Source organism: Meleagris gallopavo, chromosome 1 (assembly GCF_905368555.1).
Source record: "Meleagris gallopavo chromosome 1, MGAL_WU_HG_1.1, whole genome shotgun sequence".
Classification (NCBI taxonomy): Eukaryota; Metazoa; Chordata; class Aves; order Galliformes; family Phasianidae; genus Meleagris; species Meleagris gallopavo.
The window spans coordinates 107,065,420-107,209,598 of record NC_139404.1 but is presented as its reverse complement, the minus strand read 5'-3'; the positions used below and the strand labels follow the sequence as shown (position 1 = coordinate 107,209,598).

Here is a 144,179-nt window from a genome sequence, read left to right as displayed (position 1 = left end):
CATACCTTCCGGCTTCTGTGCACCTGTGGCTTTTACATTCCACATCAACTTCATCAGCTTTAGGCTAAACAATGCTAAACTGTGTGCTATTTACCTAAAAGTCGTAGGAGGGAGGTTACACTGGTGATTCTTCTCACTGGCCTTTCTTTAAATGAGCCAGATCAGTTCCCGATGCGCTGAGGATACTCCAGCTTTCACAGAATCACAAAATCACACAAAAGGGACTTCAAGGATCATGAATCTCCAACCCCTCTGCCACATACAGGGCCACCAACCTCCCCATTTCATACTAGACCAGGCTGCCCAGGGCCCCATCCAACCTGGCCCTGAACACCTCCAGGGACGGGGCATCCAGGGCATCCACAACCTCTCTGGGCAGCCTGATCCAGTACCTCACCACTCTCTCTGTAAAGAATTTCCCCCTGACATCCAACCTAAATCTCCCCTCCCTCAACCTAAAACCATTTCCCCTTGTCCTGCTGTTATCAACCCTTTCAAAGAGTTGATTCCCCTCATGTTTGTAGGCTCCCTTTAGGTAGTGAAAGGCTGCAGTGAGGTCACCCCGCAGCCCTCATTTCTCCAGGCTAAACAAGCCCAGCTCCCTCAGCCTGTCTTCATAGGGGAGGTGCTCCAGTCCCCTGATCATCTTCGTGGCCCTTCTCTGCATCCTCTCCAACAGTTCCCTGTCTTTATTGTACTAGGGGCTTTGCCAATACAAGAGCAGGGAGGAGGGATTCCTTCCCCTACTTGAAGATAATCTTCTCCTTTATACTTCTAGACTGTGTTTATCTTTTTCATGAAGTTATGTCATGGATGTCTGCTGCTCAGCTTTTGGCCTCCTGTAGCTCAAGAAGTCTTTTGTACCATTTTGACAGTGAATCACTAAAAAAATGAAATTAGATTGTCACAAATAACAGTGGTCTGTCTCTGTAACCCTAAATCAAGATATTACCCTTAAAAAAAAATAAAAGGAAAATTAAAAAAACAATAGCATTTAATACTGATTTCAAAACCCTTACTTAATATAAAACAAGCAGTGGCTAGAAGGCAGTTGACCTCATGCTAACATAGAAACTTAGCTCACGTGAAGTCATCTCCACTACAAGAACCTAAATTTAGGCATCTGTCTCTGGAACCACGTCCTACCCCTGTCTGCCTGTCTGTCTCTCTCTGTCTACCTGCTTTCCAAAAAGCCTATTCCCCAATCAAGGAAGGAAATCAGACTGATTTGCTGTGTAGAAGGCTCTCTGAGATTTGCTGATTTCAAAGGTGGGATTCTCTTTCCTTAAACCCAATCCTACTCATTCAGTGTGCCAACAGACTAAGCCGGACAGCTAGGAAAAGCACAAAACCCGTAACAGAAACATCACAAGGCTAACTGCTGTTATTTATACACACAGCAGTCCCATTGTTCTCACTGAAGACCCTGCCTTTTGTTCGAATCTGTTGAAATCTCAAATGCAGGTGCAAGGCAGTGTGTGTGAAGGGCGGGGAAGTGGAGAAATGTAAATCCCCTATTAACCCTCTCCTCTGATTGTCGCTACCTGGAATGGTAAGAAGGTTGAGGAATGAGGCTGCATGTGTTGAAAGAGGAAGCAGAATTTATCACCTCAGCTAGGACTTAGTTCCATCAACCATTAACTAGGAGATAATTCAGGTGCTTCTCTTACCTGTAGAAGCTCTTCAGAATCACAGAAGGGGGAAAACATAGGTCTCAATGTGGTTACGTCTCCAAAATGCATGGGTATGGCTCCACACACATCTAGGCAGTACCAAGGAAAAGAATCATATGATGAATTTCTATAGCTATTTTTTTTTTCATAATGTTTGTTTACTGTTATATTTTTGCATATAATATTTACAATTATTTCTATAGCTAACTTGCACTTTAAGACAGTTTTACTCATTTTTCTACTTCAAAGATTATTAACCATCCTACTGGTTCTGGCAGTTGTGACCAGAAAATTGAACAATGCACAAGGAAAAGGAGAAAAATAGAGCGGAGCCAAAAAGTCTAGTGCCAACAGTACAAACACACATGATAAATTATAATAAGATGTCACTAAGATTTTTTACTCATTCTCCCGCACATCGATTTAGATTGGAATTGAGGGAAAAACAATGGTTAGATAGATATCACATTCTCTTGATATAGAGCACTGTCTGCATAGTATTTCTGGATGAGATATGCCAGTACACATCCTCTTCATCAGTAACTGCTTGTTGGCAGATTGGCCACATTAAAGCCATGCAAACAGTACCACACAGGCTTGTCTAACATGTACATAGTGCTGGCTGCATACATTGCCAAGCCAAGTGAAGTCAAATTTCCTTAGTCCCTGTGTTTCTTCTTTTGCTACAAGGCCTAGCTATTTCACATGTATTTTCATATTAGTGACCTTTGTTATGGATATCTTTACTCTCACACCCAATGTTTCCTTCCCTTGCTTTCTTCAGAGTCCAGTTCTAACTATAACCTTTTCCTTGTTTTCCAATGAAATGAAGAGAAGTGATAAGGAGAAAAGAAAGCTCAGGTCTTACCCTACTCCATTATGAAAGAAAATCTTTGCACGCGCGTACACACACACACACACACACACACACAAGCCTAGAGACTTCTCCAAATATACAACCTTGTGTTTTCCACTTACAGTTGTGCAGTCCACCTGAATACTATTTTTCCTCCTGGTGACTATTTCCATGAGCCCTTTGTTTAAAATACGTATTGTACGTAAAATTTGTTCTGAGTAACTTGAACTTTATGATCCCCACGGCCCAGCATGTGATAGGCACAGTCTACTGGCTGCATGCCAGAGAGGACTTGTGCAACTACTAATTATAAGATTATAAAATAGCAGCAATCTAGTAGCTGAACAGCCTAAAGGAAATGTTACTATGCAAAGTTTGGGCTTATTCATATTATGAGGCATCAAAAGGCACCTTCAGCTCAGACTCTGTATTTTTAACTGATAATATCCTTTATCATGTTATGGTAATTCCTAAGAAAACCAGACAGATGGGAAGAAGATATTGTCTTCTTTATGACTAATTTTGAAATGGTGTTCTCTAACATCAAACTTCAGACAAAACGTCAGTGTTACAGGTGTAATATAATCTAATAATCTTATAATAATTGTAATGTACTTAGATTTTGATTTAACCTTGTGCCAAAAAGTAAGCTACTAGGTGCATTACGTGCCTCTCATCCAGGCTGAACAGTTCCAGTTCCTTCTGTATCTCCTTGTGTCTGTCCCTGTGCTTCAGTACATCATCTCAATTGCCTGTGCTAGCTTGGTCCTTGGTCCTAAATTCATGTCTTTCTTGTACTGAGGAATCCCAAATTGGACACAGCACTCAAGATGTGGTCTTACAAGTGTGGAGGGAAAGGAGTACCTCTCTGTGCTGGCTAGCTACACCTCTGCCAAAGTCTTTCTGAACAGGGACAGCCCTACCCTTCAGCATATCAACGGCTCCTTTAGTGGAATGTTGCGGTGCCCTTTAATCCCACTGTGTAAGTCATTAATAAAGGCATAAAACAGTATTGATCCTAAAAGTGATCCCTGAGTAACTGCTAGTAACTGGTCACTGGTTGGACTTCGTACCACTGGCTAATTATGAACAGCTCTTTGAGCCCAGCAATCCAGATAATTTTCCACCTGCCTTATCATCTACTTGTCCAATCCATATCTCACCAGCGTGGTAATAATACTATTGAAGAAAACAAATTAAAAGGTCTTACTTAAGTTAGGAACACAATGTCCACTTCTCACTCTTCATCGACAGAGACAGTCATAACATCATAGAATACATTCAAGGTGGAAGGGTAGATTTTGACCTCAGTAAATTCATATTGCCAATCAACTTTTTGTCCTTCCTGTGCTTGGAAATGGCTTGTAAGAGGATTTGTTCTATCACCTTCCCATGGACCAATGTGGTGTTGACCAGCCTCTAGCTTCCCAGTCCTCCTTCTTGCCCTTCCTGAGGATAGCTGTGACATTTGCCTTTTTTTTTTCTGTCATTTGGAACTTCCACTGTGATCAGTGACATCAGCCAGGTCCTCTGGCACCCTTGGATTCCTCCCATCTGGTCACAGGGACTCATGTATAGCTAATCAGCTGAAGCTCCCACTAACTCCATCTGCCTCTACTGTACAGTTTCACTCCCTCAGACTGCCAGGAGGCTCAAACATCTCAGAGGTGGTCGCCAGAGGACAAAACTTATCGGTGTGTGATAAACGAGGTGAAAAGAACACTGAGTACCTCAGTCTTTTTTATCCTTAGTTGTCATGTTCCCATTGAACAGCTGGTCCACTTCTTAGTCTTTAATTTTCAGTGAAACCTCTTTTGTTGTCTGTCACTACCTCCAGCTGATCTTTAGTTTTCCTAACCCTACCACTACATGCTCAGAAAATGCCTCTGCACCCCTCCTAGGTAGCCTCTCCATGCTTCCTCCTTCTGTGTACTACCTTTTTGTTTCTGCTATCTCCTTGAATTGGGAGCACTATACTAATATTTAGAGCATTAAACTATTTAACATTGGTATTCTACTGCAAGTTCATATGGCCAAGGGTCTCTTTGCATCCTAAATTCCTTTTGAAGTGAATTTTTCTGATTTTTTCCTTTCCATTTTTGATTACCTTCCACATTATTTTCATTCTCTTATTTGTTGCTCATGTCTTCATTTTAAGACTCTTAATATCACATCTTGATTTTTTCATGACACCAACTTCAAGATTACAATTCCTTGAAATTTCATTAAAGTCATGTCCGTATACTCTCTTGAATCTATGCTGAAGTAGCCAAATTGTGGGGGATTGAAAAAAATGTATGTATTTAACATCACTATTAATAGATATACATTTTAAAAGCTTGTAATGCCATCCAATCTGATAAGTCTTTAACAACTACGCTTTACCATATACCAAAGAGACAATGCACTGCCTGTATTTTCAAGTATAGAATGTATCAGGCTGACAAATGAGAATTTCCTCAATTTTCCCTTTTAAACTGAAAAGAACACCACATGCGTACATTATGTTTTCTTTCTTACCTGGAGTTAATGTGGTGACCAACAGATTTACACGAGTTTTGTGGGGAAAAAAAGACAAGCTGGTGGATATTCGGAATCTGATAAGCTAAGCCACTCCTATCTCCACTGAGACTCTGGGCATTTGTGGTGTTAGTACCTTTGGACAGGAGGAAGTTGGCCAAAGGAGCTTGTCCTTTAAGTGTCATGTAAGTGTGAGAGCAGTGTCAGTTGCAGAAAGGACCACATAATCCAGGGGAATTGCTCAGCCTAGCTAGTCACATATATCAGAATTTGTACTTTTGGTCCTATTACCCTATGGAGTTTCTGATCATGTTACTAAATGCAATTCTGGGGGAAGAGGGGAGTCCCAGTTAGAACCCCTCACCTCTCTCACCCCAAAATCCCATTCTGCAGTTCTCTTACATACCTGTAAACTAAAGCAAGGTCTCATTTCGATGTTATCTAGAGCTGTTACTATTCTGACTCTTGTGAGTCATTCAGTTTACTTATATAACAGTATATGTATATATTTCAAATGTAAACATGTTAATCATAAGCAATAGTGTTTGATAGTTTAAAGGTTTATGGCCAAAACAAATGAAGTATAATAATGGGAAAAGTAATATGCACAGTTCTCTATACATTATATTTTCAAATAACCATAAATCATGCATATGCCATTAAACTAAATCTGAATAATGAATAAGAAAATCCACACCTCTTGATACTATTTTGATCATAAATTTCAATCTATGATCAGGAGCTAGATGGAGGCAAAACCAATTGCTTTCATCCTTTTGATTACCTTACCAGGATACAAACTTTAACCTGATATACACTCATGTTATATATGATTTGTCACTTTCTTTTATGCAGGAAAGCTCTTTCAATGGGTAATATTGAACAACTAGAGTAGCATTGATTTTTCACTAAAGGCACACACTTTTGTTCTTCAAAAACATACATCTGTCGATGGATCTATTTATTTATCTGTGTAGGAGTCAAACACAGAAGACTTATCCCTTCTCTAAGCTTATTTTCACATTAAGCAAAATCAGTTTTCTTCACTTTATTAAAATAACTTTTCAGGTTCTACTCCCATTGAATTATTTTCTAAAACCTTTTTCATCTTAGATAAATATTAGTATTGATAATGCAGTCAATCAAGAAATAAAACTGAAGAGAGAAAAAAATGGAGAAAATCTCACATTTTTTATTTCGGTATTTAAGAATGATCTAAATTGTATTAAAGATAGTGCCTCCAACTATATGGTTGGGTTTTAGATTAAAGAGGAAAATCTGACTTTCTGAAAATCCTATTTCTGAAAGCCAAATCAATTTTAAGAATTTTGGCTCAGTTTCTCTTTGGATCAAGCCCTTTCACAGACACTCACTGTGCCCTCAGAATGATGGCGGTTTGAACGGCCCGTGGATTTTTGCTTATGTTTTAAGAAATACAGTGGCAAATCATTTTCTGCATACCACCCATTTTCTGTATAGGATATACGCATAGCTCAACATAACATGAAGCAGCACCGTGCTGATATCACCCCACCGTGCCCAGAAGGTCTGTCAACTCCAGTCGGAGGAATGTCTGGGAGCTTATCTCTACCCGGAAAAGAATGATCTAAAAAAAAAAAAAGAAAGCAGAGGTTTCTCCAGGCTCACTCCATTGCCTTCTGCATTCCCCACCTGCAGCAGGGCTTGCCATATCGGCTGCACCTGGGGCACTGCCCCCAGCAAGGGGCCTTGGCTCATAGCGTCTGTTTGCACTTGGAAATTTCAGGTCTTACCGATAGCCTGAGCCACGTTGTGAATATTATCTCTACTTCACCTGTGTTGCAATTCAGGGCAAAAATGCTGCTCTGCAATCACAACCTTGTCCTTTTAAGCAAGATGTTCCATCAGATCAGCTGTGAATGGAAATGGTTATAAACTGTGCATCCACAGTGGGCTCTGTGAGGCCACCATGAAAATGGGGTATCTTACTTAGGATATGATGAAGAAACAAACTTGACTTTGAAGGAGCTATTGCAATTTATTTCCAAATTACTTTGTGTTTGCAGTAGTCTGTGGTTGCTCATTATGTAGTTATATAACTGACCATGCAAATACTGAAATATTATTTATATAGTGACCAAAGCACACTTGGTAGAAGTTCACAACAAAAAACAGAGTATTTAATTACTCTTTCATATTGGCAAGACACACAGCAAGAAGTCATCCTCTTTCTCCAACATTCACTGGTGAGTTTTTATTATCAAAGTGCATTTTTAGGAGGTCTTGACTGTAGCAGTGCGATGATCTTGAACAGTATAGGAGAAACTGTTGAAATTGCTTGTTCTGTCAAGCAAGTCCCATCTCACAGTAGGTTAGCTGAAAAATAGGTCTCCTACAACCATCCTGTGGGATGGGAAAAACAACTTGAATGAAAAAAATGGATTGTAGTTTATAAGCATGGAGCTGAATAGAGCAGATACAGATATGCCAGCAGCTGTTATGATAAGCAAATCACATAAAGCTGTCACTTTGTATATTGGGGATGAAATCACAGCTTTAACAGAAGTAAATTTTCAGAGGTAATTTAAGGATCTTTTAAATTGCAAGATTTTTTAAATTATTCTTTTCCTTTTTATTTATAGACATTAACGTTTAGATGAATCATGGTGTTTCTCTTTGTGCAGCTTGCCAGCATCTACCTCAGCTGAAGCCTCAAGTCATCTGAAGACAAACTCCCTTTCACCCTTATAAGAGAGGGGAAATATAATAAATGGATAGATAGTTCGGAAAGCCTCAATGGAAGATTTCTTCAAGGAAAAAAAAAAAGAGGGAAGAAAGCAGCAGCTAACAAACAGAAGGTGCGAATGGAGAAGCCTCTTTTTTGTTAAGACAACCATGATGTGCAGAGAAGAGTGGGAGAGTGCAGGAAGGTGATTTCCAACAGCAAATCACTTCAAATCCTCAACACCTATTGACTATTACAACACATCAGTACTTATCCCTAGCTGGGAAGTTCTTCAGTACTACTCCTCTTCAGTCCACTTACTTATATGGACCTTAAGACCCCAAAATATGTATAATTTCCTACCTTTTCTTAAAAAAAAAAATCCACAACACTTTGTCATCCATTTCTTAATTTTCATTCTATCCAGGAGAGGTCTCAATCCACAAGCTGTACATAGCTCTTCACATTAATGTTTCTTAGTGGCTTGGAAGAACTGCTGAACACAAGCCTTGATGCTGAGATTAGCAACAGTGCCAGTCACAGAACAGCCCTTGCGCTTGACGTGATGTTTGAGCTGAGATATATACAAGCAGGTTGAAACTTTTCCTCTTCTGCCTCATTCTGCAAAAAGAGAGCCACCAATGTGCTTTGCTCCTCTGCTATGGGCTTCCACAGGAAAGCCTCAGCAAGACTTGGTCCACCGTGGTTTGTGAAATGCAGCATCAGATCTCAGCTTTCTTAAGGGATGTGTTACACTGAAAAAAAAGCTAACAACATACTGAGGCATGGGTAGTACTTGTCGTAGCATTTCACAACTCGGACAAAACTATCTGATGAAAAACTATACAGAAGTGTGTCCAGCAACCCTGACTTATAGTTAGCAGAATAGGTACAACATGCCCTAGTTTCTGGAAATCATGCTAACTTTAGATTTGCTAACCCACATGAAAAAAAAAGAAAAAAGAAAAGAGAGAAAAGAAAAGAGAAAAGTTTAACCATGTGACACTAAATAGCCGTTGTTTCATCTGTTTTCCACACTGCATTATTGAAACAAGTCTTGTAAGTCACCTTGTGGGAGACTGCTTTAAGCAATACTCCATTAAATATTTGTCAGATGAGGGTTGTTTGAAAAGTGTGAAAATCCTGTTCGAGCTGCCTGCCCTTTGCAGCTGATAGGTCCAATCTGCCTGCCCAAGAGAGCACCTATCTATCAGTTGGTCTCTGAAGAATGTGGAAGAATTTTTGTAGTGAATGCTCTATCTTCCATCTCTCAAACTATCCTGTTGGGACTTCTGATCCCTAGTTTCACTCTTTACGTTACTTTGAGTTCAGATGGTCTGGGACAAGACCAAGCATGGAGCAGGTTTGCTGCACAAATTCATCAATGATCTTCTCTGAAAAAAAAAAAAAAAAAAATCTTTTTATGCAGGAGTAGATTGAAGAGATTGCAGGAAGAGTTTCCAAGCACTAAAATGCAGTGGTCTGCTCTAACCCTACCCACTCACCTCTCACAAGAAGCTAGGCAGCTAGTGCTTGTCTCAGATGCAAACAGACTGCTGTGAGCTGAGATCTGAGCCAGTGTGTCTTCAGGATCCTTTCCTTGCTCAGGTCAGCAACAGCAGAAAGGGATACTACCTTTGCAAGGATGGTATCACTCAGGTATGTATTCCCGATCTACTTTTAGACACAGCTGTGTATGTTTCAACAGTGACTTATAGGTCTGACTCTTGTGCACTTCCCTGCTATATTCAGTCTTCATCATGGTCATCATGCCCACGGGGAAAAGATGAACATATCTCCCTCTTTATCCCATGGAACTGGGCTTTGAAACAAAGCAACTTTGACAAATAGCAGGTTGCATTTGATCAGTCTTTCAGGAGATCTGGGACCTTGGCTAGCAGTACACAAAACCCTTGCTTTGAAATGAATGCAGAACAGCCATCAGGAGCTACAGTTAGGACTTAGGCTGCTATAGGTGAACATATCACATAAATAAGTAGAGAAATAATAAGAACAAGAATGAAGTACATTGATCTCAGACTTAGCTGTGGACCTCCATGCATCAAACAGCAACTGTGAAGAGAAGAATTTCCTAGTATGTCTTCATAAAGTCATGGATCATAATGTATCTGACCTTCCGTGGGCATTTTAATAGCTTCTTAAAACAAACCTAAGTGAACATCAGGATGGGACGTAGTGTTGACATTCCTAAAGAAGTAGGTGAAGCAAAACCAGGGATGGATGGGGATGCCAGCTTTGCATTCATCTTCTCAATTTCAGGAAATAATTGTCAGAAAACCTGAGGGACTTCACAGTCTGCATCTCATCTTAGCTCAGAGATATGATAGGAGATATGATACGTCTGGATATGATAATGAAAACATCAGCAAGGGTACCGCAAAAGTATGTTGGCTGCTTTGATCTGCACCAGGAAGGAGAACCAGTTCCTTATTCATTTGGCACAGATCTGTAGTCCTTGTTCCAGGCAAGCTTTGAATAGGTCACACAAGATATTTGGTGAGGTTCTTTTAAGCTCACATATGAGATAACATTAGGTAATCTGCCTACATGAACCATACAATGTGCGGGAGGGTAGTGGAAAGTTTTTCTTTCAGCTTTAAAGCCTGACTGACTCCAAGCTCTCCCATAGCACTTCCATTGGCTAAACTAGGCTTTTTGCAGATCTGCCATGTCCACCCACCAGCCTTTAAACCTAAGACAGAACTTAATTAAATACATTTTGGCATGTTAAAAAGAAACCTCCTTTATAGGTTATTATTCCTATGAACATTATTATTCCCAGTAAATGCTAGTAGGGAAATCTCATTGAAGCCTGTAGCACTTCCTAGGGGAATTAGCAGCAATTAATGTACATTGTGCCACAATAACTTTATTCTCAGTATCTGTTTTATAGTTCACTAAAAACTGCCCTTTCAAACAGTACTTGTGGGTAGCAAACATTTCCTGAGTGGCTCAGTTGTCAGACTTCTATAAGTTACATGCAAAAGTCAGGCAGGAAAATCAAGTTTCTGGTCCAGAATGCCACTAGAAAATAGCCTCAATGAGAAATAATCACAGAATCACAGAATCACAGAATTGTAGGGGTTGGAAGAGACTTCTAGAGATCATCGAGACCAACCCCCCTGCCAAAGCAGGTTCCCTACACCAGGTTGCACAGGTAGGCGTCCAGGCGAGACTTGAATATCTCCAGAGAAGGAGACTCCACAACCCCCCTGGGCAGCCTGTTCCAGTGCTCCATCACCCTCACCACAAAGAAGTTCTTACGCACATTCGTGCGGAACTTCCTATGCTGCAGTTTATGTCCGTTTCCCCTCGTCCTGTCTCCACGTATCACTGAAAAGAGACTGGCCTCACCGCTATGGCCACCACACCTCAGATATTTATAGACCTGGATCAGGTTCCCTCTCAGTCTTCTTTTCTCAAGGCTAAACAGACCCAGTTCACTTAGCCTTTCTTCATAGGGGAGATGCTCCAGGCCCTTCACCATCTTTGTGGTCCTCCACTGGACTCTTTCCAAGAGATCCCTGTCTTTTTTGAACTGGGGAGCCCAGAACTGGACACAGTACTCCAGATGAGGCCTTACCAGGGCAGAGTAGAGGGGGAGGATCACCTCCCTCGACCTGCTGGACACGCTCTTCTTAATGCACCCCAGAATGCCATTGGCCTTTTTGGCCATGAGGGCACACTGCTGGCTCATGGACAACCTGTCGTCCACCAGGACGCCCAGGTCCCTCTCTGCAGAGCTCCTCTCCAGCAGCTCATCCCCCAGCCTGTATTGGTGCATGCAATTATTCCTCCCTAGGTGTAAGACCCTACACTTGCTTTTGTTGAACCTCATCCGGTTTCTTACTGCCCAGCTCTCCAGCCTGTCCAGGTCTCACTGAATGGCAGCACAGCCTTCAGGCGTGTCAGCCAATCCTCCCAACTTCGTATCATCGGCAAACTTGCTGAGGGTGGCCACTATCCCCTCATCAAGGTCATTGATGAAGATGTTGAACAAGACCGGACCCAGCACAGACCCCTGGGGGACACCACTGGTTACAGGTCTCCAGCCAGACTCTGCGCCACCAATGACGACCCTCTGCGCTCTGCCAGTCAGCCAGTTCTCAACCCACCTCACTGTCCACTCGTCTATCCCACACTTCCTCAGCTTTGTTATAAGGATGTCGTGGGAGACAGTATCAAATGCCTTTCTAAAATCAAGGTAGATTACATCTACCGCTCTTCCCCCATCCACCCAGCATGTGACAGCATCATAGAAGGCCACCAGGTTGGTTGAGCACGACCTCCCCTTGGTGAACCCATGCTGACTACTGATAATCTCCTTTTCTCCCAGTTGTCTGGAGATGGTATCCAGCACAAGCTGTTCCATCACCTTTCCAGGGACGGAGGCGAGGCTGACAGGCCTATAATTACCCGGATCTTCCTTCTTGCCCTTTTTGAAGACCGGAGTGACATTGGCTATCCTCCAGTCTTCAGGGACCTCCCTTGTTATCCAAGACCTCTCAATAATGATGGAGAGCGGTTCGGCAATGACCTCCGCCAGCTCCCTCAGCACACGTGGATGCACCCCATCAGGTCCCTGGACTTGTGGACCTTAGTACTGCCTAGGCACTCACGCACGTCCTCTTTCCTGACTAAAGGGAAGTCTCCCATTCCCCAGACCCTCTCACTAACCTCCAGAGTGTGGGATTCCTGCGAGAGAGCCTTTTCACTGAAGACGGAAGTAAAGAAGGCATTCAGTATGTCTGCTTTCTCAGCATCCCCCGTTACCAGACTCCCCCCCTCACTTAGTAAGGGGCCCACATTCTCTCTAGTTTTCCTTTTGCTGTTAACATACTTGAAGAAGTAATACTTAGATGTGAGGGCGATCTGGCTGCGACATCTGTCACCCCATTGATCGCCAGGGTTGATTCGGCTGATCTGGCTGGCTAGGCGGGTGTCCCCTTCCTCCCTCACCGCTCCATGTGCGTCCCTCCCGAAGCTGCGCGCTCGATCAAAGAGGACGACCTTCCCCAATAGAGACGGTACCGTTCATCGGTCAAGGGTATATGGTAGCTGCACTCCCCTACTAGAATCTCCAAACAAGCTCAAATAATTTGCAACTCTGTTCCTGAAGGAAATAAATATTGGCATGAGAACAGCATGTGCCACTTACGAGGGCTGTGAAGAGATTGTTTACACATAACCAAAAGTTGTGTTAGATGAAAGACTTAACACGAGTCAGCAGTGTGTGCTTGCAGCCCAACTGTATCCTGGGCTGCATTAAGAGAGGTGGTGAGCAGGGCAAGGGAGGAGATAGTCCCATCTGCTCTGCCTTCATGAGGTCCCACCTGGACTACTGTGTCCAAGCCTTGGGGCTGCAGCATGAGAAGGAGTAGAACTGTTGGAGTAGGTCCAGAGGAGGCCACAAAGATGTTCAGTGGGCTGGAGCACCTCTCCTATGAAAGCAGGCTGAGAGAACTGGGCTTGTTCAGGTTGGAGAAGAGAAGACTCTGGGGAGACCTAAGTGCAGCCTTCTGATACTTAACGGGAGCTTATAAACAGGAAGGAAATCAACTTTTTACATGGTCTGATAGTGATACGATAAGGGAGAATGGTGTTAAAGTAAAGGAGAGGAGATGTTGGGGGAAATTTTTCAGTAAGATGACAGTGAGGTGCTGGCACAGCTGCCCAGAGAAGCTGTGGTGCCCCATCCCTGGAGGTGCTCAAGGGCAGGTTGGATGGAGCCCTGGGCAGCCTGAGCTGGTGGGGGGCAGCCCTGCCAATGGCAGGGGTTGGGGTGGATGGACCTTTAGGTCCCTTCCAACCCAAACAACTCTGTGATTCTGTGATTCTATAGTATTTAGAATACTCAGTGGAATAGTGTTCCTTACAGCTCTTTCCACAGTTGATGTCCACAGTAAGATGTAGTTCCTGACTTGGGCAGTTTGGAGAGGACAGCCTAACAAAACTTCACTGTTCTTGTGGACATGCAAAAATATGAAATCTCACCACAAAGACTGCTATTCTTGCCCCACTCAGAGCTAGCCAGGTAGCTTGTGTGTCCCACCTAGGTAAGAGTTTGAGCAAAGCGCCCTATTGTACTCAACACTTTTTAAAAAGGATTGTCCCTCTCTCAGGAGTGAGACACTTGCCTCTGGCTCACTCTCTACCCTCTTCTTTATTCTGTGCTTAGCAACTCCGCTCATCTGAGATAATCCAACTCAAACATCCTTTGCTGTAGCTCATGATCATGAAGTCCAGCAGCACAGTGGGATCCATCTTTCCAATGCATTGAGTGTGCCCCACTCCAGCACCTATATCAACTGGCTCTCTCTATTCATTCGCTGTGCAGAGGCTTGGGTCAAGGTTGGCCCCAGTGGGAGCTCTTGGGAGAGCAGCCAAAAAGAGAGAAAACAATGCTCACCCTGAGGTCTACATCGCAGCTGCCTTCTTCAGCCAGGCTCAGAGTAGCCTGGGCACTGCTGGACCCGTGTTGTTTCCCATTGAAGGTAAGGCATCTAGCATGGTGGCAGGGCATAACCCTGGCGGTGTATCTTGATATTGTTTCCTGCTCTCACTGGGCTCTTAGTTGATTTTGTAGCCTAATCATACAGTGCTACAGTTTTTGGATTGGTGCAGTTGGGTTGCGTTGAAAGTACACACAGTCAAATTATTCTGGGTGCACAAGGTGCAGTGGCCTCTTTGAAGTCTTTTGATAAGTAAACTCAGTGTTTGACAGTCAGTGAGTTTGTGTAAAATTAAATGACTAATGAGCTAATTTGTCACTTTTGGCATATCAAAGACAAATACTCCATGTCTCCTCAGAGAAGGATCTAACAAGCGATGTCTTGCTGAATTACTGTCCTGAATTACTAGCTCCATATCAGTCCTTCTGGTACATGTCATGGGCTACTAAAGTCAGACTGTTTTGTAGATTCTTTGCCCTGAATCAATCTGGCAGTTCTCAACACTCACAGGGTTCGATATTTGGAAAAATTTATTCTCCAGAATAGTGGTCAGGAGTTAAAACAGGCTGCCCAGAGAAGTTGGAGCTGTCATCCATGGAGATGCTCAAAAAATGTTTAGATCTTGTACTTAGGGACATGGTTTAGTGAGCAAATATTGGCAGTAGATGGACAGTATGACCTTGGAAGTTTTTTCCAACCTTGGTGATTCTGTGATTCTATGATTCTATGATTTAAAGCATTGAAAATATTTAAAAACCAATATGTTGTCTAGCTCACCTAAATGTCACCATCATAAATGGCTTGTGCTGTGGGCAGGCATTCAACCATGGTTGTTTCTGCTTGTCTTTGAGATTATTGTACTGTCCAATCCACAACCCTTTGTATTTATCTCCCAGGTCTGAACCTTCACCTGTTTCCCAACTTACTCTCCCAGCTCCTGTGCTCATGCTCTCCTGATAAACCAGTCTCATCAGGACCAAGCTTGAAATGTGCAGCAAGTGGCAATGCGCAAAGCCACAGAGATCTTGAACATTCATGAACTTCAACCTGAAGGCATAGGTCTGTCTTGCCTCTGCAGAGTCAGATTAATTAGGGTTTAATTCCATGTTTTCAAGCAATAGGCACCTACAATATTCATGCTATGTTCAAAGGTGAGAAAATCCTTTTTATTGTGCTGCCAGAGTAATTCAGTAGAACAAAGCTCACTGAAAACAGGGCCTGGATTAGCTTTGTGTTGAAAACGCAATGAAAATGAGAAATAAGGTGATGCTGGCAATGCTAACAATTGCAAGATGTATATAGGTACAGAGAAATTAAAAATAGGTATGTTAGTAAAAGAGAAAAATAAATGAAGATTACAAAACATCCTCTTCAATAGATTTTTGCAGTGTGCCTTCACAAAAAAATTAAACACAAAGTGGAAATACAGCTCCCACCCAAAAAATTTCAACCAGGTTGGTACAGATGTTTGCCATCTATGGAATTAGCGATGTGACAGCAAAAATGGCACCATTAATCCAGTCCACATACAGGAGATGTCTTGCCTCACAGAAAATATTTTACTCCTCAGGTAAACATTCTTGCAATATTTCACACGTTCCTGGGTATTGCAGTTCCCATCTCTCTGAATGGTTTTCTAGCTATGCAATTAGTAGCAGCATGAGCTTTGGGAAGGCAGCAGCAAGAGGTTAACACTGTTAGAGATGAGATGCTTTGCTACAGGACTAGTTGAACAGAATAGTGTGAGAAGAGGAATCTGCCTGCCAGTCTAGAAAGGTGCAAAGTGCTTGTTTGAATAACTGAACAAGATTAGAAGAAAGAGAAATTTTGTCTAACAGAACAGGTACAAAAGCAAAATGGTAGAACAAAGTTTGTGAACACGGAAGGTTGTCGCAAACGGGACTTTTCATAGGAAACTGATTGAGAAACATAATTTTTAATGCCTTTTGCCTCACTAGCTTCTCCTGGATAATAAGAATATCAGGTCTGAAATCTTGTTTAGTAAAGATAGGGATGGAGTCACTGAAAAGCAAAACAACTATTTATTTACTTATTTTTTCCTTACAAAAATACTACAGGAAAATATGTGTTGCTGAGAAACAACTAAAACTTTCAAACAGCTGCATACAAAAAAACCTCCAAACAACTAAAAAAAAAATGTTTTTCATCAATTAATTATTCAAATACATACCAAAGAAAAAAAAAGGAGGGCAGAAAAGTTAGATTTTCAAGTATTTACAATACGTGCAAATTCCAGTAGCTTGTATAATTTTCCAAAATAATATGGTCTAGTTACTGCGATTTGTTTAGATATAATTTGTTTATATGTTGTATGTTTAAAGCACTGCTCAAGTGATGGAAAATACCCAACATGTTAATAAATTTAACTTTTGACAAAAGTAATTTCTTAATGTGAATTTCATCTATGCTATCCCCATATATTTTTCTACTTAAAGCATGTACAGACAGACAAGAAGATGATCAAGATTTTATGAAGAAACTTTGCAGTCCCTGCTTGGTTAATGTTGTAATGAGCAACAGTGGTACAAAGTTACCACCTATAGCTTAGGCTTTGTTATTTTTGTATGTTTATGGAAGCACTGCTTTCTCACCCAATGTTATTTTCTATAAAGAACGTGCATCGAATTGTAGGATCACAAAATACCCCAAGTTGGAAGGGACCCACAGGGACTGTCAAGTCTAATTCTTGGCTCCACACGGGAATGTCTAAGTGTGTTTCATGGTACCTATACCCTGAACTGTTTTAAGAAAAGCAGCAGTGAAGATGCCAGTACAAACTGGTATTTGTTTGTTTTTTGTTTTATGAGTACTGTTGCTGTTACCACAGAATTTTTTGGGAAAAGAGGTCCATCACCAGCAAAAACCTGTATTATCCAGCCCATACTCCTATCAAAAGATGAGTTCAAACTGCCTTCTAAAAATTATTTACCAGGAGATTGTAGGGTTGCAGTGCAGTTTGAGGACCTAAGTATGTCCAACCAATGGCAGAGAAAACATACATTCAGCTAGCTTTTTCTAACTTTATATGAAAATTTCATACATTTCTATGTGGTTGAGATTTGATTCAAAACGTGTTAGAAAACAAGTAAGACAAAGTTTGGTAAGCAAGTAGTTAAATTAGCATAGGAATTTCCCATTCAAAAACTTGCTTGCTTAATGCCAAAGCATTGGCAATTAAGTAAAGGTAGAATTAAAGCATTAATCTTTCACCTCTCAGAGGAAAGTAGCAATGCCACTGTTCTCATTATTCACCAGAAAGATCTGCTTCCTCATGCCACCTTCTTAACTAAAGATAAGAAATATTTCAGCTTTGTTTTATTGGTCCCTTTAAAGACGAAATTTTTCTACATAGACAACAGACAAGTAAATAGTTCTTTCTTAAGGAGTTAATGCAACAACTGAATCAGAATAAACCAGTGAAGAGAGTCAAACCTAAACTAAGCATGACAAAGTAAGGTGAAGAAATGTGAAGATATTTTAGACATTAAAGAAGAAAATATAGCGAATGGTAAGACTACTGAATGTGTTCTACTACAGGTCAATAATTTTTATACTGAGATGTGGAATTCTAGGAACTGACTCACAATATTTCAGAAATCACAATTTTTCCTCCATTCCAAAATCTATCTATATTGCAAAGAGCACTTCTCTGAGTTACTTTAATTAAGAAAGACAACAACAACAACAACAAAACAGAACTGTAAAATGCCGTAGGAAGTCTTTCTTCATGACCATAAAGTTTCCCTGTGAAAACTCACAGACAAATAATCCATCTGCTTCTGTGGAAAACACAACTTATTGAATGTCAAGGAATGGCAAACCCCTCTTACCAGGATTTTTTATTCAGTTTTACACAGACACAAACTTCAATCTTCTATTTGCATATTGCATGTAAAATCCCTTTCTCATTATTGCAATTAAATATGCTTTTCCTGAGGTAACTGTTGTCTTGCTGAAGAATATTTTCACTTGCTTACAGCATGCCAATCTGTGATTTACAGTTTTCTGACTTCGTCTACCCAGTTTACTGTGGAATTAAAACAATGTTCAATTGTTGATAAAAATCAAGTACTTATACCCGATGCGGGAACAGACCATAAAAGCTTGCCAAGCTGCAGGCAAGCAAAGGAGGTTTCATTTTTACCCTTTTGTAACTGCCTAATCAACAAGTCTCTGAGCACTTTTGCAAATATTTGGTTCAACGTGAAAATAGCAGTAGTGCTTCTAATAATGCTTACTTTTAATCCCCTTTTCCAGAGCAGGAAATGGAAGCAGGTAGAAACAAGTCAGCCAAAGTTCTGCAGCAAATCTGGAGCTGCATTAGGATCGAAAGTGAAGAAAATCCTAACTCTTTCTTATTCAGACAGACAAAAGGCAATTCTTTTTGGATACGATTTATCTCTGGTTATCTCATGCAGGTATTCAGAAAATTCAGCTGATCTAGTTCCTTTTTTTTTTTTCTTTTCTGCATAGAATTGTTATCAAAGAAATGAAAATTGTGGAACAGTAGTCTTGCTGGATCTTGAAAACAGAAATGATTTGTTGATTTATGATATTATGAGGAACACTCAGTGTTTTCAAAATAAAATATAATTAAATGTTCAGGTCAGAAAATCTGTTACATCAATATTAATTTTGTCTGAAGTTACACTTGGATTCAAAACATCACTTTTGGTTTCTAACTGGACAAAAAAAAAACAAACAAACCATGTTGTGGTTTCTTTTATCCCCCCTTTCTGTATATATCAGCAAAACTAGTAGAGCTGATTCTAATTCCTATTAAAACATGGTTCTGCCACTAATTTAAATCCAATTGCAAAAGATTTGAGTCACTTTCCTTTTCTGAATTCCCACTGAATGAAATACTTTAAAATGCAATTCAAGATGCATTTGTGTAATTTCTTATAAAAACAGTGAGATAGGTCTGCACTGAAACTCATGTTCACTAATGTATTCTTCAGGCAAAAGTTGTGTTTGATGGCACAAGACATTAACCTGGTTTAACTGGCTGAGTAGTTTGGATTTATGGCTGCCTGTGCTATAGGTACAGCACAAAGCTAACAATCAGATCAATGAAAAAAGGTCTCAAGAATTGAAAAAAATCATACAATACATTACAGTTGTTCAATTTCCATGAGACTGCCACTATTTTAATGCGGATAGCAAGTCAAATTTATAGGCCAGATTCTATTTCAATGGAGGAAAATGCAGCTACTTTTACATTCTACACCCAGAAAAATCCAACAAAGAGCAGTATTTGATTTTTTTACTCTCTTTTGTTTTATGTTGATAGACAAGGAATCCATTGAAATGCCATACACCTTAAGGCAAGTCAAGGTCACTTATTATCCCTGACGGTTTCTTCCCTCTGGGAGTAAGCAAAGAATTTCTCAACTCAGACTTTCTTTGTCTTGGGAGAAAGCAAAGCTGGGAGAAAAAAAAAACAAAAAAGAGAGAATCAAGAGGAGGTAATTTTCTGTTTCTCCATCTGTGTGGGGCTTGAAACTCCAGAAAAATTCTGTGACAGGCTGGGAAAGAAGTGAGAATGTCCCTAAGGCCACACCTTTGTAATCTGCAGTGCATGCTGCCCTTTCCTACTCCCAGATAACAGTAATTGGTTTCAGTCCCTGTAGGTTTTCCGTGTCTTCACTTAATATGCTAATGAAGGAATACCTCTTGTTTCATGTGATTTTTGGAGATGTCTGCTCATTTAGTTTGATTTTCAAATAGACTTAAAACAGAGAAAATGTGTGTGCGTGTGTATTCGTGTTAATAGCAGCAGATGCAAATGTACTTCCAAAGTCAAAATATGTTTATTTTAAGCTTACTTATTAAATGACTAATTAAGTTTCCAAGTTAGAAGAGGTGACTGATGTAGTTTTGTGGATGAATGCGTAACTATAGCACCTCTTGGGAAGTGCTGAACAGAGCTCTTTCTTTTGATGTTGAAAAAGAAATACAAGTAGGGCATAATGAGATCCCCAGTGCTTAAAGCTGGGATGGAAGGACGAGTCACAGAATTACAGAATCATTAATGTTGTAAAAGACCTCTAAAGTCATCTAATCCAACCAGCAGCCCATCACCACAATGCCCACTAATCTCAGTGCCACATCCACATGGCTCTTGAACGCCTCCAGGAATGGTGACTCCACCACCTCCCTGGGCAGCCTTCTCCTTATGAGAAGAAAATTTTTCCTAAATTGTAGCTTGAACCTCTCCTGTTACAACATGAGGCCATTCTCTCTTGTCCTATCACTGTTACCTGGGAGAAGAGGCTGACCCCTACCTCACCACAATCACCTTTCAGGTAGTTGTAGAGAGTGATAAGGTCTCTCCTGAGCCTACTCTTCTCCAGGCTGAACAATCCCAGTTCCCTCAGCCACTGCCCACAAGGCCTGTGCTCCAGATCCCTCAAAAGCTTTAAGTCTGTGTCTTAGTTAATGGGGTTCCTTGAAAATGACTGGGAAGGATTATCAATAGGATTTTAAAACACCTGCTGGCAGCCAGTTTGCTATCCAAATGCCTGTGTCCAGCTTAGGGCTTTAGCACTGAATTCATCAAGAGATAGCTTTAATTCTTGTTCTGTTGGGTAGAAGTCCTGTGTAGTGGTCCCGAAGTGGTAAGGGCAAGCTCACCATGACATGCTTTAAGTAAGGACTCCAGAGCTTTTCTTTAGATAAAACTTCATCTCCTATGCCCTAAGGTTTTTCTTAGACACTAGAAACATATGCAAAAGCTGACTAGTATATGCTGAGTATTAACAGAGTAGGAAATGAACTATGATGATGAAGCACTGTGGGAACAAGAAAAGTTATGGTTAACGGCCTTCAACAGTAAAGTATTAGGAGAAGCCAAGGAATGGTGACGTTTTCATATGGAGAGGTATGCAGTGGGCAGTGTTGCCAGACACTTCAGGAATCTGTTCATTCACACACTGATCCTTAGTACAAGCGTACAGAAGCATCAACTTCTTTCCCTGTAAAAACTAAAGCAAGCATCCTCCCTTTCCCCACACATGCATAAGTGCAGAGGAGGAAGTGGTTCACAGAACACTTAAACTTTGGGTAAGAGCGGAGGCAAGCAGTGTCAGACTGGGTAATGCTGGGACATCTCCAGCTCTGGGCAAGAGAAGGTCCTCTGCAGGCATGCACCAGCCCTGAAGGCCCAGCCCAGCCCTGGCTTGTGATACATTAATGAAATGAACGCTTGGCATCCAGCTCTGCAAAAGTCAGCTTGCGTAATTAAAAGACATTAATGTAGACATATACACAAATGTGCTGCAGAAAGGGCCATGAGCTGGTCTTCAGCTGGAAAGGACAAGCTGAGCAGACCCTGCAACTTCTGGTGCCAGGAGGAGGGAGGCAATGTCCCCTTCCCACCTCTGCTGCTCTGTGTGAGTGTCCCTTTGACCTCTGTTAGCAAACTGAGTTAAGCTTGCAGAATATTAACCCGACTCCAACAACTAAAAAAGAAAGGGCAAAAAAAAAAAGCCAAAAAAAAAAAAAGAAAAAGCGTTTAGTATGTTAGAGAACGGAAACATCATCCCTTCGGTGAGACAGAAACCAACCTTCCCACCAGGCTGAAGCAAGAGAGAATTGGGGTAAAGAGGGAGTGCATTTTTCCCTGGCCAGCTCTGCCATCCGTCTATCTTCCCTCTGAGAAGAAAAGGTGCTAACAGCATTAATCAGCGGGCTGCTGGCGGGGGCCCAGGCCTTCCAGTCTGTAACTAAGCAGAGTGCTGCTCATTGTAATGGGGCCCCACTGAATCTCCACCATGGCAGCCCTGCTGGTATTGTGTGCAGTTCACTAAGCCACATGACTCCCTTTCTAAGGCTTCTTCCCAACTGAGCTCACATGGCAATTCCCTGCTACTCTTTCCTTCTGCTCAGTTGGTATAATCCCTTAGAAGTGGACACCATCAACTCATAGAGGAACCAGCATTTACATTTTACATCTCCCTTTCTCTATACGTGCAGCCACTGTGCAAGGTATTTGGACAAAACCAAAGGGAGATCACAGAATCACAGAATGGTTTGAGTTGGAAGGGACTTCAAAGCCCACCCACCCCAACCCCTGCCTTGGGCAGGGCTGCCCCCCACCAGCTCAGGCTGCCCAGGGCCCCATCCAACCTGGCCTTGAGCGCCTCCAGGGCTGGGGCACCACAGTTTCTCTGGGCAGCTGTGCCAGCGCTTCACCGCCCTCTGGGGAAAGAATTTCCCAGTAACACCTAATCTAAATCTCCCCCTTTTAGTTTAAAGCTATTCTTCCTTGTGCTACCACAAAACTAAAGTTCTTCTAAGCTCCGAGGGCCATTGGCAGAGTTACTGCAGATTAAAGACAAGAATGTGCCACACAGGTGTAAGCTTCAGAGGCCCACTGCAGACGTGACATGCAACATCCTTAAATTTTGCTTCAGGAGAAATTGGAGGACTAGTTATTGCAACTGAATCCACACTGGAAAATTTCTGAGTCTCACTGACTCTTTCTGGGAGAACATAATCAAAAACTGCCCAACAGAAAGGCACAGCTGGAAAGCCTAAGTAAAACTTAAAGATCATGCAATCATTAAGGTTGGAAAAGACCTCTAAGATCATCAGGTCCAACTACCAACTCAGCACCTCCATGCCCACTACGATATTTCAGCAAACACTGTTTTGTACTGAAAGATCAGAAGGTATGTCTGTCTTTAAATAAATATATATAGTTGGAAAAACACCAAAGGTATGATCCTGGCTTCTTGATGCACTCGATGTCATTCCTTGATACACATCTGAAAACACAAACACAACCCAAACATTTCTCACGCCCAACTTTGGTCTGCTCCCATCTCTGCAGTCTCCCTGCAGAGATGCTGGCACAGCATAGAGCTACGCTGTAGGTAATCTGGATGCATTGCTATACGTTCTTCATTTTCCTATGGACTTTCCCAGTCACACTCTGAGGTTTTTAGACAGAAGTGATTTTTTATTTTGCGGTGGAGCTGTTTTGGCAGAAATAACCCAATTGGTTTGTAGATCTGCTTTAAAGGAGAGTTACCCCGAGCCACCGGAGTAATGTGACTACTGAGACCGCAGGCGTCTTTAAAAGCACCCTTTTATTATCTTGCTATTAAAAAGGAAATTATTTCTCCAGCCCGAGCACGATAGGAGCACTCGTTATCACCTCCCGACCTACCCACTTCAGGGAAGGGCCGATAGCTCTCGTTGCTCGCTTCCCTGCGGCGTTTATTTTGCATAAGGACGAGGGAGGAGAAGGAGGTGAAAGAGGGGACGGGAACAAGGCTGGGAGCCCGCTGCCAGGCCGGAGGAGGGGGTGGGCAGGTGCCCGCAGGTGGATTCGTCGCCCGGCCCCTTTCAGCCGCCGCCTGACTCCTCCCCCGACCCTCCGCTGCTACCGGCGCGCCGTGCCGCGTCTGCTCCGCTCTGCGCTCCAGGTAAGCGCGGTGCTCCCCGCGGGGCCGGGCGGCTGGGGGGGGTTCAGCCGGGGCTTGGCTTTTGGGGTACGGAGTGTTCCGACGTGACATCCCCATCCTGCCGGTGCCGGGGTGAAGGGCAGCGACGGTTTCTCCCGAGGAAGGATATGCCGCGAGGCAGAATGCGGCGGGATAAGGCGGCTGTTCCGAGGTGTCAGAGCGTTGTCGCTCCCATGCAGGATAAACGAAAGCAGTGTCAAGTTCTGAGACTTCTTCGTTGTGTTGCGGCTCTGTGGTTTCTTGCGAAAGTGCCAGTTTCTGCCTACGGGTGTCATAGTGTGTCCAGTCAAATTTTGGAAGGTTGTTTCTGTTGGTAGAGTGCCTTTCTGCAGTAATAATATAATATCCTTAGATGTTACTAGGAAATTCTTTCACTGAGAGGTTGGTGAGGCACTGGCACAGCTGCCCGGAGAAGCTGTGGTGCCCCATCCCTGAGGCACTCAAGGCCAGGTTGAATGGGGCCCTGGGCAGCCTGAGCTGGTGGGGGGCAGCCCTGCCCACGGCAGGGGTTGGGGTGGTGTGGGCTGTGAGATCCCTTCCAACTCAAACCGTTCTGTGATTCTGTATCATTGAGGCTTCCAGGCCAGAGCTTGGAGTGCTGTGCTCACCCCCCTGCACGCTCCTTCCGGCGGTCCCATTGAAGCTCACACCTCTCCACACCTCGGGTTTCACCGCAGGTTTGCAGGGCCGAGTGTGGATCGGTGAACTTGACTGACTGCTCTCATACTGAGCCCTTGTCCTGGGTGTCCCCGTTTGCCCTGAGTAAAGTTACACTCACACCTTCAGTGCATTACAAAGAGCCAAAGGAAGCAGCTTCGCCTGCTGGGACTGGGTTGCGTCGAGCGAGGCAGCGGAATGCGAGGGGTGAGACAGGCACTGTTTGGGGCATTGGTCAATGAAATGGACAAGGTTCAGGTGCTGCTACTCAGCTGTGGCTATGCTGCTGCGTTAGGGCTCGTCCCATGTTGTGATCACATGCAGCTTTAATGCAGTCTCTGGCGGTGAATGCTTCAATGTGGTGAATCCAATCCCCTAACAGGAGCTGGTTTTTCTTCCTCTGATGGTGACAGAACACTGAAACAGGCTGCCCAGAGAGCCTGTGGAGTTCCCTTCTCTGGAGATATTCAACACTTGTCTGGACACTTTCCTGTGCAACCTACTGTAGGGAACTGCCTTTAGCAGGGGTTTGGACTCAGTGATCTCCAGAGATCTCTTCCAAATCTCACAATTCTGTCATCTGCCACTGACCCCTTGGTTCACAGCTTCTCATGAGCTGAGTCCTGAGAATGGAAAAATCCTGATGGAAAGCTGCTGACCTGGGCAAACACCTAAATAAGTCAGTTTCGTTAGCATTGCTACTTTTTATTTATTTTTCAGCAGCGTGGCTATCTCCTGCTAACTATGTCTGCAAGCTCAATCATTTGCAATTTGGATATGGCAAACAAGTGTTCTTGCAAGCTTCCTGGCCCTGAACCCCCAGCAAAGTCTCATTTCTGCAGACTGAGATGTGCATTGTGCTACCTGAAGTTAAGGTTGTTTGTTCCTCTGTGGAGGGAAGTGGGCAGAATCATAGGATGTCAGGGATTGGAGGGGACCTCAAAAGATCATCTAGTCCAATCCCCTGCTAAAGTGGAAACACCTAGATTGGGTCACACAGGAACATCCAGGTGGGTTTTGAATGTGTCTAGAGAAGGAGACCTCACAAGCTCTTTAGGCAGCTTGTAGTACTGAGGAAGAATGCATCCAAATGCCAGGCAGACAGTTGCTGCGTCCTTTAGCTGCAAAGTGATTTGTGTGTGTGGGGTTCTGGGTGCTGTGGACACTAATCTCAGCTACAGCTAATAACTGACCAAGCTCCACTATCCCAGCAAATCTGATTGTTTGGACTCTTGCCCTCTTTTGTTTTGGAAACAGCTTTTTATAGGGTTATAACTCTTCTGCCGCTCAGTTAGGCAACACCTTTTCTGCTTCTTTTCCCACCCCACTGTTCCTAACTTTTATTTTCTATATACAATCATCTATGCATTTGTAATAGGCAGAGTTTCATGATAACAGTTTTTCAGAGCTTCACTCACAGTATGAGTGCTGCATCCCATAACTGCTTAGAATGAGACTGCTATGCTCTGAGCTTTATCTTGTGTAAGTGGAATGAATCTCAGTTTTCTGACCTTGGGAATACTGTTGTATTATGGACTTCATTTGAGTTCCTGGTAGTGCTTATCAAGAGGTACTGTTAACACCTGTTGATAAGTGGTTCTATGGTTTAATGATATTTTTAGGAGCTATTCTGGAATAGCTCCGAAGTTATTTCTTAAGAAATGTAGGAATGCCAAGGTTCAATTGTGGCAAAGAAACTTTCATGTAAATATTTGCGTAGTCTTACATAGTTCTCTGCAAGGCCATAGTATCACTGAATACCTTGTATCAGAAGGGTCCTGCAAGGATCACGGAGTCCAACTCTGGGCTCCATACAGCACCACTCAAAATCAGGCCTTATGTCTGAGTGTGTGTCCAGATGACTGTTTCTTTTTTCTTGTCCAGGAAGCAAAGGTAGAAACTGCACAGTATGTGGAAAGATCTTGTAAGTAAACTCGGAATTGTCTCTTCTTGTTTGTTCCCTACCCCTTACTGTTACTGTAAGGTTTCCTGTATCCACTGAAACTTCTTGGATGACGTAAAGCGGTTGCATATAAACACATAACAGTATGCTTCATTTGTAACATCGTCAATAAAAGGCATAACATGTTGACTTGTTCTAAGTTAAGGTTGAGCTTTGTGCTCGGATTATTCCAATGCCATTTTAATGGGTATGCTATATTTCTTCATCCGGATAACAAGGACGAATGTTCATTGCTTATGACTTGGTATCAGTGTTAGTCACTGCTTTATATGGATCATTTGGATGCTGTTATGCTTCCTCTTTTTAAAAGCAGATCTTTTCTCTATGCTTTTCGTTTTTATTTGTTCTTCTCCCTTTTTCCTTGTTTGCATGCATTTGCTCTAATGCATGTATAGCTATCAAGAATGAGTTTTGGATTTTGTTGCTTGTTTTATTTTTTTTTTTCAGTTGATGATACCTATAATAGAGCTAGGTAAACAGCTATTAACATTTCTTGTTCAGGAAATGGCATTAGATATGTAGTGAAAAAACATAGAAATATAGGAGGCATACTGTTGTCTATATATCTCTGCTTCAGTAGCTAATTTTCTGGATTTGACATTTGGACTAGATGATCTTAGAGGTCTTTTCCAACCTTAATGATTCTATTACTTATGGTGTCATATTAGGATGCTTGAAGGTTTCATTCCATCCTGTTGACATACTTGTCCAAGCATGGAAACAACTTATAGCTATCTCTTTATGAAAGCTTGCAGAAACTAAGGTAGCTCATGGTGTTTGCACCTCTGCACCTCTGGAGGTAGTGCTCCTAATTAACAGTTAGAACATGATGTGTAATAAGGAAGTAACACTTTCATTTCTTGCATGAAAAACCTATCAAATCATAACTTTGTTTTACATATGTAGAGTTAATTTGCATACATTTACTGAAAAACTTTTCTAAAGAAGTATTGGATTCAAAAATTGGGGTGAATCTAGTATTTTCAATTTTTTTCTATCCTGATATTTTTAATCTATCTATCTATCTATATATATATAGGCTTTTTTCCAATAAAAGATATCAGGATAGAAAAACTTGAATATATACATATATATATATAATTTTTTTTTTTTTCCAACCCTGCTTACCCATGACAGAACTATAATGATAATGCTCCTAAGGCACGTGTGAAAAGAGGCTGTGATATTTTGAGTAATAGCTGCCTGCTGCGAGGCAGTGTATTTCAGTGTATTCATCAGTGTGCCATGTCAGCGATGGCTGTACATTTTGTACATATGATTGTCCATCATTAGAAATTATAGCATTATTTCTTTACTTTCAGAGTTCTGAAAGAGAAGCAAAACTTGGTTTTTGGAACTTCTGTGATACACGTGTCCAAATGCTCATTCTATTCAATGTTGGAACAAACTGAAGGTTTTGAAATTCAAGGGTTTGACTGCATGTGAATGATGATTCCTTTTCAATCCTTGGCTATACTTTTCCCAAAGTTGGAAGGTGCACGGCACGTTGACCTGCAAGGCACAGCCTCAGTGGACTCTGTCTGTTGTTCAAGGCTTTGCCCTCCTGTGCCCTGTCTCTTGTTCTTTCAAGTTGCTGCAGAGATGAGCTCCATCTCTGTTTCCTTGTGTAAAGGTCCCTGTTATCTACCCCATCCCCTCGCTCCCTGAAGGACTTCTGAGGTTTATTCAAATGTACCCAGTAACGTGCCTTTATAGCTTGTCACATGTTTGTGGATGGGGAAGGAAAGGATAGTTCTGTGTTCTGACTAAACTTTGCCTCATCAACATAGCTTTATAACACTTTTTATGTGTAATGTATTTAAATATCACACATGAGACTAAAGTACTGGACTGAGATAACACACCCATCCCTTCTAGCTCTGTCATTGTTGGGATGGGGACTATTTCACAGGTCAGTTTGTTTTTCCATGGCCCAACTTCCTTATCTGTGAATCTGCTGCAGTACCCTTCGTTTACAAATGTAGAACATCCTGAACTACCTTAGTGATCCATATTTAAGAAGACTAGATTATATTGTTATTGGATGTTACCCATCGGGTTGGGTTTTTTTTTTTTTTTTTTTGGCTTTGAAGTGTGTACAATTTAATAGGAATCCAGTGGTTTCATTTTAATCTCTTTTTAACATCCGGGAAAATAATTTCATGGAAATATGTATATGACTATTTCTGATCTTGCCTATGTTTTGTAGAGTGATAATCAAAATTCTGTTATTAATCTGTTGCATGGGAAACAGATTCACAAGAACTGAGTTGGGAGTGGTAGTTATGGTCAAGATAAGAAAAAAATCTTTGTTGCTTAGTTATTAAAAAAAAAAAAAAAGAGTGAGAAAGCTTGTTGCCTGCCAACTGGCAAAGAATTTCAAATTGTACTATAGAAAATATTTGGAGCTTTTTTTTTTTTTTTTTTTTAAATTGCGATTCCTGTTGACTTGCCTCAAAATCACATAATCTTCTCTTCTGTCTGTTATTGCTAAACTTCTGTACCTTTTTTTCCCCTTCTTTTTCTGGCAACAAGGAACAGCAATATCTTCCTGCAGAGTGTTGCTTGTTCTATAAGTTTGGGCAGAACTGAGTTTACCCAACTCTACTATGAAGAACTGACCAAGAATGGATGCAACATAAAACAGAAGTCATGCAGACTTAGTCACCGGTCTTGATGAGCTACTTACTGTAAGTAAGAATAAGACTTGTTTTCTCGTCTGCCATGCAAACAAGAGTTCAACAGAGTGCTATTCTATTTATTTCTTACTGGTAGTACTAATAGGTAAATACCATGAACAGCCATCCTAAGCTGTTGTGAACTTGGCATGCTCTTCAGTGCTAAGCTGCTCTTGAAATTCACTTCAGAGATGTTTACGGTTTGGTTCTGGGTGAGGTAATGATCTAGGTGCAGGCTCTAAAAGAACTTCTTGCCTCAGGCTGAGTTGTGCTGTGTCTTTATGCAACTGCTGTCTGCAGCATTGGCCTTCAACAGGGGCCAGGGCTTGCTGGAGCTGCAAAGCTGGAGAACTGTATTGCTCAGCATGTGACTGAGCCCCTTTTTCTGCTTTTCCTCACGTAGAGTAACGTTATGAGAAGTCTGTGTAGATCTAATCATTTATTAAAATGATTGCTTGTGGTGGTGTGTAACCTTCTGTGTTAGAAATATGGCAGCAAACATTGTCGCATGTCTTGTGTATCTGCTAATTGTTAGTTTTACCTAGCGTTAATGGTTAACTTTAAAATAAAGTGCTATATTCTTGAAATATCGGATGCAGCTCTAACATTTGCATTGGTTTGGCTTGCTGTTGCCCCACTGTGCTTCTTTCCCCATTTTTAGTGTGGTGGCCACAACACACAACCAACACGGAAGAGTGAAAACGGAGTGGTTTGCTGGGCTACCGGATGTAGCATTATTAAATGAGTCAATTGAATTTGTATTTCCTGATGCTTTGTTTGCATTCTTGTTTCCGTGTCACGAGCTTTGGTGATACATGAGTAAGTGCTGAGAGAGCCCGGGGAGCAGCCGGGTGCTGACAGCAGGTGGAGGCTGACAGGCTGCTGGACATTGGCACTCCTGTAGCAGGAGTGGGCACCGCTGCCATCCTCTGGGTTTGCACGATGCTCCTGTGGATGAATGACTGCCACTGTGTGATCCACTGGGTTGTACTGAGGGACTATTGAGATCTAGTTTCAGGCTATATCTTCATTTACGCTCTCTCTCAAAAGACTTCGATATATCGTTTTCCCCCTAATTTGGCATTTTTCTAAAGATTTAACTGATGAGAGAGGTGGACAAAGCTTTTTGGTTATAACCATTTCCATTATGACCACTTTTCGTTTTTTTTATAGGTTCAGGCTTTACATCTAAACACTTGAATTGTTTCAGTACTGCTGACAAAGGAAAGATGACCTCTACTGTAGTAAGTGAATAAAATATTCCTTTCTGAATTTTTGTTTTTATGAGGTTGTGTTTCTTTACAACTGTTGGAATGGAATGCTGAGGGATGTGCTGGTTAATAAGTCTTTAAAGAGGTGGATAGAAGGAATTCTCATGCTTTCTGCATAATGGGAAAGATACACTACAAGACAGGACTAAGAGGTTTGAATTAATTAGCCTTTCAAGTGCTCAGATATTGCTGGGATTAGATTTATGCTTTTAAACCATATGTTTGAGAGAGATTGGAGTGGCTTCTGATTCATAAGTCTCTTGCAGGATAAGTATTCTGCAGCCTGTTGTAGGCCAGGGTGTTTTGGAAGTAGCTCAGGTGTGCCTTGCATTGCCATGGAACAAAATGGCAAATAAACCTTTTTCTTAAACCTGGACATCTGAGTATATAAGGGCTGTTAGTTGTCAACATTTCTTTTGATGATGGTATTGCCTGAACCTTGCTCCTTATTTGTACTGATGTTCAAGTGAAATGACTAGTGCAGCTACCTGGTAGGCTGGGTTTAAGAATCCTTTTAAGGTTGAATTATTTTGGATTGGAAAACAGATCTTTTAACATGCCTTCAGGGTTCACTCTGTTGCTATTTTTATTATCCAAAGTGTGAGGTATTAGGCACATGCTGTAAATCTCTTTCCCATGTAAATTGGTGTGGTGGACACTTGCTTTAGCTGGAATTTGGTAGGACAAAGGGGAATGGTTTTAAACTAAGACAAGGGAGGTTTAGGTTAGATATTAGGAGGAAGTTTTTTTAACTCACAGGGTGGTGACGCACTGGAAGAGGTTGCCCAGAGAGATTGTGGATGCCCCATCCCTGGAGGCATTCAGGGCCAGGCTGGATATGGCTCTGGGCAGCTTGGTCTGGTGGTTGGTGACCCTGCACATAGCGGGGGGGCTGGAAACTGGGTGATCATTGTGGTCTTTTTCAACCCAGGCCATTCTATGATTCATTACCTAGTAGAGTTCTGCATGAAGGTGGCATCTCAAATTTACTTTGTTCTAATTGCAGTCTTGCTTTTTTTTTTTTTTTTTCTCTCATAACGTTATCATTTAGAATCCACCACCATACTACGAAAATCGTGGCTTCCAGACAGAAAACTACTATTCTGCCAGGCCACAAGTAGGTGCTAACCCATATCCACATTATTCTACGAATGTTCCATCAGTGCCAACTTATATCCCAAGAGTTTCAACCCATCAGTCAAGCATTCCCGTAACACCTTCATCCAGTTCGTCCAGGACGTGTTCATCAAGTAAGATTTGTTGGCATTTCTTCCAAAGTTAGACTTAATGTCTTCCAGAGAAAGATAAGAAATAAAAGTGCTCTTTCCTTCAGATTCCTGTATTGAGAGAATCTGTGAGGGCTGCCTCTTCTCCATAAATGAGGAAGTGGTGGCAGGTTGGGGTGCTGTTGTAACAGGAACCTGAACAATTTGGAGGAAAGGTGGTGAAATGGAGAAAAGTTTGAGCAAGCACCACCAATTTTTAAATTCAGTGAAATACACAAAGCACTTGTGACCATGCTGGAAATTACCTTATTTGTGAACCTAATTTCTCATTTTTATCCATGCTTTCATTTCAGGTATAAGGAAAATCATCATAATTATAGTATCCGTTTTAATAGTCATCGGTTGTGCAATTGCTGCTTTCTTGATCTGGTATTTTGGTAAGAATTATTCTTTTTGCTTTTGTTCTGAAAAGAAAAGATATTGTGATCTTTTAAAGTTAGAAATATAGATTCTTGTCTTTTATTTTATGCTGAATTAAGGGCAAGGAAGTCTTTGTTACCTGTTTCATAAGAGGTAAACTAATGTGGCTTTTAAAAAAAGGCCTTAACTGTGGGATGTTTGTTTGTTTTTTAATAGTGCTACTGTTGCTTTCTTTTCATTTTGTCAAATGAATACATTTTTGACATCAAGTGATGTCAGTTTTTTGACTCCTCTCAAGCACCTGGCTCTTCTGGAAAGCTACCATCTATCTGGGAACTGAGGCAGTAGCTTTGTAGTAGCTTTACTAAAGAGTAGCTTGACATCTTACAAGGGTTTGTGTTTTGGTGGATAGCTGGCATGTGACTGTGGGCAACTTATCCTACAGTTCATTTAATTTGGGAAATTACTACTATATATTAACACTGAAATGAAACTGTATTCTAAATTCTAACTTGGCTTAGCTTCAAAGGAAGGAAGGAGATGAAGTAAATTCATATGCCTTAACTGCTAAAGTTAAGGTAAATGATCAAGGCATATTTTACTTTGGTAATATGGGACCATACTTAAAGCTGAACTAATTTGCCTATGTTTGTATTGTGAGGCTTTTGATGCAAGTGGGTTAAAGTTGTGCATGCCCAGTCCAAATAACCACCGTAAGCTGGAACACAGGTGACATGTTGAACTTGGACGTCATCTCCAACCGGAATGACTGGGCTCTGAAGCTGGGCTACAGCAGTTATGTTTGGCTTACCCAAGTCGATTTTGTGATAACTTAATTTCCCTTTCAACTGAATAATTTTTTGAAGAAAATTGAAGAACAATTTGCTGTGTTGTTAGGAACTTCTCTGTTCTGTATGGGAAAGGAAAGGAAAACAGAAGGTAGGTCTTTTAAAATTATTAGGCAGTCATTTTGTGTTCTTAGTTGTTTTTTTTTTTAACTCAGATTTATGCAGGGTGAGTGTAGTCTTCTTTTAAGCAGGACTGAAAACAGCAAGGTGTGATTAATTTCTTCTTTCTTCTCCGCTTTGTTCGTGTGAAGTTGAGTCCTTTTAGAATACTTAGTAGAGCCTTTTTATTTGGGGGAGACAATGGACAAAATTGTCCATTCAGTCAGCTGCATCAATGAGTTAGTCTGACAAGTGATGTGAAGGACAGAGCAATAAATCTTTGATTGCGTTAGGCAAGGTTTCTTCCCAGCTCTGAAGGAATTAAGAATTTGCTGATGCTTTGCTCTATCAAACACGCTCCTTAAGGTGAGTTGGCAGTGATTGCTTGAGGCTAAGCTGATGTTCAGTCTGATGACTTTGTTGTTCTCTCTCCTTTCAGTTGAGAATCCTTGTCTTGGATCCTTAATAGAGTGTGGATCTTCAAGAGTGTGCATTTCTCCCTCACTGTGGTGTGATGGAATAAGTGACTGCCCAAACGGGGAGGATGAAAACCGGTGTGGTGAGTACCAGCGGTCAAGGCAGAGGACCTCCAGCCAGCAGCAAGAGTTCTTGAGCAACTTCCCTTGCTAAGTTACCATAGGGCCAGCTAAGGCTCAGCTGTAACTCTAAAATGTCTTGGGATGTTTGAATACATCAAAACCTATATCTGGATCTTCAGTCGGTTTCCGGTTGATTGAAAAGCTGAAGCAAAATGACTGGCTCAGAGTTGAGTTTGCTTGAGTTTTAATATTTTAAAAACTGTTTCTCTTTTTATTTGAATTTGGTTTGTGCGAACCTGAGTATGACATTGGCTCTGGAATGAACTGTTGCTGTAGAACTTCAGGTGATAGCATAGATCTTTTTCCACATATTTCACATTCCTTGTTCTCCAGGTACTTATTTCCAGCTTCTCATCTGCTTTGTGTAAGAAAGCTTGGTCTGATTTAGTGTTTTTCCAACTCAAGAGCTGACAAGAAAAGCTGTGGTGAAAAGCTGAAATTGTAAGGTGAAAATGTCACCTGTTTGCCTATTTGAAAGGTCTGGCATTTTGATGCTGGCACCTGTGTTGTGCTTATGCTGTTTGTGAACTCCTGTTCCCTACGTGCTTCATGCAGTATTAGCTTTTACTGGCATGTGCTCTAACAGCTGTTCCTCTCCATTTAGTTGAATAATGAGTTTTTGGAGAAGCTTGTTCAGTCTGCTCTTTTACTTGAACTATTTTGCATTAAATTCTTTTGCAGATAAATACACAATGGGGCATAGAAGATTGCTCCTTGTTATGTTTTTGCTCTATAGCACTTGTCTGAAGCAATTTGGCATATTAAGATGTAATAGAAATAGATTATGTCAGATTATATTTTATTTACATGTAATACATGATTGTGTAAGTAACAGATGAAAAATTGAGTATTGCAATCTTCTGCAGTGTTAGAATATGAAAGAGTTTTGAGAATAAGAACTGAAGTGGTGAACACTATATTGCATACTTTCCCTTAAAATTTCTAGCACTCTTATATTGCCTTATGCAAAAGAACTAAATCTTTGTAGTATTTCTGTCTACTTGATATTTACTCACAATTTGAATAGATGGCAGCATTTAATTAGCTTGTGCTACAGCTTGTGCATACAAATATAATTGGTGGCAGAAGCTTTAAACAGAGCAGTAACATAGTGTGTGTGGTGTTCTTATGTTTTTGGGATTTTTTCTTTTCTTCCTTTTCTGGCAGTTAGACTTTATGGACCAAACTTCATCCTCGAAGTTTATTCACCTGTCAGCCAAACCTGGTACCCTGTTTGTCAAGATGACTGGACTGATGATCTTGGAAAGATTGCATGTCAAGACATGGGCTACAGTGTGTAAGTCTAACCTTCGTCAGTCTTTGCAAATACGTGGAAAAGTTAATATTTCCATCTTGCAGTTTTTAAGAATACAAATCAGAAACAAAAAGCAGCTAGTGATCTAGCTTTGAACTCAAGCGAATCTAATTTAACAATGATAGGTGTTACAGAATCAAAATGAAAGTTTCCTCTGACAGGTGATGTGTGTCTGGCATGCATGCAGTAGTTACTGTGTGGGGTCACTTGTATGTAAAAATTTACTAATAGTAATCCTCCAAAGCTTGCTTCACAGTACCAGCTTGTTATAGTTGCCCAGTAACATCCATTCTGGCTTAATTTGTCATCAGTATTACATGGAAAGCTTTGATCTCCTGAGGACACAAATAACAGATGCTTGTGTGGAAGATTAGCACAAATGTTTGTGGCAGGAATACTGTCCATGTTCTCCATGCACAATGCTGTAGCCTGAATTCTTCTGCAGTTGAAATACTTTGTTGCCTGTCTCTGATGTGGCAAATGCTGTCTTCCAGTGTGTAATGTAATGAAGGCAATTAATTGCCCAGGCAGATCTGGCATGTGCATAGGTTGCCTGCAGCACTTGTAATTAAGGACTCTGAACCAGCAATAACCAAAGTAGTTCCCAGACAGTAAGTCAGCCCAGCGGCAATGTTGCACGGCTGTTCCTCAGCTGGGAAGCCTGCAGAGCAGCAGCATTTACTACCCCTGCAGCTGTCCCAGAGAAATGTGGCTGCTAGAACTTATTAGACTTGAACTTTACTGCGTATGTAGAGATGCAAAGGCATCTCTTCATCGTGCCTTGTTTCATGAGACTGAAGATTGGTACCATGTACACGTAATAGATAACAATATTATTTGAATCTACTAATTAACTGTCTGATGGGAAACTGAGCTTGAAAGATTTCTTTAAGAATCAGTCTCCGGAGCTAGTACTGCACCACTGGGTTCTTTCTGTGCTTAATACAGAAAGAAATTAATATTTTAGAATTGCCTGTGTCAGAAACTGTGGCTTGGCACTATTTATTGTCATTTGTTTGAAAATCAAAACTGCTGGTTTTCTTAGTACGATCTTTCTGTTTCACAGAGATACATATTACTATAGTCAAGGAGTAGCAGTTGATGTTGCCATTAAAAGCTTTATGAAGCTAAACACAAGTGCGGGGAATACGGACTTGTACAAAAGGCTGCAAAGCAGGTATCATTGCTTAATACAAACTAATTTATTTTTATCAAGAAATTATTTTTATTTTTTTGGCTGTTGTAGGAGATATAGCCTGTCTAACAATAAAAGGAAAGAGACCTTGCTTCCAGTCTGCTTGCAGCAGCTGCTCTTCTCTGTATTTAAAAACATTTCTCCATCTTTCTACTCTTCTTTTAAATGTGTACATGCCCTATCCTGTTCCTCTGTGCTCTTTGGAAGGTTGACATGTCAAAGTTGCATTAAACAAGTCTGAAGCCTCTTATTCACAAACATGTAGATTGCTATACCTGAAAAGTTATTTTCTTACTCCCTTATTGTTCAGTTTCTTCTATGACTATTTCATAAATCAACTCAATTTTCTTTTATGCTGTTCTTTATCTTGCTCCTCAATAGGCTTACAAGCCTTATGTGCTGCCTGGCTGTACTGTGGTCTGCGGTCTCCCACATGACGGTTTTGGCGAATGCAAGAAATGCTGAAGGCCAGATGGGTATTGGTAGGGTAGCTGGAGAGAGTGAAGAAAGGAGGAGAGCCTCAGCAGGAAGATGAGCATGAAGGCAGGGCATATAGCTGGAATGGGTAGGAAGCATCTGGAGGGTGAGCTCTGCCCACTGTCTGCTTCGCTGGGTATCCTAAAGCTTGTTTGCTCTTTTCTATTTCTATTGCAGCGATTACTGTGCATCAGGAAATGTGGTTTCTCTGCGCTGCATAGGTAAGTGTATGTTTCTCAGACTTTTACTCGTTGAAGCCTTGAAGCACTCTGCCCATAAATCCTTTTGAATCTGCATGAATGATTGTTTGGTGGGAACCATGATTAAATTCTGTACCCAGGTTTCAGACTTTAAGGGGCAGAATGGAAGAGGAAACAAGGGGGATGGTTAGGTCCCCAGCTCTGTCTTTATTGTAACATGTTCCTTTAAACAGCTTGCCCCACGGTGAGCTCTGTAGTCACTGCTGTGCGATGTGGAGGGAAGTCTTTAGTGCACTGTCTGTCACATGGCCATCCAGTGGTCATCACTGTTCCTCACCACAGTGAGGGTGTTGCCTGTCTTGTTGCGTAGTGGTGTGTGTCTGTGCGGCTTGCCAAAGACACTCAAAGGCCAGGTTCAGGGGGTAACAAACCACCCTCTTACAGTTCACTTCTGAAGTGATGAACTGTGAGCCACAGCTACCAGTGAGGAGGGCAATGTGAAGGACTGGAGCCTTGGTCCACCCTGTTCCCATGAATCCGAGCACCACAGAGCAATGGCTGGGCTGTGGCATCAACTCACAGCAGTGCAGTGGATGTGGTCCATGCTCCCTTTCCATCGAGCTTTAGTGAAGCCTGGAATGAAGAAACCACCTTTGAAACCAGCTCTCTCTAATGCCTGTCTGTGTACGCCTGACTCCTCAGAGTGCGGCCTGTCCACTAAAAGCACAGCCATCATGAGCAGAATTGTGGGTGGCAGCATGGCGACGCTGGGGCAGTGGCCGTGGCAGGTGAGCCTCCACGTGCAGGACACCCACATCTGTGGAGGCTCCATCATCACCCGCGAGTGGCTGGTGACTGCAGCCCACTGCGTGGAGGGGTGAGTACCTTTATTTCCTCATGTCTTCATGCCGCAGGGTAGAAAAACCCAAGCCAGTATCAACCAGAGATGGATGTATACCTATCTGGGGAACGCTTTGTGTAGGCTTCGACGAGAAGGAAAGCTGGTATTTTGTCAATTTTTAACTTGAAAGCAGAAACTTAAAGGACAGCTAAGTGTATTTATGTTTAAAGGCAGCTGCTTTTATTGGAGGGAAAACCCAGTAAGCAAAGACATTTTAACGGTTGGTTGAATCAGAATTTGAGGCTCAGCCAAGGGAAAATAACTTTGTCCTTAACCTTGAGAAAGGAATGTGAGTATTTAGTTCTATGTGAAGATCTTATCCCTCCTCTGTTTTCTAGTGTGTGCTCCATAATATACAAAAGTTTTAGGAGCGGTGACCAAGGTATAGCTGGGTTTTAAGATTCAGGTTAATTTTTTTTTATTTATCTATTTTTTATTTTTATTTATTTATTTATTTTTTGCAAAGTGGTTGTCAGTTCCAGGAGGGTGTTTTAACACATGTAGAAAGTTCTCTACAGAGCGTGTGGGGATTGTTCTGGAGCACAGAGACGACTTAAATTGCATCTAGTGAATATGCCTAATGTTAAAAACAAAAACAACAACAAACAACCAAACAGCCACCTAGCATTTTCAAGATAAAGAAATTTCTTCACTAGATCATGTTTTTGCTAATTCTGGTTTCTGCTGCCCTTCCATGTTTTAGATAGCACACGAGTGATAACACTGACATATGAGACTTCAGAAATAACACCTTGATCCCTCAGTTGCTGAAATCAATAAAGAGGCTTCAGTGTTCCAGTCTCAGACTATAATTTGCTGTGCTGAGTGACAAAGGGGATTGACAGTGATACTTAACTTACTTCAAATAATTTTGTACACTTATGAAACTGGAGTTAAGCTCTCCTGAAGTTCGATGGCCTATACTTTGTCTTTCAGGAAAAAAAAGAAAAAAGAAAAAAGAAAAAAAACAACTAAAAAACCTTGTCATCAGTTTTTGTTAATACATTTGCATTACAGTAAAAATCATGCTGCTAAAGTTGAATGATGAAGGGAGGCTGGCCAAAAATAAAAAAGGCATGAGTTACTGTTTGCTTTTGCCTTCAGAAGTGGCAGTCAAATACATATGCATTCTTGGTCATGGATAATAAAGACAATTCTTGGAAGGTTGAGTACAGTATCCAATTCTGGGCTTCCTGGTGCAAGAAAGGCAGGGATCTCCTGGAGAGAGTCCAGTGGAAGGCCACAAAGATGATAAAGGATCTGGAGCATCTCCTGTATGAAGAAAGACTGAGCGATCTGGGTGTTCAGCCTTGAGAAAAGAAGACTCAGAGGGGATCTGATTAATGTTTATAAGTATCTTAAGTGTGGGAGTCAAAAGGACATGGCCAACCTCTTTTCAAAGGTGTGTGGGGACAGGACAAGGGGAAATGGCCATAAGCTGGAGCATAGGAGGTTCCACACTAATATGTGAAGTAACTTCTTCACAGTAAGGGTGATGGAGCACTGGAAGAGGCTGCCCAGAGAGGCTGTGTATTCTCCTTCTCCGGAGATTTTCAAGACCCACCTGGACGCCTATCTGTGCAGCCTGAGGTAGGGGGCTTGCTTTGCAGAGGAGCTGGTCTGGATGATCTCTGGAGGTCCCTTCTAGCCCCTACAATTCTGTGATTCTGGGGTTCTGTTTCTGAGTTTCTCTACCAGTGAAGCAAATCTTCTAACACTTGTTTTTTTTCTGTAGACAATTTTCTGACCCATACGTCTGGACTGTTTATGCTGGGATTCTCAACCAGAATGAGATGCACTCAATGCCTGGATACAGAGTGCAAAAAATAATTTCCCATCCAAATTATGATACAGATTCTAAAGACAATGATGTTGCCCTTATGAAGTTAGAGACACCACTGAGTTTTACTGGTATGCATTCTGCTCTTCTTAAGGAAGGGGGGGGGGGAAAAAGCAGGGGGTAGTGAGCATGTCTCTTAAAACTTCCAAAGTTGATCAAGAAATCCTTGTAGATACTTACGGGAAGAACAAAAGAATATGAGTAGAGATACCTTAATGTGTCCAACCAACAAAAAAACCCAATCCCTTAAAACCAACCCAAACCTCTGTTCCAAGTTCTTGATCAGATTCTTTGCTTTAAACTAAAAAGGGAGGTTTAGGTCAGGTATTAGGAGAACAGTGAGGCGCAGGCACAGCTGCCCAGAGAAGCTGTGTGCCTCATCCCTGGAGGCGCTCAAGGCCAGGTTGGATGGGGCCCTGGGCAGCTGAGCTGGGGGGGGGGAGGGGCAGCCCTGCCCAAGGCAGGGGTTGGGGTGGCATTGGCTTTGAAGTCCCTTCCAACCCAAGCTGTTCTATGATTCCCCATATTAGCAGATTGGTAACTGTTTTTTAATACATAAAACTGAAAAGGGATTTTCTTAAAAGTGCTTCTTTGTAAGCAAGCCATAGAAACTGAAATATAAAACATTAATTAAAGTACTTCATATATATAGGTTCTGCGTGTGTGTAGGTGCTATACTTACAAATCCTGTATTTCAGTGTATCAGTTTAAACCTACTCGAGGTAATCTGGAGGTTGTCTGCTTGCTAGAATGTTTGTCTGGAATCTTTTATTTCACCCTTCTTGTATACAAGCATTGAATTCTACTTGCATTTGCATTAGTGATTATTTTCAGCAGGATTTTGCAAACAGGATGAAGCTAGTTGTTGGAAGAGTTTCTTCTCTTGTCCTTATTTACTGATCACACGAACTGTTGTTAATTGTATCAGGTAGCCAGATTGCCAGTTGAATAGAGCCAGACACACTAACTGTGCTCCTTCCTCACTTTGAGGTCAGAATGCTGTAGTCCTCTAGGAAGGAGCAACTGCTTAGCTTTTCACTGCTGCTTGCGTTGCAGGGTATTGCTTAGCTGCAATGAGGGTAAAGTACCAAGAAAAGAGCACAGCGTGTATGTATTTAAAGCAAATGCTGGTCATGATGAGTAATGTCGTATCCACTTGTTTCGGATTATGCCTGGACATCTGGGGCTAGACTGTCCCTATACTTGCTTTGTAGATACTGTACGGCCAGTTTGTCTGCCTAACCCGGGAATGATGTTCCAGCCTAATCAGGAGTGCTGGATATCTGGGTGGGGAGCAGAGTACCAAGGAGGTAAGCATGGCTCTGACACATTTGGGTCTTCTACACAGCCAATCCTCTTCAGACTAGATAAATTTGTGGGAATTGAGAATGAAAAAAGAGGCAATATCAGAAGGCTGAGAGAGCTGGGGCTGTGTAGCCTGGAGGAAAGAAGGCTCTGGGGAGACCTGAAAGCGGCCTTTCTGTATCCAAAGGGGGATATAAGAAGGAAGGGGACAAGCTCTTCAGCAGAATCTATTGTGACAAGACAAGGGAAAATGGTTTCAGTCTAAGAGTGGAGATTTAGATTGGATATAAGGAAGACATTTTTTACTGTCAGAGTGGTGAGGCACTGGCACAGGTTGCCCAGAGAAATGGTGGATGCCTCATCCCTGAAGACAGTCAAACTCAGGCAGGATGGGGCTCTGAGCAACCTGATGTAGCTGTAGGTGTGCCTGTTCACTGCGGGGGGATTGCAGTAGGTGGCCTTTAAGGGTCCCTTTCGTCTCAAACGATTCTATGATTGTATGAAGTTTGTGGTCTGGGATAGGGACGGGGCTGCTGAATTTGGGATTTGCTGCCCCCTAGTGCCGGACCGCGAAACTGAGGAGGACTTCTTCATTCATTGCTTTGTTCACGTGCTTTTAATAGCCCCGTGGCTAATATAGGTGGTTGGACTTGTAGTAGGCAGGTCCTTATTATCTTGATTTACAGTACGCTAACAGCAATGCAGAGTAAATAACCCCTAGGAAAGGAGTTTAAATGTTAGGGTATTTTCTGCATGATGGACTTTTCATCTTAAGCATCCATCCCTGAATTTCTTATAATTTTATTTTGTCTTGAGTAATGCTAGCCACTGAAATTTGTAATAGGAATGTAATCTGATGCTTATTCTAATATTGTCTTTGTTTTTATGTGTTTTCATGCTTGTTTCAATTTTAGGTAAAACAGCAAGTGACTTGAATTATGTCATGGTACCCTTAATAGAACATTCTACGTGTAATTCTATCTATGTTTACGATGGCTTGGTCTTGCCTACAATGGTCTGTGCTGGATATTTACAAGGAGGAATTGATTCTTGTCAGGTAATTATTTCTAATTAACATCTAACAGTGATCTGGTTGATAGTTTTTTGTGCTCTTATTAGTAGGGAATTTATCACCTGTTAATTCCCAACTGATAGAATTTTTAATATGTTTCTAATTGACTGTTATGACTAATAGTTCAGTTGGGCTTCTTGTTTATTTTGTGGCACATCCTTTAAAAGAGAGAGCTTTTGTGTCATGCTCTGCATGGGGGCCAGTGCTGAGGTCTTGTTAAATATACTGAGGCTGAGGCAACCTTTATATGTGCTTCAAGGATGTTTGGTAATCTCATACTTGAAAAAGAACAAATGCTCTTTGTAATCACTACAATACTGTAGCATTATACTTGTGAACAAGGAAGTCAGTAAAGTCTGCCTTGTGCTTTGGGCAAACTATTTTATTCCTATGGTGTATAGTCTTCATTTAATACAGTAATTGCCTAGTGCTTTGTTGTAGTTGCTCTCTTGCAATAGTGTTTAGCTCTTTCTTTTGAAATCCAACTCATATTCCAAGGGGGAGTGGTTTTAAACTGAGACAGGGGAGGTTTAGGTTAGATATTAGGAGGAAGTTTTTCACTCAGAGGGTGGTGGCACACTGGAATGGATTGCCCAAGGAGGCTGTGGATGCCCCATCCCTGGAGGCATTCAAAGACCAGGCTGGATGTGGCTCTGGGCAGCCTGGTCTGGTGGTTGGTGACCCTGCACATGGCAGGGGGGTCGAAACTAGATGATCTTTGCGGTCCTTTTCAACCCAGGCCATTCTATGATTCACTGGTGGCCAGTCACTAACAATGCACCAATGTTTTGTGCAGGGTGACAGCGGAGGTCCTCTGGTAACAAACAAAAACTCGGTGTGGTGGTTGGTTGGAGATACCAGCTGGGGAACTGGCTGCGCTAGTCCCAACAGGCCGGGAGTTTATGGAAATATGACTGTGTTTACAGACTGGATTTATAAAAATATGCAGGTAAAATGTTTCTATCTTTCTAAATGCCCCAAGTTGTTGAACTTGAATTTGATCATTTATGTCCCATGACTTAAGTGACAATAGAGTTACTCCATGGAGAAACATCCGAGCTATTGATAAGATGGTCTGTCAGCACAGCTAGAGCCTTTGTTTTGTTTTGTTTTGTTTTTAAACAGGCCAACAGATGACAACGCCATTTCTCATTCAATGTTTCTGAGAACAAGAGAAAATGAAGCCATGGGTGCCTGGGATATTTATTCACTTTTACAAATGATTTTTTTCTTTGAATTTTTTTTTTTTTTAATAACATGAAGGATTGCACACTGGATTATGTGCTGGCTACAGAGACTGATTTTAGTCAGTGAGGGATTATCACAATAAGCACCTTTATTGATGGGGTGCTCTTGGAAAGTCGTTCTGCTAAATGCTTGCTGAGATTTTTTTTTTTTAGCTGAGTAACTTTCACTTGGTAATCAGGTGCAGGTTTAAAATGGAAATTTTAATCACAACTTCAGATTTTTGTAGCAGGGTTCTGAGACGGTTGGTTTTGTGGGGTTTTAAATTAACTGTTAAGTAATGTGAATATTGAATCTCTGAGCTGCTGGTTGGCAATGGAAGAAGAAATGAATGTTTTTTAGTATATATGAAGGGAAGTTTTCATGCACTATGGTAGTAGAGGCACAGAAGAAGAAAAAAAAAAATACAAACTTGCATATTCAGGTAGTTATAAATCCTCAGGATCATGACAACCGTCATCCAACTCAGATTGCTCCAAGTAAGATCAGTCTGATCCTCTCAGTAATTAAAAGTGCTCTTCTGCCTTGAACTGCTGTGAATCCTGAAAGGGCAGGACCTGCCGTCGCTCCTGATAGAAGCAACAGAGAGGAACGCTCCAGAGCTGCAGCAGGAAGGAGGCAGCTGAGCAGCCTGCCAGCGAGGTCCCCTGCCACGTGCATCCAGAGGATGTGATGCTGCTCCGTGGGGTGTGCTGCAGGCAGCAGACCTCTGGCTGCAGTGCCCATCTGGGGGCTGGGTGTTCTGGATGAGGAGACACAAGCCTGTGTTTCTGCCTAACCAGATGAACTACCTCATTTATTAAATTTGGCTTTTAGTACTTTAGAGCTCTCTTTTAGGTATCTGCATGATGTTTTTAGCAAAATATAATGAATATCAGAGTGCCACTTCGACTAAGATTTGGAAAATAATTTATAATCATAGGACAGAGGATCAAAAAGCCATAACAAGTCACTTTTATTAAGAAGGATAATTTTTTTGAAATAAATGACACTGCTAGTCTTGTTGGTACTGAAATGCAATTACCTTGCATGGAAACACTGCACCAAATAAAAAAGATATATTTTTTTTTACAAATAATTTTCCTTTGTAGTAGTTTGTTTGTTTGTTTGGGATGTCTTGGAAGCAGATGCTGAACTCAGTATCTGAAATCCTCTGAGAAGCTGATTCAAGAAGAAAAGAAGCAGGACAAAAAAAAGCAAGAGGGTTATCCAAGAGTTTTCTTTGACTCCAGATTTTCAGGTTCCTGAGTAAACCCAGGAGAACAGCTGGCTGTTCAGAGATGCTGGATGTCTTCAGGGGAGGGGGCTGCCAAAATCACTTGGGTTTATGAGATGGAGTTAAATGAGGAAGTTTAGACTGAAAAGCAGTGGGATGAGAGAATTGCACCCTAATTTGTTATTATATCTCACACTGCCCAAAGCAGTGTGTACCTGCCTGTTTTCTCTAGGGGTGTTTTCAGTAGCACATGATTGTCATGCGCCCCTTAGGGGATACCATGAAGTAGTTGATAAGTTTAAAGCACATTCAAAATAGAAATCAAATGTTTCAGTGTTATAGTATCAGATTTTTATAGGGCTTTTGAGCTGCAGTGCTGCAAGTCAGTAGCAGCAGCAGATGTGGAAAACTGTTGGTAGTGCTTAACAGGGTTACAAATGCTGCATGCTCCAATGAGTTGAGTTCTGTGCTGCAGAAGTCATCCACCTGTTGCTGCCATGTCACAAAAAGAAGGCTTCTCTTGTAACTTTGGGAACTGCTGCATGACAAACTGGAATAGGCACATATTTTTTTAGCAGAATGCATCCAGCCCTCACTCATTGCACAAAGTATAGTTTTGCCTGTTAAAATCTCCCTTTGAAAGATGTCACAATTACAATATGTGGTGATAAGTTTTGCATTGCCTTCCATGAAATGAAATACAACTTTTGGAAGGGTTCTCCTCAGCCTGAGAAGGAGGAGATATCAGGTAGCATGCCATATGCTGAAGCATCTTTTCAGTGTTCAGTGTCTTGTGGATTAATCTGTTACAGACAACCCAATCCAGTGGTCTGGTAAATCTACCATCAACCACAAAATCTCAGGCAGAGTTCCAGGCACCCAATAGAAAAACATCTTGGTTTTCTAACCATAACCATATAAGTCAGAGAAAGAAGAAAAACGTATCCTAACATCATCCTGTAGGTATACCTATCAGCTGTACTTATTTCCCTTTAGGCTGGAACTGTTTCAGGCAGGCTGTGAGCACCATCTCTATCTGCAGAAATGGGACTTACCAGTGATAACATGTTGCACGAGCACCTCTTACACAAGGCAATGCAACAACCATAGCAAAATCACAGAAAGAAGCAGAGGGACCACTGGGGTTGTGCAGTAAACTTGATCTAGGAAAGTTACGTGATTGGATTTTTACAGTTTTTGGGTTCCACAGCTGAAGGCTCCCCATCCTTTAAACAAACCAAAACCACCCACCTCAGAGCTCAAGCTTTTAAAACAATTATTTTAGTGTTGTATGGAATACAAAGTTTATAATGAATGTTTCAAAGTGGAATAACATTTTATCACAACCACTGCAGTGGAGCTTAGACAAGGGTAGGCATATCAGACTATGGAAAATAAGACATAACTAGGCCACTAAATCATTAGAAAAATCTAGAACCCGGTATTAAAGGTTGCTGCTAATATTAGGCTTTGGGGGATTTTGCTTAGTTCCTCATTAATGCTAGAAAGCAAAAGCAGAAAAATACTTCTGAAAGATGAAGAAATCTATAGAGACTTAAAGTCTACTATGTACTGGTAGGCTTTGTTGAGGCGACTAATCTGGCTGGTTACTAACTTCCGCTGGTTAGCAGCTTCCTGATCTTCCTGGAGCAAATGGTTTAATTCTTCTTTTTCTTGCAAGAGATGCAACATTGAGATCTGCAAATAATCTCCAAAGTCACGAAGGACGGTAGAGAGGATGATCAGAGGAATCTGATTGCTCAGGCGTTTACTTGCTCCCTATAAGGAAGGGAAAAAAAAAAAAAAAAAAGAGTCAAGATTTGCTTTCCTAAAAGAAGAAAAAATGGGTTATAGGTACTCTATGACAAAGTGACAGCACACTTTTAAAACACTGTATGAAGTTGCTATTCAAGGAATTGAGTGTTTCTTGGATCTAAAAAAATGCCATTAATTCTTTTTGTTCCTAAAAAATCCAGAAGTTAAGATTTATGGGATTGTCAGCTGTAGTTTTATTTTTTTTTTCCTGCTGTGAACTAAACCCAAGGCTGGCCACTCCCACCTTATCTCTCTCTGTGCTAACCTTGATAAGAATTATTCTGCGACTAGAAGAGCACTTCAATATGAGTGTCTGGCTACAAATAACAGAAGTTTTATCTTCCTTTCTTTTTGTGGCATATGACTTGAAAATGCCAGCAGGTAGACCAGGTAGAGGTTTGGAGGTCCTAAAGGACTTAGGCCACCCATCTCCAGCAAAGTCTTGGTCTTTTCTGGCTTCAGCTACTGGTTTAGCTCAGCAGCTGTAAATCTTTCATCTACAAGGACAATGAAAAAGACTAGATATTTAGTTTTCCTTTCTCGTTTGCAGAGATCTAGTCAAAATGGAGCAATTCAGCAGAGTCAGCAGGGTGCTTACTGAGCCTACGTATTCAGTTATTATGGAGCTAAACCCTACACAGAATCTTGACCTTTCTTAGTTGACATGGGATCAGACATGCCATTTTCAAATACCATGGACACTTAAGAGCTGTAATCTAATTTCATCTCATGTATTTGGCGTTGCATAAGTCTCCAGGAGCTGTGATGCCCTGGTATTTGGTTACTGTTGAAAAGGGTTTTTAGGGCATTTACAAATGTACAACTATCCTTCAAGATTCTGTATAGTAGAAAGTATCTGAGGCTGAAGGGAAGAAATTTATGCAATTCTGCCTTTGTCTTTTGTGCCCTGAAAGCTTCTCAGTGCAAAAACCTGGAAGAAGCCTGAACATTCAGTTGCAGCAATGTTTCGGAAACCTTTCTATTGAAATTCAAGGTGAACCACTACCTAGGTTAGTGCATTAATATTTAACTTGGTGCTTACTGAGGGAGTTTACGAAACAGAGATCAAAAGCATATTCTCATACTGTGCATTCCCTTGGCTCTCTTGTTCTAAAATGATCTTTTGTTAAAGTATCCCATCTGTCTCCACTTAACTTCTGAGCTGTAAGCGATGTGGCATAGCCACTCTGATCAGGGGAGGTCCCTGAAGACTGGAGGATAGCCAATGTCACTCCGGTCTTCAAAAAGGGCAAGAAGGAAGATCCGGATAATTATAGGCCTGTCAGCCTCACCTCTGTCCCTGGAAAGGTGATGGAACAGCTTGTGCTGGATACCATCTCCAGACAACTGGGAGAAAAGGAGATTATCAGGAGTAGTCAGCATGGGTTCACCAAGGGGAGGTCGTGCTCGACCAACCTGGTGGCCTTCTATGATGCTGTCACATGCTGGGTGGATGGGGGAAGAGCGGTAGATGTAATCTACCTTGATTTTAGAAAGGCATTTGATACTGTCTCCCACGACATCCTTATAACAAAGCTGAGGAAGTGTGGGATAGACGAGTGGACAGTGAGGTGGGTTGAGAACTGGCTGACTGGCAGAGCGCAGAGGGTCGTCACTGGTGGTGCAGAGTCTGGCTGGAGACCTGTGACCAGTGGTGTCCCCCAGGGGTCTGTGCTGGGTCCGGTCTTGTTCAACATCTTCATCAATGACCTTGATGAGGGGATAGTGGCCACCCTCAGCAAGTTTGCCGATGATACGAAGTTGGGAGGATTGGCTGACACGCCTGAAGGCTGTGCTGCCATTCAGCGAGACCTGGACAGGCTGGAGAGCTGGGCAGTAAGAAACTGGATGAGGTTCAACAAAAGCAAGTGTAGGGTCTTACACCTAGGGAGGAAGAATTGCATGCACCAATACAGCCTGGGGGGATGAGCTGCTGGAGAGGAGCTCTGCAGGGAGGGACCTGGGCGTCCTGGTGGACGACAGGTTGGCCATGAGCCAGCAGTGTGCCCTCGTGGCCAAAAAGGCCAATGGCATTCTGGGGTGCATTAAGAAGAGCGTGTCCAGCAGGTCGAGGGAGGTGATCCTCCCCCTCTACTCTGCCCTGGTAAGGCCTCATCTGGAGTACTGTGTCCAGTTCTGGGCTCCCCAGTTCAAAAAAGACAGGGATCTCTTGGAAAGAGTCCAGCGGAGGGCCACAAAGATGGTGAAGGGCCTGGAGCATCTCCCCTGTGAAGAAAGGCTAAGTGAACTGGGTCTGTTTAGCCTTGAGAAAAGACGACCTTGAGAAGGGACCTGATCCAGGTTTATAAATATCTGAGGTGTGGTGGCCATAGCGGTGAGGCCAGTCTCTTTTCAGCAATGTGTCGAGACAGGACAACGGGAAACGGACATAAGCTGCAGCATAGGAAGTTCCGCACGAATGTGCGTAAGAACTTCTTTGTGGTGAGGGTGACGGAGCACTGGAACAGGCTGCCCAGGGAGGTTGTGGAGTCTCCTTCTCTGGAGATATTCAAGTCTCGCCTGGACGCCTACCTGTGCGACCTGGTGTAGGGAACCTGCTTTGGCAGGGGGGTTGGTCTCGATGATCTCTAGAGGTCCCTTCCAACCCCCACAATTCTGTGATTCTGTGATCTCTACAGAGAGCCAAATCCATTTTAACCAGTTATTTGACTACAACTCCTCCTGCCCTCTGAGTTTAGAATCTGACAGCTCTTTTACTGGAGCAATAGGGCTTGCCATCATCCAGATATCATTAATTTCTCATTACAGGGCTAAGGGTTCTTCCCCTTGCTTACCTCTCCCCCAAGTCAGGTAAGTAACAGTCCTTCCATCCCTCTAGCTCTTGTTCCTATAGAAGAAGCCAGCCAAAGGGCAATACTATACTGCATTGTAGCCTGCAAACTTACAGTGAAATAGGCCTTTGTGTGAGAAACCATTTCCAGGACAAAGCTGGGACCTTTGCTTGAAGCAATTCCAGGATCAAGGTCTTTGATTTTTGTATTTTTGTTGATGCTTTCTGCCCTGGCAGCTTTTAAATCATCTGTGTAAATGTTATCCTGGCAGTATACAATTCTCTCCATTTTAAATTGAGTCAGGATGAAATTTTTCCCAGTCGTTGCTTGTCTATCTCTAATGCAACCAATTCTGGCCTGGAAAAGAAAAGAACAAGTTCTGAGATAGTTAACAACATCCCTCAGGAAGGTGAAGTGGATGTAGTTGCACTTGCAACTTGCTAGTAGCAGCACTTGCTAATCCCAGGTTGACCCTTGGTGCATACTTTGATGTTTTAGCTTCAGGTTCCTTTCCCATGAAAGAGCAGGAAAATGTGGTGTTTGGCCCCCTCATGAGAAACAAGTGGGATCATGTCAAATCAAGTTGAAACCTAGTGCTTGTATCCTGAAGGAAAGTCCCAAGATTGGTGGGAACAAGCAACAACTGCCAGTGATGAGTTCAGCCTGCCCTCAGTTTTTGCACCTGCTCTGTTTTTGATTGCTTTTGCATGCATTTCAGCTGAATCTCCTTGAAGTAGGCAGTAGCAGCAGTACTGATGTGAGTTCCATTTCCCCTCCCACCATTCTCAAAAGTACAATATCTTACCTGTTGTCATCAAACCAACCCCATCTAACCCATAGAAATCTAGCATCTTTTTAAAAATAACATGATATTTTTTTCACCTTTTTGGTGCTTCCATTTGCCTGCAGAGACAATAAGTTCCTCTCTTTCATCCACAAGGTCTCCTAAAATGCTAACTTAGCATTCCTACATCAGAATAAAATTTTTGTTTTTCCCTCAGAGTCTATCAGAATCTTCTCCTTTCTTCCTTTCTGTAATGTGATGGAAAGTATAGCAATAATAGCACAGTGGCACAATCCTAGTCTGCAACAAATGAGAACAAGCCCAAATGCAGAAGCTGTGGATGCAGGAACAAAAGAAGAAAAGCTGCTTACCTTGGAAGTCCTCCAGTAGGAAAGGATCTCCAGCAAGATAAACTTACCTCCACTGCCAGCCCCTAAATGAGGTCTGGGAAGGGGTGGATCCTGGCTCCATCCCTATGGTCATTCAGGTGCACTGCACCTGAGCTCCCCAGGTTGGCTCTGCCTTCCCACCAGGTTACTGTTTCAGGCCGTGAGTTAGCATTTCTGCTACACTTCCTCTCATTGTGTTATGCCTGAAGACACTGCACCTCTGTGCTTGGCTGAAATAGCTTGTTTGGTTCCTGTTTGGTTGTTCTGGGACTTTAGTAGGGTTTGGCCGTGCAAGTTACACACCAGAAAGTTGTTGCACTTGCATTTGCCTATGAGTTTCCCATCAAGCAGTGCCCTGTGAGTGGGTTCTGCTTCATGGCAGGGCAACAACGCCTCTCACCTCTTCGTCAAAGATCTTTCCCAGAAAAAGTATTCAAGGACATCCATGCTGTTTAACTCCACCCCAAAACCTGGACACTCCAAACTGCAAAAGGGATCTTCTGTCATGGTTAAATGGCCTGCTCATTAGCTGCTGCTCCCTTTTATCAATGATGTGATGCCTGCCCTAGTTAACACTGGCTTGCCTTTCAGAAAGCAAAAGCACTGTGCTGAGGCTGCCCACATGCTAACAGAACATTTCAGGACTTAAAACTGAAGTTACCAATAAGCTCTTCGTGGCAGACATACCAGCTTTTCTTTGCACTATGTTGTGTGCATCAAGAATGTGACCAAAATGAATGGAGAATGTATGCTCTAGATCGTTCAACGTTGCACCAAAAGGTAGAGTGTGCTTTCATTAGTGCCATTACAAACATGCAGTTGTTTGTAATGTCTTAATTTATAAAAATCACAGACTGTCAGGAAATCACATAGTTGCATGTAATGAGATGGAATAGGTGCCATAAGTGTGGCTATATTTACAAACATCATTCTGTTTTGCTCTTGAATTATCTCAGGTTTTGGCTAGTCTCTCACCTTGGCAGCTTTGTTTAGGTTCTGAAAATTAGCAAAATGCTTGTTAGCCAGCTGCAAAAATTTCTCTTCAACCATACCTAAGGGAAGAACAGACAGACAAAACAAAGTCAGGTAAGAAAATGAGGTTTTTAAGTTATTGCCAATATGAGGCCTGGAAAAACCACTGTCTCTCTGTGTTCATGCTGAAATAGCTGGGTATCCGTCCTGATGTAAGACACCTTTATGACCATACAAAAAGGAATATAGATTTCTAGGCCCATATGCATGAGTAACTAAAGACCACTCACCATGTCAGATATTTAATATCCCTGAGACTTCTTAGATGTGCAATCTATGTGCTTTCAGTTTGACCAGGTGAGTCATCACTTGGCCACGTAGGCACATCTGCCTCTCCTTCCCAGAGTGGCCACTCCAAGGAGAGGGGCTGGTGCCTGTAATACAGGGCCCTGACTGGCACAGATGCTGTAGCTGTTTTCTAAAGCAAACATGGCAGAGAAATGATTGTGACATACTTTTTCCTTTGGTGTTACTTATGGGATGAGTTATCCTTTCCCCCACCCCGAGTAGTCACTGTGCAATATACATATCCTTATGCAAAGAACTAGCAAAAAAAGTTGGATTCCCAGTTCTGGTTTATGAATCCCATTAACTGGGCCTGGCAATATCAGCCATATCTTGGCTGGCACCAAGTAGCATTCCAGGATGCTATTTCTTTACAGTATTATGTATTATAGTTACTTTCTAATTCCCCATTCCCAGCCACTGGGAAGTGTAACTAAAAAATTCTTAAGGTTATATGCAGAGATTTGAGGTCTCAGCTCTAGAGAAGGAATAATCTCACAGTTTGAGTGGGATTCACTTCCACATTAAGGCAACCCAGCTGGAGCTCTTACTCCATCAATGATAACAGTGGCTTGTTCTGGACACAAAATTACCAGGCACACCAGTGTCACCCATGCAGTGGCCTTGTGTGGCCTGTGAGACGTACAGATCACTCTGTTCAGCATTACAACAGCTGGCTCCTCCAGCTTTGAAATTTGCTCTTTTATAATGTCCTCGAATGTCCAGTAGCTGATAAAGCCTGGGAACTCCCGTCCATGGTACAGGTCTTCATATTTGGACGCTTTACTGTGTATGATTTCTTGAACTGTAATATTAAAATAACATTGCTTTACTAGTAGGTTACTTCATAAATTTTTGATTAAGAAAGAAGTCTCTTAGAAAATGCTCTTCAGTAGAACTCATCTTTAAAGCAACACGTTTACTGCAGAAGGAAATTGGCACTCATTGCTCAGTGCCTTAATTAGCTTACTCTTTTTTTTTTTTTTTCCCCCCCTCTATGAAGTCATGTTGATTGGCTTGGTACACCATGGGCAGGTGTACCAAGAAACAGGACACATGGACAGGTGTACATGAGAAACAATGACACACAGCATTGTCTGTCTGTCTCCCTATAGTATTTGCCTCTGGTTGACTATATGTCTACAGTCTATTCATACCTATTGTTTTAGAGCCACTAGAGATGTTGACAAAGATGTGCATCAAAGACTAAAAGAACTTGATTAAAGAGTTACTGCTTGACTAGCAAATGTTGCTACGTTATCCCCAAAAACAAAAAGGGCTACTCTTTACAGGGTTATAGTTATTGTAGACTTGGAATTGTTTCTCCCACATCTTAAACAAGAGCCAAACAGAACAAAGAAGATGAAAATGCCAAAACATTAGTGACAACAACAATTAATTTATAATGTAAGTATTATTTTTATTATGGCTACTGCTGTTATTTAGAGGAATAGTTCAGAGAATCAGCAGTTAATTCTCTGCCAAAGCCAGTCTTTATTTTATTGCTTTTTTGGAAGAAGTCCACTGATCTCTCTGTAAGGACAGTGATTTGCACAAGCTGGGTCTCTGTCCCTAAGGGTCAGTGTGTAAGTACAACATTACTGCAGATGAATGCTCCTATATTCTTATTTTTCACTTTTTTTTTTTTTTTAAGCAACAACATATTGATGATGATGTCTTTTAATATAAAAGCTAGGGGATGGAATCTCCCAGATCAGGTGTAAGTGATGGTTTTCTATGCTTACCTTTGGCAGAGCTCTCCAGGAGCTTTACTCCCCATGTATGAAACTCTCTGCGGATTTTTGGAAACAGTCTGATTTCATTTCCAAACCAGGATTCCTTTCCATGCATTGCCTGAGAGATATCTTCATTAAACACTTTGATCAACTGTAATGAATCAAAAAGGAACAAAAAAACAAAGTACTGAAGCTTTATTTCTTCAGACTAACTTGTAGGTGTTAATTAAATCCACAGACATTTGATATTACAGACATGACTGAAGGCATTATTTCCTTACATCTGTCATGCTCTTAGCTCTTGGTTGCTTGGTTCTGCACCAGAGGGCGGTGGGCATGAAACAGGCTGCCCAGGGCAGTGGGCACAGCTCCAAGTGCTGGAGTTCAGGAAGCATTTGGACAATGCTCTCAGACAGAGGATCTGAATTTCAGGTTGTGCTGTGTGAAACCTGGAGCTTGTGGGCCTCTTCCAACTTGGGATATCCTGTGATTCTGTGAAGACCCCTCAGTGACAGATTCCAGAATCTCCCTGGTCCATCCTGTTACCTTGCTTTCTTTAGGAGGGTCTGCTCTGCTCTGTAACGGAAGCAATATTGATACTTACTCCTGCAAGGAAAAGCATCTTGTCACGGTCAGTTTTGTGTGTGCTTTGTGTGTACTTTTGTAGTTCCTTCTTTGCTTGTTGCAGCACATCATGTATTTGGTTCTCCAATGCAGGCAAAGTTTTCTGGAGGGCAGACAGGAAAGAAGGACTCTTAGATAGCCTGAACACATCTGATTTTGGAATGAAACCAAAAATCACTCCTGGAACAACTGGAATAACACCACAGGGGAAATATGACCATCATAGAGAGAAGGCTGGGGGCTCCCTGAGATGCTGGGGTTGACACTGCTGCCAGCAGGCAGAGGAGCTGCAGTCTAGGGCAAGACTTCACCTACAGTGGGCCAAAAGTTGTCTCATGACAGCTCATGATGTAGGGAGTATGCTGATCCTTTCATTCCTAATAAATACGTGATTGAATTTAGCTGTTTGGTTGCTTTATTTTTTATGTAAGTTCACATTAATACAGATTTTTTTTCCTCCTTCAGGTCCGTGTACTTTAGTATTTTCTCTTCATGGAGTAATGTATTATTTATAGATATATTTCTATAAAACAATAAAAATAATATGCCTGTATTAGTCTAGTAAAATAATTAGCTCTTGCTTGGGATTTTTGAAGACATTTTCAATTGGTAGAAATGATCATGTTTTAGAAAGCTAATGGCAGTAACTTGTCACTCAGCCTATCAACAATATTCACAAACAAAAAAAAGCACCATGGCTGCTCGTGAAAAGGCAGGGGTTATGAGTCACAAGCAGATGAAATACGTTGCCTATTGTCAATCCTTCAATTAAGGGCAAATCTGAGGACAGATCGCTGTTTTCGTTCCTTTCAAATCTTATTCCTACTTGTCCTTGGATTGCTTAAGGTTAAAGGATAAGCCTTATGTATGCATAAAAAGAAAAAAAAAAAGATGCTGAAAGGGAGAAGGGTTGGATTTTTTTTTTTAAGATAGTAACTGATGCATATTTCTTAGCATGACATCTCCATTACTTACAATAATACATCTCACAAGATCATTTGTAAGCTTATTTGCCAGATGAGGGATAGTAGCCTTATTTTCACCCAGAAGAATGCTGAAAATAAACAAACAAAAACATCAAAAAAACCTACTATGTTATTTCTGCTTGTGGGAAGTATGCCAATTCAAAACACTTCTCACCTATTATTCTCAGTGATTGATTTGCTGCTAAGTCACCTTCTGGGGAAACCTGTGTCTTCAGCACAGACAGTGTGTTTTCTTATGCTGAGTTTTATGGTGTTTTCCAGTGAATAGAAATACTTCAGTGCTTAACTGGAAGGGCTCATATGCTTACTTTGTCTTCTTTAGGACTATTCTGGTCTTCTGAGGTTAACTGCTTTTAGAATCACAGAATCAACTGGGTTGGAAAAGACCTTCAAGGTCATCAAGGCCAACTGTAAACCTGCCTACCAAGCCCCATTGCTATATCCTTTAGTGCAGCATCCACACGTCTTAAATTTCTCCAGTGATGGAGACTCCTCCACTTCCCTGGGCAGTTCACTCCAATGCTTGACCAAAATATCTTTCTAATATTTAATCTAAATCTCCCTTTGTACAACATGAGGCCTTTTCCTAGCATCCTATCACTTGAAATCAGAGAGAAGAGACCAATCCCCTCCTCCTTGCTGCAACATTCTTCCAAGGTAGTTGTAAAGAGTGATGAGATCTTCCCTCAGCCTTCTCCAGATTAAATAACATCAGTTCCCTCAGCCTTTCATCATAACACTTGCTTTCTAGTCCCTTTACCAGCAAGCTTTGTTGCTCTTAAAGAATCATAGAATGGTTTGGGTTGGAAGGGACCTTTAAGATCATCCAGTTCCAACCTCCCTATAGCAGGGACACCTCCTTCTAGACCAGATTGCTCAAAGCCCCATCCAGCTTGGCCTTGAATGTCTCCAGGGAGGGGGCATCCACAACCTCCTCCAGTTTAAAGCCATTTCCCCTCATCCTGTTGCTACATGATTTGAAGTGATTTCAGTGTATTTTGGGTTAGGTCCTTTATGTGAGAAGTACCTGAAATGCTTGTGAGTCTCAAAGAATTGTCTCTCTTGCTGGATTGCAGAGGCCAAGGACAGATTGTCGTTGATGTCCTGTTGCCCGTGACACTTCACAATCATATAACCTTTTCTGAGTGGGATGACTTCATTTCACATTATCTTAAGAACAGCCTCTTCAGTTCCTTTATCCACCAGATCTGGTTTGGTGAGGACCCCTGTGAAGTTACCCAAAGAGAAAGTTATTCAAGCACAGAAGTTGAAGGTGGAAGAGGTGCAGTAGGACATCTCACTGTAAGAGTGGAAATGTTCCCTACAGTGTTTTTTTTTTTTTTTTTTACAGTAACTGCACTTTGTTTTGTTTTCTTTCCTAGAAAGCTTTCAGCTCCTGAACTTTGCAGTGTAAAGCACTGTAAAACTCGCTCTGCAGTTGGACTCTCAGTCCACCTTTTGCCTTGCAAACCTTTTCAACAGAGAGCAGCAAGACTTTCCCAGCACTAGTTCTGAGATTTTTGATTTTCATTCACATTGTGAATGCCAGCTAGACTCAAATCTGAGATATTTTAAGAGCTAGTAGATCACGTCCAGCTTTGGTAAAGGGTTTATTTAGTCTGCTTATTTATTCTTTTAGTAGCTCTGAACTAGAACTTTGAAGATTTAGCATGAAGTACACAAATCAGACGTTTGTGGAAATAAATGATTCACACTTTCAGCTTAAGAAATTTCTCACCAAGTGTCCTTTTTCCTGTGGGGTCCACCTCTTGAGCCATTTTCAGCGCTTCTGTTGTTGCAATATCCACATTACATGGTACCACTACCAAAATGATCGTCTCTTTGCAGCCAATATATTTTTTAAGTAGCATTTTGATCTGAAATGCAATACAATAATACAGAAGTTCAATGAAATCAAATGTTTGCATATAGGATGCGACCACTCCTAGCGGTACAAGCCACCACATGATATGTCACATATACTGTGGATATCATTAAATGTTGAAGAATGGCATGGAAATGGGCTAAGAAAATAGTGTAGCCTCTTTTCCTGCAGAAAGATAAATCCAAACATTTAATGTGAATGAGAACAGACTATTGTTATAGCTGTCATGAAAAAATCATTTAAATTACATAAAATTTAACATCTGATTCTAAGTAAAATTTAAACTCTTGTGGATAACATCTTTCTTTAGGGAAATACGATTTTCATAAATAATGTCAAAAGAAAAATGAGTTCTGATGCCTAGTAACACACTTCTGGAATGAAAGCCAGATTATAGTATAGCCAGTAAAGTACAGCATAGCCAGCTCCAGTGCGTCACCCTCACAGCTGGCCCTATCTCTTGGAGTTTTATTTGCATTGCCCAGCATTTCTTCTAAAGGCCACCAGGGGAAGCATACAGATATCCTTTAACACAGATACTGTTCACTTCAGAATGGGCCTGCTGAAATATTGTAAGGGATGAGAAAAAAATGACAGTTGGATCCCTTCACATGTACACTGTCAGCAAAGGATGACAGAGCACTGAGCTAGTAAAAGCGCTGACCTGCCTTCTTGCGCTAGAAGAGCTTACAAGAACTCAGACATTTCACTTTTGCCAAGCTTCTCCACAATACTGAGAAGGTGCAACCTGTTTGGGATTTATCTATCCTCCAGCCTGTGTTTCAGCCTATGGGCATGGAGGCATTGCTGTGTTTGAGACCATCTATCTGCAAAACAGGGTCAGTGTAGCTGTGTTCTTCCCTGCTGCTCTGGCAGGTACCTGGGATGGCTCACCTATGCCAGCATGGGCAGTTCCCTCCTGCACAAGGAAAGACAGGAGGTCTTGGTCCTTACTGTTCCTACCAGCACTGCCTTCCCAAAAAACAGATCTGTCTGTTTGCTAGTGTAGCTCTCATAATGGCTCAGAAGCCCCAGAGTACTACAGCAAAGATTTGCGTGTAAGATAGGCTACAGAAGAGAACCTCTGCGTAAGTAGCAGATAAAACTGACTGTTACCTGTTGGCCATTGTCTTGTGGCTGGTTCCCCATGGCCACTCTGGCAATTCCAGGAAGATCAATTAGTGTCAGGTCTGGGACGTCCGGGGACCAGATTTCAAGGGAAATTAGTTCTTTACTAATGTTACCATCAGTGCCAGCCACTATATCTTGGGCTGCAAGGTGGAAAGAGGAAAGCAATAAATAGAGGCTTCAAACTGTGTCGAAGTGTAGGTGAAGTGGGAATATAATGACTTCAAAAAATATCTACTATCACCGTGGCTTTTTTTCAGACCCAGCCATTAATGTAAATCCATTTCTGCAAAAATCCACGAAAATTATTATGTGAAATCCCTTTGGAGTGGAAGCCGCAGTATTTTACAGAGGATATACTAATGGATTGTCATACATGAAGACAAAATACACATAAATAAACCATCACAAAAGCAATAGGATAAAGTATTGGTCAGCTGCAGAAATTATTTCTCAGCATCAAGGTACTCTGTAGACTCTAATTATTTTATCTAATTTTAGCTGCCTTTAAAGATCAATAGGTGTTACTCTATATTCTCCTTACATTGACAGTGAGGTTGACAGAGAAGCCATTTTTCCCCAGGTTGTGTATCGGCAATAATGATTGAACCACCAATGCTCCACCATGTGGAGCAAGAAAGCCCCATTATAGTTTTCATGAGAGATTTTATCAGCTATGTAATTGGCTTACTCAAATCATACCAGTTTCTTTGCAGTTTGTGAAGGGTATATTGAAAACTATATTGAAAAATTAATAAAAGAACATTACCATAGAATCATTAAAGTTGAAGAAGACCTCTAAGATCATCTAGTCCAACCACTCACCTATACCAATATTGCCCCCTAAACCATCTGCCTAAGTACTACATCTATACCCTTACCTTAAACATCTCCAAGAATGGTAACTCCAGTGGCTCACACCACTCTTTCTGAGAAGAAATATTTTCTAATATCCAACCTGAACCTTCCTGGTGCAACTTGAGGCCATTCCCTCTCATCCTAACACTGTTACCTGAGAGAAGTGGCCGACCCCTACCTCACTACAACCTCCTTGCAGGTGGTTGCAGAGAGCAATAAGGTCTCCCCTGAGCCTCCTCTAGACTGAACAATCCCAGTTCTCTCAGCTGCTCCCCATCAGACTTGTGCTCCAGGCCCTTCACTGCTTTGTTGCCTTTTTCTAGACACGTTCCATGGCCTCAGTGCCTTTCTTGTAGTGAGGGTCCCAAAACTGAACACAGTACTCATGATGAATATGATGAATAGCAATATTGTAGAGCTGTCCTAACCAAGGAAATTAACAAAACCACTTTCACATTAAGGGCAAGTGCTTACAACACTTCGGGTAACAAAATATTTTCTCGTAGTGCATGAAATACTGTAAAAGTAAAGCTGTGACACGGCAGTGCGTGAGGCCGTGGTCACAACAACTGACAGAAGCTCTGTATGCCCTCCTCTCTGCCATCTTTCAATCTTCTCAAAAATCATAGGCTTTCCAGCCACAGACACCACATGCATTTTCTGAGCATTTGAGCTGACATCATGAACCACTTAGGGCTTCGCATGCTTACAGCTTGACAAACTTCCCAAACAAGACAAATAGCATCCAGCTGAGCACACAGCCTGAGCTTTTGTCAGATATCGTGGACCATCTTCTTCACTGAAGCAATAATTAGCACAACTTTCTTGCAATGCCTCATCTTCTTAAGCACTACATTCAGTTCTTGGTGGCTATAATCCCATGTGTTAGTCTGAGGACTGTTTCTCAGCCTAAGAAAAGGAGAGAAAGAATTCAAAGGTTGAGCAAGGGCAATATGCTACAACTTACCTTTTCTTATTGCTTCCTTCACCTCTGAGGCATTCTGGAGTTGTATTTCTATGTCGCTGTAATGAAGTACCCCCTTCCATTCTGGTGGAGTGGTTATTTTTTTCAGTTTGAGTTCCAGAGGACAGTGAGCAATGACATCTATTAGTGCCAAAGACATAGGTGACACAGTTGTTATGCACAATAGACAGTGTGTGAATGGACTGGGTGATGTGTGCAGGGTTGCCTAATACTACATGGAAAGGCACAGAAAAGTTTGAAGAGCCAAAGGGCTCTCATCTGACTTCCTTCTCTGTGTCAGCAGTACTATGTGAGGTCAACCATGGCTTGGCCAGACAGTTTTATCTTGCAGGCCTCCAAGAATGGAGATTTGTTCTTCTCTGAGTGACCTGCTTCAGTGCAGGTCACTGGACCTACATCTTATGAAGGCAACCCTTTTCCTGGACTTGAGGTCCAGACAGAAAGCCTAAATGTGCTCAGGTACAACCAATAAGGAACTCACAGAACTCGAGTGTGTGGATATACATGTACATACACATGAACACACACATAGAAAATGAGTTGTCCTGAGCTGTAAGTACAGTCTTTGAACAATCTAACATTCAAGGCACATGTCTTTAAGCAAATATCTTTGTATATTTTCTGCAAAAAAAAGATTTCTGTAAGAAAATTTTGATCTAAAAAGAGCAATGCAGAAACAAATTTCAAAATTAATCTTGCATATGGAATCAGTACATTTTGCTGGGGAATACAAAGAGTTAGCTGATGCTACTGCCTTTCTGCCTGCCTACAACTTGGAGTAAGTATGTTACATTACATACTTCTTATTTCTCCTCCCTTGTCCACCCAGACTGTGTAAACTGTTGGACTGACACTGAAGTGTTCCACCTGCACATCCATTTCTTCTACTGGAAACCAGAGATGGGAAAGCTTCTGGAGTCTCATGATTTAGGTATAGCCTCAATCATAATGTTATCTACTCCTAAACATCGGGGGGGGAGGGGAGGGAATCCCTTCTACTTCACCAGTGTCTAATTCAGATGAAAATCTGAGAAGGCGAATTCATACCACTGTCCCTAGGAAGAGCAACACCAGACAAAGCTTCAAGGACAGAGCTTTTCCCAGAGTTCTGGTCTCCAATCACTGCGATTGCAGGCAACGTCAGGTCGTTTCCTATACCAAGCATTCTCAGGTTGTCGACAAGGTCAATGCAAGGTCGGATCTTTTTGACATATTGGTTGTTCAAGGTGTGTTCTGCTGCCTGTTGGAGTTAAACTTACAATTAATTTCATGTAATTTTAAAATAAGCTGATTCCAGAAACAAAAAAATAAATATCAAAACAACCCACCCACCCAAAACAATTACAAAACATCTTCTAGGCAGCTTTTCCAGCTCTTCATTCTCTAATAAACCTCATGTACAAGCACCAGTCTGTACTTCATATCACTGTGCACCCTTGCACCTTCATGCTATAAACAGATAGATATAACTATGATTAACTCTGTTGAGATTGGCTCAGTGACTGGAACGACCTTGGTAAAAATAGCCGATTTTCTAAGCTGTCCTGAAAGATGAAAAGTAAAAAGAGATCTCAACACTAAATGTGCTTTGAACATTTTTTTTTAAATAACCGTCATTTTCTTTCACTCATACAGATGCATGGAAGGACACACATGTAAATAGAGACTGGCCACAGTGATGAGATAATTTGGTACAGAAAGTTTATTAGATCTTTTCTGAAGTTTGAAGATCTAGTTGACAATCAATTGCCAAATCATTCTGCCGTAGTGTCCTTAATCACAGAATCACAGAATGGCCCGGGTTGGAAGGGACCTCAAGGATCATGAATCTCCAACCCGCCTGCCACAGGCAGTGCCACCAACCTCCATAGGTGGCTAAAATCTGTAGTTCACATCTTTCTTTGCCAGATCCTAGCTGGCCACCAGCATCAGTTCTGTCGGAGTCACCTCTGAAAATATCTCTGTCAGATGTAATCAAAGAGAGTAATTTTTTCTTTCAAGACAAGAAAGGTGGTACACATATCTGCCAGCAGGTGTTTTAAAACCCTTGATATTTTGATAATTGATAACTCTTCCATACTACCTTTATTACAATGTTTTCTGCCTAGTAAATCCCAGCCATTCTCAAGAAACCCCATTAACACAGACTTAAAGCTTGTGAGGAGTCTGGAGCACAGACCTTGTGAGGAGCAGCTGAGGGAACTGGGATTGTTAAGTCTGGGGAAGAAGAGGCTCAGGGGAGACCTTATTTCTCATTACAGCCACCTGAAAGAAGGGTGGGGTAAGGTGGGGCCCGGCCTCTACTCCCGGGTAATAGTGATAGAATGAGAGGGAATGGCCTCACTAAGGGAGGGTTAGATTGGATGTTAGGAAATATTTCTTCTCATGGTGAGGCATTGGCATAGACTCCTCAGGGAGGTGGTGGAGTCACTGTCTCTGGAAGGGTTTAAGGAAAGAGTAGAGATGTAGTACTTAGGCACATGGCTTGGTGGGCAACGTTGGTGTAGGTGGATGGTTGGGCTGGATGATCTCAGAGGTCTTTTCCAACGTTAATGATTCTATGATAATTTCTCTCAGTGTTAAAATATACAACATAAATTACTAGTAATGTTTCTTTATGTTTGTGTTGAAGGTAACAGTAAGTAAAGTAAAAACAGAAAGTTAAAAAATATCTTAGATTTTAGGATTCCCATTTAATGGTGTTTGCTAATTGTTCCTAATGAATAAGATATTTATTACAGATTACACTGGCTACTAGGCTGCTGCCATGCTGTTTATCACATGAGCAGTTTTTATGCCAGAAGATTAACGGTAGGCACACATCTTCCAAGCTACACAAATGACTTCTTGACACTGATGCTAAAAATTCTCCTCTACTTTGACCTAACAAGTCCCCAACGAGACAGAGGAATTCATTTTGAGTTGCAACGTAAAACACAGGGGTGAGTTTGGAGAGTATCTGTGCCTTTCCCTGCCACCTGCCTTACCTTGTCCTCGTCCTCTTCACTGTCATTCAGCTTCTTGGACACCTCCTGCTCATGCTCAGGCTTTCTGTCAGTCACTTGTCGAAAACTGAAAGCCATCTTATTGCTACAGCCTGTTGGCGGTGGTAGAGGCATCCCAAAAACTGCAGGTACTGGTAAGGAAGGTGGTTTGTTACTATCCAACTTTGGGATCTGATTGGCACATTCGAAAGGTTTGTTGGAGTTTGGGATCGGACTGGCATATCCGAAAGATGAGTTGAAGTTGAACTTCGCACTGTTCATGTTCTGCTGTTCTTCTGGCTTGCTCTATGGCTTGTCCGTATGTAGTGAACCGAGCAGTGATTATTATCAACACCAACCACTCTTGACAGCCTCTGAAATCAAAATTAACCATAGCAGAGAAAAATCAGAACAATGTTTCTACCTCCTGGTTCAAGCCCTTAACAGAGATCAAGTACCCAAACTCTTTTCAAATTATTAAGATTGATCTCCAGAGGAAAGACTCGAAACACTTCCCCCAATGTCACTTATACCTTTTTTGTGTTCCCCAAAAAAGAATTTGCCACAGGATATTCCCAAAGTATTCTCAGTCTCAGTTATGCAGACTAAACAAGAAATTTTTGGGGCAGGGTGGATGCACAGTGGTTTCACAACAATGGCTAGCTCAGCTCCACCACGCCACTCTCTCATTCCCCCTCCTCAACAGAACTGGGGGAGAAAATGTGATGGAAAAAAGGCTCAAAGACTGAGGTAAGGACAAGGAGATCACTCACCAGTTATTGTCAAGGACAAAGCAAACTAAGCACAGAGAGATTAATGTAATTCTGGTAATGTAGTGTAATAAAAGCAAACTAAAATCACTTTTCCCCCCCTATCTGTTCTCTTTTACCTCCTCCCCTGAGCAGCAAAGATGTTGGAAAAATTTCCACTCAAATAGAAATGTTTTTTCTCCTAGAACTAAAACATAGCATCATACTAGACACTGAAGAAAACAATTCCATATGTACTGAAACTAAGACAGACCCTTAAATCAGAACTGAATACAAAGGTTTTATGGATAAGTCTTTAAACCTGCTCTCTTTAGAAACAAGTTTTGGTTGAACTGTAAGAAAAAGACTGGGCCCATTTTCCTGCAATTCCAAGGGATCACTATGCTCAAATGCCTTGTTCTTCTTTCTCTAAACTTAAGTCTGTTCCTAATATACAAAAAGTATTAATTAAAATGAGTTTATTATCTGGCGTTATCAAGTACTGTGTTTGCTTCAGCTTGGTCATCCTCATCCTCCAGCCATATTGTAAATCTGTAGCTACAGATTTAAGCACTTGGAGAGCAGCTGCTGGCAGGTATTGGGATGATCCCAAATTGGTTGCTTTTGAAAACACAAGATCTGGATTGAAAAGATATAGAACTTATCATGCATGTGTTTGATAGTACAGGAAAAAAAAAATGATTCACAAGACTACAAGGATCCAAGTGGATGCTCAGGCAGTAGCAGAGATTATTATAAGGGTTTTATTTAGGATATAATACTGGCAAAGACCAGAGGGCCTAAATGCTGGCATGGGTTTAGAGGTAATGGATCTCAAGGAGGAAGGACACTGGAATCAAGAATATCCATATCTGAAGAGATCTAGGAAACCTGATATCCCTGTGTTAGGTATGGAAACCAGGAAATGAAGGGTACCAGAGGAACCTTCCCCAGCAGAGCCTCTGGTTAAAATTAAGCTGGGGGAAGATGAAACTGAAATAGGATGTTTGGTTGACACAGAAACTACTTATTCAGTTTTAAATACGAAGAAACATGAATTAGGCTACAATACTTTGAGGGTTATTTGTGCGACAGAGATGTCAGAAACTACCCTTTCTTTAAGCCTTTGAAGTTTAAAATTGGGGAACAATGAGTGACACACTAGTTTTTGTATCTACCAGGGGCATCAAAGCCCTTAATTCATAAAAATTTGTTGGAGAAATTAGAGGCGGAAATAAAATTTAAAGATGGGGAGGTGGAAGTCCTGAAACCAGAATCTAAATTTGTCCAAACTACAGTATTATTGTTACAGTAAACCAAGACAGTAAAAAAAAGGAGTTTCACCTGATGTGGAAGCTGCAGTGGTGCCTTTGGTACAAGTAGAGGAGGTACCTGGAAGATCAAAGAGAGCTGAGCCAATAAGAAGAGACCTATAGCCAGGATCAATACCGGTAAGGCTGAAACAATGTCCTATAAAATTTGAAGCTAAGATGGGGTTGGTACCTCTCATACAAAAATTCTCAACATGGTTTATTAAGGGAATGTGACTCTTAAGTACAATACCTCCAATTTTGCTCATTAAGAAAGCTGATGGGAAGTCTTATATACTAGTAGTTCTAAGAGCAATCAAAAGCAATTTAAGAGCATTTTACCTTGCTAGCTTGCTTACTGAAGAACAAAGGGGAATAGTTTTAAACTAAGACGGGAGGTTTAGGTTAGATATTAGGAGGAAGTTTTTCACACAGAGGGTGGTGATACACAGGAACAGGTTGCCCAGAGAGGCTGTGCATGCCCCATCCCTGGAGGCATACAAGGCCAGGCTGGGTGTGGCTCTGGGCAGCCTGGTCTGCTGGTTGGCGACCCTGCACATAGCAGAGGCAGTAGCCTGTTTCTCCAAGCAACTGGACACAGCACATCAAGGATGGCCTGAGTGCCTGAGAGCAGTCTCAACAACTGTGTTGCTAATAAAAGCAGGATGAAATCTTACCATAGACAAAGAATACCTGTTTACAGTGCTGAATCAGAGGGGGGGGGAGGTTGGGTCAATTACTGAAAGGTGAAATACAGTGTAAAACAAACAAACCAATCTGAAAACAGAGAATAAAATTCAATTCAAAAAAACAGCAGAGAGACAGGCACCTGGAGAATATTGGCAGATTGATTTTACTGAATTACCTACGACTAGGGGACCAAAATATCTGCTCGTCCTAGTGGATACATCTCCTGGTGAGCCTGTTCTTTGGTTGAATTAAAAATAAGTATTTTGCACTTTTAGCTGATGTCAATATGGGGAGATCACATAAAATGTGATACTTCAAATGTATAAAACAAGTTTATAAAAAGAGTAATTCCTCACTTCTTACTCAGTCTAATTTATTATTGTTATTAATATTCCTCCCTCCTTTAACCAAAAAAAAAAAAAAAAAAAAAAAAAAGACTGTGAGAAAAGTGCTTTATTTGAACCAGCAACAGAAGACAATTCAACTACTCAGCTTGGGTATTAGGAAAAACTTCTTCCCTGTAAGCATTCTATCATCACCACCACAGCTGCTGTGACACTGTTGCCATGCTGCTTTCCTTGAACTGTATTTGTAGGCATCTGCAGTCTCTGTGCCAGCAGCTGCCTGCCACCCCACAAGAAACCTCTGGGCAGCCTGACCCAGTTGGGGCCGCATGGATTGCGAACTGCCTGGCAATAAGTTGCCTTGCTTTCCTCTGGCAGCCCTGACTTCACTGCTCTGGGAGTAGTTCCAAAACCAACCACCAAATCCAAAGTGCAAAGCTGCGGTGCTCAGCATGCAACCCCCTTTTGTCTCCCAAATATCACTTGTGTTAGTCTGTGTCCAGCCAGAAGGGCACACAGACTTCTACCTGTCACACTGTGAGCAGAAGATATCTGTGTAATCTCTACAGCCTCTGGGCTGTACATTTGTTTACACTATCTGAAAAAATATAGCAATGCAAAGCTCACAACACTGTACACGCAAACTGCTGGCCAGATCATGCTGCTGACACCTTCAACTATTAAAAGCAACAAATATAACAATTAAAAATCACATGGTTATTTTTAAAAGAAGGTAAAGGAAAGGAAAAGTCATACCTGCCAGAGTCACGCAGCAAGGAGAAACTATTAACTACATTCAGCTGCTTTGGGTGCTTTTCTATGCACAGACTCCATCTACATGATGTGAACAAGCAGAAACGAAACTAAAATGGTTTCGTGATTGGGAATAGTATCCTGGTGTGTGTTTCACTCAACATCCTCATCCATTAGCCAATTTTCTTCCCAGTGCTTTGCAGAACCCAGTAACAAAACCACTCCAGTGCACTGCTACCCTCCTCATTCTGTGGTTTCTCCTCCTCCTGGAGGAATCAGAGGGCAGATAATACTGCTGATGAGCAACAGCCCCTTTCCTTTTCAGGTTAAATATCAGAGAACATTTATTTCCAGAAAAAGCAGTGAGGCAGTGGCACAGTCTGCCCAGGGAGGTGGTGGAGTCACTGTTTAGCTCTAATTACTACAAAGAAACAAAGAATAATAATACTAACAGAGTGCTAATATTACAGACAAAGTCACAACGATAGCAGTAACAATAAAAATTCCAACACTTCTTGGCATCTCTGCTCTTTCCTGCTGTTATGCTTCCTCATCTACTGCTCCTCTGTGTTCTAATGTTGGTGGTTTTGTGCTGGTGTTGATGCTGGTGGGATACTAAACAAGGTTCAGAGAAAGGTATAGATCATATGTACATGCACAAACTTTGTAACTGTCTACATAAGTGAGTGAGCAGCACCTGGAGTCCTTCACAGGGGGAAATATGATATCCACATTGATTGGGTTCTTCTTTCTCCCATTGCTTCCCCATTTCACTTTGAGTAACATCTGTATGTTTGCTAGCACATATTTACACCCTTCTCTGTCTTCATTAGTACATAGCTTCATTTTACATCTGAATTCACATATGCAAATGGTAGCAAATACTGTAAGATATTATTTCCTAGTTGTTTGCTTTCCCTACAACCAGTTTTGTCCAGCTCTAGTCTGAGAATTTTTATTTATTTGTAACTGACCATTAGTGAACTGAGATTCCATTATAGCTGTGGGATTCCAGCCTGTTTCCCATCTCTTACCATCCCACACCTGCATTCCTTTATGTCATGGCCCATCTCTCTACTTCTCCAGTCTTCTGTTTCTGTACTTCTCTACATTGCATCTCTGTTTTTGGAGTTGTAAATATCATTCTGTTTGTTACTGCTTTCTGTATAAAACTACGGTAGTACCACACAAAGATAAGTAAGGGTAAAACTACAGGTAGACTAGATTCTCCTGGTCAGATGGAGAAGTTGCTGTCGCAGCTTAATGAAGTAGAAAATCTCCAGACAGATCACAGAAGTTTCAGACAGAGCAGATCTGACAGCCTCCAGTGCTGAGACCTCGCAAAGGCAGCACAAAGACTGTGGCCTATGGCTGTCAAAAGTAATACCAGCTACAAAGCTGCACAGTTACCGCAGACTGGAGTATTCTACATCTTCTACATTTGGGGAAGCGAAAGAAATGTCTGTTAGTCAGGTGTGGTTTAACCCAGAGGCAGCTAAATGCCACATGGCTCGTGCCATATTGGCCACCTGCAGTGGGATGGGGGAAAACATTAGAAAGTGTGGGAAACTGGGGGTCGAGAAAACTTAATAAGAAAACAAATAAAATAGGAACACAATGGATGAACGGAACAAGTGATGTGCAAAGCAATTGCTCACAATCAGCCAACTGATGCTCAGCCAGCTTCCCCAGTTTTCTTGTTCAGCATGACGCCACGTGTTATGGGACATCAACACGGGCCAGAGTCAGCTGTCCTGGTTCTGTTCCCTCCCAGCTCCCTGTGCACCCTCAGCTCCTTGCTGGCCGGGCAGCGCGAGGAGCTGAAATGTCCTTGGCTCTGTGTAGGCACTGCTCAGCAACAACTACAACAACAGTGTGCTATCAACATTATTTTCATCCTAAATCCAAACACAGCACCATACCAGCCCGATGGAGAAGATTATTCCAGCCAAAACCCCAAACCTTCTGCTCCAGAAACAGATACTTTTCTGTGCCAGAGCAGCTCCAATCGCAGTGTGAACATCTGCATTGTGAAACTCACACTCACGTTCTCCAGAAGTACTATATACTCTTAAAATTACAGTAAGAGCAATGAAACAGTGAACAGCTTCCATCAATATCTTATCCAAGCCTTACCATACAATCTGCTGCACAGCAGTTTTGGGGCTCAGCAAAACACAAGCAGAGATGTTTAATTTCACCTACAAGCAACATTGTCCCAAGCTCTAGGCTGTATCTACCTATTTTTAATGAGAACCACAATAGAGACTGGGCAAGGCTAAAGCATCTATCTCTATGCTCTTTGGAACAGGCAGAAAATCATATCAGAGCTGCTAATGTAACGTTTGTAGTTGACTCTACATTTCCTATGCTGCTCAATAATTGCTCTAGGGTAAAAACCACAGCCACCACCACCACAAAACATCCACAGCAGAGAAGTGAAGCTAAAACTTCCCATTTTCTGGCAATGAGGAATCACTGCTGCTTAGACATTATTAAGACATCCATCTTAATGCCTTGAATTCAAGCTACCGTCTGGCAATTCACCAGCAGCTAAGAAGAGATTAGAGATACGCCACTCCTCTATTACTTCCCAGCAGGCATCAAGTATGTCAGCTCCTCTTTGCTCTCCTGAGTGGACTGCAGTCAGCGGGAGTTTTGCTTCCAGCACAAACTGTCTACAAAAGGGCATCTTTTGCTGAGCAACTTCCACTTTCTTATATCTTCCTTCTAAACATTTGAGAAACTTCCCACCTGGGGATAGACAGTGTTAGGCCAACAACCAGAAGCATTTTATTACCATGTGTCATCAAAATATCTGTTTTCAGATTAGAGAAAAAACTCATGAATGAAAGTAAGGGTAAAAACTGTACATACGACTTATTTTACAAATGCTGTTCAGGTGCTTATTGGGCTCTGGATGCAAACTACCAGAGTTATATGTATAAAAATATAGCAGAATCTTTGCTAAGGAGGTATGCATTTGTTTACATCAGGTTTCTTGGGATACAGCCCTCTATCTGTATTTCAGCTGGCCAGCCACTGTATCTATTCTTCTTACTGTCAGAGTGGTTTATCTGTTAAAAATAAAATAAAATAAATCAGTATTTGTCTTTACCAAATTAGTTTGTCAAACCTTATACAACATAAAAGAGAAACTGGGAAGCTGAGTGGTATGTTAGACATCTTATTCAACATAATGGGTGAAGATTCCACCCATTTCTCTTACACTCTGCCTAAGAAATCCAAAGATTCAAAGTCTCAGATCTAAAGCAAAGAATAATGACACATTAGAGAATTTGCTTTCCACAACTGAGGCAGATTCTACAGTTACCACAGATATCCCACAAGATCTGAACCTAAAGTTTACATCCAATACAGAGACAAATAAACTGAAAATAAAACGAACCTGACCTTTTCTCTTTCAATATCATCTGGAAGCTTGAAGCCTTTGGCAGTTATAAAAGCCCAGCTTGACCTGAACTTCATATTTTGTATTTCTTTACTTCCCAGAGCTTCTACTAACTTTTTGGCATTACTTTTCAACCTAAAAAAAAAAAAAAAAAGTGAAGAAAGAAAAAAAGTGAAAAAAAAGTATTAATAATATGAGAAAAAAGCTGAAAAAGAACACATTGGCTTTATAGTGAGGAGTGGCTGGTGGAACTGGGGTTGTTTACCACATTGCTCTCTACAAGTAACTGAAAGGAGATAAAGGAGATTGCTGTGAGATGGGTGCTGGTCTTTCCCCTCAGTTCATGAGCAATAGGACAGAAGGAAATGGCCTCAAGTTTTTATTAGGGGACACTCAGGTTGTACATCAGGAAGAAATTTTTCACAGAGAGGGCAGTCAAGCAATGGAGCAGGCTGACTAGGGAAGTGGTGTAGTCCCTATCTCTGAAGGCATTTAAGGGATATGTGGGTGTGGCACAAAGGGACACGGCTTAATGATAAGACTCATGAGGTCAGATTGATGGTTGGACTTAATGATCTTGAAGGTCTTTTCCAGTCTAGAATTCTATGGTTTACATTAGTAGGTCAGCAGAAGAAACAATGAGAAGTTAAAAACTTCCTAAGTGCTGTCTTAGTAGCATGCCATTAAACGTACAGACCAAAATTCTATCTTTGAATTCCTCTTCTTTACATCCCTGATGTTAATACCATCTGTATGTAATGATGCAGCAGAAAGAAATACATCTCAAACACTAAATTTGTAAAATTTGACTTTTTATCCCTTTTTAAATGTGGACAAAAGCTTCAAATGTTTACCAGCCAAATGATTAAGACTGTCCCTGTTTAATTATGGTATCATGACTTCAGACCAAAACAGCATAAGATTTGAAAGGACTTGAAGAATCAGGTTAAGATGTAAGAAGGAATGCAAGCTAGTTCTAATTAGAGCTGTGGATACCTTTTTAATAGAAGGCTGTGACACAGAGATAATAACACTGCCCTTTATGATGATAACCAGTGCTTTTAAACAAGCATGATGCTCTCCTTCTATCTTTGGAAGCATCAACATACATGACGTGGGCAAGCACTGAATGTATATATAATCAAAACTTTTAAGAGAGGAAATGACTATACAATGAAATAAATTACTCCTTTAAATCATTGTACTGTGACAACAGGCTATTTGTTGCTGTGTTTCTCAGCCTGTCATGAATAGTTTCCTTACCGGGCGCTTCCATCATCATGAGTAACCATGAAAAGCAGGGACCCTTGTGGTGCACTTTCAATGAAAGCCACCATCTCTTCTGAGTGGTCTGTTGAATTAATTACACAACTGATTACTCCCTCACACACACATGATCACATTCTACCTACTTTCCCTTGCATTCAACTTCTCACTTTCTGACCTTGCCTACTCGAAATGAGACCTATTTAGACAATCTTTCCATGCACAGGCACAGGACTTGCCTAATCCTTGAATTTGCAGAAAGCTGCCAGCTCTCACTGAAGACCAGAAGAGCAAAGGTTGATCTATAATTCTCAGTTGTAAAGAAAGATACTTCTGAACCTCTGAAAACAGGTAACATTTACCCACAAGTTGAGATTTTACCCTGCATAACACTCCACCAGCAGGCAAAACACAGAATAGTTTCAGAAGTCACTGATACTCTGTGCCTTTATTTTTGTGTGCTGACTACCATGCTAACTGTAGATCTAAGTAACACGCCCCACTGTACATCCATTTTCATTAAGTGGCAGCCTATCAGCAGCACTAAGATATTTATTTGTTCTGCAACTGCTAAGGCATACATTATTTTCTATAGAAAGTAAGTGTATTGTATGGCAGTAGCCTTGGAGACATTGCAGTCCATACACCGTATAAAAATCTGAAGCCCCATGTATAGACCAGTGTGATTTCTGTTCATGCAAGCAAGGTCATAAACATTCGTAAGTGGTGAAAGAATTGGCTGCAAGTGCCTCATAGCATTCTGTTTCTTCTTAGTAGGAAGTACAGTAACTAGTATCATCCTAAGTCTGGAAAATGTATTACAAGCTATTCTTAAAGTAGATCTTCTGTTTAGATACATACTAGTATAGAAAGACTAGCTTATTACTTATTATCATTTTGCAATTAGAATAGAATAGAACAAAATGTATCAGAAAAAAGATTTTGCTGAATAGATCTAGTATCTGGTAAGTGCTGTCCTTTCCCAGACTGAAATAATGGAGAAATAAAATAGCAACTAATCACAACAAACATTAACTAACTCAACCAACAGAAAAAAAAAACAAAAAACACATCTTTTCAGGCAAAAATTGTCAGAAGATCTGGCTATTGCATGTTTAAATAAATACAATTGCTGTTTGTTTCTAAGTGATCTTCTTCAACGAAGAAGAACAGTCACTTAGCAAGTAGGACAGATATTTTAATATGTTTTTATTGAACACTGAAACGTTAACAAAAGCTTTATTGCACTCTTTTCCCTACCTCCTTCCCACATGTCAAAGAAATTTGCCGATGTTAGCGCTCCTGTTTCATCTGTAAGAAAAGATTAAAAGTGCAAATATGAGCAAAAACGGTTACATTTAATCAGCACGCACAGCATTTTCAGCAAAAGTGAGGCATCTCTAAGTTTTGGTATTAATGTGCTTCCAATTTTTTGTTTAAATTTTTGAATTGGAAGAAATATAGAATAATGTAGATTTGAGATTGGGGGAAAACATTTTGTGTAGTCACTGCTTGTAGCTGCAGTCAGCTGAAAAAATTGTTCACAAATCACTTCTGTTACAACACAGACCTGCAAACTGTCAGAGAGAAATCACACTGGAAATAAACACATTCTTCTTTAAACAAAAGCCTGAATCCGAACATCACTAATGACTAAACCATCATTATTTTTGTTTTAAGGAAGAAGTTCAGTTTACCGTGCACATCCAAGTTTTTATACATACATATACTACACTAGGTCACAACGTACACATAGAAGTTGATTAAGCCTGATTCTATTTGAATGGCTCCATTCTGTGCAGTGTTTCAGATTCTTGTCTACAGTAATTGAGCCCAGCAACTCAAATAAAGTCATGCAGGTTCAGACAAGGCTAAAACCTTGCTCAACAATAACGAGACAAGAAAACTGGAACAAAAATGTTCTGTGATCAAAACCAACTTGTCAGTGCATCACTTGCTTCCTCTCCCCCACAATATTTAGCAATCATTTTTCTAAGGATCCATCATTGAATGCACTGCATTTCACCACCATACCTATTCATCTAAGTTAAAATGGTGCACGAGACCTGGAATAAACTACAGCATCAGCTTTCCAACAGCTTCTATTACAAGCACTTTAATATTAATCAAGCTTCAAGTTTGTCTTTCTGTCCACTGATCAATTCTAGAAAAGGAAATTGTACCTTGTGGTAGAACTGCAATTCTCAGTTACTGTACATCTTTTTATTTGCTTATACTGATAATGTACACATTTCTTTCATTTATCCAGAAGACTATTTCTCCCAAGCAGTAATTTGTCCTTCTTACATTTAACATGAATGAAGTTGCAATTTCCCCTTTGTTTCCATACTAGCTACTAAAAACACCCCAAACGTTTATTTTTTTAATCATCACAAAGATATGTCTCTAACATTTGTAATCTTACTTACAATTGACAACGGCTATGTTTATACCTCTTCCAACATTACCCTTTTCTTCACTTATAAGCCTGGAATTGAAAACAAGTGCTGTATCAGTAGATTTCATCCTGATTCTGATTCAGATTTACCAATGCTAAGTCACTTCTTGGTGTTCACACTTTTTCAGTTATCTAATTCAAGAGCTAGCAGTAAACAAGAGCTATGGCTTTAAAGTCTTGCATGTTATACCAGTCCATTTCCTTCAAAGATACTTAATGAGTTTTGCAAAATGAACCAGATGAAGAAAGTGCTTATACAAATCCATCCAGAAGGATAAAAAAGAAAAACATAACAAATTTGTGGGTTCATTTTTATGACAGTAAGCCATGTGGCTGTATCTATTTGAAAAATCACTTTAAGGATTCAAAGTCACTTTACTTGTCCAGTCTGAAAAATCAGGAACAAACCTGACTTTCAGAAGGTGCTGACCACTCAATAATATGTCCTGAACGACTAAAACTAAAAATCATAATTGAAACTAACAGCTGAAAACAGCTTATCTACAGGAACAAAGAAAATAACCTGAGATGTATGTATTAAAAAAAAATAATTAAATATTATCAGATATATTCTGATGGTTATCACCAATAAAACATCAAAAGTTTACAAGTCTTTCAATCTAGGTCTAAATGACCCAGCGAACATGCTTCTCAAGACCTTATATTACATCTACCTATCAATAAAAAAGTTGAGTCAGCCCAGGATATGAAAGAAAGCCAATCAAACAGACTGGATATTGAGCAAAGGCAGGTATACTACATAGAAACTACAGTGTCTGTGAGAAGAAAATACAACCTTCAGCAAAAACAATATAGACCCACACAGCAGCAATGTGCTATTCCAAAGGCAGAACACACAAGAAGAGGAGAAAAATTTAAAACAACTTTAAAAAACACATTTATAAGCATATATTCAAAGTCACTATCTCCAAGTTATTTTTAGCTCTTCTTCACTGTTGATAAGTCTCTGCTTTAGGCCAGAGTTCCATGGAAATTAATTGTCTCGGTTTGAATCATCACCATAAAGCTCACCAGAATGAAGCAGAGAAGAAACTGTATTTAAGATGGACTTCACATCATGCTGCAGAAAGAGTGCCATAAAAAGGAAAATAGGAACAGGAGGAAAAACTCACTTGTTCCTAAGAGACGTAGGGCATACTTATTAACACTGAAAAGGGAATATACAATGGCGACCTTTTTCTGCATGTACTTTACTGAAGAGGTCTTTTCTTTCCCTAGGAGCTTACTTGCTAGTGAACCAAAATGAAAGATCCTTCTTTATACTACAAAGTATTTACATATATAAAAAGTCAGTCTGGTACTTACAGCTCATCCTCAAAACAGATTTTAGCCAGCTTTTCTTTGCCACCACCACTAAGAATCCGATAGGCATAGCTCCCAGGTGAGCAGGGAGACCAGTGATCACACTTCTGCCTTCTGGGGAGTGGGGCTACAACAGCAAAGATGAGGAAGTCTTCCTGAGTGTTACATAAACAATTTCTACATGGAAAGAATCACTTAGTGTCAACACGTTAATACATAAGCTCACACTTTTATATACAGAGGCCAATACTGTCAGTTTTCCAGTATCGTGGCAATCTCACAGATTTGCCTGGGTTTTGGGTTATTGTTGGCTTTCAAACCACTGCTGGGAAGAAGAGCTAGCTTGCCTAGAGAAAAAAGTTCCATATACTCTTGATTCAATTCAGATCATACTATTTTGTACTATCTCCATTGAGAATAAACAAGGGCTATACGGATAAAGAATTCCTACAGATAGCTGTATTTTATTATTATTATATGTATATAATTATAATATATATTATATATATAATTATATATATATACAATATATATAATTGACTATTATAATTCTAAACTTTTTTCACTCAATAACAGTCATAGAATGAAAAAAATGTGTACATTAAGTCCATCAGATCAGAGGAAAAAAAGAAAAAGAGAGCCACATCACAGACTTTGGCTAGTGATTCAACCAGTTATGGAAACTCTAAAAAACACCTAAGATATAGCCAAAGCTTCAGCAGCAGCTTTGCAGATTGCTTATGCTTACATGCTAACAAACAAATAAGGTGTTATTAGATTACTAGTCAATTATTATTATTTGTACACTGGCAAATATAAGATGACATTACGTTTCTTCAAAATAGTGCATAAGAAGTAGTCCAGATTTGCACTAATTAAATGAATTCACTTTATTCAAACAACATCATTCTTATAATAGCTTGTAAGCTAACTAGAGGACAAAAGGTAATGGCCTTAAGTTACACCAGGGCAGGTTTAGGTTAGATATTTGGAAAAATTTATTCGTAGAAGGAGGAGTGAGGCAGTGGCACGGACTGCCCAGGGAGGTGGTGGAGTCACCGTCCCTGGAGGTGTTCAAGAGCCGTGAGGATGTGGCACTGAGGGACGTAGGCAGTGGGCACAGTGGGGGTGGACTGATGGTTGGATTAGGTGATCTTAGCGGTCTTTTCCATCCTTAGTGGTTTTATGACTGTAAGTCCTTTTTAATTTAACAAGTAAATAGAGAACATTAGATAAAAGGAAAAAAAAATACGACATACCCCTCAACACTGGTTTCTTTCCAATGTCTTGAAGATAAGCTATAGATGTTGACAGTGACTCTTGTGATACATGAGCAGCAAATACGTATCCCAAGTACCAAGCAAATGATGATGCCAACAAGAGCCCTGATAATTTCACAAAATCTGCCAAGAAAAAGAACACAGACATAAAGAGGTACCCATAGCAACACAAAAAATAATGCATTTTCTGTGGCACTGCTACAAAAATGGCTATTTTTTTCTACTACTGTGTTAACCTTGCCTTTGGTGATATGGTGACAGGGCATTGGTTGCACATTCACTGGTTGCACACTCATTGGTTGCACAATTCCTTTCATCTTGAAAACTTGATTCTTCGAGAAGAAAACCCACCCCCTCCTGTGCACCAGATCCCCTCAACCCATAGGTATGATACTACAAGGAGACATTAAGTTCAATTAAAAAATAAGTACCAGATATCATACATGACTAGGCAGGTTGTATACATTTACTGTTGTTTTTATGTGATATGCAGACACTAAAATAATGGTTTAAGCCACAGGTGTCCAACCTTTTGGACTACTTGGATCACACTGAGTGAAGAGGAATTGTCTCGGGCCACATATAAAATACATAAAATATAAGTAACAAAGCTCATTTTTTAATATATAGTTTTTAATGAAACAAACGAACAAAAAAAAGAGCAACGAAAACATAAAACTAGTAGGATATGTGACCTTTTGTGAAAATAACACATCAGTCTGGTTCTTGGCAGTCTTGAAATCTGTTCTCAAATTTATCGAAACAGACAGCAAAGCTGTGTATTTTTTGCTTTTTACAGGACTGTGTTTAGCCAGTGTATCAAAATGCATGCAATTATCTGCCATAATCTGTTAGCACACAATGCACCCTCCCCATGCCCTGATTTTGGCCCCAGCAGTATGGATCGCACATTGCTGTGAGGCTGTTGTGAGTGATGGGTGTGTGTCTGGGACCAGGCTGGGCCTCTCAGTGGGGCAAAGTCACCACTATGTCAGCATGGGGCAAGTGGCCAGCTGCAGTGCAGGCTGAGCTATGCTGTTGCAGCACAGTCATCCATATTCACCATGCTTTCCCTTCACACTGACTGGCACAGCCGAGGAGGGCTCAAAAACTCCCCTTTTGCAGGCCCAGCTGTGCACGGACCAAGTGACAGACATCACTGATGGGTCTTGCTGTGATCCCTAAGTCTGGCTGGTGAGCCTGCCAATCCCAGGTGGCAGGGTCCATCAGGATGAGCACACTGAAGATGCATTCCTTATTTAGAAGGGATACATTACCTAATTTATGATGTTAAACAGTGAAATATCACAGTGGGATTGGGAAACCCTGGCTTTTACAACCGTTACGACTTCTGTCCCTTCTCTGCTTATCCCCTCTGTAGAATAAGGTCAAATTCTTCACTCGTTCTCCTCAAGTCTTGCTTTGCAAGTCTTACCTCTTTCACATTGACTGCCTGACTTGTCTTCATCTGTTAGTGCAGAATGGACATGGTAGTACAATGGGCCCATTCTGGAGGCTCTGCTTACATTTATTCATGCCAAAAGGAAGTTTTGACATTTATCTTAAGAGTAGAACTTACTGCCTCAAGTTCAGTTTATAATACTACACAAAGAGATCTTCCCTCCTGCAAAGCTTTGACTTCTCTAGCCTCTATTCTCTATCAACTATTGCATGACATCATTCCCGTATCATACCTAAAAAAACCCCAACCAATACAAACATAAAAAATAACAAAACTCAACAGAAAAGTGGTAACACTAACTCTAAATATTACTAAGAAGAATCACAAACACACCCTATTCTTCATAACAGCAAGAGAACTAGGAAATCCTCTGAGTCAGAGGTGTCAGCTTAACATCTGGGCTGCAGTTGTACTTCAACCCTTGAATCTCAATGAGGAGGAATGCAGATCACTACGAACGTTTAAAGTTTTTCTATACATAAACCCAGTTTCTCATCTGTTTTATAAATAAAAACAAATAATAAGGACAGTACATCATCTTTTCAAGATACTGCTGGTCTGAGCTCTTAAAATGTTCTGTGCTGCTGTATTTAAGAGTTAAAGGATTATGATAGAGAAAGTTACATAACGTGAATCTTCAGAGAGAGAACACATTTTGCAATCTGCAACATTTGCAATCTTAGGCTAAGGCAATTCACAGAATCACAGAATGGTTTGAGTTGGCAGGGAGCTCAAAGCCCACCTGCCCCAACCCCTGCCATGGACAGGGCTGCCCCCCACCAGCTCAGGCTGCCCTGGCCTTGAATGCTACCAGGGATGGAGTCCAGAAAACTGTTGTAGAACATTGACAGTGAACTTCTGCCTTTGCCTCTGGAGATTCAGAAGCCAGTGGGGGAATGCGCTGAAGACATCTGTGGAGTCCACTGGGTCTTCACTTATTGAGGATACATATACCACACATAATATAAATTCCCCACACAGAAATGCATAAAAACCAGTATGCAGCTAAACCATACAGTCAAACTGAAGAGAACTTAAGACTTGCTACAAGCAGCACTCACAAAATGAGAAGCTGGGTCTATATTCACAGAAGCAAGGCTGCGCTCATGCTGAGTTGAAAGGTTGTGGTTCACCATGGCTGTCGCACTCAGCTGTGCGGGAACAGCATGCCACAGAGAGGCACTTGGCAGCTCCTATAGGTGACAGAGGCTTCCTCATGCCATCCTGCGACAGGCAGATACTGAGCTGAAGGGGCAGAGAGGCATAAGGAGGATGAAAACACGTGGAAAGATGAAGTAGTGATGGGGAAGGGCACGTCGGGAAGACCTCAGAAAAGACCTGTCCCATTTTCCAACAGCTCCGGTTCCTTTCTGCTCAGGTGCTCACTCGTACCTTGGCAGCAGCTTAAGCACAGCATACCTCTGTGCTTAGCTGACTTATAATACTCGCGCTGCCACACCTCGCTAACACATACCCGCTGCTCCAAGGCCGGCATTCAAGGGGGGGAAAAAAAAAAAAAAGATACCTAGAGGCTAGAGATTGAATTCTGCCGATCTGAAAAAACAAAACAAAACAAACAAACAAACAAACAAAAAAACCCTAATCCGGCCTGGATTCCCAGTACTGTGCTTCCCAGAGGCTCGTACCGCAGGCGGCTGACGGCCGGGAAAAGCTGCGCTCTGGGAGAACCAGAGGAACGCTGATGGGCTGCTACTCACAGTGCCGCCTCTGCCACATCGCTGGGACGGGGATGGGCCGCCCACCCCCTGCCCGCCGCCGTCCCCCGCCGCTGCTGCCGCTGCTGCCGCCGCTGCCGCTGCTGCCGCTGCTGCCGCTGCTGCCGCTGCTGCCGCTGCTGCCGCTGCTGCCGCTGCTGCCTCTGCTGCCGCTGCTGCCGCTGCTGCCGCTGCTGCCGCTGCTGCCGCTGCTGCCGCTGCTGCCGCTGCTGCCGCTGCTGCCGCTGCTCCTCCTCCTCTCTCCTCCTTTCTCCTCCGGCCGCGGGCACAGCTGACGCCCGCCTCGCCGGGCCGTCGGCAGAGTGGCGGAGCGGGCAGGGGAGCGGCCGGCTGTCCGCAATGCCCCGCCTTGGCACGGCCCCGCGCCGCACCCTGCTGCTCTGGGCCATTCGTTCACTCAGTGGGGAAAAGTGTAGGTGGTTTTCCTGGGCTGAGGAGCTGACCTTAAGCTAGCCTTGCTCCGGTCAGCAGGCATTCCCGTGGATGGTGATAGGTGCCGCCGCCATTTTCTGAGGGGGCTGCGTGGTCCTGCAATGGGGCTCGGTCCTGGCGATATGGAAGCCTCTCCTCTTGTCTCCTTGGCAGGGGCAGCGGTGGGCCCAATGCTGTGAGGGTCACGTCTGCTCTTGAGGGCAGGAGAGGACTGTGAAACAAACTGCCTTTTGAACTTGTAAAATAAAGCTGTAGCTCTAATCTAGAAAAGCCTCCAACAGCTCGATTGTTCAGTCTGGGGAAAAGACTGAGGGGGGACTTCATCACTCCCTACAACCACCTGAAAGGAGGCTGTGGTGAGGTGGGATTGGCCTCCCAGGTAGCAGGAATAGGACAAGAGGGAATGGCCTCAGGTTTTGCTGGGGAGATTCAGGTTGGATATTAGGAAATATTTCTTCTCAGCAAGAACAGTGCTGCATCTCAATCTCAAATCTCAAAATCTTTTTTTTTTTTTTTTTTTGAAGTCTTGGTTGAACCCAACTCAGAAAACGATATACAAGTAAGGGGTTTTACCTGGTGATGGTGTTGTCCAAAAAGCAGATGCATAACAACAGGTTAGTAATCACACACTCAGGAGAGACATTGCTTATTTAGTTCAGATTTGCGCTGATTTGTGTGCTGAGTAGTTCCCTACAAGTCAAACAGAACTATCCATGCTATATTTATACACAAAGCTTGAAAAGTCACTAGTTTTTCCATCTTCTTTACAATGATTGGTCAGTAAGTTACATACAGTTATAATATCACTAACAATCCTTTTGCAACTATGCATATTCAAGGGGCAAGTGGGAGTGATTATAATGATGGTACTTCAATTAAGGGTCTCTTAGTTTCCCAGTTTTCTTGCTGAATTAGCAATGCTCCTATAACATCCTGATTAATGTCTTCCTCAAGGCCTACTTGCTCCACGATGTTCTTGGTTGAAGGATATTTATCTGTTTAGGGATGATTAATTGCCCTTTGCTTGTCAGCTTAACCTATACGAAGAACATCTTCAGCTAGCTAAGTTTTTATAGCTTGTCTTCAACAATGGCATGGCTGTACATAGTTTGTTAGCTGACAGGACCTGTGCTGTGGCCAAAACCATGAGTAGGGCTTCACTGAGGCCTCCTTGCCCCTCCAGTGTGGCACAGATAGCCCTACCATGGGCACCAGGCCACCAGAGCAAGCTCTTGGTTCACCTTTTCCTACTGTGAGCTGTGCTGGTGCTAAAGACAAGGCATCACACTTGGATGTTCCCTTTCTGATGGGTAACTTGGTCAGTGCCTGGCTCTCATCACCTTGCTGAAAAAATGGACACCTCTTCTACTTCCAGTGTAGGGCAGCAGCAGGAATGTGAAACTATAGCACAGTGCTGGTGATGCTTGTTTTCTAATTAGGAGCATTGCCCAGCTGGAGCTGCACATCATGGGCTTGCTGGGTTTTTAATATTCTGTTTTCCAGTAGATTTTGTTAATGGGTGTTTGTCTTTAAAGTAAAAATAAGGAAGCCTTAAACCCCAAATGCTTCAATTAATGGTGGCATCAAAATGAAAAATTCTGCAGATTTTATTAAAACTGAAAATTCACTAGGACTTGGGATAATTTAACTTTGCAATCCATTTATTGTATGACAAGCAATGGGTCACGAATTTCACTGATAAAAATTTCAAGCCTTGAGGTGCTTTGTCACCACTGTGACAAAACATCATTAGCAGTTGGTGTAAATTGGGTGACAGCCAGTTTACTTGCTTTTAACCAGAAAAAAAATGTGTCAGTTTATTGCTTTTTCATTACTGCCTTAATGACACTGAACTATACCCAGGTATATGCTACAAAACAGAGCAACACTTTCATTGTTCTGGTTGCCAAAGCCCAAGGATCCAGTGGTCTCTGTCTAAGGGGGGAATTTTAAATGCCACAGAGCTAGGAAGCTTAAAGAAGTTTTATTTCAGGAATTTCAATTTTGTGTCTGTGAAAGCAATGTGATACTTTTCTCTCTTAAGTAATTATTCAAAGATAAGGGACGCAGAACACTTCAGAAATATAATTATTCGTATTCACTCTTCTGCCATTCATCCTGTAATTTGAAAGCTTAGAAAAAAAATTCAAAACATGAATCTTCACTTTAGATGTTCGTGAGGAAGTGAAACCCTTTGATGATAAGCAGCAGTGCAGGAAATCTATTCATGAAACAAATCACTCCTGCAGACAGTAAATGAAACAGATGTGTGTATGGGCAGAATGCCTATGCGTTAGGCCACAGTTACTGGAGAATGTTTACAGGCATTTGCTAATGGTGTGAAATGACAACAGAACAAGTTCCTGCCTCACCTTTGAGTGGCTGTACCTCCAGAGTTGCTTTCTGCACCCATCTCACTTGGCCAATCAACTGCTGTATGTGTCATCCCAGTCTCACAGCTATTTAATTTCAAAGTTCTCTGCTCATTCACAAATGGCCGATGGTGTATTTTTAATCCTCCTAGGATGAGGTACAAAGTGCAATGCAGAAGAGCAGTTCTTTAAGCTGCCATAACTCAGCTGTATTTCACCGTGTGTCTGTGCCCATAATTCAGATGGAATCTCAGTATCCGGAGTTGTGCTAACATGAAAAGCAATGTGGAGAAACAGGGATTTTGATATATATTTTAATATAAGAACATTTATTTCTAGTATACCTTGAAGGTCTGCAAGAAACGGAAGCTTTTAGATATTGTGTGGATATACTGCAATTTAAACACTCTCAGAAATGCAAAGCCAGTTCCAGTAACAGATGGCAAAAAGTGAGTAATGATCAATTCCAGTTCATAGGCTAGAAAACCTGTAAAACTAGTAAATCTAGTTCCAGAATGTTGCTGATCTATTTAGAGGTTTGCTTTATACCTTATGTAGTTAAAGGTGGGGCATTTTTTCTCTGTTTTTCCCCTACTTTGTTAATCCAGAGATACACAAGGGAAATAGACTCATAACTCTTCATCTAAGTAGATGGGAATCAAAAGTAGATCCAAGTAGATGTGCTCTTCAATCCGAGTAGATGGGAAAGCCTCAATACATTGTGGGCCCAAATCTAGTTGTCTTTAATAGTCACCTAGATTCCATGTTACAAGAGAGGAAGGAGAAGGGCAAAATTAGAGGAAAAGGAAAATCCCTCCCTTGAAGATGGATGTTTTGATATGGCTTTGCACAGGGTTTCTGGGTCTGTTCTCTGGAAGTGCTGGTGTTAATGCAGTTGTGAGGCCTACAGGTCTCTTTTTTGCAGTCCCATGCAAGCAAACAAGTGTGTAAGCCCGCTCAGTCCAGCAGATACTTACCATAGGCAGCTGGTCCCTGCTATCAGCAATCCCGAGGCACTTGTGGCTTGAGGACATCCTGCAGCATGTTCTGGAGTATGTCCTCTATCCATTCTCTCTGCGCAATTTCTCAACAGGGATCCAGGCTGACCTGCTGTCCCAGGCTTAGGTCACCTGAAGGCAAGGCTGGAGGTCTGCAGGAGCAAAAATTCCACAGTAAAGACAAGTCCTTGCACAGAGGGGAGAACTGGATTTCTTTCAGACCTGTTTTGTGGAAAGGAGGAAGACAGGAAAGGGATATCACCTTACCTGTGGGACAGGATGCCAACAGATGTGGGTGGTCACAGAAGGGTTGATGCTGCAGGACAGAGTGGGAAATTGGTGGGTACGAAATAGAAGGGTATACGTGAGCAAACTGAAAGCTGTAAAAATATATCAGCACTTAAAAATCACAGAATGGCCTGAGTTGGAAGGGACCTCAAGGATCATGAATCTCCAACCCCCCTGCCACATGCAGAGCCACCAACCTCCCCATTTAATACTACACCAGGCTGCCGAGGGTCCCATCCAACCTGGCCTTGAGCACCTCCAGGGACGGGGCATCCACAACCTCTCTGGGCAGCCTGTGCCAGCACCTCACCACTCTCTGAGTAAAGAACTTCCCCCTGACATCTAACCTAAATCTTCTCTCCCTCAACTTAAAACCATTTCCCCTTGTCCTGCTGTTATCTGCCCTTTCAAAGAGTTGACTCCTCTCCTGTTTATAGGTCCCCTTTAGGTACTGAAAGGCTGCAATGAGGTCACCCTGCCGTGTTTTTTTCTTCAGGCTGAACAAGCCCAGCTTCCTCAGCCTGTCTTCTTACGGGAGGTGCTCCAGCCCTCTGATCATCTTTGTAGCTCTCCTCTAGACCCTCTCCAAAAGCTCTCTGTCTTTCATGTACTGGGAGCTCCAGACTTGGACACAGTACTCAGATGGGGCTTCACAAGAGCAGAATAGAGAGGGACAATCACCTCCCTGTCCCTGCTGGCCACCCCTCTTCTGAGGGAGCCCAGGATACCATTTGCTTTCCGAGCTGCAACAGTACCCTGCTGGCTCATTATAATTTTTTCATCCATCAGGTCCCCCAGGTCCTTCTCTGCAGGACTCCTCCCAAGGACTGCTCCTTGAGTCTGTATGTATGCCTGGGATTCCTCTGGCCCAAGTGCAAAACCTTGCACTTTGCTGTGTTGAACCTCATTAGATTCACCTGGACCCACTTTTCAAGTCTGTTGAGGGCCCTCTGAATAGCAAAAATAATCACACCATAAAACATGAGGAGTTGGGAGCAACCTCTGCCCCCCCTTCCCCTCCTCTTTATCTAGTGAGGATGTATCAAGCTGTAGCCCAATACATGGTATGAATTTACGAAGTTAGCTGAAGTTAGCTGAAGTTAGTATTACGTGTACATTTAAAAAATGCCTCCACCAAAGGAAAAGATACACATGTGCAGTGCACTTCAGAACTCTTCTGGGTACCTAAAAATAAAGCAGTTGAAGGAACACAATACCTTGTTTTTTTTATAAGAAGTAGTTTCATCTACCTGCCAACTGTAAAATTCATTGTGCTAGTATTTACGCATGAACTGTCAACACGGATTTCTGTAGTCTTTACAGTAACCTGCATTTCTTAGGAAATGCCACTGAGTATCCTAGAAAAAACAAGAGATGAATCAAGGCGCAGGCAATAGTCATCTCTAAACTTCTAGAAGGAAAAAAAAGGCATTTATTTATTTTTAAAATGAGTTTGTTTTGGTGCAGAAAGAGATTACATCTTAAGCATTCATAAGAATTACATATTGTCCCGAAGAATTAAATTGAGTTCTTGAATGGTAAACCTTCACATATTTGTCTGTAATGGAGTGCACTGATTAAAAAATCCCTGTTCTTGCAATAAATTCTTACTCTCACATTGCACACAAACATAGAAGGTGTTTTGTTTAGATGGGTCACCTTCAATGGGGGAAAAAAAGAACAAGAGAAGCGTGAATGATTGATGTTTATTAATATGAATCAGATGGCTTGACAGATTTGGATTCAGTAGGCCTGAAGCACAGAGGGTGTTCTGAAGATGATGGTGATTTCAGATGCACAGGAGAAGTTTAAACACAAGAAAAAGATGCAAATTTGTATAGAACTACTGTGAGCAGAGCTGTGTGATAATAGGTTGGCTTCAGTGAATATCAGGACAGTAATGAGCAAAACCTGACAGCTTTCCAATTTGTGAAATAAAACACCACGTTAAGCAGTTTGCATTAATCTGTCTTGCTTGACCCCTAAATTTATTAAGATGTGTACAGCATTAAACCTTTAAAAATAACTTTGGGCTTAAAAATAGTGGATTTTAAAATAAGACTTTAGGGGAGGTAAAGCACTAAATGACCAGGACGTTAAGGATAAGATAAGGTAAGAAGAAAGAAAAAACGAAAGCACAACCTAATAAAATTCAACGAAAGCGATGGAATTTGCTGTGGAGAGGCTCAAAACTTGTATTTGAAAAACAAAACGTGGGCGCCACCTCCTGGGGTACCGAATACAGAGCACAAAAACTCTGCTGCTCCTTACTCTGCAAAGGTGAGGAAACAATGCTGACATCTGAGTGATGGGACATTCAGATCCTATGCCTTCTTTTTTTAGAGTTCAGGGCAGCTGTCCAAGATATTATTTCAATCCATTGCAGCTGATCAGAGGCTTCATCTTTTCTAGTTAATTGTTTCCTTTTGCCCAATATGGAAATGTACTGATGAAAATTTGGATCAAGAACATCTTGTTTGAGCGTAAGCAGGAAAAATCATGTTGGAGCTAGACATGCCTACCTCCTCCCCTCCCTGCTGGTTTCAGGTGAGTTCTGAAGCAGTTCTGCTTTCTTTTTAGAGCTAAAGCCAGAGGTTAGAATTGAACCTCTCAAAGTATTCAAAGAATTTGGATGGATATGATTTATTGGCTTTGAAGTTCATCTTAACAGGATTTAAAAAGACACAGTGGATGAGTTGAAAGAATTAATCATTTATTTTAAGCAGCAGAAAATTTGATTTTTACATAGTGTTTATCTGGAAATGGCAAGACCTGAAAGTGCCAAATACCCTTTTGGAAAATCCAGTAATGAGGCTTGGTAGTAATTGGGATAGATATCCTAATATAACCTGAAGACTGAATGGAAATAATAATAAAAGAGTCTACTCCTTTTTTCAAAGTATTGATCCTATTTTCCATTCAGTCTGTGTTGCATCTCCTCATTTGATGAGGTGAAGATTTGCCTCTACTACACGGAATCATTTCCTTGATGGTGAAGACTTTTCCATGCTTCCTGAGGAACCATCAAATAACAGCTGATGTAGTGATAGCTGTCGAAGATTTCTATATCTCTATTTATTTTTTATTTTTTAATAAAAAATGGGAGTTGATTCAGATAAATCATATCTAAACTCAACCTTGTATAGCTTTATACACACTCATTTGGCTGGTGAAGCAGTTTTCCCAGGACATATTGCAGTAATCCATGCCTTGGTGCTATCAAGAAATTGTCATTTGTCATTTCAATATGCCTCACTTGAACCTGTTTTATTTTGCCTAGGATTTTCCAGGGGACACCTATGTTGCAAACACAGCCATTTAAACACTGTGACATGATTAGCCTCTAACAACACAGGATAAATATACCCTTCAGGGGTTTGACATAGCTATGAGAGAAGGTACACTCCAAAGAAGAACACAATGGTTACAAACAATGCAGTTTATTCAAGTATTTTACCTAACTACACATCGCTGTAAAATCAAGTTGAGTCGCTCAACTTGAAAAAGTAAAAGTTTCTCATTCAGAAAGAAGAGCCAGAAGTCAAAAAGGGATTGACTGTAGTTCATGGCAATACAAAACCAGCCAGGCCTTCCATGAGGGGCCATCACCTGCTTAAGGAATGGTGCTGACTCTCCCAGCTCCTTGTAGTCCTCCCTCCACTCCTGTATTTCATAAGGCAAAGAACAAGGAAAAATATGCATACATGTGAGCAGTTTCCAGGGCATATTACCTAGAGGTCTGCCATGGGTTACGCAGCATTCCTTGAGCTACACTCAGTTCCATATGTTGGGAAATAAGTCCAGGAAGGGAGGAGAGTACTACACCAAGTGCTTTCCAAGCAATCTGGGGCCAATAAGTACAAACTAGAGAGGAACACCAGTGCTTAACTTTGTCCAAGTGAGAAGTGAAAGGAGCTGTACTCGAAAGTGTAAAGGGGTTCTTTGCACTCTGTCAAGTTCTGGGATCCCTTTCACAGGTGGAGTTTTGGCTCTAATTCTCTCCTTCCAGGCCCACCACCTGACTGCAACTATTTTCAATCCAGAGTTAAGTTCTAAAGCCTCACAAACTGCTTTAAAACAGATCTGTGAATGGTGACCAAGAAAATGGTATCTTTTGTTAGTAGGTTGAATTTTGGATACGGGACTCTTTTGGAACTTTTTCTGGGGGAGGTGGGTGTGGTGGTCAGAGACTTTCAGAAAATCAGAAGATTCATAGACAGTGAATTAACAGGACAGAAGTTAAATACACTGATTTGAAGTGATTATCACTGGTTTAAAGCGTGAGAGAACACTCAGTGTTACTGAATGCTCTTACTTAAATGCTGAGAATTACCTTCTATGTTTAATGCATGTGTATTTTACAATTAATCTAAAATTTCCAACATTTCAAAAACTATATGGCCACTAAGATCCAGCTAAACCTAAATGTAGTGAACAGAATAAAAAAGCAAACGGACTGTACAGTGGCTGATGTCAACATGTTTTAACATAATCCATTTTGTTTCTTACAGATGGGTGAGAAATACCACTAAGTGCTTTGTTATCTGGGGAAGGGAATATTCAGTAGCAGGCCAGTGATCTTACTTAAAGATGACTGCACCCTTTGTTCACTTATGGGTGGATAATTCCCAGTAACAAGCACCACAGAGTGCACTTTCCAAAATATTCAAGCACGTGTTCTCTTACCAAAAAGTCAGATGATTAGCTGGCATGGTTGCATTTACAACAGCTTTTCAGCAACTGCAGTTGCTTTCCTTTTCTGCTCTACCGAGGAACCTCAGCCTTGATCTGAAAGTCTGGCAGAAGACTGTGATTTAGCATCTCCTCATTTCACACAACCAGCCAGCCTCAGTTCACCTTACCCCTTTGTCAGTTAGTGCAATTCTTAACAGTAGCTTTTGCAGTACGGATTCACCCCATTCAGGGGTTTGGCTGAAGGCAACAATTTTATTTCAGGTAATGTTCCTGAGAAGAAATTACCAGGACTCCAGATTATTTACAAGCCTGATCTAAAGTCTAATTAGACCCCAGAAGCCAGAAGATCTGACCGCCTCTAAAGAGTGCTCATATCCCATTGCCATCCGCTTTCCCTTCGCTGAACAGCAGCAGGAATTTCACCACCCAGAAATGAACGATTTGTCAAGCAGAGTCAAGTTTGACAGCAACTATTGTCTAGGTAGATTGCACAGACCTTTCCTAAAAGGATCAATCAGTTATGCTCTTAAAATTTTTAATGGAGTGGAGTAATGGGTAGCTTACTAATTTCTCTTTCCTTTATTTCCTTTGCTTTCACCTCAGTCATACCAGCTTCCTTCATGATGAGGAACTACTACTGCTTGTGTATATGAGGCTCATGTTGGAGGGCAGAATATGGCAACCAACCAATAGAGCTGTTGAGAAACCTCCACGGAACCGAAAGAATGTTTCAATGTTTCAGGCATTCTGGATTATTAGACAGCTAAAAAACTACTCTGTCTTTTAAAAAAGTGCTATGTTAAGAGACAAAAAAAAAAAAAAAAAAAAAAAAAGACTGGAAAAGGTTAGTATACAAATGACTAATCCTTCAGTGAAACAGAAATTCATATGCTGCTAGTAACTGAGCAGAATCTTTTGATATCTGCTGATAAAGAGTTAAATGTTAAGAAACTGATCTGTTAACAAGAGAAACCAAAGCCAGTAGCACTGTGATTGCCACACACACATGAACTTGCAGAATATCAAAGCTGAGAACTGGAATTGCACCCTGCCTTGATATATTGCATTTAAGTTGGTCCAACTTACAAATCCTTAAAACAGAACAATCCCCTGTACCTAACTCCTTTTACTGAATCTGAAAAAAAAAAAGCTTATAAAAATTCTTCATGTTTTCTTCAACTCTTAAATTGAGCCAAAAAGCCCATGATAAAATTTCTAAAACTTGTAAAGGCAGTGGGATATAACTAATGTATTCCCATGCCTGAACTCAGGTTTAACTATTGTACTCAAATCACGCATCTTCAAATCCCTGATGACTGAACTGATAGCATCAATTATCTAAAAGGCTGTATCCAATAAAACATGGCTTTTCTGACATTTTCATGGTACATGATATTACATTCACATTAGGAGAATGCTGGTTCTGCAACAAATATTGATATGTATACAAGGAATGATTTAGAGCGCTGTGATTTAGAGTACCCTGTCTTCCATAATAAATAGAGAATATATCCCAGCACCATTTTTATCCAAAGCTCTGCTTTTTGGTGATTGTTTTCTTTGTTTCTTTTTTTTTTCTTTTTTTTTTTTTTTTTTTCTTCAGGTATGATTTAATCTGATTTCTGAAGTTCGTTAACAGGAGTATAAAATACCTCACAGCACTCTCCTTTAAAAAAATACACTGGGGGAAGCGACCACTGGTAAGACATACCTGGTAACACTGTAGTCTATCTTTGTATTTCATCTTTCATGGAAAAATGCTCAAGAGCATTATTTTTCTTAATGTGCTGTAGGCTAAAAAATCAACCCTCAAGGGTTTCTATTGCTCTTCTTGTTGCCAGAGCAACAAAGCAATACTCACCTGAATATCTGCCAATGTAAGTATCAATTTACAAGCTAAGATGAATTTTCTGCCGCTAGCAGATGTCACTAACAGCATTTTACTATAAACTAAATTTTAGTGGCAAGGGATGCCATGAAAACTCAGGAATATATTACTATTTCATTTGTCCTACTTGATTATTGCTCATGTAATTCAAGCATTTCTATTAAAATGTCTTGACCAATGACATTCAAAACAAAAGGGTAAAACTGAAAGCTTTTACATAAAATTTTCTACACTGACTTTGTTAAACAACTCAGAACAACTGTGGCTTGTCATCAGAAGCATACCAGAAACCTTTCCCAGCAAATTCCTTCCTAAAACTCCTTGTAAAGAGGAGACAGGAGGGGAGAGGGAAACAGAAGTTAACGTATTCTGAGAACATACATCTGTTGGTGCTTTCTGAATTGAAAAAGGGCTCACTGCTTACTGCTATATCAATCCAAACATGCACAACACGTTTCTGTTTGAAACAGGTGACAAAAACATTACTTGTATTCCTATACCATACAAGAAGGAATACAAGTTTGAAAAGGTTCGTTAACGTGTCAAACCAAACCCAGGAGGACTACATGGAACTGAATCACAGAAGGAAATGAAGCAAAGTCTTTTGCTGTAAGGAAAACCCAAAGAAACGCTTTGTTATAAAGTGTACTAAAAGACCTGATTAAAATTAAAGACATGTAGTAAAAAGACATGAAGAAAGAGACATATGGAAAGTACACGAGGCAGAAAAGACCTAAACTGTATTTCTTACGTTCCTTGCAATTGTTCTTCTCCCTTTAAAAGCTAAGAGGCAGAGCAGGAATGAGGCAAATTCAAAACTTCCTCCCACTTTCAACTCTTAATTCTAAGTTAAATCATTTTCAGATGTTAGATGAAAACACAAATCATTTTACCTTATGCAGTCAAGCAGTTTGGAAATGCAGGAATTAAAAGGGAAAGAAAACCACTGGCACTTCTAGTTATGAAGTGATATGCACATTAGTTTAAAAAACAATGGTGCTTTATTTTCACACATAGTATGCGCACCTCTGTAAAAGCACCATCCTGAAAAAAAAAAAAAGAAATATTCACTTATTCCCTGCAGAGTCAGAAGCAAAGGCAGTGTGAATCAGAAAACTGCAGGAAGGGATTACAGGCAGAAAAATTTCTGGGCGACAGATTGGGAGATTCTGAGCTAAGCTTCCTTTTTTACCACTTTCTTTTTACTCGTAGATTTGTAAACTGCTATTGAAATGCAAAGGATTTTTTTTTTCTGTTATTTTTCAGAGAGATAACTTGTTATCATTGGAATGCTCAACCTTGTGTTGTTTATCTGACAAAATACATGAAAAATTGTTCTATCTGCAAAGAAAATAGTGTGTTGTGACCTCAGCATTAAGATCTATGCTTGCACAGTGGAGGTCTGGTCAAATACATTCCTTCCTGATCTCTCCCACTATTGTTTTCAGTCTTACTGCATGTTTGTATTCAGATAGCCAGTCCAGAAATTTTTCATTTGCCTGTCACACCAATGAAGCTAAACTAAAACCCCCAACTGCTGCTCATGTTTAAAAACAAGCCAGCATTAAGATTTTCATTTCACAGTCTGTCCATGAGGAAAGACTTTTCTCTTGATTTTTTACATTGCTGAGCTCAGCAAAAAATGGGTTGTCTTTTTCGTTTCGTTGTTTCCTTTTTTACACACAAGAAATGGGAAAAGATACAACAGAACATAGACCTTAGATTTATAGTATCTATCTATACATATGCAATCCAGCCTTTTCTATATATCAGTCATTCTGAATTAAACAACCAAACAGCCACACAAAACCCCACAATAGGGGGAAAACTGAAATGCTTTTTTATGCACCGAAATGGAAAGTTGTTAAGTATTAATTTCCCTAACATCAACTACTAAGAAGTTCAGGAGTTACATTTGGTTGCATGGGATGTCTTATGTTTTAAGACCAGTTCTAAGTCACATGTTTACCAGTGGTATCATCCTTGTGAATTAAGAGAGGTAGTCTTGTTTTACACTAAGGCTGAACAAGTTTGTTTTTCAGTTTTTACCTCCTCAAACTATTTTGCAATGACACCTGGGAATGGTGATCCCTCAAGTGGCAGCAGACATCTTGAGGAACAAAAACCCAAACCACCATTTTTCTTGACCTCGCTTGCTTTAACTGCTGCGTGTATCTGACCTTTCTCCTTCCCCCGCACCATAAGCACAGCTTCAAAATGAACTGATGTAAACGCAATGCAGTATTCATTTAATGTGATTAGTAAGAAAGGTTATTAATTTTTTTTTCTCTTTTTCTACAGTCAGGGTTTGATCACTTAGAAAATTCTGATAGCTCTTTTTTTTTTTTAATATGAAAGAGGGATGGACAGTTTTGTTCAAATAGTGGAAGAACATCATGGTGTAGGGTTCTTTTTCTTTAAAAAAAAAAAAAAAAGGTACTATTGTGAGCATAAAGGCTCATTGTACTGTAGTAGCAAATCCATACCGTAGCACTTAAGAGAGGTGGTTAACAGTGCTTTGGTTCAGAATCAGTGTTAGAAAATAAAGCTTAAAAAGTTATGATGCAGAGTATTTGGAGGGCTTTCCAACAACAATTTGTAATGGATGTAGGAAGGACTGAGGCATTGGCTTCTTCCCCTTGGCAAAGTACTTTCTCCTTCATTCTGTTGAAGTCCCAGGTTTCATCATCAAGTTTCTCATTTCCATCGATGTCGCACCAAGGAGGATTCATCGTTGACCACGTCATTGTCAGTGTAGCGATGCTGACACCGTGGTGGAATAAGCAGCAGGATGATCAGGATAAGGAGGATAATCCCACACAGGCTCATGAGAGCATAGGAGGCAATCCACAACACTGGTTCATGGAAAGTTATGCTAGAAACGCAGTTGCTTGCAACATCTGTGGTTGTGAAAGGGCCTTCAATCTCAGACACTGGAGAACCATCAACCTCTGAGAAATTACAGAAAGAGAAGCATTAAGTCTATAAGACCATTTAAAAGCAAATAACAATATCTAGCCTAAAAACTTACACAACCCTCTCCATCATGTATCTCAGCTTACTCATTTTTAAATGTTTTTCTTATTGCAATTAGAATGCTGGTATTTCATATTTATAAAATGGGAACCTGAGGCAAATGGAAACCATAATAGTCCCACATCTACATAGGCTGTCAGTGAGAGAGCAGAAATTTAACTCAGGTCTCCCATAGCCAACTTAAAGCCCCAGCCGCTGGATCACGTTTTCCTCCTGAACTAACCTTTCAGAAATGTCAATCTAATGAGGCTTAAAAAATCCTACAGTACCAGTACACTATTCAGGGCTGGAGAGTTTTTGTTGTTTCTGGCATTTGCAGCAAGTGGAAGAGAGTCTGAGAGGATTCTTACATCTTCTGTATTAGCTGCCTCCCAAGGTTTTAGGGAGTTGTACGCAGGTTCATTAGCTTCGCACATACTTTAGAAGACCATATTCTAGGCAGAAAGCAGCACCAATAGCCTTGGGAGTGATACTGCTGAGATGAAAATCAAGAAGGAAGGGGAGGTAAAGCGGGAGAGCTTGGGGACATCTGTCCAGCATAGGGGAAGAGTGGAGAGGATGGTCAGTGCCAATAGTGAGGAGTCTGGAGGTGATATGTTGGGCAATGAGGAAGAAGCTAACACACAGATCAAAAATGGACAGGACAAAACTAAAGCAAGAATCGTGAAGGAATGCCTCAGCAGCTGTTTTTGAGCAGCCATCCATCTTGGCACATCACAGGCTTCCTGATTTGATTCATTACCACCACAAGCCGGTACTTGTTAAACCAGTATTCGCTGGAAAGGTTATGCTGTCCATGGTTGTCACAGTAACCATGGCAAACCAGCAAAGCTCTCCTGAGCTGTGGATGGGGCTATGTGTGATGTAAAGGCAGAGCAACGGAGTTGCCTGGGGCAACAAAATATTCAGGGCATTTTGTACCTGCAGGCCTGTAGCTGGGGAAGGACACACCTTCCAGCATGCTTAGGGCAACTAGGAGCCTGCAGTCAGTGCTCTTTGTGCATCTTAACAAACTTTCCAAACAGATCTCATCTGCTTTTCTACTGAAATAAAGATACATTTGTGTATTTCTCGTCAAGACCTCAGTTTTAAAGTTCTTGCCTCATTTCTTGTTCATTTCACATAAAGACACACACCAGATCTTAAGTGGCCCTGACTACTGTAAACATAGAATCTCCTTTACACACAGCTTTGACAAGTCTCATGAAAGCACATTTGGAAAGATTGGCATAAAACATCCTTAGGAAGAAAGATGGCGGATTTAGTATTCAGTTCCCAGCCTCCCATGATCTCATATTATTGAAAGGTTCAATTCTCACTAGAATTAATTCAACTTATGGTAGGGCACTAAAGCAGAAGGCTGTTCTGCTCACTCACAATCTTGTCCCTAGTGACAGGTGAGCTTCCAGAAGAGTCAGGACAGCTCGCTCATCTGATGGAAAACACTCCGCCCATAAGAAATGCCAAACCCAGGAATTTTCTCAGGAATCACTCGCTGAACCAACCCTTTCTCCAGCTGCAGACATGGGTAGACCTCTTTGGTGGCAAAACAGTGTTAGAGAGAGCTGCATGAAACCTGAGGCTGCATTCACAAACTTTCTGACACCAGTAATAACCAAACATGCTCTTTCAACTCATCACACCAAAATAAAGCAGCCCTGTATCATCAGCATGTCTTTGCCAAGACACTGCTGTTGCACAGACATGGTATGGAAGCTGCACAGGAGTGGACAGAATTGCAAAAGACTACCTTGAAGGCCTGTGAAATCTACTTTGTTCAGAGTCCACATACTGTACTTGCCCTGCCATGCAGTTATTTCTCATACATATCTCACTGTTCTTCTCCGCTCCACCATTTTGTATGTCTCTGTGAAGCCCTGCAGCAAAACCAAACTAAACCACATAATATTAATGTGAAATACAAGGCATAAGGATTACAATTTAGGAATTCAGCATTTTGAAGAAGTGAAAAAATGGGGAAAAAAAAAAAAGCACAATTTTCTGCCTTGGAGATAGCTAGTTCTGAAAATAAATAGTCCCTAATTACTTATTATTTGGTTCGAATACAATAACTACTCCTTATAAAAAAAAAAGCAATACAAAATTATTTCTGCAGTGGCTGACATTTGAAATTACATTTTGAGAATGCTTGATAGCAGCATAGATTCTGCTTTTTTCCTTCTGAAAAGAAAACTTTTCCTTTACCCTCTTCTACTCTGAGGGAAATTGCAAGGAAATAAAAAGGGATAAATTTGCCTAAATTGTTCAAATATACCCCTAACATAAAAATAACAGTCACACAATCTATTATATGTTAGCTGAATTATGATATTTTGGCTTTTGTTGTTGTTGTTAGAGTACCTGGTGATAGCTACCGACAGTCATTTCTTGATCTTGAACAAATGGGATTTCCTACAATATTGATGATCACAGGACAAAAATGCCATCTTATAATATCTGTGTAGAACTCAAGGTTGTGAAGGTCTAACAATCTTTTTCACTGTCTTGGATTTTCTGGAAAGGAAGCAACCCGAAGTGAGACTAAATATATCACAGAACTGTGAATTGCTGCCTGGTAGGGACCTTTGGAGGTTACCTAGTGCAGCTCCCTACTCAGAGCAGGACTGTCACCATCAATAGATCAAGACAGGTGCAGCTTTCTTTGTCCATCCAAGCCTTGGAAAACTCTGAGGATGGAGAACTCATGATCTCTCTGGAGAACCTGCTATACTCCTCTCCTGCTGAAGGTTTCCTACTGTTCAAAGTAAACATCTCAGAATATAACTGGTGGACGTTGCCCTTCATTATGTGTTTTCACTTGCATTCACCCTTGGCTTGCATTCGATGCCCAGCACAATCTCCATTTCTTTTTTTCAGAGGACAACTCTTCAGCCAGTCCCCTCTCAGACTGTACCCACACGTGATGGTTTTCTGCTGAAGATGCAAAACTCCATAGTTCTGTTCACTGAACCTCATGAGGTTCCTGATGCTCAGTCCTCCATCTTAGCACGGTTATTTTCACTTGAAGCTCTGTTAGCCACTCTGGTCACCATGTTAGCCATTCTCTCAAGTTTAGTGAATGAAAAAGTGGTGAGAGTGCATTCTGTCTCATCACAGTTTAGTGTAGAAGTTATTTATGATTGTGGTGCTTGGTGCATTTCTGCCCTTAGCACATCCAAGGCTGGTTGCTATGATTTTCTCACTTATTACAAAATAACAAGAGGTGTAATTCGACTCAATACTGAAGTACCATTAGGTTGCATCACTAATACTATCTAAGCGATTCAAACATTTGGTCTCAAGACAGAGCTCGATCCAAACCCCTTCCTAGTCATCCTGTAAATACTACTTATCTCTGAAGTTAATAACAGACATCTTGAAACAACTTGAAATTAGTAACAGGCAGAATAAGTCTCCAGGTAGATCCTGGAGAATTTAAACAGGACAAGTAGGACTGTGGGATAAGTCATTTCTCATCGCTAGCCATTCTAACCAACAGAAACATGGAGCTTAGTAAAGTTGAGGGTTTTAGTCTTAGTTTTTGTTCCCACTGCTTTTTTTTTTTTTTTTTTTTAATTCAGCATATATCTGTTTAATATTTTACAAAAGCGTGGGTTTAAATTTAGTGTTAATGCACTACTGTAAACAAGAAAGCACAGATCATTATAAAGAAGCACAGCAACACTGAACAGTTTTTTCTATTTCTCTACTTCTGAGGGTTTATGCCATCGGTAATTCAATTTAATTTATGCCCACGAACAGACTAAAAAGCTCCAAGTAAATTACATTAATATAGTTGCTATGGAGGATGTGGCTGGCCTCCACAGGAAGCCAGTTAGGCAGCTTAATCTCTCACACTGCACTGACTGCTAACCACTCATAGTTGTGGTTTTCTGATGAAAGTAGTGTTAAATATGGAAACCACAAGCTGTGAAGAAGTGAATTCAGAATAACTGGCACATCTAGCAAAATGTCATCTGCCCCCCATGAATAAAGTCTGACAAATCAGTATATCTTGTCTCAGTCAGTGGTTTGCATCATCTGATTCTTCAAGAAGCATCAGGTTCCCATGATGCTATGTTAGACATGCGCATGAAACATGGACAAAGAAACAAGAATTAAGTGCATTCTAACACCTACTGGGGACCATCATGTGTCCATGCTCATGCAGATTTGGATTTCATTTCTAGTCAGAAAGCTCAGTTCTACTCTAGAGAGTTTAGCAGAATTAACTGCAGTGACCAAACTCCATGCTACTGTGTAGCAACATTAATGTGAAAGTGTTACTATGGTTCCCAGATTCTTTTTCTCTACACAAGAGGTGGTGCGAAAGCAGCCCTTATGAACACCAGCTGGCTTGCCTTGCCAACCTGATGTTGGTCACAGCGTTAAGTCAAAATGCCCCTTCCTTTTTCCATTAATGGCTGCAGCATGGCAGGGACTGAGGCACTTCTAGGCTTGATAAATTGCAGTTAGGAAGAAAATGGAGGAATGACAAGCAGAAAAACCTGCCCAGCAATATTTGTGTAGTTACACTCTCCTTCCAGACGCATTCAAAATGTGTCTTTCATCACTGTAGGGTATCTCACAGAGTTCTTCACTAAGCAGCCTGTATCAAGTATCCAGAATTTTTTTCTTTGCAAGCTCAAAGACAACAATTTTGAACCCACTAACAAGATAGAAATTAAAATAAATAAATAATTTTATAAAGCTTTTAGAATACCCTGAATCTACAACTCAGCTAGTCTCTTTTTTTTCCTCAATTACCTGGTTGCACTAAGCACTCAAGTACTTACTGCCCTTACATCTCTAACATAAATAATGGGGATTAAAGTGGCAGTGTCAGTCAATACTCCTTTTTCCATGCAAATCACAGATGCTATGTTTTTCAAGGCATAAACCACTTGTATTTTGGACAGACATTTGCATATGTGTACACAGCCTTTTCTTCTTCTCCCACTTTCATGTTCATGTGGTGCCAAAGCAATGTCTCATCAGCAGTGGGAGGAAACGCCAAAATTGTAATTGTTTTTAGCTACCTCTGGTAAGATAAGATTAAAAAAAATAACACGAAACAACAAGAAAGTCAACCAGCACTGCGAAATCTGCCAAAAATGATTAGCTCTTTTCTTCACATTTACTCAGCAGCTAATGAAAACTTCAATGGCTTTCTACTCACTCTGAGCAAACAACGTATTTAGAACCAACACAAACATCACAAATCTTAATTTGAGTACCATTTTCATCTTTGCTTTGAGTATTTCTGAAAGGCTGTAAAGGCACAATTTGTATTTAGAGAAAAACATGAGTAAGGTACTTCACTGCACAGTCAAGTAAAGAATCAATTTATCTGCAAATTGAAACAGGACTGCACAAATGAAGCTGCATTAAAAACAGGGACTGATCTGTGTTGGGGAAGCTGCATGCACAGACGGGTGTCTCAGTAAGAAGATCCTCTCTCAGCTGGAAGAATGCAGCTAAGATATCCAAATCGACGCTGATTTATTTCATACCAAAGGACCTTCTTTTTTTTACTCTCCCTGAAGTCTGAATACTTTGGGGTTGCTAAAAAGCATACTTTACTGTTAACCACACTTTCACACCTTTCCCCATTATGTAAAGGACAAAGGTCTATTTTGAGAGTAGCAATTGTTTCCTCACTCACCAGTCCTGCACAAAATATCATTCTTACCTGCACATGGACTCACTGCAAAGCCCACTCTTCTCTGAGCTCTGTCAAAGATTACATAGAAGCCTTCCATGACCGTAGCACCAATAACCAAGGCATTCGTGGAGGAAGAGATCCCAAATCGGTAGCACTGCAGGTTCTCTCCTATCCCAAGGATGGGTTGAATGTAAAGCTATTAAAATAAGACAGAAAAAATAAGAAAGAGTGTAGGAAGGAACACCACAGAGTATTTACAAGTCTGTTTTCAGATTTTTAGAATCAAACATTCAAATTCCACTGAAAGTCAAAAGTGAATAGCAGCAAACAGACTTCTGTACATTTAAATCTGATCAAAGCTTACATGCATGTAAAAGCTCTTAGGAGCCTAAGTTTAAACTTGAACAAAATCATTCACTACGTGCAGAGAGCCTGCAAGTTCACAAAACCCACTTTTTACTGTATGTTCCACATGGGGAGGATACGTAAGAAAGAATTTGGAACATAAATCCAAATTAAAGAAAAAAAAAATTATTTAAAACAAAAATATCAGGATAAAATTGATCCAGAAAGCATTCAGTGTTAGCTCAAAGTTCTAGATTCATAAATTCAAGCCACATTTTACCTCTTTTCTCCTGGGGGAAGATGAAAGATTGACATACTACATGATCAATAAAGAAAAAGCTTATCATGAGGCTTCACTATATTTCCAGTTAAAATGTACTTAAAAATTCATTCTCTTCTACGCTTCTGACCATTCCCTGAGGTAAAAGATTGTATTAGTAATGTTAGAAGATACTGGCCTATATTGCAATCTGTACTGGGGTAAAAAAAAGCTAGAGAGCAGAAATAAAAGTGGCACAACACTATTTTCTAAAAGCTAGAATGGAATATGAATAAAAGATAAACCAACCAAGTTACATGAACTGGTGAAGAGATCACACAGGCTCCTCGCCAAGAGTATCATTTTCAGGAGAAGTGCTCCAATTTAGAATGCCATGAAAAACAAATCAATTTCCTTCTCCCAAAATTAGAAGATCAAAATGAATAGGAACACTGTATTGATATATAATAAGGCTAATGCTCCAGAAAACAAAACAAAACCTGCTTATTTTTCCTAACAATTTGAAAAAAATCATTTCCAACTACATGGGCTGCACTCTGAGGGAAACCTTTGTATTTGGCTTTGGGAGTTGGAGTTTCTTCTAATACACAAGTTTCTTTGTTATTTTTCCTACTTAAAAACTGATCTTTAAAAATGTCATTAAAGAAAATTCCCTTGCATGTGATAAGCCAATTTTCTATTACCATTAAAAATAGCTCCCATTTTTAAAGAGCACATGCCTTATAATAGTAAAAATACAAGCATCACTGAAGAAACAAAGAAAACTGAGACCTGCGGTAGGATAGAGATCCGAAATGACCTGCTAGAGTTTTCATCCCTCATGTAAATAGAGAGTTTGGGAAATAAGGACCAGGGTCTTTCAGTTTTATCCCAGCATGCAAGTTGTGAACCAGACCAGAAGCCAGAAGAGAATTCTTGTATCTATGAAAAAAAAAAAAAAAAAAAGTGATACATACAGATTACATACATTTTGATAGCTATGACCAAATGCTAACAACTAAAATAAATACATCATTTTTAAAAACACAAAGTAAATACAAGCTACACGAATATTTAATGGAATTGCTTTTCTTTCTCACACAGTTTTTTAATCAGCTTCAGGGTTTGGAAGCCAACTGGGTATGCCAAAATCTCCTAACATCCAAGGGACTCAAGGTCTGCTAATCAATGAAAAGAAACACATCTCTATCTCTCTTGCTGCTCTGTCACTCACCACCAGTATAACTTGATGTGATTTTGAAATAAAAGTTGATTAGCAGTGTTTCTTAATATAGCCATGACACAAACAAAGTGAAAATTAAACCCTTCCAGAGCTTCTTCACCTAAGATAACAATGTTGCCTGAAGTTCTTGCTCCCCGAAGCAAACAAATTTGATGTGCTGCCAGATCAGAGGAAAACATTATTTGCATGCAGTGCTTCGTGTTGGCTCTGACTCCACAATGAAGCAGAATACAAGCCCATATCTTATTACACTGCTGTACAGCCAAATTATCTCGTACAGGTGCAAAAGATGGAATCCAGCCTCCCTACCCCACTCATTTATAATTATCTGCGATATTGATTATTTTGCAAATATCAGCTCATGCATTATTAATGTGGCATTTTACAGGTGACAAGTATTCACACATACCCACCTTCTTGCCAATGAAATAATTAAGGCTGTATTAGAGACATTGTATTTCCAAGTGCTCATCTCTGCCAGCAAATGTACATTCATACAAACACAGCATGAGACTTACAGACACAGCCAGCTTTTACACTTAACTCTCAATGCATGCTTAAGTCAATTTTTTGGTATGGAACCGAAATGCTCTACCTCTCACAGCAGTCCCATGTCAGACCTGCTGAAAACATAGCACTCTCTCCATTTTCTATTGCAAAGAAGAGCTTGTTATCTGAGAAGAGCTCCCAGGCAGCACCCAGACTGGACAGACAAAATCCATCAAGTGCTCTATTTTAAGTGCCTACTTTGATTTTCCAGTGAGGCTGCTTATTATATTGTATTTCCTTTGCCTTACTTCTGTATGCTGAACAAATGCATCAGGAGGCATTTGGTTTTATGATACCTAAAAGGTTTTTAAAATAAAGATTTTAGGTTTACTTGAGCTTTCCCTTCTCCAGCTTACTAACTTTGCATTACTTTGATGATGTGAGGAGACATGCTGTTCTAACTTTGTGAGGTACAGTAGCTGTGCCTTCCCTGCAACTCACCTCTGCTCATATGCCAAACTCTTCAGACCTTCCAAATCAAACCGCATCTATAACTGCCCCCTAAAAGACTTCAGACCAAATAAGGGCATTTTAAAAAACTATCTACACCATTAAAGAGCAGAAAGCTACAGACTTGATTTTTTTTTTTAACGGAGTTGAATAAAGGAATGGTACGTAAGCAGTCATGCCAATATACCTGAGGGGGCAATAATGTCATGCTGGGAAGCTAGTAACAAGCAGGAACTCGTTAACCTTCTGCACCTGTGGTCAGAGGTATCTGACTACAGCAGTTGGTTTTATGTTTCTGTGATAAATAGCTTGTCAGAAGCACAGAGCACAAAGTGAAGTTGTCATGCCGTTGGTACAACTGCTGCAAGCATCCATTTTACTAAAATAACTCTGACAACTCGAGAAACTAATCCTTACATCTTGTTAACTACTTTCTTATTTAGTAGACTATCTCCTTTGTTTAGAGCTGTGCAAATAACTTCTGGTGTGTGTAGAAATAAAGGGATACAACAACAAGGCCCTTGAAATTAAAAAGAAACCCTGGAAGAGAAGAGTTTGCTTATGCATTTTTAATAGGAAGAACAAAAATCATTAGGCAAACTGAGCAAGTGGTTCCCTTCTAATATCTTATTGATCTGGCTGCTTACTTGGCATGTGGAAAGCCCTTGTTTGAACGTCGTCCTGACTCACATCAGGGAAGAGTATGGAGTGCTATGACCCACTCCCCAAGAGGATGCCATGCCCATGTTACACAAGCTCTAGGGTACGCTTCTTTCAATTCCCTTCCCCCCCCATCAGCTGCAATTGTTACAGTCAATATTTAAGCACTTTAAACCAGGGAAACTGAGCTCTGTAAGATAATTTGTATATTTATTTCACATACCAGACAACTATAGGCAGTAAATAGACTCTTCATGCCAAATCTCTGCTTTCAGTCAGGAAAAGGGTATCAGTCTTGAACTACAAGGATACAGGTAAGTATGTTGCCTGTCGGACAGCGGGCCAATAGCTTACTTATTACATTTCCTGTGATTTGCACTTCCTACCACTATCTCTTCCTGAAGCCACAACAAAAATATTAAATTTGTTCACATCAAAATATCTGGAATTTATTCCTTTGCTTTAACCTCCTCAATGTTGTTCACTGTATTCAACGAAAACTTATGAATAGCTTTTGTTCACTAGAAAATGTCACTTCAGTTACTCTACACTCAGACAAACCCACTATGTCCCTGCCCTACTTCTAAAGCCTACTGTATTTCTAAAGAAAGATGCTTTAAAACATAATTAAATAATGACATTCAAAAGCATCTTTTTTGATATGAATAATCCTGATGAATTGCATCCATTCTATGCAACAATCAACCTTATATTTGGAAAGTAACTGCTTGTAGTCGCAGGCTCTTCTCCTTTACAAACGCTCTGTTTTGAATGAAAGGACTTTTGGACTCTTAATACCTTCAATAGAAAAGTATTGAATTAAGTCCATATTTTTGAATTGCTTAGAGCAAAATACTCAGTCTTCACACTATTTCTGGCGCATTTTCACATACGCACCTTCTGTCTGGATTTAGACCTCATTTTTCCCACCTCCCTTCCTGTTCTCTCGTCTTCCTTTCCCTTTTCTGTTTCCATCGAATCCATCCATACTTTCTTAACAGAAGAACACCAGGAAAGATTCTGCTCCCCTCAAGTCAAAGACCCTATGACTAACAAGGCAGACAAAGAAGATGACACTCCTTTCAAAGATCAAATGGTTATTTAACATGAATTTAACATTTAAAGCAAAATTAATGGCATTAGCTTACCAGGGATGTGCGAGCTATCGCTTGCACAACAGCAGTGAAGACTTTCTGGGGGAGACGGAGGAGGGTGGTCCCACTGTCTACTATTGCTTTATCAGCATTGTACTAGAAAGGAGGAAAAAGGAGATAAATTACACACTTTAGTTCATGAAATGCAGATTAAACTGTTTCATAGCAATGACAAGGTTGTTCCTTTTTGATTGCTGACTTCATTAGCCTGTATGTCATACTTTTCAGCAGTCACTGAATCATAGAATGGCTAAAGTGCCTTCATGGTTAGCACTGACACAGGGTAAGCACACTGAAGCAGCCTGCGTGTATGTCTAATCCCTGCATTGAGGTCTCTGCAATAATGCAAAGTACTCACTCTAGTTTAAATGTCATATAGGAGCTTGCTTTTAATGACTGTTGTTTCTCACTTGAAAATTATCAGAGAACATGTCCTCTTTACATGTCATGTTTGGTACTGACTCAAGAGTACGGAAGCCAAATGCACACCCTTCTTTCTCATCTTAGGAAAACCACAAGAACACATGCAAAAGCATCTACAAAGAAGTCTGAAAATTTCAATCTTGCCTCTTCAAAATCTGTGGATCCTTTAAAAACTACTATTAATTGCTAAAAGCAAGGCATGCAACAGTGGCAGTCATTGGCATTAATTACTTCCCAGCTATGGAAAGTACCAGCTAAGGCAGCAGGATCAATATAACTGAAGAGTGATGTGTCTATGGCATAATCAAAAGACACAAGGAAACACACACTATAAGCTTTTCAGGAAAAGATCATACGGGAATTAAATTCCAAATACATTGGCTTCTAAATACAAATTGCTGCCAAACAGCGCTGAAAAAAAAATCAAATAGGAAGAGCACTGGTAGGCACCACCTGCCACTTATCCTACACTCAGGAACATTTCTGAAGAGGGGAGAAAAATATTAAGGCATTCAGAAATGCTTTTTAGCATATTTGCACCATAAATATGCAATGGTCAGCAACCCTGAGAGCCACCCTTGGAAATAAGCAGGTGGGAGGCACAACTAAGAGGGCCAACCACTAGCATAAAAACATGTAGAATTCCTTTCTTATGGATTTCCATGCGGTGTACAGTGTACACTCAGCATGCAGTAACTTCTTGCCTTCTCATCTTGCTGGTTAATATTTAACAGATTACAAGTGGCAGCTCCCTGCCTTCTCAGCCCTGTTCTGCCAGCAGCACGGACACAGCTGCAGTGCAATACTGGACAGATTCCGAGCACTCAAGTGAGAGGGACAGCTTTTTCCTTTCAAGGAAAAGAGTAGTCCCTAGTGACTATTACAAGAAATGTTCTACTTCCTAGAGAACAATTAGGAGACGAGAGGGCACATAGTTCATCAACACATACAAAGAATTATGTGTTCTCAGCAAACTCATAATTAGTTAACTTTTTATCATTCTAGCCTTCACCTACTACTCTTCTCCTAAAGTTTTGCTGGGAGATATCTTTAAATCAAGAAAGACATTATGCCTTTTGTAATACTGACTAGTACACTATGCTGATACGTCCAAGGTGAAAGCAAACCATGGCTCAGAAGAGTGACAATAACAGGAAACTTTCATAACACTACTAGATTTTTAAGTGAGTTGTTTTTTGGAAACAGTATGTATAAAAGAGTCAGTACAAGGCCTCCTCTTCAAAACACGTCGACTGTTTTTTAAGACTGGAAAGAAAAGCAAACACAAACATTCTTGTTAGAGGCTCAGCAGTTCTGCATTGCTAACAATATAATAGGGAGGCATTTGAATAGACCTTGTTCTGCTTATTAAGTAGATTGAGGATGGCATGATTCATTTAAAATACTTTCTACAGAAATATGACTTTCGTATTTTGTATGGCAATATGTTTATGCTCATAATCTTTTTATTGTTAATTTCATTTAATATGTATGAACTATAAAAACTTCAGAATTATCACATTCTACTCATTGCCAATGAAGAGGACAAGTGACGGATAAGACAGGGTGTCTAATGAAGACAGGGCATGAAAATCATAGAACTAAAATCAAAACATGAATAGCAACAAGCAACAGCAAGAACCAAATGAAACACACACATACACACATATCCTCCAGAAAAACATAAAACAGCTTTGGAACAAAAAATCCAACAACACAGTCTCATTAGACTGATCCAGAGACAGCAGAAAATGATTTCTAATAAGAACAGAAAACATAACCTTGAGGAATAATAAATGGCAAGGCTGAAGTGAACAAAATTTGGTTTTCATTTCTTTGACCATGGGACTTTGAGAATCAGCATCTGTTTGGGAGAGATAGGATGCACCCTAGCAGGGCAAACACATTTTTGCCAGGCTGACCTTGTAAAGAGGGTTTTAAATTAGGAAGGAGCAGAATAGGGAGGAAGTAACCAGAAGCCCAGTAAAGGAGTGATGCATAGGACTGCTGAACAAGTGACATGGAGTGATATGATAAGGAGGGATCACAAAGTCAACAATTGGGTCTTGAGAGAGGTCCCCTCCAGCACTTGCAGGCAAAATGAGGAAACACATTTTGCACAACAAGGCCACATTATGGAGAAATTCTCAAAACCAATTTCTAGGGACTCAAAATGTTTGGGTGCCCTTCTTAAGTGCCTGTACACTAACATATAAAATGTGGGGAGTAAAAACGATGAGTTAGAGAGATGCTTATCCTTGCAGAACAGGATTAAAGGGAAGGCAAGCAGAGGTGACATTATAGTGAGGGTCTGCTACAGGCCATCTGATCAAGAAGAATAAGAGGATGAGGTTCTCTATGGCCAGATAGGAGCAGCCTTTCATTTGCAAGCCCTAGTTCTGATTGTGAACATCTATCACCCCAGTATCTGCTGGAGGGACAACAAAGCAGTGCATAAACAATCTAGGAGTTTCCTGGACTGCATTGGTGAAAACTTCCTTCTCCAATTGATAGAGGAGCTTTTTGAGAGGCTCTCCGCTGGACCTCGTTATCACCAACAAGGAGGGACTGACAAGGAATGTGGGCAGTCTTGGCCACCGAGAGCATGAGATGATGGAGTTTACCATCCTTAAGACTGTGGGTAGGGCACCCAGCAAACTCACAAACCTGGACTTCAGGAGAGAATATTCTAGCCTCTTCAGGGGTCTGCTCAGCAGAATACCACAGGATAAAGGGAAGATGGGCAATGGACACAAATTGGAATACAAAAAGTTCAATCTGAACATCAGGCTTCTTTACTGAGCACGTGGTGGAGCAAAGGAACAGGTTGCCTAGAGAGTTGTGGAATCTCCTTCCTTGAAGATTTCCCTTCTCAGAATTCAAGAAACATCTGGACAGCGCTCTCAGAAATCATGGTTTGATTTTTGGACTGTCCTGTGCGGAGACAGGAGTTGGACCCAATGGTCCCTATGGCTCCCTCCCAACTCAGGATAATCCAAGATTCTGTGATCTTCAAAAGCCATCTGAACACCTGCTCGAGCAGGAGGTTGGAGCAGATGACCTCCAGAGACCCCTTTCAACCTTACCCATTCTGTGATTCTATGAAAAGTGAACTTCAAAAATAAATAAGAAGCACGAGACTAGGCAGTCTGGGAAGCTTCCACAGAAAATACCTGCCAACTGCCATCATGAATTATGTGCTTAGATATCTCCAGAGTTCATTGCAAAATATTCTCTTTTCTCTATTTGACCAGAACTGTTTTAAAAATCCTTTGGTTTGATTTTACAGAGTATTATAGAAAGTCTTCTTAAATCAGTGCACTATCTTCTGTTTTTAGACATCTTCAGTACATCTGAAACTAGTTAAGGGATTCAGCTCTTCCAAACCACAGCAGCTTTATTTTCGGTGAACTGTTGACAAAATAATTATAACTTGGTCCTTTATTTACTGCAAGTACTATCAACAACTCTGAACTTCACTTTGAAGCACTTTTATCATGTACATGCCAAAGATATATTTTATCATATACATACATTTCACATGGTTTGTTCATTTCCCTTCAAAGTTACTATGCAGTCTTAATTCTAAGAGGAGCTTGCAAGGACAAAAACAATCATTTAGATGCTTTTTCTTTTAAACAAACACGTTTTTTATAGACAGAAACAAATTACTGCAAATACCTCTCTGCAATCCAATTCAAGATTCTGTCCTCCAACCTCCAGCTTGAGAATTTCAACCTGATAATACCACTCCTCTTTGATAGGTGTGTACCATATATTACCCTTGTAGAGACTTGGTTCAATGCCACCTAGAACCTGAGTGAAAAGAGAAAGAAATTCACATGCTTTAGAATGACAGGTGTTTACCTTTGGAGTAAGTACAGGAAAAAGGGGAACACTTCACTGTGATACAGAGGGCATCAAAATTTTAATTTAGCACCTTTTCCTGTATTTTGCTATCAAATCTTTATCAATAATAAAGCAATTCGAAACATTTAAATTAAGAAGATACTGCTTCAGTACACCAAAAAAATCCTATAATGGGGCAAATTTCCAGCACCTGCTACAAATTCACACTGATTTTCTTATGAAACATCTATGTTCCAGATCCAAACCATGCCTTCAGTTGTTTAATCTAGGCAATGTTCAAAACCAGGATAAAATAGTAAACCTGCATATCATAAATTCACTTTATCAAAATAGCTTTAATACTGCTTAACCACAATTCATTCACATAAAAGAGGGAATACGATCATCATGTAATTGCTATCACCATTAGCTTTTGTCAAGACTTCCTTTAAAGCTTGTGACAGCATACTAGACCATCACACTTTGAACTCTACTAACGTAAGTTCTCTTAGGCCTTATCTATCTCAAATATGTTAACATTTACAGTAGTATGTGAATTTACAGCAGATTATTTACAATTAACTCCTGTGCTGATATGCTTATTTCAGCATATCTCAGAAAGAGTTATTCCAAATCATTATCCAGTACCATTATCCATATCCAAATCAAAACAATATCCAGTACTTTGAACAACTAAAATGGATGCAAAAACTTCCCTGATCAACAACAAGGGGAAAATCCAGTTCTCAGATTTTATCCTTTGCTATGCTGTCTACAAAAAAGACAAAGAGTCTTGATTCCTCTCCCCCTTTTCACGTCATATAAAAAAGTACTTTCAGATTTTGATGAGTTTGAACAGGCTTAATAGCTGAATAGAGGACCACTCAGCTTGAGAAAGGTAGCACAATCTTTCCTGAGGAAATACAATTGGTAAGGAGGTACACCACAATTTTTTTTTCTGTATTAAAATTAAAACTTGAAATGCAAAAGTTTATTCAAACTCAGGGGATTAAAAGAAAATAGAGAATAAAAATAACAAGACGCTTGAGTTTTGCCTAACTGCTTAACTTCACCTCAAAAAATTATAAAACATTTCATACATTTAACCACTAAATTTGGTAGTAGAATAATCATAGAAAAAAGGGAGAGAATTTAACAAAGATGCATCTTCCCTCTCAGATTGACAGATACCCACAAGACTACCTCCGTTGGTACCACTTCCAGAAACAGGCAGTCCAGCACCACACATCTGCAAGGAGAAAATGTTGGGAATCTTTGCCTGCCTCACAAGAGAATCAAAGAATGTCTCCACAGAACTTGAAGGCTTGAAGGTGTAGAAAAACAAAAGGAATTGCAGAAGTATTAATTACAAAGTTTCCTTATAGTAATGAGCAAGTCATTTAAGCAAGACTACTTTTCGCAAGTAAACTGAATTTCTGACAACCAAGTGATGAAAATCCTAGATATTATATATCATTAAAAAAAAAAAAAAAACACCTGTCATTTCTCTTTTTCTTTTTTTTTTTTTTTTTTTTTAAAGCAGTTTTAATCTTTAGCACTGTCAAAGAAATCTCTAAGGCATGAGAGTATTTTCCAACTGCAGTTTTGGAACTCAAATACTTATTTCAGTTTCAGGTAGAAGCTCTCATCAATACTTTCTGTCTGGAAAAGGATTTCAGTTATTAGAATTCTCAAACATGACTTTCTCTTTCCATCTCCTATGGTTAAAAGGACAGATTTTAAAGTGTGGAATTGCAGTTTTTAAACATAATTTAATTCTAATGAACTTTGGATTTGATGGCTTTATTTCCTCTTCTTTCTTCTAAAGAACTTTATATTCAAGTTCAACTGATTATTTGCTAGCTAGTTCTTTGCTACACTGTATGCCATACTTGCCTTTGCAGTTACTGAAGTACTACAATTTCATTGTAATTCAGATTTCTGTGCAGTTACGTCTGATGACAGGCAGGTCCACTGATTAGCTTGCAAGGTGCCAACTGCTCTTACTAAACAAAACATAGTGCAGCCTCAGAAGCCAACAACACTGAAGTCTTCAGAAGAGGGGAAAACTAAATATCCTGAACACGCTATTTGCCCAAAAGCAGAGTCTTAGAAGCAGCTCTTCTTTGTCTGTCTGTTGACACTGTATGACAGCAGCTGAGGTAAAGTCAATAGAACGATCACACAGCTCCTGAATAAAGCATTTTAATTCCAGAGTTGGCAGACAGTACTGAATCATCTGTTCTAAATGGATACATCTCAGTTTATGAATTTCTCAGACAGTTCTGTGTAGGTTGAAAGCTATGACTATGTAGCACAACAATTACAATTTCAGTTTTAGATTACAAGCTTATACATTTTAGGTTTTAATTTAAACTTCTATCTGAATTTCTTACCTCATAAGAACAAGATGTATTTGGTTATATGTTCATGAAAACATGGTAGCTAATATTTGTTCTGAAACTACCCATATATACTTTCTATCTCAGCTTTTACTTGATGAACGGGGAATGTCTTAGAATGAACTGCCAAGGGCTTTTACAAAAGATTCAGCAGTCTGCTGACAAGTCTTGAAGGAGATTATCAGAGCTCTAATAAATGCTTTCTGCACACACACAGGAAGCCTTACAACTTTTACTCCTATCCTCCAGTGTTACAAGCTCTTAAAAAGTTTATTCCAGATGCGTTAAAATTAGAACCTTTATCACTAGAAAAGCCTAAATCCACATATGAAACTGGGATACCATCATAACCCAATTTATTCTTTCTGTATTTTAACAAATCTGAAGGATCCTTAAGAAAGAGTCATTGGAAGGGATGACTCTCATGCTGTCAGATCATCATCTGTCCTCTTTAATATATACATTTCTATTTATTGTCACTGTGAAAGATAAAAGCTGGGGAAAAGATTACTTACCTTGGCTAAGGTGTCATAAGCAAGACCAAGAATTCCATGCCATTTAACCCCTGGTAAGAAGAAATTCTCTGATTCAAGAATGGTAGCGATGTTGATGGTGTAGCTGCCATCAATCCCCTTTGGGATAGTAATGACATCTGTACCCAGCACTCCAGTCCAGCTTCCTTGACTATACTTAACTGTAACTTCGATCCCTTGTGATTTGTACGTACTTGACCTTTAAAAGGAAAAGATACAATTAGGTGTGAGCTGCTTATTTACAATCCAAGACACCAAAACACTGCCCAATCTTTATTTTTCACAGATAGGAAAAAGAAAGTAAAATCTGTAAAGTCAATCATGTATACACACAGAAGAAGGGGGATGGACTTTAAAGGAAGTAACAGTCAATTATAATAATAATTAAAAACAAACCCTTGAGCCCCTGCCTGAAGCCTTAAATAATTCAAATTTCCTCTCCCATTTCTTTAAATTTAATCTAAGGTTTTGTGCCATATAGTGCAACGTGTCTCTGACTCAGACTGGTCCATCAAAATAGGAGCAATAATTTTTAATTGGAGATGGAACGTACTAAGTAGTGGTAAGAAATAAAAAGCTTGAAATATCAAGATAACCGGATAGCTGTAGACTAATATCTCATTGATACTATTGAAATTCCATTTTGGATGAATGAGAATATTACTGTGAGTTAAGCAGTAAGACACACATCTAAATCTGCAGTCTGGCCTGTCCATAAAGAAGTTAGTAGATCTGGATATAACTAACAAATGATTCACTAACTTGGAGAATGAAAGGGAGGATTTCCTTCTAGACCAAGATAACAAAAGCAAAGAAGCAAAGAAAATAAATCCTGGTTAGAAAGCTTAGCAAAAACATTACAAAAAACATGAAATTTTTCATTTCAAAAACCAGTAGTATAAACATAGCAATCACCCTCCATCTGCATCGCAAATAAGGAACACCTAGATCCCTTACAATCTATTTTTGGTCCCATTCCTTGGCATGCAGTTTCTCCTCCTAAGGAGAAAAATGACCATGCTTACTTCATCGGAGCAGACTTTCAGCTTGACAGCCTTTTTAAAAGTAAATCTAAAAAAAATTACATGCGTGTAACACAATAGAAAGTGGAGGTCATTTATCAAGCGCAGACAGCTTTATCCACCCAGCCTTAATCTAACAGCTGCTCTGACAGAAGCTGCCGTGAAGCCTTGAAGTCGTTGACTGCAGTGCAAGAGATGAGAGCTCACTGACAAGAGCTGACTTGGAGAGTGCTTCTCCTGGCCCGTAAGCTGCCACGGGAGGCTCCACAGCCACCTTTACCTGAGCCAGCCAGAAAAAAGATGGAAGAATTTTGCCTGCCATGGAGAACACCATTCAGATGGGTACACAGATACTCCCACCTTTTGGGCACACACACATTGTTGGGCAATTTCACCAAATGCCCATGCAAGTGATCCTCTTCCAAGTTAATGGAGGAATAAAAGGCCAAGCTATAATCACAGAAAGATATAATGGCCTGGGTTGAAAAGAATCTCAAAAATCATGTAGTTTCAACACCCCTGCAGAGGGCAAGGCTACCAACCACCAGACCAGGCTGCCCAGAGCCACATCCAGCCTGGCCTTGAATGCCTACAGGGATGGGACATCCACAGCCTCTCTGGGCAGCCTGTTCCAGTCTGTCACCACTCTCTGAGTGAAAAACTTCTTCCCAATATCTAACCTAAACCTCCCCTGTCTTAGTTTAAAACCATTCCCCCATCCCAAGTAGCTCTTGATATTTCCAATGCCTAGCCCTTCAGGGAACTTCAGGTCTCAGTGGCTTGTAACATCCAAGACAGTAGAAATAAATGAGAAAATAGGCTCCACTGACTATATTTCAAAATGCACAAATTCCAGAGTCACTTGCACTTACTACCTGTATCTGGTCATTTCTACTGCTGTTTTAATGTTCTTTCTAATTCTGCTTTTCTGTGACGTTTAGACAAAGGGACATCTCTGCTCAGTCAGGGTCTTCAGAGCATTACTGTGATACTGGCAGTACATCTTATAAATCAAAACAGAGTCTGAATAATTAGCAACATAAGAGAAACCTGTGGGAGAACATGGAAAAGGAAGGGAAAATACAGGGCTGGTCATGTTGAAAAGTGTCTGGCTGTGCAACAGAAGAAGAAGCATCTGAAACTAGAAAGATAGGTGAGTACTGGAACAGTAACACAAAGCCAGTCTGCACGTACTGACTCTGCATGACCAGCAACAATAGCAGCACATATCTGTTCTTCCATGAGCGCTAATAGCCTCATGGATTGAGCTCTGGAACAGGATACAAAAGGACTGGGCTCATCACCCAGTACGGTTGGTGAATTCTTCTGCACAAAGGCAGACAAGTCACTTCCTCCCCTCTGTGCTTCCACTCCTCTAGAAATGTGTATGAGGATGTTCATCTCACTGGTAAAGCACACAAATGTCACACTGAAGAGGAAGCCTTATTAATTATTTCAAGGAGAAAAATTCCTAATGTGGGAGGGATCTGACATCGTCCTTGTGGCAGTAATTATATTGTTCTGCAAAAACATTTCCTGCTACATCTTATTGACTGTAATCAGCCCATGCTTTTCCAACTCACTGATCCGAAAGAAGAAAATGACTTTAGAGGTCAAAGCTAGAGAGTTGTTCTAATTCACAGGCAGAAAGTTTTAAAATAAACGCACAGCACATACAAGCCATTTTGGCTATGAAACAAATATAAGAAATACAGCTTTTTCAGTGGGATGGAGTTGTCCTGGTTTCAGATAGGACAGAGTTGATTTTCTTCATAGTGTATGGTATGACGTTAGGCTCTGGCTTTAGGAGAAAAACGATGTTGATAATGCATCGATGTTTTAGTTGTTGCTGAAAAGAGCCAAGAACACTTCAGTTTTTCAGCTTCATACACTGTCCTGCCAGTGAAGGGGCTGGAGGTGGGCACAAGGAGCTGGAAGTGCTCAGAACCAGGAGAGCTGACTTAAACTGGTCAAAGGGTATTCCATACCATATGATATCACATGAAAAAGCTATAAAACTGAGGGGAGTTGGCCAGGGGATTGCTGCTGCCAGGGGACTGGCTGGACATTGGTTGGCAGGTGGTGAGCAATTGCTTTATACATCACTTGTTTGTGGTGTTTGGTTGCTTGGGGGTTACACCACAAGGGTGTACCTTTGCAGGAAAAAGGCCTACCAGAAGATAGTCCTGTGGTACTACCACTCTCTTCACCCTCTCCTTAGCAGTTACTGTTTTCTCTCCAGAGCAGCCAACAGAAAATTCTCAGCTCTTGAATGGCTCTCCAGTCTCAGCTTAGAACTCCAGTAATGGGTTCATTACCATATGTAGTTAATCCTCAGTACCGGCCTACAGCACTGAACAAAACATAGTCAAAACATTATTTCTCTGGTCATTCTACAGTTAAAGGAAGCTCAAAAGAGCAACAACAAAACCACTATGCATGAAGCACTGTTTAATTTTGACCTCACCAAACATGCAACTCCTTCTTCATTTCATGCTTTCCCATTGCCACTCTGCATAAAACAAGCCTTTAGGTTTTCCTGTCTGCGCTTTTTTTTTTTTTTTTCCTGAAGAAGCAAATAATCTTTACAACCAGCAATGGTGAAGAAGGGATGGAAAATGGCAATTGACCAAAAGATGTGAACAGATGTTTTCATTCTCTCCAGTGATAGATAGATGGCACAAGACAAATGATTCAGAGCCAATGACTTTAAGACAAAGTGAAAAAGAATACTGAGCAACCAACCTAGTTGTCTACAGGCTACTCCACAACATAAATTACTGATTTTTAACCAAGGAGCCCTTCTAATTTGAAGGGGTTCCGGAACGACTTTCTAATTCACCCTGAACCATAAAATATGCAGTGTACACAACCAAACTTGCAGGGCCATAATGTAAAGCAGAAGCTTACTTTTGCCAGCAGGTATATAATTTATTGCATAATCTCAATTTTTTTTCCTTGTAATTTTCTTATCCCACCTAACTCTTAAGCAGTTTTTTCTTTAAACTTTAGACTGTGAGGTAGTGATACTTACACTGAAATAAAACTGGATACTAATGCTGAATTCTGACCGTTCGGGTATGTCATTCTCTTATGTGCTGTTACAATGCTAAGGCTGATTTAGTTTTAAGTCTGAAGACCACTTTATAAATTTGTTTAAGTAGCTCTTTTATCATTAGTAGCATATTCAATAAAAACTACTTATTATTTTGAATAGTATGAGAAACAAATGCCATAACTTTTTTTTTCTTTTCAATTTATGAGGCCATTTCTCACAACATTATATACCTTGATGACTTATGAAGTATGAACATCAATGACAGAACTTTTCACAGCAGAATTTTTTAAGAGCCACTCAAAAACCCAAGTCATTAATGAATTCATGAGAATAGCTCTGCTTGTTTTGTATGGAAAACCTGAGATAATTAAACAATGCAATTATATGACAAGAAAATATAATATGATCAAACAAATTGGTTACAAAATTGCTCAAGGAAGGTTGTCCTGAACAAAACACATGCCAAGTTCCTTAAGACTCTTGAAACAAAGATGATACCTTTCCTATGCACTCTCCCCAGTTTCTGTCCAAAATCAATCATGCATTTAATTTAATATTTTGATCATTTGAAAAAAATTAAAATAAGATTTTAGCAATCAGGAAATTCGTACTCATCATGATGTTTCTCCAACACAATATTCTAATAAGTATTTACCTCTAACTCAGTCCCAGTAATTTTACTAATATAACAAATTACTAACCCTTCTTTTCTCTTGCATTCAATTTGCAGTTTATGACTTTGATATGAAAGCACTTTATGATGAGAAAAGGAAAAACTACAGAAATAAGTATTAGATGAGAGACAATGTCTTTATTTAATTTTGAAGTGTCCTACATAGAATGGAAGAAAACTGCACACAAACTACTTGCTTCACTTGCACATGGGTAAAGTTTACATTGGAGTCATTTTACAGACCTGGCTGACATAAAAGCAAGGCCCCTGCCTACCATTTATGCAAAATCATTGACAATCAGGGAAAGTGATCTGATTGCCAGGAAAAGGCTAGTCTCAAAAATAGATGAGCAATGAGCCTATAGGCCCAGTGGCTTCACCTCAGCTCAGGAAGAGTTACAGAAAATCACTTGCTGGAATCCATTCCCAAACACACAATAAACAAGAAGGTAAAAAGGGACTCTGCAACTCTGCAAGGAATTTCACAGTCATACCACGTCTGAACAACTCGTGCCCTCTACACCAAGATGACTGGCTACATAGATGAGGAGAGAGCAGGGGCTGTAGCACGTCTTCACTTTAGTCAGACTGTTGACACCATCTCCCACAGCATTCCCATTTGGAAGCTGAAGATGTAGAGCTGGATGAACAGACTACTGGGTGTCTGAAAATGGGCTATACCTTCATGCCTAAAAGAGTCAGTGATCAATGGCTCAGTGTCAGGCTCATGACATATAGAGTGCATGACATCAGTGGGGGGAAAATTTTTGTGAAGAACTGACATGATAGTCCGACTGCACCCTCAAGCAGATTTTCACAGAACACTACCTTAAAGAGCGTACTGAATGGCAGAGCTTGAATCCAGGGCAACCTTGAAAAATGGGAAGACCAGACCAACAGAAACCTCATAGCATTCAACAAGGAGAAGCATAAAGTTTTGCAGCTCAGGTGAAAAAACTCCATGCATTGGGATGGGCTGAGAAGCAACAGAAAGGGACCTCAGGTGATGGTAGACACCAGAATAAGAGCCAGCAGTATACTTGCACTGTGCATATAGCAAACTACAACAGACTGTATTTGGAGGGCAACAGTCAATATATCTAAGCAAGTTTATTATCTTTTTCTGGCCAGCACTGGTGAGACCACAACTGGAATATTGTAGCCAGCTGTATGAAGCCAGTTAAACAGGGATGTGGAACTACAGAAGATGGACTGGTAGAGGGCTGCCAAATAGGTCAGGGACCTCAAGAAAGGACCTATGAGAAGTTAAGGATCTTGGCTTGTTTTGCAAATGAAGCTAAAAGAAGAATTCATAGCAGCTTACAACCACTTGAAAGATGGCTACAGAAATGACACAGGCAACTTTCTTTGTCAGGGTTAACATCCTTTTAAGTTAAGTAGACTGTTAAGTACAGTTTGGGTATGAGGAAACATTTCCTCTACAGGAGAACACAGCACATGAGCGAAGCACACTACCCTGCCCAGAGTTCATGAATTCTCCACCCTCAGAGGCTTAAAAGACTTGGCAAGAATCAGCCGTGGCTAATCCATTCCAGTGACAGCCCTTGCCTCAGTGGCAATATGTAAGAGATGGCCTACAGAGTTTTCTTTCAGTCAGTATTTAAATGCCTTACTGATTACAGCGGGGCCAAGATGTGCCCCAGCTGACATGCCTTAACTACCTGAAAGGAAAGAAGCCTGATGTAGCTGGGTTCAAGTGTGCTAATGGCTGCACTTCATTCTGAGCAAATTCCAGTTCTGCATCAATCCAACCTAAACTAGGAACTGCTATCGCAATTGCTTGCTGCTATTACTGAATTCAAATCACTTGGTAAAGTACCCTTAACTCTGCAGGGCCTAATTTTCAAGGTTTCATCATTAATTTTGTATCAAAGTTCTCAAAACACAATGTACACAGAGAAAACTGATAAGAGGCTGTAACCTTCAAGTGATTTCATAGCATTCTCAACACACAGCCTCTGTTGTTGCTGCTGTTTGCAATGGTGTGTGGTTCTTTTAAGAGAGGCCTTGCCTGTCCAGACAAAGTAATGTCACTGAAAAGGGAGGAAGAATACTTCTGCTTTTAGTTCCTTACAATTCAGTTTTCTTGTAATTACAGCCACTACCTATGGAAGGGGATAGCAAGCAAGTAAAATTCTGCAGTAGTGCAGAAATAGCATTCAAGTGCTAATTCTGGACTTTTCAACCTATGTGAAGCATCTCTACCAACAGCTGAATATGTGACAGGAGGTAAGGTTATTCTACTGGGCAGCATGGAAATACTGGCTTTGCCTCCATCACTAATGCATCTTATTAGAAAAAAAAAGCAATACCCTATGGTAAAACACACGAAGAGGTAAAGATAATGTTGATGTTCTCCTGACTCTCAGACCTTCAAGTAATTTTATCTACATTGTCAGCTAAAGCACTCTGATTAGTAGAAATTTACCTGAAGTAATTGAAACTAGAGAAGGGCCAAAAGGAAAGATGAAAGGAGGGTGAATTATTCACACAAAGCTGTGCTTGGCTGTGACTGCCAATGTCAGCTCTGGTTAAACAGTGAATTTTGTGTGTAACAGGCACTAAAATCTCCAAGTCATATCTTATGAACACCCAACTGGGCCTGTCCCAAACAGTGACTGAGGACCTTGTCCAAATTAAATAACAAATTAGTTTTTGACTAATTAATTTTGGTTTTAGATAAAAAATCAAGCACTAGATAAAGTTAGTGTTAGTTATTGTTTTTAAACAAAAGGAAAGTAATTTTAAACTTGTAATTCCTCCCAAGACTGTTTGGACAAGAAACTGGTTGAAGTTGGAGTGATTTTGCAAATAATTCTTACACTATAATCTTCCTTTTTCCCCAGCTCTAATCAGCACAGGGCCCAGACCTGTTTTGCTGTCATCATTTCATCACCAGATCATTTTGCTGTCAATGGGAACATTTGTGGTGTCAAATGGTGGACTCTGCATTGGGGACAGCTGACCTTCTGGTTCAGGAAGAAAACCCTCTCAAGAAGAAACCCACTCTCAATGGGATGTCAGGGAAGCTCCATGAACTTCCTGATCATCTTCTTATGCATCGAGGAGTCAGAATCTCAAAGACATCCTATCCCACCACAGCGTGCAGAACAGGTACTTACAGCTCTGTATTGAAGTAGGAGGTGACATCAGGATCAGGCACACCTGCTACAGCAAAATTACTGCTCCCAGTGTCAACCAGAATATTTAACTGCCGAAACAGAAGAAAGGAGAGGTGGTTTTCATATTCAACTAAACAAACAAAAAATCATTAAAGTTTTTTTGTCTAAACTAACTTTAGTTTAAAAATGAAGGTGAAAGTTGCTCTGAAAAAATAAATACAAAGCGTTAACCTTGGGGAAGACACGTTGCTGTGGCCACTTCAAAACAGCTGATTATAATGCAATGCTTAAAAAATAGCCATTCTCATGGAAGGGAGAACACCCACCAAGCCCATATTTGCATAGCAAATGAATTTATGAGCACTTCAAACTTCTTTTTGGCCCAATCCATGTGTGCCAGCAACCTGGGCTTGTCTAGGACACATACTGCTTTGTGGCCCGTTTAAAGCACTGCTTGCTGTAGGGCTGATGAGGTTTCTAGATGGAGGACTGAGTGCCAGTCAGAGCAGAAATAAGCATAAACATGAAGTTTGGAAAGCATAAGAATAAAGTATAACTCCTTCCAAGCAGCATTACCCTACCACAGTCTTCACTACCTGGGAACAGGAGGCCAGATTAATAAGCATAGTGAGAAGCACTGATTGGAAGTCAGCCTTAGAGTGGGCCATTTGTTCAGTTAATTGGGAGGATAATTTATGCCAAAAATTGCCTAATAAAAACACAGAAAAAAATGAAATCCTCTCCCCATTTGGCTCAGGTGGCCAGTCTGGTTCACCATAGATGTGGGAAAATGTTTGTACTAGCACAAAGCAGAAGGGTCACAGCTGTGAATGAGCTGAGATGTGGGATCACCTTGAAACTACAGCTTGGAGTGCCATTAAAAGATAATTTAACCCAGAGACTGCACCACTACCAAAACTTGTGGTCATGCTTTTGCCTGCTCTTGGCAGTATGTTTCCCACGGCTTCTTGGCACAAGCACTAGTATTCATGTGTCTGTGCTGCAAATCAGATCAGTTTCCTCACCTACAGTTACAAAAAATTAGTCATCTGTCAACTCAAACAGCTACTTGATAGGAGATGGTAGGAGCAGATACTAGAAAATGGTGATTGCCTCCTTTGGTGACAGTGTGGTCTCAGATTGGCCCCAAAATAATTGTGAAATCATGTTCTAGGCAATAGCAGACACCTGCCCCTATAACAATATTAAGGAATTAAGAATTTTCCAGTAGGAGGGAGAAATCAGGACTGGTTTGCCTGTGCTTTGAATACAACTTGAGCCCACCACATCTGTAGCCCTCATCAGTACATAAGACTCAAGACTGAGCACCAAAAGCGGATGTGGGAAGAGTAAGAAAGATACAGTAAATGAGCTCAGTGTTGACAAAAGAGGTGGAGAAACAGAATCGAGTTCAGAAAGGAGCATAAAGACAAAGGAGGATAAAGCATTTGGAGAAGACACGCTGAATGCTTCTTTAATAGATTTTACAATGAGCATACACACACAAAAAAAAGTGTGAGCTGATGTTTAAAAACATTTTTGGTTTGCACATGGAGAGGAAGGAAATAGCAGGTTGCCCTTGTTTGACCTAGCTAATACAATATGGGACTGCAGAGATCTGAAGAAAACAAACTCAAAATCAACTAGTAATGTGTGGGACTCGTTTTTGTACTTGTCATTGGCATTCCTAGTCCTAATCATGCAAAAACTTTAAGAATAAATATAAATAAAACTATAACCTTAGTCAAGTTATTTACCTACCTCACCACATCTCAGATTTTAGTCTAAGTGGAGACAATACATTAAAATTTATTTTGCAATCACACACAAGCTAGACAGACTTTTAAAAACAAAAGGACATATTTAAGTTCACCTGGCTCAGGAACTGAGGCTCTGAAAGAAAATGAGAACCTCTGAGGCATGACTTGCAATAAAATCCACAGTTTACTTCATACATTGTTTTGCTGAGATTAAAATCTAACATTCTGTCAACTACCTATGAAAGTAAGAGTTATTCCTTTTTTTTTTTCCCCTTTCCCCTCTGGGATAGAAATTATATTAAAAATAAATAACAAAGAGCAGTTACAATGCATGCATCTATCAGGACCAACAAAAGTTACCTCAAAGGGGTGCTGCAGGGCTTAAATTAATTAGCATTGCCAAGGCAGTCCGGAATGTTTGAGTAATAGGCACTGTATATCAGCTGCATAAATACATGTAGGTGTTGCCCTAGCCTCAGTAATATGCATGACACTGTACATGGAGGAGGACTGGGAAAAAAACCACATGAACAAAACCTCAATCACTAAATAATGACACATATGAAAGATATTTCTTTCCTTCCCACCTTGTATAAAATGTTAACATCACAGAATTCGCAAATCACTGAGAAAATTAGCAAGTTTACTGCCCACAGGACAGAGCAAACCAACATTTCCAAAAGCAAACTGATACCCCCCCAAGAAAAAAAAAAGAAGAAAAAAAGCAAAAAAGAAAACACAAAGACAGCTAACCATGCAGGTCCCAGCCCACTCGGCTGCAGCCGAGCTCACACGACAAATCACTATTGAGGCTGACATTCCTGATCTGCATGTTTGTGCATAATGAGACGCGGGCGGCCAGGGCAGACACAGATTTATTGTGAACCTCACAATGGCAGCAGTGATTAACAGATCATTTTGGGGTGGGTATAACTGACTGAGCACTCCTTCTCTTCCCACTGCCCTTTGGCTCTGAACTTTCTTTAGTGCCTCCCCATCTCATTAAGAGCCACTTTCATGTTGTCGCTGCCAGAGCCTGTGTTATTCTGTGCCAATTCTCTGCCAGTGTAACAGGGATGCTGGGCAGCTTCCAGACCAGCTCTGGTGAGTCACAGGGCAGCAAACAGAGTTCTTGAGGCCCAGGGCCTGCCCTGCTCCATCTCCGGAGGTCAGCTGGGCCCATCTCACAGCAGATGGAAGTGACAGCTGTCACATTTCACCATCTTGCTTGCCAATGAAGCCTGAACTCCACGGCTCCTCAACTTGTCCCTTCACCTATCTGCAGCAGGGAAAGAAGGCACTGATGCTGAGGGAGATCCAACAGCGATGGAAGCATTCTTCTCAATGGCCTCCTGGCAAAGCACCAGAGACCAAAAACCAAACCTCTCCTTGGCTGGCAAAGCAAATCCACTGGATTCACGGCAGCCACCTTGGAAGAATCATGTCCTCTTACAACGGATTATTTAGTCATTGCCATGTTTTTTTCAGAAACTATTAGATGATAGCAAAGATCAGAGAGGCATGACTGAATCATAGAATAATCGTGAGTTGGAAGAGACCCACAAGGATCACTGAGTCCAATTCTGGGCTTCACACAGCACTCAATGTCTGAGAGCACTGTCCAAACACTTCCTGAACTCCAGCACTGGTGGCCGTGCCCACAGTCCTGGGCAGCCCGTTCCATGCCCACCGCCCTGTGGTGCAGCCCCTTTCCCTCACCCCCAGCTGCCCCTCCCCTGACACAGCTCCATGCCGTTCCCTCAGGTTGAATGAGGCTACAAAGTAGAAAACTCCCAAATGCTGCTGAGTTATCACATGCCTAGCATTAGAAACCACGTAAAACTCTTTTCCTTTCACTTCCTGAGGCACAAAAGGAAAGCCTACCATTGTGGGTTTTTTTTTTCTTCTTCTTCTTTTTTTTTCCATTTCCAAGTTCAGCTTTAGATCTATACAGCAAACTTAAAAGCCTTTTTATTCGCCCCAAAGGTCACCTTTACTACAGCTGTTGGACATGAAATCGGTACCTCATATCATACCTGAAGATTATTATTTTGTGAATAGTATGTTTCATACAGAGGTAGAACTAATATAAATATTAATAAGAGATTCACAGAGGTGTCTATGTATAGAGCGAGCAAGACAGAAACATCCACTTCTGCCACGAAAAACTTACAGCTGAAATCTGGCACCCTATCTACACGCCATTAAGTTCTGCTTCAAAAAAACCCCAAACAACTTACGACCTGTTTACTGAAAGTCATGAACATTGAAATGCATCAACAGAGAGGCAGAAGTCTCCTTAGGCCATATATCTCATACACTGTTTTTTACTCTGAATGGGTGAATATTTCTGAATATTTCTGAATATTTCTGAATGGGTGGAGACACTGAAAAAAAAAAACCAAACAGTTGTAATGATTCATTTCAAGTGGAAGTCAAATACATTGTCAATACTTCAAGGATCTCTCAAACTTTCCAGTGCTTGATTCAGCATCAGCATCAAATAGCACTTACTGTATACTCACTCAACTGCTTCAATAATTTAACTCATCACTATGTCTTTAGGTTTTTGTGTTTTTTTTTTTTTTTTTTTTTGTTATTGTTGGTTTTTTTAAGTTTTCCATTGCCGAATATTGTTGTATTTTGGTATCTTTTTTCATTCGGCAAAGCTTCCTCTGTCTGTGATTCAGGCTCATGCCCTGCCTGCTACTGCAAGTGCTGTTAATATAACATCATCAGCACTAGGCATTATCTATGTCTAATTTAACTGTCTGGTGAGAAGTAACGTGCAGTTTGCAAAATGCACAATGCATTCAGAAAGTGACTTCACTATCCCTGAGTAGAGACAAACCTTGCCTCTGTTCTAAACTACACTATATTCAAACTTTGGGAAGTGCTTCCTGTTTCAGCTTGAGGTAGAAGTTTTTGGTCATGTTCAGAAAAAAAACACAAAACCAACCCCACGGGCTGCAAGGTGCATAACTCACTTCTTTGAAACAGTTCTCTGCGGGGGTTTAGCATCCACTCTCTTTGCCAGGTGTGGAATACTAGGGCTTGCATGCAACCTTGTTGCACCATTGTTTCTCTGGGTAACCCACACTGAGATGGACATCATCTTCATCCCCATAGAAGACTGGCCCATGGAAAAACCCAGTACAGATTTTCAAGTTAACAGACCTGATACTTTCAGATTAAGCAATGTAGATTCTTCCTATCATCATAGAATGGTTTGGGTTGGAAGGGATCTTTAGGGTCACCTACTTCCACCTCCCCCACTATAAGCAGGGACACCTCCATCTAGACCAGGTTTCTCAAACCCCCATCCAGCCTGGCCTTGAATGCTTCCAGGGAGGGGGCATCGACAGCGTCACTGGGCAACTGTTCCAGTGTCTCACCACCCTCACAGTAAACAATTTCTTCCTAATATCTAGTCTAAATCTACCCTCTTCCAGTTTAAAGCCATTTCCCCTTGTCCTGCCACTACCTGGCCTTATAAAAAGTCCCTCCTCAGATTTCCTGTAGGTCCCCTTCAGATACTGGAAGGCCACTATGAGGTATCCAAGTGCCTCCTTTCTCCAGGCTGAAGAGTACCAGCTCTCTTAGCCTCAGAACTGGATGCAGTACTCCATGTGGGGTCTCACAAGAGCAGAGTAGAGGGACAGAATCACCTCCCTCAACCTGCTGCTGGTTACACTTCTCTTGATGCAACCCAGGATATGGCTGGCCTCCCGGACTGCAAGAACACATCGCCAGCTCATGTGGAATCTTTCATCAACCAACACCCAAAAATCCTTCTCCTCAGGGCTGCTCTCAAGCCATTCTCAGTGCAACCTCTGTCCAATCTGTGCTTGGGGTTACCCTGACCCAGGAACAGGACCTTGCACTTGGCTTTGTTGAACTTCATGAGGTTGGCATGGACCCACCTCTCAAGCCTGTCCAGGTCCCTCTGGATGGCATCCCTTTCCTCCAGTGTGTCAACTGCACCACTCAGCTTGGAGTTGTCTGCAAACTTGCTGAGAGTGCACTCGACCCCACTGTCCATGTCACCTACAAAGATGCTAAATATGACCAATGCCAGCACTGATCCCCGAGAGATGCCACTCGTCACTGCTCTCCAACTGGAAACTGACCAGTGACTGCAATTCTCTGAGATCCAGCCAATTCCTTATCCAGTGAGTGGTCTGTCCATCAAATCTGTTTTTCCCCAATTTGGTGACAAGAATGTCATGTGGAACAGTGTTTAACACTTTGCACAAGTCCAGGTAGATAATGTCAGTTGTTCTTTCTTTATCCACTGACACTATAACTCCATTATAAAAGGCCACCAAGTTTGTCAGGCGTGACTTGCCCTTGGTGAAGCCATGTTGGTTACCATCAATCACCTCATCTCTATTTTCTGTGTGCACTAACAGGGCTTCAGAAGGATCTGCTCCGTGATCTTGCCAGGCACAGAGGTGAGACTGTAATTTCCTGGATCTTCTTTTTTTTTTTTCCTTCTTGAAAATGAGGGTTATGTTTCACCTTTTCCAGTCAGTGGGAATTTCACCACACTGCCATGACCTTTCAAATATGATGGATAGCAGCTTGGCAACTTCAACTGCTAGTTCCGAACCCGTGGATGGATCTCATTGGGTCCTATGGACATGTGCATCTTCAGGTCCTTTAGATGATCTTGAACCTAATCTTCACTTACAGCAGGCAGATCTTCCTTCTCCAGGTTCTTACCTTTGCTTTCTGCAGCTTGATGGTGTAGCCAGAGCCCTTGCTGGTGAAGACTGAGGCAAAAAAATCATTGAGTACCTCAGCTTTCTTTGTATCTCTCATGATCAGGTCTTCAGTTTTCTTCCAGAGAGGACCCATGTCTTCCCTGGCCTTCCTTTTATTACTGATAAACCTGTAGAATTTCTTCTCATTCCCGTTTATGTCCCTGGCTATATATAATTCTATCTGGGTTTTAGCTTTCCTCATCTGATTCCTGACTGCTCGTACAACTTCTTTGTAGTTCTACCATGTAACCGGTTCCTTGCTTCCACTCCTTATAAACTTTCTTTTTGCACTTAAGTAAGTCCAGGAGCTCCTTGTCAATCCACAGAGGCCTCCTGACATTCTTGCCTGCCTTCATTTTTCTTGGGATGCACTGCTTCTAGGCTTGGAGGAGATGGTCCTTGAATACTTATCAGCTTTCTTGGGTCCTTCTTCCCTCCAGGGCTTTATCCCAGGTCAGCCTGCCGAGAAGTTCCCCAAAGAGTTCCAAGTCTGCTCTCCTCAAGTCCAGAGTAGTAAGCTGGCTGCGTACCCTCTTTGACACCCTAAAGATCTTAACATTTACCATTTCGTGGTCACTGCAGTCAAGGCTGCCCTTGAGCTTCACGTTACTCACCAGACCCTCCTCATTGGTGAGAACAAGGTCCAGCACAGCACCTATTCTCATGGGTTCCTGTAACACTTGGAAGAGGAAATTATTATCAACACATTCCAGGAACCTTTTTGATTGCTGGTGCCCTGCTGTGTTGTACTTCCAACAGATATTGGGGTGGAAGAAGTCTCTCATGAGGACCATGTTTTGTGAACTTGAAGTTGCTCATATCTGTTTATAGAAGGCCTTATCCATTTGGTCTTCCTGGTCAGGAGGCCTGTAGCAGAAAGTCAGTATGGTGTCCCTCTGCTTCCATCTGTCTCTCAGGGGAGAAAGGCACTACAGAGGGACCTGGATAGACTGGATTGGTGGGCCAAGGTTAACTGTATGAGTTTCAATAGGGCCAAGAGTTGGATCCTGCATTTTGGCCACAACAACTCCAGGCAACTCTACAGGCTTGGGGAGGAGTGGCTGGAAAGCTGCCTGATGGAAAGAGACCTCGGTGTACTGATGGACAGTCAGCTGAATTTGAGTCAGCAGTGTGCCCAGGTGGCCAAGAAGGCCAATGGCATCCTGGCTTGTATCTGAAATACCTGAAAGGTGCTTACAGCGAAAGCAGGGTTGGTCTCTTCTCACTGGTGACAGGTGACAAGATGAAGGGAAATGGCCCTAAGTTGTGCCAGGGGAGGTTTAGGTTGAATGTCAGGAGACACTTATTTACAGAAAGGACTGTTAAGCACTAGAATAGGCTCCCCGAGGAGGTGGTTGAGTCACTATCCCTGAATGTGTGTAAAATCCATTTGGATGTGGTGCTCAGGGACATAATTTAGCAGAGAGTTGTTAGAGTTGGGGTAGTATGGTTAGGTTGCAGATGGACTTGATAATCTTTAAGGTCTTTTCCAACCTGAGCTATTCTATGAAGCCAGCAGGTCCAATGAAGCCGGACCCATAAGACACTGCAACGAAAACTACAAATGATCATACCTTCCTTGGGATATCTACTTGACCCAAGGGCCCATCTTTCTATTCTCCTCTCTCTCTTCCCCTGTAAAGAGTGAACATACACGCTACTAACATTCATACACCATTCACAATCTTGTCCTGCTGTGTTTTCATGATTTCTCCTACACATATGCTTAAAATAAGGCTCATAGTCCTACTCTGCTTGATGGAGTATGTCGCACAGTAAGCTATCACAAAGTAAAAACATTTTCTGTCCACATTTAGAGACTTCTAAATTGGAAGCATCCCATTACTGGCTCATTGAGCTGCTGCCACATACCATGATACACTGGCTTAGTAGAAATCCATCCCGTCCAAAAACCCCTGAAACTGTAACATGTTCTTAACTCCCTCTCTTTCTTCTTTTGTCCCACACATACTTGGCCCTACAGAAAATAATCTCCTAGACAGTGCTTAAAAAATGTGCAAAGAAGTGATCTGGGATTAGCAGCTAGAAATCATTTGGGTAACAGTTCTTCTTTTTTAAGCTGGTTAATAGATAGGAAAATTAGTTGCCAATTTAAATACTGCCTCATTTAACACAATGATTCCTAATTACATTATCAGCCCATCTGGCAAGAATTGCTTAGAGCCATCACACAAAACAGAAAACACTCTAGCAACTATATGCTGTGTTTGCCCACAGTTATTATGTGTAATTATTGGCATAGATTGTCAGTCAGCTTATTTCAGCAATTTGTTTCTACAAATTAATAATGTTACAATATACAGTGGCTTTTTAGGCACAGTTACTATACACTATTTTCAGTGTTACCCAGAATTATCTCTTACAGCCTACTTTCTAATAAATTCAGAAGACTAAGCTTTAATGCAGACTCTTCATCTCTTCCTTTTGAGATAATTAAAACATGAGTCAGAGGAATCTTTGGAAGCGTGTCTAGATACAAGGCCTGCAAAGTTGCACATAAACTGAAAGCCTCTGTGATGAACCATTTCTGCTCATAGAATGATGTATATTTCACTGGACAGACAGGACTGAAACAAAAAAAGGGTGTATTTGTCAGTCTGTACAAAAGATTGGCACACTGCTGCTGAACACTGGAGCAGGGACTGGAGCAATTTTTCATGGCTCGTTAAGCAGTCCCTGGACTTGAGCAGCCCTGCACCACTTCACAGGATCACAAGACTGAGGTGGGAAGAAACCACTGGAGATCACCTGATCCAACCCCTACTCATGCAGGGCCAACTACAGCAGATTGCCCATGTCCAAGTCCAGACAGGTTTTGAATATATCTAAGGAGACTCTAGAGCCACTCAGGACATCATTCACACAGTGAAGAAGTGCTTCCTGACAGTCAGATGGAACCTCCCATGTCCTAGTTTGTGCTCAATCCCAGCTGTCCTAGCACTGGGCTCTTTGCATGTGCCCTTCGGGAATTTATACACATTGATGAGACCTTCCTGAGCCTCCTCACCTCCAGGCTGAGCAGCCCCAGATCTCAGCTTCTCCTCACAGGAGAGGTTCTCCAGTCCCTTCTTCATCTTGGTGGCACTCTGTTGGGCTCTCTCCAATATGTCCATGTCTTTCTTGTACTGGGGACTCAGTACTCCAGGTGTGGCCTCACCAGGACTGAGCAGAAAAATACAGAATTTTACTCAGCTGTTTGACTGACTGTTGCATACCACTGGTGACACTGGAGAAATTCCCTACCCAACTCTGTCACTTGGACCTTATCACACTTCACCTTTGTGGAGAATGAGGAAGTGGGAAACCCGCACATTATGTTGGATTCTGGAGGAGAATTTCCAAATGCTGCTTTGAGGAAAGCCACCTCACAGGAGTCAACAGACAAATTCTTTGCTATTTCTCCTCTAGAAAGGTTTAACTGCACAGCTGAGATAAGAGAGATGGTGCAAGAAATCAAAATGGCAAAGCAATTAAAGATCTTCTAATCAAGTTTGTTAAGCAGGTGGTGCCCATGTTTTACTGCAACGTCACGCTTTGGGACACAGGAGGAAGTGAACTACAGAACCATGAAAAGGTGGCCAAACCAGACAGTCAAGCATATTACTAAAGACAATTCCTGCTCTGGTGAGAGCAGAAGTCTGTCAGAGAAAGTGTGGTGTATTTGTAGGTTATAGAGTAAGCTGGAGAACAAATTGTAAATGGAGGCTCTTCAGAGCTGCCATTGATCAAGTCCACCAGAACTTGTTCAGCATTTGCTATCATTTCCCCCCATCACATATCCAAATACTGTCAGGACCTGAGATGTGATCTCATATTTATATAACCTTTACCTTAACTCTACCACCACCTGCCTTCCAAGACACTCTTCTGTCACTGGCCACCATCACACCTGCATTGGGCTAACAGAAGACAGAGTCTCCTGAGCCAAATCTTTTCATGATCTGAATTGCTGGGTTGGGAAAAATACTTTTTTCCTCCTTGGAAATGTAATAATTTCTTTCTTTGCCAGAAGATGAAAAATACTATCAGGATTAGCCAATCTTTCCCTGTTAAAGAAAGCTGTGTGCTTCTGTAGTTGAGATTTGTATTAAAAACACAAATGCTAAAGATGACTGATTACTCTGAAGTATAAACTTGCTAAACTAAATTGTGACTTGAAATATGAACATCTGACTCTGGGACTGATGAATAGTCATTTTGAAGAGAAATATTACAGGATGTGCTTTATATATATTATCATTTTGACAATAAGGGAAGGCTATTATGGTTTAAAAGAAAAAAAAAAAGCCAATCAATCTTGGTAACAAAGGAAAATATCTATTCTTCATTTCTGCGCCCTTCTTTCTACCATTTCCTTCAGTTTCCTCAACATTAACATTCTTCCTGCACACACTGTCTCATGTGGTATCTTATTTTTCAAGCTGGAATTTATTTGCTGTGTCTAGATTCATCATACAACACATCCATCCTATTCATGTTATATGAACATGCTTCGCTGTTGAACATGAGCAATTACTTGTTTATCTCAGTGCTGTGTGAATCGTAGCAATTTTGTCTCACTGCCTTTTCAGAAAAGATTGACCTTTTTTCCCCCTCTTTTCTTCCAGATAGAAGATCCTCTCCTGTATCACTGACTTGGACACCGAATAGCTGACAAAAATGTGTGCGAAACAACTCCCTCATTCATCAAAACAGCTATACCTCAACTGAAATCATGCCTTGTTCTAGATATTGTGCTTCAAGGAAAATCTGGACAACTCAGAAGACATTCATTAACAGCAACCATCTACAAGTCTAGAAATACCTTCCAACACTGGAAGGCTTGAACTGTGCAAGATTGTGGAAAACTGTGATTGTCTTTTAACAGAATGTAAGCTTACTGCATCTTCTCCAGCCTTTTCCCCTGTAGGCAGCACTGCATCATCTTTTACTTCTAATGTGAAGTAGACAATTAGTTGTTACTATGAACAGCCTGATGTACTTACAAATTTCAGTGAGGAAAAAACATATATTTTCTATATTTATACTAAGGATGTTTGTGAATTCAAAGATTATGACATGCTTAAATAAGTGTAAGATTAAAAAAAAAACAAAAACAACACAACAAAACACAAACATATCCTGAAATGTAAGAATGAAAGCAGAAAACATCAGGCATTTGCATGTTAAGTATGCAGAAAGCCCACATTAGACCAAAAGCAAGTTTTCACCTGCTAGTAGGTGTACAGGAATTAAATTCATCAATTTTCCACAAATTACAGTACAGCACTGAGAGAAAAGAGAAGTGTAGGCTGAATACCACTGAGACTAACACTGCTGTCTTACTGCAAGGCTCACTAGGAATCCCAGTGCCCATTCAGCCTTGGTTTAGAGAAATGGGCATCTGAACTTTGTGCCACATCTGAATTAGTGAGCATCCCATCCAAAGCTCATTCCTTCCCCACTGAACACAGAGTCAAGGTGTTGGAGAGACAGCTATTAATTCAATAATCCGACAGCTAACAAGAAACAGAAGAAATGCCTGAAGACTGTTTCAACCAGCAGCTTGTGAATGCCATGACAAATTTCACAGTCACCTTCTGAACCTGGGCCTCATTCCTGCTTTGAAACCACCGAGTGTAGTCACAGTAGAGCAGGCTTGCTGGGCCCTGCTGGGCAGGATTCCGAGCTCTGTGGAGCAATGGCCAGCTATATGATATAGCTATGAGTTCATGGGGCTGTATGTGCTGAATAAAGACCTGGGGAAAGGAAAGAGCTTATAGCTCTTTAGTAAACAGGAGGGCAGTAGAGATGTGGGAAGGGCTGCGCAGCTGTTTCAAAATACAGGAACACCCACCAGCCATAAATAGTTTCACTGTCCCCAGCCAGCTCCTCCTTAGCATCTACGCACTAATACCCATGTGCTTAACCACACTTCATTCCTGAAGTAAAGAAAAACACTGTCAAATTGTTTCAGTTGACTTGAAGCTAAACTTTCCCTGTACAACAAACAAACAAAAAACCATCCACCTCAAGTGTCTTAGCTTAAACGTATGCTACGTCTGTTTTGTCTACCACTATTTCTTAGAGCATGATACTTCTAAAAAACACAGTTCTATGTCAAACATTTCAGAGGGTTATTTTGTTTTGTTTTAAAAATAAAGAAAAAGGAGAAAAGAACTCATCATGCTAATATATTACTTTTCAGAATATGAAGAGGGGGTTTTTGCTTTGCTTTTTTTTTTAAAGGAAATGAAATCAGTAAGCCTACGTTAATGTATTATATGCAGTGAATTATTATAGCCAGAACCTGCATACAGTTTAGAATTTCAATTTTCCTAGGCTTTCTGCTCTACAAAATTAGCTTCCAATTTATTTTGTCAGTCCATCCTTTTCTTTACTTCTATTGTTCATTAGAATCAGAGAAACTGCTGTCTGAAAAAAGAAATTGCATTCGTATTTCTTTTTTCTGCCTATCTTCAGAAGTCCTATACTCTAAAGAAACCCACCTCCCACTGCAGTATTTGTAAGACTGGAAGTTTTACACATTTACGCAGAGCCAAACTACACCAAAAAAACTCAAAGTCTGCCCCAGCTAATCTGACCTTCCTCATGCCACGCATACAAGCTTCTATACCATGAGTAACCCATGTTTACTGTGCCAGTTGGAAGTAATATAACTAATCAAAGGTCACATTTCTAATTTCAACACACCTTATGAAATCCATTCCTAACCCTCCTGAGTGTAGACTAGGAGGTATCTCTAGCCTCACAAATATTGCTTTAAGTCTCCCTTTTGTCAAAGACAAGATCTTTCAGTAGTAGGCAGAGCCAGCAGCAGCCTAAGAGGAGAGCCTCTGTCTCACTCCTGTACTTCTACATTTGCAGGATAGTAGTGAGAAAAATCCATCTTTTAAGAATGCTGCAAGCTCGACCTGATCTCAAAAGCCCTTTTCCCTCTCCTCCCCGTCAGTTCACTCCTGTAGCTACACGACTCTCTTCAGGTTTTTTTTTCTCCCTGTCAAGATGTTAGTTTCAGAGACGGGTGTTTGTTAGTAAAGGTTTTTCAAAGCCTGAAGAGCTGCACGAGGAAAGGTGAAGGAAGGACAAGCCAGACACATCAGGCTGAGTTGTTCTTCCTGAGCAGGCTGTCCTCACCCAGGTGCTTACCCACACAGTATAGCCGCTCACTGTAACGTTCTTCCAGCTGTACTTAAGGACTCCTATAGAATGGTCTCACTCGCATCTTTTCTGTGCCTTTCAGAGGACACTGAATGCCTATATAGTATATTCCACCCATTCCCCTAAAATACTTTAACAAAATCATAGCAGATAAGCATCATTTTTCTTAAGACAATCTTCATCTGCACACCACAACAGTGAAATATATCTTTCCAAAACACTAAAACCAATGGACATGACTACATGAGAATGCCCACCTCACTGCTCTTGTGGTGTTTATGGTTGTGAAAGCAGCCTCTGCCTTTTGGAGGCCAGAAAACCATGGGCTAGCCCATGGTCACACACTGGCATTCCTGAATTAGCCAGGATTGTGGGACACAGGGAGGTCCATACATGAGCACCCTCCTGGAAACACTCACTGTGCAGCTCCCTGTATTTCAAGTCATAACCTACGCTATAAAAATGTCACAACTTGTTCCTCAGGATGGGACTTCCAGCACTGCTCCATTTTGTTCAGCCTAGGAAAACTTCTACAGTATGGCCAGATAGGGATTTTTCCATCTGGAGAGATAGCCACCATCACCTAATTTTATACAGCCACTGGGACGTTGCTATATGAATGACAAGGGACAGGACTGGATCAGCTGCTGCAATTGAGAGGGAAGACATCACACCAGGTCCAGCTGCGACAAACACAAGGACAGCAGTTTGGCTATTCAGACTGCATTCACTGCTACAAAAGCTATGCCACATCTCTGGAGAAAGCGATTGGGTCAAACTGCTGCCCACTGCTCTGTGCTGCCTTGATCAGCCATGGGAATGTACGCAAGTGGCCCAGGGAATGTACACATGCAGCCCCAGGTCTCTGAGCACAAACAAGGTGACTCAACTCCATTGTTTTTACTAACCTGGTAATTATTACAAGGAATGCAACTAGCGGTAGTCTTCTGCTCCCTATTCCACCTGACCTATTTAGGGTATTACCATGAGCAGAATTTGATTGTTATCATGGGTATTTACTGGAATCACACAATGGAGTTCAAAGGCATACAAAAAAGCAGCTTTCCAACTCATAAGACTGGGAAGGACTATTTGATTGAAAAGAAAAAAAAAAAAGCTTATAAGCCATGTCACAATAAAGTTTGATTTATTAAAAATAATTATGATATTTTTATTCATATTTATTCTAACACTATAACTTAAAAATTCAGAAGGGCAATTTGAAAAGCAGACTTGATTTTCAAGTGAAATAAGATATGATTTTTTATTTTGGGAAAAAAAAAAAAAAAGCAGTATTACTCCCCCTGCTCCTGGACTCATTTATTTCTCTCTCTCTTTCTCAAACATGCATACTTTACTCTCTTTACTCTGGCTAATTCTGTGGAGGCAGCAGCTCTGGGAAATGAACTAGCTTTGCCTGTGGCTCATACATCGTTACAATTGTTAACTAAGTTCTACTATAAAAATCTTTATTACACAGGAGGACATAGAGGCATGCAGCAACACAGCTTTATTTTCAGATACCAGGCTGAGTTTTTAGGGCAGGAAGTTAAAATACTTTTTATTCTCTCAGGCTTACAAAGGCTGCTTCACATAGAGAGGTTCCTGCTACCCTTTCTTCCAAATATCAACCCGTACGAAAGAGTAAACTATCCTCTGCTTCAGCCAGGGGCTAATATCCACTGTGTGATGATGGTACCTCAGGAACCACAGTTGCCCAAGGTTTCTAAATGTCATGTCCTGCCTGGAATGGCTCTCCTAAAGCCTTGCAGCAAGCAGTCACTCTGCTGCTCGTGCTGAAGCTTGGGGTGCCCAGACCAATAGAGCACTAAAAGTATGACTATCATAAATGGAAAACACCGTAGGGCATACCTGAAGTGAAATAAATCTGAATAAAAATGTAGATAATAGTATTGGTATTTGATCATTTGCCAAGACAAGACTAACTTAAACAATAAACCGAGTACTAATGAAAGTTAACTTCAGCTGAAATATGTAACACACTCCAGCATTTATAACTAAGGCTGCTGAGAAACTTTCTGATTTTGTTTTCCATGCATTATTTATTTCAGCAGTCCAAATGCAAAAATCTGGCACTCTGGATCGTGTGAAATGTTTTGTGTTATTCCCTGAAGGACTATGCATCTGTGAAGTAATGAGAAGATTATTCTGTGACAGATAAACTGAAGCAGTGTGACTTCATCAGATGTTACCTTACTACAGCATTTCTCAGACTTTTTCAAAGTGTGACCACCTTTGGACTACTCTGTCATATCTGCAACCTGAGAGTGCGAGAGAAGAAAAATGAATTAATTAATAAATAAAAATCGCTTCAGTCATGGGAAAACATCAGCAGGACTAATGAATCAGTTTCTGACATGTCCCAACTCCCTCTCACCTGTGGCAGACACTTAATACCTTCCATGAAGGAAAACACAGGGCTTTCCATACTGTGCTCAAGCAGCCTGATAACACTGCACTAAATAACTTCCAAAAGGGTACAGCGTGCTCTGTCTTGAAAAGATGTTACAACTACCAATATTTTATGTTGCAAACATTGACAGGAGTTCTGCATGAACAGACTGATAATTGTTGAATTTTCAAAGTTATGATTCTAATTAAGTAGAAAAAAAAAATGAGAGGAATAAAAACCTCCCCCTTGAGATTTCACAGTCAAAGTCGCAATTTAGAAAAACAAATCTGCAGTTGAACTGTGCATTTTATTTCCTAGTACCACATAAAATGACTTCAAGGAACAGAGGGAGACTGGAACCACCCTTCCATATGACTGCCTTTTAGGTAACCCTTATGTTTCCTTGTTCCCATATAGTCCATAGGCTGACCTTCTGGCATGAAGCAAGAAGCAAAATGAGGTATGGTGTGGCAGCAAAACGAGAAAGAAGAGCCTAGGTGGGGAGAAAACCTTCACACTTGGCTTGCTGCAGTGCTGAAGGTAGGCCTGAAGGTAGGCTTCACTGCACAGCAGGCCCTGAGGCACTGCCTGCAGCCCGCTCACAAGGCAGATCCACAAACAAATATCAGAAGGAATTATCTAAGAGAGAGCTGCCAAAACAGCCTGATTACTTTTTCCCTGTCAAATGGGAGGAGTTGGCCTTTCATGAGAGAAGGTTTATGTTCCAGCCCTCAAGTGCAAAGGTTACTCTTGGCTCCCGAGTTGACTTTTTCTTCCAAAAAGAAAATCCGAATGGGAAAAAGCAGTGCTGGCAAAGCTGTTATAGATCCCTAGGAACCGATGGGTGTCTTTAAATAGGAGCTTCCCAAATGTTACTGCAGCATTAATAACTTTCCTATTTAAATTAAAACTGGACTATCAATGTCTTCAAGACACTTTCTCTGAATGCACGTAGCATAACTTAACAGCAGTTTTTGCTAGTAACTAGGTGCAAAAATACACCAAACATAAAGCCAAATAAAACCAACTAATTTTAGTACACACAAGCTGAGCAAAGACGACAAAAATTTACAAGTAATTTACTTTTCATGATTTAAAATTACTAGTAAGCAGTAACAGGATTGTAGAGTGCAATTACTGTCTTAACAGATTCTCTTCAAGAGCCTCTTAATTATGACACATTAATTGTATTCCATGAATTCTAATTTTCACTTGTTTAAGATTTTTTCCAGCTCACTTATTTTCCTCAAATTCCCTCTCCACTATATTTCACAGGCTTTACCTATTCGAGGAGGTCTCTTATAAAAAAAAAAAAACAAAAATAAAAATCAGGATCCAGAATATCAGTCCCACAATGCACCTCATAAAGTAGTAGTGAGAGGTCCAACTGGCCAGTTTCCTCTCATGAGTGTCTGTGATGTAGACATACACAGAAAAAAAAGGAGACAGATATTTGGCTAACGTATAATTTTAAAACTAGAGGTTTCATGTGCAAAATGCTACAAATAACATAGATTTTAGTCCTGGGCTATTTAAGTACATTGAAGGATGCTGAGCTAACAGATACATTCAAATTTAAAACTCTTTTTTTCTACAGCAGTCTGGTATCTGTACAATATGCATACCATTTGCTTCACAAGCTCACATTTACATAGCAAAATGAGGCTAAAAAGTAGTAGGATGTATGACAGTTCCATCAATGGTAGGGAAAAAAAAATTCCTTTTTCTCAGGCAGCTCAATACTACCTCTTTTACTTTGAAAACCTGATTTCAAGTCCAAATCTGAGCATAAATTAAAGCAACATGTTCCTTCACTTATTAACATAAATTCTGATCAATTCTATGTTTTACAACAAGTTAGAAAAGGGAGAGAAGAATGTTTGATTCAGACTGAAGAAGCATATATGCAGGGCTATGTAATTATCTCAGTTTCCTTTTTCAAATGTACTTATACTTGACAACGACCAGATAACATTTTGGGTCACAACTTCACCTAGAATAACTGAGACATTTTCTAAGGTAATAAAACACGGACACCAAACACAGCAGCTAACATATTCACAAAGAATCAAAGTCATGAGTTTCCTTTAAAAAATTAAAGACCACTGCAAAATACAGTCATTTTTAAATTGATCTTGCCAGATATTATCCCTAGAGCTCAGAAACCACTGGTTGGAGCTTAAAATATATACATATATTCCTCCCTTAATAACCCCAAATTCCAATGGGTTTTCTTTTGTCCACTGGCTTTTTTCCTTCTTTCATTTATTTTTTTTTTTATCACTCCTGCTCCAAATCCCAACTGATTCACTCCTTCATAATGGGCAACATTGTTATTTGTACACACTCTAGTTTATTCTTCCTAAATTTAACTTGATGCTTTTGCCTTGGTAGGGGATGAAATGCTTGGGGCAATAAAAAGCATGAACCTGCCACCTTCTGCCACATTACTGATCTTCACAGCCACCCTTCTGCCCCAACTCACCAGGAAAAGCAACTGTGTTTGCTATGATCAGGGATGCTAGATAACATATTCTAGCATTGCTCTGAAGTTAAGTGCTTTTCAGAGAAGTGTCCTGGGAGAAGCAGGTGGGGCTCTAATCCAACCTATTTGTGCTGGCACATAGAATCATTTCAGCTGGAAGGGTCCTTTAAAGGCCATCTGGTCTAACTCCCCTGCAATGAACGGGGACACCTACAGCTACATCAGGTTGCTCAGAGCCCTGTCCAGCCCGACCCTGAATGTCTCCAGGGATGGGGCATCCACCACCTCTCTGGGCAACTTGTGCCGGTGCTTCATTACTCTTACTGAAAAACAAAACAAAGCAAAAAAAACCTTTCCTTATATCCAGTCTAAATCTCTCCTTGTTTTATAGTTTGAAACCAATTCCTCTCGTCCCGTCACAGCACACCCTGCTAAAGAATCCGTCCTTAAGGACATCCTGAGGAACTAGCCTCTTCCATTCAGTGACTCTGCACATAGACATTACAGGCCATGATGAACCTCTCAAAATAAACCAAGGCAAAGCCTTGCTACAAAGTCTCCCTGTGCTATATTCTACTAAGGCCATTACATTGTAGTTAACTCATGATTTGGGCTGCTTTTATGATACTGGCTCAACTATTTCCATGCCGTCAACCTGCAAGGGCTGATTTTGTATGAAGGAGGTGCTAGAATGCAGATTTGTAAAGGAACAGACAGTTCTGTCACCTAAAATCTGGTATTCTTGTTTACTTTGGTTTTGTCCAAAAATATATTACACTCCAACACATTATATCAGAGCATCAGGCCTGTCTCTTGTAACTTTCAGGTCTTTGTCTTTTTTATTTTGCTGGTACTCAACAGCAACAAAAAAATCATCATGTAACAGGAGTACACTGCATCTTCACAGTACTTCCAGCAGAGGGATCTGAAAGAATTTCGTGCTGCCACCTTAAAATACTCAATACATCACAGCACTCATCTTCATTCCATTTTTCATCTTCCATAAAAAGCTCAAAAATATATTTTTGAGATCCACATAACTATTACAAAATGAAGTGGAAAGAAATGAGAGACTTGAGTTGGAGCTTGCCTTCTAGTATTTGAACCTCAAAGGATCATATTTTCAAATTTCTCCTTGTATCTAGAAAGAAGGTGAACTCCTTTTAAACAAAATGAAGAAAACAAAGATTAACTTCTTGGGGAATGACACAGCTGCAGAAATCAGGCACTTATCACCTAACGTAGCAAGAGTATTGAAGCGATGAAATGACGAGAGCAGCTGAATCTTTCCTCACAATATTCACTCCTTATAACTCTCATGAAATGAAAGCTATCAACAATTAAGGAAGAATGGCTGCATGTTCAGAAATTGCTAATATGTGCGTGCATTCATCACCTTTAACGTTTCAAGCTATAAATTATAAAAGTCTGTGACACACTTGAGATATTTAATACATACCTTTCTTTTCTTTAATAACTGGAATAAATTGAATGAAAGACAACCTCCCATTGATTATGTAGAAATTGAAGTTTGCGTTTTGCAGCAAAGACCACTGGACCCAACATTTATGTTAACCTGCAAAGTTCAGAGGGAGTTTATAGGAGAGGTTTTTGCTCACCCCCTGCACAGAACAAACTGCTATTAGTAGGAGCAATAAACAAAACCTCTTTGTGCACAGAATGAGAAGTTTAAATTTCAGAAAGGGTTTGCATATTCAGAGCACAAATCAGATCCTATCATGGTTTCAATACCCACTAATCAAACCATAGCTACAGGACTCTGAGCTCTCAAGTGGCGCATGCCAAGCTTCCCTTTGCAACGAATTTGAAGGTATAATATTTATATGATCTCAACAAAAGCACAATTTGGAAACACAGCAAGACTGACAGGACTGCCACTGCTTCATATAATAAAGGCTAACATAACAGGCGAGATGAGACAACAGTACTCTATTTGCTAAGATTTAATATGGTCCAGATGGACTTCAAAAAAGCTGTGAAGAACATGGGGTGCTTTCATTTGACTGTTTCATTGGTCAAAGGCTTCTAAGAGAAGCAAAATTAATATCAACAGAACTATAAAGAAGATAGTGAAAAAATGCCTGAATGATTTTTGATTCAGTTCTGCACAGTGCTTATAACCTCAGGGCGGGCAAAATAATAAAAGGCAGAGCAAAGGAATTCCATCAGATTATTTAAAGAAATAAAAAGTAAGAGCAGTGTACACAATTCATATTGGACTCTTGCCTCTTCATATTTAAATCTAGCATTGGAAAAAGTGCGCCTATACAGGCAGGTGTAAAGCACATAAGCCATCAGAAATAGGAGACTATACACTCATGATGCAAGAGACAAATATATCACACTCTTCAATGCAAAACATTACAAAACCTTTTTTTCTTTTTCAGCTTTCACATAATCCTGTAGAAGAGATGTATGTGTATTAATGAAAATTAATGCAGGTAATGACAACTAATGCTGATCTGGTAGCTAATCTGGAGATCTGCTATGATCAGGATTGTATAGTAAAACTGGAAATGGTCAGAAATACTTTCACTGCAAATACTTTGCAAAATTGGACTGACTACACTCAAATTTTCTCTCTTGAAAAAAATTTGACTTCACACAACTGCTCTATTTTTATATTGGCAGAACAAGTATTTCAGAACTGCCATTGTGAAGCTCAGTTCTGTACTGTTTATCTGCTGTATGACAAATCAGACTTGGAACGAAAGCCAAATTGTGTGCCTTAAATGACCTGAAAATATAAGTTCTTTCATAGCAGCTTCCTTCCAAGAACTGAAATTAGAAAAGAAAAATTTCTACAAATGCAGTTAAGTAGTAATACAAGTTCAAGAGTGCTAAAGTCTCCTGTAAAACTAATGTTTACCCCCATACTGGCACAGCAGGCTTTCAACACTAAATGCAAAGCAACCAGGCACCAGCAGCCTTATAACTGCAACATTAAATCTTGTGCCTTTTTTCACAGCCTGCTATCTGGTCTTGATATGTTCCTGCCTTGTTTACATTCCCCCCCCCACACCCACCCTTACTGAGTTGCTGTGCAGAGCAGTAGCCTTGCTCCTGGTCATTCTGCTCATTTCTCCACAGCTCTCCCTCACTGGCAGGATTCCTCTTCATCCATGGCAAAGTATTGGAGCAGCGGTGCAGTGTGTCTTGGCTCAGAAGGGGACTGAATGAGGAAGGGAATTAGCTTTGGGAAAGTTCCACATCAGGGGGTCATAGAAGGGAAATGTTCAAGGTATACACTCTAGCTTGCAATGTGTGGCAAAGTCAGGCTGGGAGGAACCTTTAAATTAACCTAAGACATCTCTCCTTTCCTACCCAATCATGGTCCCCTGTGACTCCAGCAACTGCCTGCCCATGGAGTTTGACGTGATCCCAGCACTTGGCAGTACCAAGACACTTGCTTTCAGTGCCAGCACTGTGAGAGACGCAAGTGGAAGTGTCCTGCAGCAGATCTATTGCTCATTGTAGAGCAGAAAAGCAACAAGCACATTCATGGTCTTTAAGTCTTCCAGTTTCAGGTAGGGAATAAGATAACAAATTCCTATCCAAAGTAGCAAATAAATTTTAACTGCACTCTGCTCCATCACTACATGCTGGGGTCTGACATTCTGGAAGCACATCTATAACGTTACGGCAACCACGGTGGGCTTGCTCACATGAATAAAACCTATTATGTGTTAGCCACCAGGAGAGATCCTTTAAATAATTAACCTTGAAAGAACTCAGAACTTGGTTCAAAACGATGAAAGCTTTGCAACTGGACTTTTTTCAGGTGGAAAATCAGCAAGACACGTTTGCATGGCATGCAGTGCAAGTAATACTTGGCTGTTAGTATAAGTGAAGTCTCCAGGCACACTGAGGGCAGACCTCTAGTTACATTATCAAGAACCTGTCACATTTTTCCTTTTCCATTTCTTTCCCTTTCAAAATCTCCCTAGACATGCAAGGTGACATCTTCTGCATTCACCCTTTCTGCCTGAAATTATTTTTTAATTTAAGACACACAGAATTGGATTATTAGCCCAATTCAACCTGATATCTTGATGCTGGCAGAAAACAATACTGAACATCCCTCCGAGGAATGAAGACCACGCAATGCCACACTCTCAGAGCTCATAAAAAACACAGCATACACTGTGGAGGAGGAATTATTTCTGTCCTCTGCAGCTAACAGGCCACACCTGGGTACCTCAGACCTGGTTAGCTCCTTCTTAACCCCATTTATTGATCGTAAAACAAGACACTCATTCCTAAATATCGAGCTCACTATCAACACTTCAATTACAGCATCAGTGATCAATATTGTTACATCCAGGTGTAACAGAAAACCCACGGAAGTCCCCAAAAACGTGATATCTACACCGTCTCTGCAGGCTGGACGTTCTGGCATTCCCTGCCTCGTGGCTACGGAGAACAGCCAAAGCAGAAGAGGGATTTTTGTGTACACGGGGAACGCCAGGGCTCAGCCTCAGAGAGCAAACTCCGGGTCGGTGGGGGGAGAGAGGGGGAGGGCACCCCCGCGGGCTGCCAGGAAACGGCCCCTCTCAGCTGACAGTCATCCTCCAGCCCCGTCGCAGCCCGGCCGTCTCGTGACGCGGCCGCGAGAAAACTTCGGGCGCTGCGGGGCGGGGGGGGGGGAAGGAGGGCGCGAGGAAACTTCGGGCTCCCTCCGATCCCCGCACGCCGTGGGGGCTCTCCCGAAGAGGTGGTGGAGCACAGTTCAGTCGGGGGATTCTGAGCGGACCCTCCGGGCTCGGCTGCAAAGTTGCGCCGTGCCCGGCATCGGGACAAAGTTGCGTTGGAGCGAGCGCGGCGGAGCCCGCTGCCGAGATGCTTGCTCTCCCCCACATCGCTGCCCGCTGCCCCCCCGCCTCTCTCCTACCGCCTGCGGCGGGGTCCCGATCAGCATCTCCAGGTAGTATCCTCTGCCGGAGTCCCCCTGCAGATTCTCCACCATGGCTAAAAAGTTGAGGCTGCCCACGGGGTCGGAGGCCAAGGCCAGGCCGCCCGCCTCGTCCTGGGCATCCCGCTGCCCTCCTGCGGCGCTCCCCGGTCTCAGCGGCAGCGGGGCGGGCGACGAGGCGCGGGGAGCGGCGGGCTGGGACACGCGGAGCGGCACCGAGAAGAAGGCCCGGCTGAGCCCCGCGGCGCCGGCCAGCAGCAGGAGGAGGCTGGGGGCCGCCGGAGCGGCCATCCCGGCGGCACGTCCCGGCTGCGGCGGCTCGGGCGGGAGGCAGCGGCCGCCTGGCTGCCGGGCTGGAGGAGGAGGAGGAGGAGGAGGAAGGCGGGAGCGGCTTCCCCACGCCCCGGCTCCATCTCCCCCCTCCCCCCGCGCCGAGCTCCTCCTCGTTCCCTCCGCACGGCCCCGATGCCCGCGCTCGGCCGGACAAGTTGCGCTCCTCCCCGCGGCGGCGGAGAAAGTTGTGTCAGCGCGGTCTGTCCGGCGGGGCGGAAACTTTCCGAGAGCCCCGAAAGGACGGCAGCGGGGGCGGTGGGATCGGCATCGCTTACCCCCCGGGCCGCGCCGTCGCTATCTCTCTGTGACCGCGTGTCCTGTCCGTGTGTGTGTGTGTGGAAATTCATCTGCTGCATTAACAGCGTGTTGTCATAAGAGCGGGGCATGACTGGCGTCCGCTTATTAAAAAGGCTGTGAGGCTCTAAATGTCTTCATCATGCACGGAATTAATAGCAGCAGTCGACCGTGGCCTTTCAGAGGATGGGAACACTTAGGATGAAATTAGCCTCTGCGTCTCTGGAGTAATGGCAATGCGAGTCTGGGTGCTGCAGAAGCCTTTAGATGTGGCATTAGGCCAATTTAAGCCGACTCACTCGTGCTTTTTTGGTCTCTGCATCCCTCAGCTGCCCCACCTCCTCTGCAGGAAATAAGTGATGCCTGCCCAGCCTCAGCCAGGTGTACCTCAGGGTGCCGCAGTGCAAAAAGGACATAAAGCTATTAGATAGTGTCCAAAGAAGGGCTATGAAGTTGGTGAAGAGGCAAGGTGTGTGAGGAGCGGCTGAGGTCCCTCGCTGTGCTCAGCCCAGAGCAGAGGAGCTGAGGGGAGGCCTGATGGCGGCTGCAGCTCCTCACAGGGAGCGGAGGGGCAGCGCTGAGCTCTGCTCTGTGTGACAGCGACAGGGCCCGAGGGAACGGCATGGAGCTGTGTCAGGGGAGGGGCAGCTGGGGGTCAGGGAAAGGGGCTGCACCACAGGGCGGTGGGCATGGAACGGGCTGCACAGGGCTGTGGGCACGGCCACCAGTGCTGGAGTTCAGGAAGTGTTTGGACAGCATTCACAGACATAGGGTTTGGATTTGGGGTGGTCATATGTGGAGCCAGGTGTTGGATTTAGTGATCTTTGTGGGTCCTTTCCAATATGGGATTTTCTCTGATTCTCTGGCGTGCTGTCCTCAGCAAACCCTCAGCAGCCACCTGTTTTATCCTTGAGTATATACCCACTCCATATTGCATGCATGGAGATCTGCGATAGCAAGCAGCGGGAGTTCCTGAGGGGGAAGAATCCTCCAAAGGATTTCCAGGTGTTTCACAGCTATTGAGTAAAGTTTCCTTCAAGGCAAGCAATGTCTGTTCTTGCTCCCAGGAAGCCTGAGCAGACTCTTTGCTGAAAGGTCGCTTAGGTGAGGCTGTTGCTCATAGATATTGCCAGAGTTGCTTGGGGACAATACTCTGAAAGAAAATTGAAGCCCACCTGCTCTCGCTGAAGGAAAAGAGGTGCTTTCACTTTTTTTCATTGATGTTTTCAGCACCTTGGCTTGTCATTCAAATCCTGGAGCCCTTCCCCTCACTTTGTAACCCCTCCCTTAGATCATTTCAGAGCTTCTCACACATCACAGCACAGAGTGGGTGCAGTCCCTGGCATCCATGGGGAGGAGGAACGCTTTGCTGTGCTTTCAGCCTTGATTTTCTGGAGGTGGGAACAGCAGGATTGTCCTGATGGAGAACTTGGGTAGAAGCCAAGGATAAGGGTTGCATTCACATTATTTTACTTGTAGGAAACACATAGGTGTAACTGTGCAAACCCTGCACCTCCCAGGTGGCAGGAAGCTTTCTCCTTTCCTGACAAGGGAATGGTGAAA

General features: G+C 41.2%; 4 protein-coding genes and 1 long non-coding RNA gene across 10 annotated transcripts in view; 1 reads left to right on the top strand and 4 right to left on the bottom strand.

Moving 5' to 3' along the window:
* LOC104914429 (uncharacterized) overlaps positions 1-2,766 on the bottom strand; it is a 4,043-nt gene extending 1,277 nt beyond the window's left edge. Inside the window, exons 1-2 of the long non-coding RNA XR_796008.3 lie at positions 2,652-2,766; positions 1,671-1,762 (exon numbers count right to left, since the gene is read on the bottom strand). This is a non-coding gene — a long non-coding RNA (uncharacterized LOC104914429). The remainder of the gene's footprint in view (positions 1-1,670; positions 1,763-2,651) is intronic.
* Positions 2,767-23,474: 20,708 nt separating this feature from the next.
* TMPRSS2 (transmembrane serine protease 2) lies at positions 23,475-44,109 on the top strand. Of its 2 annotated transcripts, XM_085208792.1 has the most exons (16): positions 23,475-23,681; positions 26,262-26,301; positions 28,876-29,030; positions 30,192-30,262; positions 31,341-31,539; positions 31,869-31,952; positions 33,322-33,441; positions 34,649-34,778; positions 35,863-35,973; positions 36,646-36,689; positions 37,371-37,545; positions 39,305-39,480; positions 40,624-40,719; positions 41,629-41,771; positions 42,583-42,735; positions 42,912-44,109. In XM_085208792.1, exons 4-16 carry the CDS (start codon positions 30,248-30,250, stop codon positions 42,921-42,923), a joined length of 1,458 nt encoding a protein of 485 aa, XP_085064918.1. In that variant the 5' UTR covers positions 23,475-23,681; positions 26,262-26,301; positions 28,876-29,030; positions 30,192-30,247; the 3' UTR covers positions 42,924-44,109. The 2 variants fall into 2 exon arrangements, with proteins under 2 accessions (XP_085064918.1, XP_010722229.2); XM_010723927.4 differs by lacking the exon at positions 26,262-26,301.
* On the bottom strand, positions 43,963-68,998 carry LOC100549041 (interferon-induced GTP-binding protein Mx). Its single transcript, XM_003202961.5, is given in 15 exon segments — positions 43,963-46,026; positions 48,969-49,211; positions 51,003-51,079; positions 51,991-52,149; positions 53,090-53,231; positions 53,685-53,807; positions 54,680-54,758; positions 55,718-55,916; positions 56,429-56,567; positions 57,692-57,846; positions 59,529-59,666; positions 60,594-60,786; positions 62,534-62,904; positions 64,624-64,671; positions 66,380-68,998. Coding segments are annotated over 13 exon segments (2,160 nt in total). The 5' UTR covers positions 62,813-62,904; positions 64,624-64,671; positions 66,380-68,998; the 3' UTR covers positions 43,963-45,792.
* Positions 68,999-69,146: 148 nt separating this feature from the next.
* On the bottom strand, positions 69,147-79,936 carry FAM3B (FAM3 metabolism regulating signaling molecule B). 4 transcript variants are annotated; one of them, XM_085208812.1, is made up of 8 exons: positions 79,296-79,895; positions 76,095-76,238; positions 74,839-75,012; positions 73,484-73,542; positions 72,315-72,365; positions 71,052-71,139; positions 69,786-69,923; positions 69,147-69,453 (listed from the first exon to the last, which is right to left on the bottom strand). In XM_085208812.1, the coding sequence occupies exons 1-8, from the start codon at positions 79,700-79,702 to the stop codon at positions 69,450-69,452; spliced, it is 1,065 nt and encodes a 354-aa protein (XP_085064938.1). In that variant the 5' UTR covers positions 79,703-79,895; the 3' UTR covers positions 69,147-69,449. The 4 variants fall into 4 exon arrangements, with proteins under 4 accessions (XP_085064938.1, XP_085064932.1, XP_085064952.1 ...); XM_085208806.1 differs by having other exon boundaries at positions 69,791-69,923; positions 79,296-79,878; XM_085208826.1 differs by having other exon boundaries at positions 69,791-69,923; positions 74,839-74,962; positions 79,296-79,425.
* Positions 79,937-86,095: 6,159 nt separating this feature from the next.
* On the bottom strand, positions 86,096-142,391 carry BACE2 (beta-secretase 2). 2 transcript variants are annotated; one of them, XM_085208773.1, is made up of 10 exons: positions 141,969-142,391; positions 118,451-118,539; positions 110,537-110,753; positions 108,815-108,943; positions 107,452-107,586; positions 103,342-103,443; positions 100,084-100,233; positions 98,715-98,883; positions 94,400-94,558; positions 92,798-92,937 (listed from the first exon to the last, which is right to left on the bottom strand). In XM_085208773.1, exons 1-9 carry the CDS (start codon positions 142,278-142,280, stop codon positions 94,437-94,439), a joined length of 1,425 nt encoding a protein of 474 aa, XP_085064899.1. In that variant the 5' UTR covers positions 142,281-142,391; the 3' UTR covers positions 92,798-92,937; positions 94,400-94,436. The 2 variants fall into 2 exon arrangements, with proteins under 2 accessions (XP_085064893.1, XP_085064899.1); XM_085208767.1 differs by lacking the exon at positions 94,400-94,558 and having other exon boundaries at positions 86,096-92,937; positions 141,969-142,388.
* Between the last annotated feature and the right edge of the window lie 1,788 nt (positions 142,392-144,179).

What these genes read in the sequence shown, in the direction of transcription:
- TMPRSS2 (XM_010723927.4), top strand. An exon ending in CAAGACATGGGCTACAGTGT is followed by an intron (nt 34,779 to 35,862) that starts GTAAGTCTAACC and finishes TCTGTTTCACAG; the next exon opens with AGATACATATTACTATAGTC. An exon ending in GGTTTCTCTGCGCTGCATAG is followed by an intron (nt 36,690 to 37,370) that starts GTAAGTGTATGT and finishes CTGACTCCTCAG; the next exon opens with AGTGCGGCCTGTCCACTAAA.
- FAM3B (XM_085208806.1), bottom strand. Translation starts at nt 79,702, where the DNA reads ATGGCCCAGAGCAGCAGGGTGCGGCGCGGGGCCGTGCCAAGGCGGGGC. An exon ending in AAACATAGCCGTTGTCAATT is followed by an intron (nt 72,366 to 73,483) that starts GTAAGTAAGATT and finishes CTTTTCTTACAG; the next exon opens with ATGAAACAGGAGCGCTAACA. An exon ending in CTTTGACATGTGGGAAGGAG is followed by an intron (nt 71,140 to 72,314) that starts GTAGGGAAAAGA and finishes TTAATTCAACAG; the next exon opens with ACCACTCAGAAGAGATGGTG.
- BACE2 (XM_085208767.1), bottom strand. Translation starts at nt 142,280, where the DNA reads ATGGCCGCTCCGGCGGCCCCCAGCCTCCTCCTGCTGCTGGCCGGCGCC. An exon ending in CTTATGACACCTTAGCCAAG is followed by an intron (nt 108,944 to 110,536) that starts GTAAGTAATCTT and finishes TACACCTTCAAG; the next exon opens with CCTTCAAGTTCTGTGGAGAC. An exon ending in GGATCTCTATCCTACCGCAG is followed by an intron (nt 98,884 to 100,083) that starts GTCTCAGTTTTC and finishes TTATTTTAATAG; the next exon opens with CTTTACATTCAACCCATCCT.